General features: G+C 41.0%; 2 protein-coding genes and 1 long non-coding RNA gene across 3 annotated transcripts; 1 reads left to right on the top strand and 2 right to left on the bottom strand.

Annotated features, from left to right (window-relative positions):
• Positions 1-7028: 7028 nt before the first annotated feature.
• Positions 7029-9719, bottom strand: DLX5 (distal-less homeobox 5; the record flags this gene model as incomplete). The annotated part of the gene is given in 4 exon segments (XM_079301591.1): positions 7029-7717; positions 7911-8095; positions 9243-9677; positions 9680-9719. Coding segments are annotated over 4 exon segments (993 nt in total). The 3' UTR covers positions 7029-7384.
• Positions 9720-38960: 29241 nt separating this feature from the next.
• SDHAF3 (succinate dehydrogenase complex assembly factor 3) lies at positions 38961-66443 on the top strand. The gene is made up of 3 exons (XM_079301336.1): positions 38961-38979; positions 39031-39215; positions 66068-66443. The coding sequence occupies exons 2-3, from the start codon at positions 39054-39056 to the stop codon at positions 66269-66271; spliced, it is 366 nt and encodes a 121-aa protein (XP_079157462.1). The 5' UTR covers positions 38961-38979; positions 39031-39053; the 3' UTR covers positions 66272-66443.
• LOC306799820 lies at positions 62952-66161 on the bottom strand. The gene is made up of 2 exons (XR_013773691.1): positions 66046-66161; positions 62952-63967 (listed from the first exon to the last, which is right to left on the bottom strand). It is a non-coding gene; the product is annotated as an uncharacterized lncRNA (long non-coding RNA).
• Positions 66444-144179: the final 77736 nt, after the last annotated feature.

Below are 144179 nucleotides of genomic sequence, written 5' to 3' on the forward strand. Positions count from 1 at the left end.
GCTGAGCTGAGCTTTCTCGCCGAGGCAAAGCTCAGAGCCCTGTCTTTCTTCCCAAAGGTTGGAAACTCCAAATTATTAAGAAAGGAGGCGCCCTCCTTTGTTTTAAAGAGCAGACAATGCAAGCTGAGGAATGTTTTGCAAAGCCCTGAGAGGTGCCCAGGCACACAACACGCTGTCCAGCCAGCTTCAGCCGCACCGGCTTGTGGAAAGCACAGCAACTACTGACAATGAAAAGCCTTTTCCTCATCCAAGCTGGGTGCCCCATACTGCGAGAATTAATGGCTAGAGACCTGGGCATCCTTCAAATTATGAACCTTGAAACCACTGAGCCATTTATCAGAAGTCAATAGAGATCCTCAGAGTGCTCCATATAATGACAGCTACATACAGTCGTGCAAAAGGACAGTCACTATAATTAGACACAAAGCAAAGACTACTTACCAATATACCAGTTTTTTGGGGGGTGTTTTTTGGTTTGTTTTTGTTTTTTTTTGAGCAACTTCCACGCTCAGTCAGTCTTCAGAGTGCTTTAAAACCGATCAGTCTTGTCATTTTCTACCATTCGTATTGTTACATTAGGAAAAATGTTTTCTTTTCTTTTTTTCCCCTTCCCACTGTGAAACTTTGGGTTCAGAGCTCCCCAGGATCAATTCTGAACAAAGCCTCCAGCTGCAGTGCCATCCAATTTGAAGCAGACATTGGGGACAATTTAAGGTTTTTATCCACAAGAAGGTTTTTTTCCATTCTCTTAAATGCAGCCATAATTAGAGTAATTTTTCATGTAGCCCGCTGATTACAGCGTTTTTACCGTCAAAGATAATTACCTGTAATTTTCTTCCACTTTTAATACTAAAAAGCCATCTTTATTTAGATTCAGGAACAGGAAAGGCGAAACAAAAGAGGAAAATTATTCTGTTATTCATACACAAATTGCAGAGACGTAGGGCCTAAAATTGAAAATTAACCAAAATTATAATGCTGAAAAGAATGGAAGAGGCTTCAGAAGTACAGCTGGTAGTGGGGCTCACTGAATTATTCAAATGGCACTGGAGAGAAAGCTACCATACATTTAAACCAACAGCATTGTGTGCATCTTTCAGAAAATCCCGCTTTTCCCCCCCCGCACGCCGGCCCCTGCGCGGGCTCCCCCTCGCCTCGCAGAAGGGCGGCGGATGCCCTGGTGAGCCCGTCCCAGCCGAGCCCGGCCCAGCTGAGCCCGGCCCGGCAGGTCCCGGCCCCCGCGGCCCCCGCAGCCGCATTAACCCTTTCGCTGCCTGCCCGCAGTTCGGCCCCTCACCGGCGGCTCGGGGGAAACGGGGCGTTCGCTGCCTCTCGTGGGCTTGCGGGAGGCCCGTCCTCCCCTGCACGCCGCGCGTGGGTGCCGCTGCGGAAAGCCTCTGGATGTGTCATGCCCTCCACCCCCGCGAGTGATTCCTCAAACAGGCTCAGATAAAGCCCAGAAACAACCAAGCAAGAGAACTAATAAACGATAACAACAATAATAAAAACCCCATTAGCTTGGTAGCGTGGGAGAAGGTGGGAAAGGCAGGCTTTGCCGGGAGCGGGGTGGGAGCGAATGGCAGCAGCGGCTCCCACTCGCGCGGCAGCCGCCCCGGGAGACTCTCGTGAAACAGCGTCATCTATGGATGGAGCAGCGGCAGCTCCCCACGCCAGCGCCAAACCTGCCGCCGCCGGGCCGCACCGCCCCGGGGCCGCGCAGAGCCGCGGGAAGGCGCGCTGGTCCGGGCGCGGGCGGACCGGGCTGGCCCGGGGCTCGCAGGGTTTCTTCGCCGGCCGGCGGGTGCCGCGCCGCCCCTCCGGCAGCCCGTCGGGGCTCCCGCCGCATCCCCGCCCCGCCGCCCCCGGCAGCACCGGGGAAAAGGGGGCGCTTCTCTGTCGGGGTCCTGCCCGGGGAGGTAAAACCACCTGCGCGACAATGACCGCGAATGTGGGGGAGCAAGGACGGAGCGTGCCTCGACGGGCAAGGCGCGGAGCAGTCACAAACCGACCCCAAACCCAAGCGAGCCCCAAAACTTACCCCTCTGAAAATCTGCTAAGCAAGGATCGGGGTCTAGAAATCTGTACTGAACGGAAGCAGTGGAGAATATTTTTCTGAGTCTCAGGGCAGAAGCTCTTTCTCTATATTCTTGGTTGAGTGAGCACATCCAGGTGTGAAATTGTTTGCACACCCCAGCACCTCTTATATTGCCAGCAAAATTAGCTGTTATTACTGTCACTGTTTAGTGATGGTTAGCTTGATAAAAAAAAACCTGCTGTAATCAAGACCTGGCGCATCTTTGCAAATTACAGATAATTGTAAACGTCCAGATTATGATAATAGCATCCTAATCCAGCCTGCAATATAATTATTACAGAGTGTTACATCTGAAACTGTCCAGTAGGGCTAATTCAGCCATTATTTAGACCCTATTTTTGCACTGCAAATGGGTTGCTGAGTTGAAAATGTACGATTGTAATTTCACGGGGCACTCAATGAGTAATGGTATAGGGAGGGAAAAATACAAAAGTGAAATGTGAACAGTAGCGATCAAATCAAACTCTGAAGGACAAAAGACTGTTTGATTCATAGGGAATGAGAAGAGCGGGAATTAAGAAAATAGCAAATCAGTGGTCTGCAGCGTTACGTGTCCAAATCTCAACGACTGCGAGCCTGATGTGCAGTCAGGGACTGCAGGTTCGGCTCCCGCCTTACATCAGTCCTCCTCTCGGCTCGGCTCTTCCCGGCAGCCTCTCCCCGGCACCCGAAGCATCCCCGAGCTCCCCACCCATTCCCAAAAGAGGGCTCGCCATTGTCTTGTGCCTCCTCTCAGGTGGCTGAACGTCACTTTCGGGCGAGAAGCCTCGGGCGGTTGGGAATCGGGCGGAGGAGAGCGCGGGGTCCGCCAGCGCCGGACACTCCGCGGCGGGCTGCGGAGCCGCGGCCTCTTGCGCACCCGCTGGACCGGTCCTCAGGGGTCCTTAGGGAAATTATCACAGAACCGACTCGATTGTAATTAATTAATCAAAAGAGCCTGGCTAACAAGACTACCTGCAGCTAGCGAGGTTAACTCACTGGGCTAGTTGGCTTTCGACTCCTGATTAACTTTTATTAACCCTGGACACGAAATACACAAACTCGCTTCATTTTTTAATGACCTAAATCATCAAAGCGCGGTTGCCGCCCGACCGGTTAGTCTCCGGTTCGTCTCCGCAGGGTCCAGATGAGAAGATGCAGCGCCTGGGGCCGGCCCCATGGGCAGGACAGCTGCCGCCCCGGCCCTTGCTGGCCTCTTCCGACCGCAGCCGCTCCTGACAGCCCGCAGTCCCATTCTGCGCCCTTTTCTCCATGCGAATTAGTAAAAAAGCAGAAAACTCAGCGGATAGAGTGAGGCGAAAGCACTATAAAAAGCGCTATACGGTGCGTATCGAGGAGACCATAAAGATCTCCAGGAATGGGAGGGTCAGCTCCGCAACCGGGCAGATGATGCCGCTGCAGAGCACGAAGCCGGGTCAGGATCCGGCCCGGAGAGGCTGTCTGAGCCATCCTGCAAAACTCAGGCTGAGGTTTAGACAGCCTCCCCGGAGTGCCGAGAGGCAGGCGGCAGCGGAAGATGAGTGAGAAGCCAGCCCCAAGCTCGTCTTCACCAAATGCTCAATCCGTCACAGGTTTTGGCCGGGGCCGGCACTCTGGGCCCTCACCTGAAAGTGAGTAAGGAGGTGAGGGAGCCGTGAGTTTTACTCGCGGTCTTGAAGGTCGTGTCAGTGGAAGGTGTTCTCACAGACAGCCGGGGAGTGGGTGTGTGGTGGGATTTATCAGGTCTGTATTCCAGGCAGATAAACTATTGTTTATCCTCCCTGAATCGCATGTAAATAGACACGCCACTGAACAAAGAGAACTATTTAACTGGTGCGACACAGATTCTCCCTAAAAGAAGAGAGAGAAATAGAGGCTTAATGTAAACTTCGCGTTTCCTATTTTCACGTTTTTTATCTGACCTATAAAACAGGTTATTGAGTTACTGCAAGCAATCACTTAAATGACTGAAAGCAAGAAGAGGGGTTCCCACACATACCCCCCCGCCCCGATTTTCCTGTAGCAATAGATCTCCTTTCCGTATTCCACAGCCGAAACACCTAAAGTCTGTCAGTCGCAAAATTGCGTGGCAGAAATCTTTAATTGATGCCACATGTGGGATGCACTCTGGGGACACAGCGCTGCCGGCGGTGGAGCGGGCAGAGCGCGGAGGCCCGCGCAGGCAGCGCGGCCGCGGGGGAGACCGAGGGGAGTGAGAGGGCGACAGGAGCGCCTGACAAGCGGGCTGCCCTGCCGCGGTGACAGGTTGGAGGGGGTGGGTTTTTCTTTCCCCGGGAAGGAGCGGGTGGGAAGCCGAGGTGCTCGGCGAGGAGGCAGCACGTCCCGGCTGAAGGCTGTGCCCGCGGGCGGCGCAGGCAGATGCCCGGTCAGGGACGGGGGCTCGGGCGGAACGGGAAGATGCTCCTCCCGCGGCCGTAGGTGGGGGTGGCGGGCACTGTGTGCGTCTAGGTGCGGGGGATGTAGGTGTGCATCCCAACGGGGGGCCAGCGCAGCCGGGGTGGGTGTGCTGTGCTTGTGAGAGCCCCGGGGATGCAGGCAGGGTCCGGAGCGCTCGATCTCGAGAAGCAGGGGCTGCAGGCTGCTCTGTGCCTGTGTTTCTGTGTGTCTGCGCCCGTGTGTGTGTGTGTGCGCGTGTGTCAGGCCCTGTGGCTGAGCCCTGGAGCCGCTCGGCACCCACAGGAATGTGGCTCCTCTCGGCTCCCCGAACTGCCCCGGCTCCACATGGAAGTGGCCGCCAGGAAAACAGAAGGGAGGGGAAGAGGGGGAGGGGCGGGGAAAGCCCCGAGCCAGCAATCCGCCGAGCCCAAACCCAGCATCAGACAAAGGACAGTTCATGCCATCCTTTTCCCGGGAAAGCAAGGGGGGAGGCCTGGCCGAGCTAGGCTCCCTCCGGCCGCCGCCGGAGCCCAGAGGGTGCACCCAGGCGGGAAGAGGCGCCGGGGTGTGCGGGGACAGGAGCATCCCCCTCTGCCCGGGGCTCTCCCAGAGGGGCGGACGGCCCTAGACTCTGAGTGTTCATCGAGGCCCGGGCTACGCCACAGAGAGCCCTCGAGAAGCGAGGGCATTTCTTATCCTCTCGAGGGAAGGGATGCCACGCTTTTCCCGACCGGCCCAACACCAACACGCTCTGGGAGGAGGAGAAATTAAGCAGGGAGAGGGTCCGACATAGAAACCCAGCCGAGCTGACTCGGCTGGCCTTGGAGAGGCGAGCGATGCCTAGTCCAGCGGCCGCAGTGCGAATTCCCATCTCTGCCCGGCATGCTGCTTGCCGGCATTCTGCCTTCCCGGAGCTGTTCCTGCGCTATCCGCCCGGGCCGTCCCGGCCCCGGCAGGTTACCGTAACCCAACAACCCGGCAGCTCCTCTAAGAAAGGGGTGGGTGGACCCACCTGGGAAATTGACTCTTGTGTCCAAACCTTTCTGCAAAAAGAAGTGACCTCCGGGAGGGGAGAATTTCTTACTGCAGGTTGAATGCTTGTCTAAAGGGAAATGAGGAAAAGAGCGAAAGAAAATGAAAGGGTCGACTATTTTTTTTTTTTTTTTTTTTTTTTTGTACAGGATGGAAGTTAGCAGAAGAGATGAAGACAAGCTTTTCGTCAGCCCCTGGGACGAGGGAAGTCCCTGAAACCTTGAGAGTTAAATGAGCAGGGGACCTTGCCCAGAAGGGTGGAAGAGCTGGGGAGCGTGGGGCAGCGCGGCCGCTCTCCGGCAGCGGGCAGGGGTGGGCAGCCCCCCCAGCCCTGCCTCCGGCACCCCCGCACCCTCCCCGGCGTGCAGGGAGCACAACCGAACAAACTGGTCTATTGTACTGCAAGACATTTACCAACCCCCAAACCTGTTACAAAACAGCAAACCCGGGCTTCTTTCTTTGGGGAGAAAACTGTGCACACCACACTCACTCACGCACACGCACAAAACATGGCAGGCGGGAGAGGAAGGAGAGAAAAGGAGGGGGAGGGCAGCGGGGAGGAAGACTGGAGATAGATAGGTAAGTGCGCCCCAGGGCAGGAGCGTGCCTTTTCAGGCCTCGCCTCCCCCCCTTCCAGCACTCTCCCCGCCAGCCTCAGCTGCCAGAGGGACATCTTTCATCTCGGGGATTCTTCCAGCGGCGCCTTTGGCACATCCACTGCTGTCGCCGTACCCCTCCCGGCCGTGAATTGCCACTGCCCGCTAGGATGGGGGTCCCCGTGGGAAGCTGCGCGGCCGCGGGCACCCCGCGGGCCAGGAGTTCTACTGGAAGAGAGCCCACGCTCCGTGCGAGGGTCCGCGCCGGTGGGCAGCCCTCCGGACATCTCGGCCAAGCCGTGCCTCCAGCACTGGGCAGCGCTAGCGACTGCTCTGACTCCCCCTAAATCGTGTAGAAATAAAACAAAACCAATAAAAGTACCTCTGAAACGTTCCTCCTTCAGTCGAAGCCGCCGCAGGCTTTTAGCAAGAGCGAGGGGAGCGGGGCCCTCATTTTATTCTTTTCTCATATTTAGTGGCTCCCTTTGACGGAAACGTAATTTGTATAATTAGCCGAGCGCACACGGCGACTGATGGGCTGTGGAGTGTGCAGCTCTCGACGCTAATTGCTCTCAGGAATGGATTCAGGGCGGCTTAAGGCGAGAGATTCTCTTTCTGGCATCAGGATGGGCAGCTTTCCCTTCAGCTTAAAGCACTATGGAATAAGATGTGCGTGGTCTTGCCAGAGCCCCTTTCCCGGCGGGGAGAGTGTCCCGCCGCCCCTCGGCTAGCCCGTGGGTACCTGAAAGGGCCAGATCCTGCCAGCACGCCCGGACTGGGGTGGCACTGCACGGCACCGGAACAGAATGTGAACTCCCAGCTCCCATCCTCTTTCCTCACTTTCTTCCTGCAACCAAATTACTATTACTTTTTTTTTCCCCCTCTTATTAGTAGAAGAAGGGGTAATTTGGAAACGTTTCTCTTGGTCGAAATAATTTTATTTTATTCAGAATATACAGTTTAATTCCTCTATCTACAATTATTTACAGGGTTAAAATAACATTGAAAAAAGTCTCTGGAAAAGTTGAGGTCATAGATTTCAAGGCACCAATGATAGTGTCCACAGCTGAGCCAAAAAAATGTCCGTATTGTATAAAAAAGGGTTTCCTTTGAAATGCAATAAGTTACATGCACAAGCTTTACACATTTTAATCTTTTTGATTGTTTCTTTTCCCTTTAAAAAGTTCCCCATATGCATTCCTTTCGTTATTATTCCTTAACAGTAAAACACAGGAGTCCAAGGAACAACAACAACAACAAAAAAATAAAATAATAGGGTCAGGCTCTAATAAATCGTCCCAGAGGCCAGCGCTAACGGGTGCTGTAGGGAGCCGTGGGGTTGGAGGTGGGAGTTGATGGAGTTGGCAGCGGGGTACCAAGAAGTGGAGCTCTCCAGGTAGCTGGATGCAGGGGACGGGTTGGAGTTTGGAGGGTGAGCGTGTGCGTGGGCATGGTGGCTGAGGGAGCGGGACGAGCCCTGAGATTCCCAGACCGCAGGTGACTGTGGAGAGTTGCAGGCCATAGGGTCGCTGGAGCTGGGGCTGTGCTCCGGAGGCATCTCTCCGTTTTTCATGATCTTCTTGATCTTGGATCTTTTATTCTGAAACCAGATTTTCACCTGGGAGCGGGGCGGGAGGAGAGGAGAAGAGAGGAAAGAGGGAGTGGGGAGGGAAAGCGACACTATTAGTGCCCGCCTTGGCAAGCCGGTGCTCCGCGGCTGCGGCGCCCCGCCGCCCTCCCGCCCCTCCGCGGGGACCGATCCAGCCCTTCCCGCCGGGCCGGGCCGTGCCGAGCCGAGCTGCGCGCGGTACCTGTGTTTGCGTGAGTCCCAGGGAGGCTGCCAGCTCGGCCCGCTCGGGCAGGGCGAGGTACTGGGTCTTCTGAAACCTCCTCTGCAACGCTGCCAGCTGAAAGCTGGAATAAATAGTCCGGGGTTTGCGCACTTTCTTTGGTTTGCCGTTCACCATTCGCACCTCGGGTTCCGCCACCTCCTTCTCTGCACGGGCGCAAGAGCGGGAGAGAGACGCGCTCGTTAAACTCGGGACAGGCTGCGCTCCGCGCCGCCGGGGCGGCATCCCGCCCGCGGGCCGGGCCGGGCCGGGCAGCGGCGCCGGCCCGACGGGCCCCTGCGGCTCCCCCCGGGGCTCCCGCAGCCGGGCGGCTCCCCGCGGTGAGACGGGGGGGGGAGAACCCGCTCCCTCCGCACCGGACTCGGCCACCCCCGGCCCTCCTCCTCCTGCTCCTCCGCCTCCCACGCCCGCCCCGGGCATCCTGCCGGGCGCGCAGCGCTGCGCGGGCGGGAGCGCAGGGCGTGCGCGGCCAGCGCGGGCGCTGGGACGATGGCTGGGGCCCTGCTGGGAAGCGCTCTGTCCGGAGCCGAGCCGGACCCGAGGCATCGACCACTTCCTCTGCACGCCCGCGCCATCCCCCCGCCGCCGGCGTGTCCCCAAGCGCCGCCGCGACCGCACTCGTCCCAGCCAAGCCCCAGCCGCTTGGCTTTACCACGGGATTGGGATTTTTCCTCCCTGACCAATTTTTTTCCTTTTATTTATTTTTTTTTTTTTAATTTTTTTTTTTAATTTTCCTTATTTTTCTTTTTCCCTACAGCAGTTACAAAGAAGTAAAGCACTAAAACCGCGACGCTTTCTGGTGAAAAACTCTCCCGGCTTCGCAGCCCCGCCACGGCTGGTCTCCCCCTCCCAGTCTCCTCCCCCGCCCCTCCAGCACAGGGGGAAGGAAACTTTCTTCAACACCGCGAACCTGAGTTTGAGACGCGCAACAAGGCTCGGCTATTTTCTCCCTCTTCCTGCGGGGGGAAGGAGGAGGGAGGTAGCTGTGGGGCCCGGGGCATCTGATAGAGACGCTAAAGCACTAGTCCTACGATTTCTAGTTTAGATCATGAGGGCTGGTTAAAAGAAGTAGACCAGTAAACCAGTTGTCCACTTCTTTCCTCCTTCCTATTCTTTTTTTTTTTTTTTTTTTTTTTTTTCTCTCCCTTTCCTTTAAAAAAAATATTTATTTTTTTTGTTTTCCTTCAATTTCAGGGAAAACCGCATCCCCTTGGTCCGTGGGTCAGGACCAGTCCCCAGCTCCCCCGGTCGCCCCAAAGCCGCGGGAGCTCTCCGCACACCCCCGGCCCTCACCTGGCTGGCTGGCGGAGCTCTGGACGCGGTTGTAAGCCCCGCTGTACTGGTGGTAGGGGCTGGCGTAGCTGTAGTCTGCATAGGCTTTGGCAGGATAGTTCCCGGCAGATCCGTTCATGCCGTGGTACTGATACTGGTAGGGGTTGAGCGCTTTGCCGTAGGAAGCCGAGGTAGGCGAGCAGTAGCCGTGCGGGGCTCCCCCCGCCGGGCTGTAGTAGTCGGAATCCGTAGCGGAGGACTCGGGTAAAGTGGGAGATTCCTGGGACGGGTGGTGCATGGCTGCAGCCGTCTGGAAAGGAGCTTGGAAGTCGCCGGATCTGATGTTGGGGACCCTTCTGTCAAATACTCCTGTCATAGCTCGGAGCCTCGGCGGGCTGGGCTGGCGGCGGGGCTGCTCGGCTCTAAGCAGACATGTCTGGGGGAGGAGGCTGCGGCGCGGTGTCTGTCTCCGGCAGACTGCTGGCTGGGGCGCAGCATAGGCTTGGTTAAATCCTTAATTGCGCTCTTACGCACAGCAGGGTGGATCGGGTTCCATTGGCCAGAGCAATCGGGAGCAGCGACACCCTAACTCGTCCAACTAGTTTAGCACAACAAAGCTTCGGCTGAAAAAAAAAAAAAAAAAAAAAAAAAAAAAAAAAAAAAGAGGGGAAAAAAAAAGAAGAAAAAAAGTCCCATTCAACCTCTTTTTAAAGTGAATACCAACAGCAATCTCCGAGTCGGAGCGTCGCGATTGGGAGGTTTCCGGCTCCCCCCACCCCTGCAGCCGGCGAGGGGGCTCGGCCAGCCCCCTGCTCTCAGCCCGGTGCCCCCGCACCTCCACCCGCAGCGCCCGGGGCAGGGCTGCAGCCACTCCGCTCGCATTTGCCGTCCCTTGGCTACGTTGATGGCTTGGGAGCACCGCACCGGGCGCTCCTGGTTCCCAACTCGATTTCTGATCTGCTGACAATACCCATTAACGTCTGACCGTGCTGTTTCTCTCGGACCGTCCTCCTTCCCCGGGGAAACGTCCGGGACCTCCGCGCTAAATACAGCAAACCCTATTACCCCATAGTACCTTGAATTTTAGTTACATCATTTCCTGCATTTCCAAGACCCTAGCACGGCCCGCAGCCAGCAGGAGACTCCCGGCATACTGCCCTTCCGTGGGGGTGTGCGGGAGCTGCTAGTGGCACCATGCGGCCTAGGGGCACCCACCCCCTTCAGGATTTCGTGAAAAGAGACCTGCCCGTGGCACGATGCCCATGGCTAGAGATGCCCGACTCTCTCGCCAGCCCTGGTGCCCCTCCAGGTGCGCTTGTGCCCGCTCGGCCCCACGAGTGAGCGCTCCTCATCCTCCCAGGGCGATGCTCACCGTCTGGTCCACCTCCGGCCCAGGGTCAGAAGCCCCTCACCAAGGGAGCTCAAATCACCCTCACGCGTGGGCAGGACCACTGCGAGGCCGTCGTGGGGCTTCTCCACTTGAGGCTGTCTCAAGAGTCCGCTTTCCGGGTGCCAGCCCCATGGATGGGACCGGCGCTGTGCGGGGTACCCTGCCCGCAGCACTCCGGCCAGCAGCACCCTCTTTCACCTGCCCCCGTTTTCTCTCGCCCATCTACGCGCTCTGTCTTTGGGCCGGGGCGAGCCACGGGCTGGTGATGCCCGTCCCTGCTGATTTTACAGCAGTGTTGCAAGCAAAAAAAAAGGATCAAATTTTACTAGACACTAAGGAAAACAAATAAAAGGCTGTTTTCAGTGACCTGGAGTTGTAGATTTTTCTGAAGTTGTTTACTCTCCAGATTTAGCCTGTTTGCTCACCGAAGATCTCCCAGCCAGCTGAGTAACACTTGTAACACAACCGTGCATGTTGTACTTGAACTTATTGTTTGCTTTGGAAATGTCCACAGCTCATATAAAATCACATTAAACAAATCCCTAAGCATTTCATTACATGAATCACTTACTTAAATCCATTGGAAATATCTCTGCCTCCTCTATTTTTTCTTAATTTTTATTTTTTATTCGTAAAGGGAGGAACTGGAGAGGAATATATGTTTACGACTGGGGAAGGGGAGAGTAAGTTTATTAAAGCTCCCAGTTTGCATCCAGTTGGAAGGGACGGTAGAGGTTTTAAGCAGACGAAGAGGGGGAGAGGGGGAGGAAAGCCCATTCGTGTAATAAATTCCAGGGCACTGCACTTCAACACGTCCGGGCAGGAAGGTGCCGTTTTAGGGGAGAGAACAGGAGAGCAGCTGAGCGCCGGTCTCGCACCCGGCCCCGGCAGCTCTGGAGCCGCGGCGGGTCTCGGCCAAGGCGCCCCGACAGGCTTCTTGTACAGCTCACCGGGGAAATCTGGATCTCTGCAGCAGGGAAAGTTTCCTCTTGTTTAATTCAGCAGTAGAGCAGGAAAAAAAAAAAAAAAAAAAAAAAAAAAAAGCTTCGATATTAAGAAGAAGAAGAAAAAAAAAAAAGGCAGAAGCCCAACAGATCCAACCGCAAACCCCCCAAGTGGATTTTTTTTTTTTTTTCTGAAGACATCCGCCGCCGTTGTACTCCGCGAGAGGATTACCGGGCTGAGGGCACACAAATCCGCCTGTTTGCGGGTTTCCCGCCCCCCGTCCTTCCCAGCCCGAACCCGATTTTCTTGCCTTTCTGCTGTTTTCCCCCAGCGGTTTTTATTTAACACATCCGGTGGGAGCGGGCTGTTCGGAGGGAGCCGGAGTCTGTTTTCCATTTCACAATATGGTCATTGTTTACCGGCACATGCCCGCCGCGTCGCCTGAGCGGCTGCCCGGGGCCCCCGCGGCCCGGCCGGGCCCGAGCCCCGCTGTCCCTCGGGGCGGTGGGCGCTGTGTCCGTCCGCGTCCGTCCGTCCCGGCAGCCGCCCGTGCCCGTGCCAAGAGCGCCCCGCCGTGGCCGCGGGGCCGCAGCGCCGCCGCGCTACCTGCGCGCCCCCGCCCCCGCCGCCGCGCCGCCGCCGCCGCCCCCGCGGGGCCAGACTGAGCGGCGGCGGCGGGCGCGGAGCCGGGCGGCCCCGCCAGCGCTGTCCCCCCAGGGCACGGGCACCGGGGCGCGGGAGCCGCCGGGCCGGCGGCCGCGGCAGCACAACGCGGCGATTGTTCCCGCCCGCGCCTGGGAGCTGCCGCGGGGGCGGCGCTGGGGCCCCGCCGAGCCCCGGGCGGGACGGGCGCTGTGTCCGGCCGGAGCCCGCAGCCCTGCCCCGCTCGGCTCGGGAGAATCCCCGCCGAACCCTCCGCCCGCGCTCGCACGGGGCTCTCCGTCCCCTCTCGCTCCGCGGCGCTTTGTTTCCAGCCAGCGAGAGAAATATTTCGGATGAGCCTCTCAGACTTTTGGATAAAATCTTGCAATTGTTCACAGAAAATCTTTCACTTTCTGGATAAAATATTCTCTCTTGGGCACCGAGTTTTTGCTGGGAAACTTTATTTGCATGGAAATTGCTGGCAAAGAATGAAAGGAAATTTTTTCCCTTCCTTAGAAAAAAAAAAGCCCCAAACAGCCCTCCGCAGTGGAAACAGGGATTAACTCTTGTTTTACAGCGTCAGAAAATGGTGATTGCCATTCAACAACTTCAGCAACTGAGGACTTTCCTCATGTTAAGCTTAAGACTTATTTACCTAGGGGAGTGTTTTCAGAATGAAGAGGCAAAGGGGCTGAAACTCCTTGTATTCTCACCAAAGGTCAAAAAAAATTTCTGCTGCAAAGTAAAAACTCTTGTAATTTTTAGTATGGTCAAAAACTGTGGGGGATCCAGTGGAGAAGGCTAGTGAACTGCTCAGAAGGATGCTCACAAGACAGTGAGAAAGAGAGAAATGCAGGAAAAGACTTTGGAAAGCAGCAATTGCAAGCGGGGAAGGAGAAATAAACCTGACAGAAAATTCAGGGAAGGCATCTAAGACTTTTTGCTCACATTTCAGTAGCTTTCTGAAGAGCCTTTGGCTTTGGGTACAGCTGGTTCAGGGAGAGGAAAATGGGCATGTCTCCACCTAGGCATGACATGATCTGCTTTGGGGAACTTCAGTCACTCCTAAAGGCAAGGATGTTTGTGTTCCTGTGAAGGTCACCATTTGTGTTGATGGAAGGATGTACATGTGAACTTGAGATCAAAGCCTGTGTGGTCCCTCAAGCACTGGTGCAGGCATTGTTTTAGCCTTCCATCCAAAAGGGTCATCCATCCAAAAGGGTCATCCATCCAAAAGGGTCATTTCCCACCCCTGGAACATGTTTTTCTCTTCCAGTTTCTCGTGAATGCCCAAGAAACATTGGACCTCCAGTTAATGAAGTGAACCTGCCACTTTGGCATTTCCATGTCTGATGGATTCACTGCCAGGCTTGACCACAGACTAGGCTCTGCTGGCCTCGCTTGTCCAGCCTGTAAATTGAACAGTGCATAAAACCCATGACATACAGAGTTAGGAATTAGAATCTGGCTTTTAGGGCAACCTGTGACTATCCCTTTTCAGTTGGCAAGGAGTTGACAGGAGAAGCATACACCTGTACCTATTATCCCCCAAATTGCACCAGTGTGAGTGAGGAGGAAAGCTTGGGCTTCTTGCTAAGGTCAGCTGCAGCAGGCTGAGCTAAATGTGGGGGACAAGATGATGTTATGGAGATTCCTGGAATGCAAGGCTCCTGCCTTCATCCCCCCTTCCCTCCTCTCCCAGGGTGTGCCTTCCAGGGTTGCTGAGGGGTTGCTTAGGTGTTTCTTGTTTCATCACAACCTTCCCAAGGCAGGGCATTGCCTTGCAGTCCCAGTTAAGTCATGACCTGCTCCTCCAGAAAGGGAAATATCCAAGGAACTTTATCATTCCTTTACCTTTTGGAGCTCTGTCCTCATGAGCTCATGAAGCAGAACTCACATTATTCTTCCATTCACGGGCTCCACATGGATCTGACCCATCTCAACAAATATGGAGATGTGCTCTGGGCAGGGCAGGATGTTTCAGGAAAAGCCAGTCCTAGTTTTTTTCCCCGTCTCTAGCCCATATTGTTCCATTGCAATGGATCACTGGTCTCTTTCTAAGGTCATGGAGACCAGCAGAGAGCCATCATCAGAAAACCCAACTTCTTGAAATGCAGTTGTTCTACCTGCCTGCTCCTTAGGTGGATGTTATTATTCCAATTACTGTAGGTGCTTCAACTCATGTGAGGCCCATGGTTTCAAAGAAAGCCAAGACACAAAACAGATGGAGCCCTCTCCACAACTGCAGTTTGGATCAGCAGTGAGAGCTGCACAGTTTCCATAAGAGATGTTTGAGCATGGATCTGGAGCTGCTTGGGCAAAGCTGCTGCTGGAGCTGCTGCTCCAATACAGAGCATGAGCCGAGCCGAATGTAAAATCTCTCCTTGCCAGAAACACTATAGGGAAAATATTTTCTCTAGCTGCTCTTGCTGCCCAGCAGTGGTGCCACAGGGAGGGCACTGCAGACATCTGGCACGGCAGACGGTGATGGCAGTGACATACTGGGAAGGGCCTCCAACCAAGGGCAGAGGAGGAAAGGACCTCAGCTGTGGCAGCAGGAGGGGCAGGCATGAACGCCTTCAGGAAATCCAGCATCCTGGATGAGTGGGCAGCTGGGCTGGATGACTGTAATGATCTTTTCAGGCCTTAAAATTTATTGCTGTAGCTTTCAGCTCTGGGTAGCCAAAGGCAGTTGCTCCTCGAGGAAGAGGGTTGATTCATCTCCAGCACAGGCATTCACTCTGCTTATTCTCTCCCGCCTGTCACATCTCCTTCAGCTGTAACTCACTTGTCGGCCTCTCAGATAGGAGCAGGGTTGCTGCCTCTCCGCAGGACTTCAGATGTGAGATAAATCCCTTTGCATCCCAATGCCACAGGAATGCTTTCCTAGACCTCTGACATCCCTGTTAAAAGATGAAGGCTCAAAGAATTCGAGGCCCAGCTCCTCAGGCCCTTTGGTGTGCTTTCAGCAGGGCAGGGCAGGGAAGGCTGCCTCCAGGCCCTTGTGGATTTTAACTTACAAATCTCAGGAATTAAGCTTGTGATTTTCCTTTTGCTCTTTTCATAATGATCTAATACGTTGGTTTCCTAGAGAGGTCAGCCAAACTTTTATAATTTAGACCTTGAAGGATTTGCAGATGATGGCAGTCTTAGGAAAAAATCTCGAAAACTCCCACTTAGCTAATGCCTGTGCAATCAGCTCGAGTCAGACAGTGTTAAACCATACACAAACTCATGAAAAAATTAACAACAGCAATTAAATGATGGGAGCAGTGAATATGAGAAGTGACACTGAACAAGGGACAAGGACATCTTGCAGGTTGAAGATTAAAATGGCAAATGCACATGTCTTGTCATATGGTTCTGTCTTTATTAATTATTCCTTACATGGTTTGTCTGGCCTTTCCTACTAAGTTTATCAATATGTACCCAACAACAGTACATACTCCAGCTAGCAGTAGAATATATCTACAAAATTACTTAATAAAATGCATCTCTGTCATAAAACCCATGTTATGTACAGTTCTTCAGTTATAGCTTTGCCTTTTTAATAATACTTCTAAAGTAAATATATTCTTGGCTTTCCCCATGTAATTTCAGGGCTACATTATTTTATTTCATCTCATCTCTTGCCTTAGGTTTTATGTCCTTCACTGAAACGTACACTACCATAATTCAAACTTGGTCTGCTAGAAGTTCCCTATGCAGTACAGGGGAATCTTCTCCTCTTTCATCTTTCACAACCCAGTCTGCAGCTGCGAGCAGCCCTGCAGGGAAGTTGGATGTCACTGCCTGTGTTGTCAGTGCTGTCTCTTCAAGGGGCTCTGTAAGGTCACCACCATATTTATAAGCATAGAAGAAAATACTTTTCTTCTTCTGGTATTCATTTTTTCATCTTTGAATTACATCTTTGTCCTTAAAAGAGGGCCTTCAAGATGCTCTGCTTTAAGATTCATTTTACATTCCTGCGAATATCTTAATTTATTGGAAAAAATGGAGGTTATTTTCTTCTTCAGTTAAGATTTCTTCATCTCAATGTTCTCTAGTCAGTGACTGAAAAATAGCTCTTGGGGCTGTATAATTTGTGCTTCTGCAAGCCTGCTAGTTCTTTTATTATTAAGAAAATGCCTTGGTTTGGGAATGAGAAATAAGGTGGTTTTCTTCAGAGACAGATTTTGAATATGCAGACACATATTTTGTGGAAAAGTATCCCCTGGGTGGATACCTACAGAAGGAAAAGAGTTTTCATTAAAGATATTTGAGTGAAAATACATTTGGATTAGAAATAAGGTATGTTTTACAATTTTTCTTTTTTCTTTCAAAAAGCATAAATTAATTTTTGAAAACAAGTCCAAAAGTTTATGGTTGCTTCTGCATAGCTCATCATCCTTTTTCATGAAGATGCCTCCTTTTCCAGGTGAGATCTTCGGATCAAGTAGAAGAAAAAAGAATGATGGAGACATGAACCAAACAAGGTTGTGTGGCTTATGCTGTATGGGAGACCAGGACAAATGATTGCTGTGTGCACTTCAAATATTTTTGTCAGTTTCGTAAAAATTTCCACTTTTTTCCTCACATGCTGCCAAACAACATCGCATCATCCTGATTTCAGAATTAATCTGAATTAGAAATGGTGTGTGCGTGATGATGCCTGGCTCTGGGACTTTTCAACACTTGAAAGGACAGCAGTTAACTCTACAGCTCTTTACAAGGTGTGCATGGCCACATCTTTCTTTTCCCCTGGTCTCCAGAGGGAACCCATCTGACACAAGCCACCACCATGATCCATGTCCTGCTAAAACAATGGAAAGAGCCTCCACTGGTTTCAGTGGGAGCAGACAGAAGTTTTGTGTGCCCATGTTCCCTCTGCTGGTTCAATATCTGGAGCCACAGAGCTGCAGATTCTGCCTCACCCTATTTACTGCAGGACTCATACTTGGCTATCAACTTTTGTCTCTCCATCCCATTTTGCTGGAGGACTCCACTGTGATGGGTTGGAAATAAAATCTTTTTTTCCTCTGGCACTTGTTACTGAATTTAGGCAGCTGAGAAAACCTCATCATGCTTGCTGTGGCTCTCTGCCTCAGTGAATTTGCAGCCTAGAAAACGTATGGATAGTCTGAGAAACTCATTGCCCTTAAGCCTGTCCTCAGCTTTTCTGCTATGTTATACAAAAGATGACAATTTTCCTCTCTGTCTCTGCAAAAGAAGCTAGATAAAATGCAGAGATTATGAAGGGAAGCAGTCATATTACAACAATTCTGGGCAACAAAATAATAGTTGTGGGTGGAGTGAAAGAGATGGTACAGAGTCATCCAAATGCACACTGGTGCCAATGTGAGTCTTTCCAGCCACAGACAAAATAACTTTATGCAGCTCTTTGTTTGCTTTCACACTGCGATATAAAAGGTGAAGTCTTCCACAGACTGAAGTGATCAGGATGTCATTAGTGTTATTTTACATAGGATTTCAGGGAAGATGGCTTCAGGTGCTCATGCACAGGATTTGGACTAAGGATCTCTATCAAATCTGTTTTTTGGGGTTTTTTTTTTTCAGTGAAGTAATTGGTGGTGTTGCAGCTTGAATGGAGCAGAGCTCTTTACTGAGGGCTTCACATTTAATCTTTTCTCACTAGGACTTCAGGAACTAATAGAGTGTTAACAAAAGAGTGAGAATCACATTTTTCTGCGCATTTTGTTTTTATAATTGTAATATTATAGTGCTGTTTACTCAACCAATATAAACCCAGTACTCTTGGCAAATACTTACAATGTGTGTGCTCTGAATTTATTCTTTGCAAAGCAGACTTTACACGCCACAGATGAAAACGCTTCAGCCTTTATTTAAATAGGAAATAAAAGGGATTGCATTACTCTACTTCTTTGCAAGCTGAAAAAAACCCAAGGCATTGTCCTCTTTCAGAGTTCAGATTTCATTTTCTTCAAATGAAGTCACAGTGGTTAGATTTACAAAACCTCTATTCTTTTTTCTTTTTTTTCCTTTTTTTTACAAATCTGCAAATTTCCTATCTTTTAAGTGTTTGCACATAGTCAAAAAGGAAACAATAGAAACACACATCTTCAAGCTGGCATGTAAAATGGCAAGAACAAGATCTGAACACTTCTTAATGCTTTACTAAGATTGTTTTAAATTTTCTTTTCCTGAAAATTCTGTATTTATGTGGACAAATCAGAATGTAAAGTAGAGAAGACATTTCTAAAGATTTTCTTGGACTGTTTAAAGCTACACCTGAAGACATATAGATGTATAATAGAAACACATAGTCCAAACTACTATTGTGTTTTACACTTTGGCATTTTTGCAAACTTCTGTAATTATGTCTTTTTAGTACATTAAAACAAACAGCAAGCAAATAGAAAATATTTCTTCCACAGCTGTGTTTACAACCTTCAATGCTTTTTTTTTTTTTCTTCCACCAGGCAACCAGTCTGAGATAAGAGGTTTCCCTGCTGTGTAACACAGCATAATCAGAAGCACACACAGCACCTACCTGGAGTATTCCAACATACAAGAGTAGTGGAAAATTAAAGAAATAGAATGGAAAAGTCAATAGCTTTTTCCAGTGAGACACATTTGACTCAGAAACAGACAGGCTTAAAAAATATATGGATGTACCTAAGATGTTGGAGAAATTATTTGAGTGAAAATTCTGTTCATACAGGGGGAAAAAGAAGAGTATTCAAACTTTCTTGAAGAAATCCAGATTTTAATTGAAAAATTTTAAAACAGATCCCCATTTTACCACAACATGAATAATGATTTTCCACTTCCTTTACTACTTTGGGGAGCTTATTTTATATAAATGATAGCCTAATGAACTATTCCTAGTAAAATGAAAATATTTTGTCAAAATTGAAAATACCTAGTTTTTCATTGAAAATGGTTTTTAGTTGAAATCAGCAGCATCTTCAGAGATCTCCTGAAGACTTTTAGTCTGCTTGAATATTTGTTGAGAAATGAAATTGAAATTTTTTTTACCACCATTTCTCTGGAAGAAATAACTTGCACATTCACTGCAGAAAAATATCTCTCCCTTGAAATTATCAATACTGCTGTCTGATTTTCAGCCATTGCTAATATGATGTAACCACTTTTCAAAAAGTTCAGACGATTTTATGTGCTGGCATGATGTAACTACTTCTCAAGAAGTTCAGATAGTTTTAGGTTGGATTTTATTTCACCAGAAAGTTTTATGGATCTTTTAAAAACTTACTTTGAGTTATCACTCAATAATTATTCCAAATGCCATAGGAATCAGAAATTCTGACAAAATTTTTGGGCCATGTAATACATACATTTTTCCATACTGAAATGAAATATTTTATTTCAACTTCAAGTGTTTCTTTCAGGTTTTTTTTTGTTTATTTTTTGGTTGTTTTTTTTTGTTTGTTTGTTTTTTGTTTTTTGTTTTGTATAAAGGAAATGGAAGAAATTCTGTAATTACAGAGTGAAAATATGTTGTAAAATATTAATATGGACTTTTCAGGCTTCCATACTATTTTCCATACATACTTCCATACTATTTTGTCTTTTTTTTCTTTTTTTTTCTTTTCCTTCAGTATGGACAGCTGAAGATAAAAACTTCAGAAATCTAGTGACTAATCAAATTTACAATTTTTGTTAAAAAACAACTTTGGCTGAAAGAAAGTGATTGGAACCTACTTTGTTGTTTAAACCAAGCACTGGCCAAGGAAGAATAAGCCCTGAGAGCAGAGAGGCACTTAGAAAAGGAAGGTGATAAGGTTGATAAGGGGACTGGAGCACCTCTACCTTGAAGAGAGGCTGAGAAAGTTGGGGCTGCTCATCCTGGAGAAGAGAAGGTTGTGCAGAGACCTCAGAGCAGCTTGCCAGCATCTGAAGGGCCCTACAGGAAGCCAGAGAGGGACTCTGCCAGAACTGCAGTGACAGGACAAGGAGTAATGGCCCAAACTGAAAGAAGGGACATTTAGGTTAGATATGTAGAAGGAGTTCCTCACTGTGAGGATGGTGAGACACTGGAACAGGCTGTCCAGAGGAGCTGTATCTGCCCCATCCATGGAAATGTTCAAGGCCAGGTTGGAGGCAGCTTTGAGCAACCTGGTCTAGTGAAAGGTGTCCCTGCCCATGGCAGGGAGATTGGAACTAAATTATCTTTAAGGTACTTCCAACCCAAACTATTCTATTATTCTATGACCAAGAATCAGCGAATAAATGTGGTTTTGTTCTGTATGCACATAGTCCATGAGTTTAATGTTTGACTGTTTAAACTCTTAGTTAAATCCATGCCCTGGCACGAGTGCCACTCCAGCCACTGTGGACAGGTATTCAATCACAGTGACAAGTGTAGCATGGTCTCAGGAGAATCTGAAGTCAGAGTACTCCAGAAGTGATACAACTCTTCTTAATAATGAAGATAGCTAAACCTCAGACACCAACCATAGTCAACCCTAAGTAAATGTCACGGCAAATTCATTACAATCAGCAAATATGTCAAAAGTGTTTTGGAGCCAGGCTGTCCCCACTAGTGCCAGGGGAGCTTAACCATGGCCTTCTCCTGAAGCCAAGTCAGGTCAGCACCCATCTTCTGCAAATTCTCAGCTTATTGTCATGGGCTCTAGTTTAGTCACTGGATAAGGCATGGGTAAGAGCCACCAGATGAAATTTTGTGTCTGGCTGCTCACTCTTGTAGCACGTTATTTCACCTTTACTACATCCTCCACAGCACCTGGATTGAAATAGGACATTGAGAAGTGTTTAGAAATAGTTTTGGTTATGCGAGAGCTTAGCAAAGTCTGTGTCATGAACTTAATGAGGTAAATGCAAGCTATTTCTTAAACTTGACAGGTGTGTGTTTAACTCAGAGAGTTCACATCCCTGATGGGCTGGCCCTGTCCAGCATCTCAGTATCCATACTGCTGCTCACTCACTTCCCCCACCCAGAAAAAACAGGAAGAGCAAAAAGAGCAAGAGAACTCCCAAGGTGATACAAAGGCAGTTTCATTGGTGAAGAAAAAAGGAAAAAAACAGCTAGCAAAGCAAAGGCAACCACCCACCACATCCCATGGTCAGACCAATGCCCAGACAGTTGCTGAACTTGACCAACTTGGAAACCGCCTCTGCTTCCCTCCTTCTTCTTCTGCTCCAGGTTTTAATGCTGAGCATGATGTTACAGGTTAAGGAGGTGAACAGCTGCAAAACACTGATCCTTCCTCAAAGGGTGTGTGAATTTCTAGGCACTTGTAACCACTAAAAGCAGAAAAAATAGATATTGGGATAGATTTGTCTTACCTGCAATGCCTAGAGAGTCCTTTTTTAGGATGGTGTTTGAGTCATGGGATGTGAGTTTCCTTAAGGAGGATAACTAGATAAGAAGCATTGGGGTTTTTTAATTTCAAAAGAAAAATGACTGCTTACTTACACAAACAATGCACTTTCTATTCCGTTTCAGAAGAAACCTTGAGTTGCAATTAGTTAGAAACCACTTTCTGCAACACAAAGCAGTGTTCTGCTCACTGAGATATTTATAGGGGAAATTAACACAAGTTCTTCACAAATCTGCTGGATTAAAAAGTGATGTTGCTGGCAAACATGATTTCCCTTATAGCTTCTTAAGCATTTCTGTCATAGCAAACATTGTCCCCCAGTTGTGGCACCCTTTCCTCTCACAAACTTTTGAGTGGTGCTAAAACATACTCTGATATGGTTCCCTTTCATTTCTGACACCGTTATGTCATTTTATGGATTTTCACTGACAGCATTTCATTTTGGCATCATTACAGCACCTCAACTGACTTTCCACACTGAGCACACCAAGAGGGTTTTGTGATGATGCTATACTAGGAACAGTTAGAATAAATAGGTTATTAACATGATTACAAATAACCTCACTAAAGATTAATTATTATCCATGAACATGAACAGAAAACACCTCTCACCAGGTATCAGAAGCACCTCTCACCCAGGTAGCAGAAACACCTCTCACCCAGGTATCTGGGCTTGCAAGATGCAGACTAAGATGCAGATTGAAATGCAGGTTGAGCTCTGGGTCGGAGCCCCAGACAACAGGACTGCCAACCTTTGGGATAACAAAGGCCATGAAAATGAGTGGCAGCCTCCTGTCAAGATGAGTGGACACTGAGAGACACTTCAGCAGCCAGGAAGGTCTGAACTTTGGGATAACAAAGGACATGAAGATGGTGAAGACTCCTTTGTTGAGGGTCCTCCTCTGATATGACAGCTCTGGCAGTTACTGTGTTACTGCTGTGAATAAATGGAACTAGATATCAGAGACTGCTCTGACTGGGAAAACTAGAACCAAACTGGTAAGGAAACCCGGTCTGACTGTGTGAGTGGAGTGTGGAGTAAGTCAAGGGGGCTCCTGTTGGCACACTGGAGCTGCCTTCTCTGAAGGACCCAGCAGTCCCAGTCTCTGCTCTTGAGAATGAATGGTCAGAATGGGTAGTGTCCTTAACACCTGAACCCTGCTGCAAAACCTCCACCTGCACCTGAGTGTTCCCAGGCTTGGATTTGCTCTAAGCAAGAAAAGATATGCAAACTCATGCACAATTACATTGAAAGTTATAGAATATTTAAATACTAGCAGAACCAAATACGGCAAAACTTAGATTTATCAAAATGTACAATATTCAGAAAGTCTTCCCTTCTGGAAGTGTGTCTAACACAGGCTCTAATTACATCATCAATTACTATTTTTTTAAAAATAAATTGGAACATTTGTGTTGGCAAGGGTATCCAAGGCATGCTTGTGGAGTGAGATAGGTCAGTATTTTTACTGTCATTTTAAAATTAGTGATTTTCTTAACTAATGCATTTGGTACAAGTAGAATCAGTCATTTTTTCATGGTCTTTTGCAGGAGTGGGAATTTTCTAATTTCTGTGGTATGTAAACGGCTAAACAACCTTGATAATGTTTTTCCTAAGGTGAAATGAGACAATGAATAGCATAAAGAGAATGAAAACATAAAAAGAATGTTTTAGATGGAAAAGTGAGACAGAGGACATTTGCTGGAGTCCAGATTAAAATCAGCAATTTGGGCTCCCACATCCATCTCACCACTGTCTCCACCTCTGTGAGGATATCCTCAGGCAGATAGAAAAACAGAGATCTATTTTATTCTCCTTTATATTTTAAATTTTTCTTCTCCTTTACACCTTCACATTGCAATGACATAGTCGGTTGCATGGGAAAAAATGTGCACCTGAAAGAAGAAAAATTTATGGTGGTTTTAGTCAGCTAAATCCTCAGATAAACGTTCCAGCAAAGCTTGGTTGCATGGGATAGGGAACAGGACTAAGAGGAATCAGACAAGGAAGTAGTGAGCTGGGAATACAACTATTTAAGACAGTGCTGCATATTTTTATTTTATATTTATGGATCAGCTGATGTAGATCAAAAAAATTACCAGGGGGCAGTTCTAAATTATCTTATTCGAATGAGAAATCCCAGGTAAATGTGAAAGTCTGGAGGCACAGCACTGGGAGCTCAGCAGTCTGACACTGCTCCCAGTTGAGTAGTACCAAGTTCCCTTCATGTGCTTTGGAAAGGGAGCAGCCAAACAATGTATGACATGAATGTGGAGTGGTGTGTAGGAAATGGGTATGCCACCTCTAACCTGACCTATGAATTATTAAGCTGATGTTTTGTCACAACTTTTTTTTTTTTTTTTTTTTTAAGAGGCTACTTTGGAATATTAATAAAGACCAATTCTGCACAATGGATAGCTCTAATTACAGGTGAATTTATCTGCAAGACAGCAGGTGAGGCTGCTGTGATCCTTAAACATATTCTGTCACTGTGCAGCCCAGGGGACACTGCGGTAGTACCTGTGGACTTCTATCTGTTCATCCAAGTGCAAGAGTTTGGTGGTCTAGACGGTCCAAGGGATCCTCATTTACAGGATATATCATACAGCTCATATCCATCCATAAGTGTGGGTGACCCACAGAATCATAGAATGAACTAGGCTGGAAAAAACCTTTGAGATCATCAAGTCCAATCTATGACCAACACCAGCTCATCAACTAAACCATGGCACTGAGTGCCACATCCAGTGTTTTTATAAACACATCCAGGCATGGTGATTCCATCACCTCCCTGGGCAGATGATTCCAGTGCCCAATCACTCTTTTAAGTGAAGACTTCTTTCCTGATGTTTAATCTAAACTTCCCCCAGTGCAGTTTAAGACTGTGTCTTCTTGTTCTGTCACTTGTTGTATGGAGAAGAGACTGATCCCAATCTGGCTACAACCACCTTTTAGGAACTTGTAGAGAATAATAAGGTCACCCCTGAGCCCCCTTTTTTCCAGCTCCCTCAGCTATTCTTTACAGGGCTTGTGTTCCAAACCTCTCACCAGCCTTGTTGCCCTTCCCTGGACATGCTCCAGCATCTCAAGGTCCTTCCTAATCTGAGGGGCCCAGAACTGGACTCAGCACTCAAGGTGTGACCTCACCAGTGCCAAGAACAGGTGAAGAATGACCTCCCTGGTCCTGCTGGCCACAATATTCCTGATACAGGCCAGGGTTCCACTGACTTTTTTGGCCACCTGGGCACACTGCTGGCTCATTTCAGTCTGCTGTCAACCAGTACCCTCAGGTCCCTTTCTCCCTGGGCACTGTCCAGCCACTCTGTCCACCATGGAAGTATACAAGGTCAAGTTGGATGCGACTTTGAGCAACCTGATTTAGTGAAAGATGTTCCAGGCAGAGTGTTGGATGTGATGATCTTTAAAGGACCCTATCCACCCAAACTTGCCACCTACCTGGGCAAAAGTCTTCCAGTCCAGGAAGAGTTTTAGATGTTTCCATGAGCAAGCAAGAGGATGAGCCACTCTAAGGGAGGAACAGAGTTTCTCTTGTGCCATCTCAGGTTATTCCTGAGCTAGTGAAGCCTGAGAAGACACTTGTGAAATTAAGTTTGTCCTTTCAAATCCAAGCCTATGCCTTTCAGCTGCCTCACCCCAAGACAGCTGTGCTGCGCCAGCCTGCAGAAAACCAGATTCATGGCTTCATCCATAGCCCCTTGCCAACAAGCAAAAGATTTCCGTTGACTTCACTCAGTTCCACACTGGCCCCTGGGACTCAAAACACACTGCAAAACACCATTTCCCTGCTGGATCTGTCAAGGGTCTCCTGTGTTGTTAGAGCCAGCAGGGCCTCACTGGTTGCTGCCAGCAGGGAATTTATTCCTCCGTGCCATTTCCAGCATGGATGTTGCAAGACGATGGTTAAACAATTTCTCTTGAGTTTTTACTGATAAAAAATATGTCAGACTTTTTGAAAACTCTGTCTTTTGTACTACTGCCAAGTGTTTCCTTCTCTATGGCTACCAGGTTTTGACTTCAAATGGAACTTTCTAATTACATCACAAATATTATATCATGCAAATTTGGAACCTGTGAACATAGTCCAGAATAAAATAGCTGAAAAATAACAGACAACAGTCTCTTTTCATTACACTCTGAAGGTCTAAAAAGTTCTGAAGTATAAATTCTCAAACCTGTCTGAGCATTGAAGAACAGATGACCTCACAGCAGAATGAACTGGTTGCCTAAAGAAGCTGGCTAATCCATGAGACATTATTTCTATCTTCTCCTGTTGGCATCTTTTGTAATAGTTTATTAACAATGATTTGTGTCCTATTGAGTAAGCTGTGTTTGTATAACACCATTGGCACTACATTAGCTGAAGCCAAGGGTATTCTGGTTAGTTAGTCACAGCTATCAAATACTTGGAACTTAATTTTCACTCTTTTCTGGCTAAGCATTTTTAACAAATATTTTGCTGCAGGGTAGAGAAAGTCCTAAATACTCAACAGTATTGTTTGCAGGACCAGACAGGCATTTGCAGCCAGATGAATATGTTTGATGTGCTTTTGCAGTGGAAACACAATGACATCTACTGGCCAATGAAGACGGCTGTCAGAGTGTCTGCTGGAGCAAAACAGCCCAGAGTTGACTCTGTAAGGAAAGGGGATGACATTCTTTTGAAAGGCAGGATGACAAATCAGAACAACACCCATAGATATCTCAACAAGTACAATAGAGATTGAAAAACAGAAAATATAAGCAATTTTATTATTTATCACTTGTTTATTGTTAGTTGAAAAACAAACAACACAAATCCTCTGATGATGCAAAGTTTCTCTGTTGTCCTCAGCAATGGCTGTCAGAATTTAAAAAGCTGAAGAAACTTAGACTGGGTGTAGCCAGCTAAAATTCACAAACAAGATCCAGAATGCATAAATGCCTACTCTCCTCTAAAAAAAAAAAGATACATGTAAGCAGGACTTTCTGATACCCTAAAATGACACAGTTCTGCATGGCACTGGTATTAGTGCACTTTTTTCTTTTAACATGCTGCAATCTCTGTAAGTCTTGCCCAGACTATACCTAATCAACCCCAATGGCATGGTGCTCTAGCAGTATGGTATTTCTCTTGCAAATAGTGTTATTAAACATAAATAAAGGAGGCAATCAAAACTTGTCTGTTTCTGAAACTGTGAATGCTAACAATAGCAATGAGAATAAATTTCCTACCAGCTCACACATGTTCAAAATGTGTATAATTTTGAAATCCCTTGTCTTCCATCAACTCTGCTCCTATAATTTTTAGTTGTTGCCTCAACAAGATGATGTAGTTCAGCAGAACCAGCATCACTGAAAATCATGATACTTGCTTTCTAAAATGGATAGGCTGTGCAATTTACTCAGTGAGTGGCAGTGGATTGGAAATGTTATACAGTTAGTGTATCAGTGCAGCATCCAGAACTGTGTGGAAAAGAAGCTTTTGGCTTCTGCTCATGGAAGCAAGCCAATCCAGAACTAAGGAATGCAGCATAGACTAGATGTTGTCCATGGTTGTACAGGCTTCTAAGTGGCAACAAGGAAAGTGGGGCTGCCCAAAATTAATTAATATTGTTCATGGAAGTAAGAGCAGCAAATATGAGCAATGTATTATATGCAGTCACCTGAGACTTCAGTATCCTTTCACACTGGATTTAGCAGGAGTCGAGAATGTGCTTGAATTGGAGCAGCATCGTGTATAACATGAGCACTCCAAAGCTCTGTACAATTTTGCATGTCATTCCTCACTTAGATTTCATCCCTTACAGAGGAGATGAGGGACTGTGAGCAAAGGGATTTGACCTTAATGTCACAACCCTTCTGCTCAACAATGGGCCTTTCACAGTGCTGCTGCAAGGAAGAAAATAAAAGGGGAGAAGGGAGATGGCATAACACAAACAAGCAAAAAATGGTAAGGTGTTACTTGTTCAGTCTGTAATTATAAATATCTAAAAATGGTCCTCTTCATAGTAACAAAAGAGAAATATGTGATAAAGTGGTCTAACCATCAAAATATTGTGGGAAATTCTTACCAGACTATATAGTACAGATGATTCTTTGTGTGCATGGCATAGCAGTGGGACAACAGTGAGCTGGATTTCCCTTCTCAAATAATTTCAGAGCATCAGAATTGGCATTTGATTCCTGACTGGCAGCATTCAGGATGCAGGACAAAACAGGAATGTGTATATATGTGAAGCTGCTTGTTTGCATATGTCATTCTGGATTTCAGTTCTGAAAGGCTACATTCTATTGAGACTAAAACAAAACAAACAAACAAAATAGCAGGAACAAGGAAATGTCTTCCATATTTTTCTGGTATGTGTAACTTTTATAAATAGAGCTCTTCTGTGATGTGAATTGTCATGTTAAACATAGTGACACCTAACAGGGAGTGAAAAATAAATCAGATGCAGATTTCTGGGCTGCTGTCCTATGTTACCACACCATCCAAGACTTTTGCAAGTGGTCATATACTTTAGTGGTTTGCAGCAACTGGGATGCACCCTGAAAACAGTCAGTGTGACACGTGTCCCTGTTCAGTGCTAATGTAAACCCTCTGCCTTTTATGCTGGCAGGTGGGTGCACCATGTGTCCATGGGTGCATTTCACAATAATTCTGGGTAATAATCACTCTGTGGAGTCCCCCTAGTTATTATCTTCCCTAATTTGATTTTTATTTACATTTCCTACAAACATACTTGCATAGAAATATTAAAAAATATTTGTTAAGGATGAGCTTTGGTTTTTTTTTTATTCTTCCTTCCAAATCCCAAAAATCTTCTGACTGTCTTGACCAGCCAAGAAGATGTTCACTGGTAACCTTCATTCCCCCTCCAACAAGCATTGCACTGCCTGGGTTGCTTATTTAAAGAGATATTGTGATGTCAAACTGGGACCTAAAGATAGCAACTTTAAACACAATTCTTTTAACAAACCAAAGAACTCATGGAGAATTTTCTATGTTTATAATTTCCAGTGGATACAGGGGATTTTCTTGAATCCTTATTACAAATAAACATCTTCCACTCAGCTAATCATCCCACATAATTCAGCTTTATATTCTTGAATGCTAGTTAGGGAGTAAAAATTATGAGAAATTAATCACTTAAACTTGAAATTAATCAACTAATTTTGTTTAATTTGGAAGAGTGAGAAAATACGGAGGAGTAGATAAACACTTGAAAGATATTTATGAAATCTGAGAAAGTAAAGGCAGGAAGGTTAAGCACCCTGGTTAAAAACACAGAGTTGGAAGAACATTTGTCCTCAGGTGTGCCAGATCACTGCTATTTCCAGTTAAACAAAGTTAGGAGGAGCCTTTTACATGATTTTCTGCATTCCTGTCTTCAATACAGAGATCTGTTTGCATATGTGGATGCATAAATACATACCCACTCCATATACATATGTAGAGATGAACCAGAGAACTTTGCATGCACAGAACTGCAGTCTCCATCTGGATACACTTCAGGAGTGAACTGCATTATTCATTTTGAGTGCTCACTTTGAGAGATCCTGGAAGATCCTGTTTTTGGGAGTACAGAGCCTATGCCATCCCTAGGACACTTAAGCCGGACTCTAGACATGAAGAGCACTGTCTCCAGCCTTAGAGCCTTGTCTGTCAAGCCTAAAGACAAAACTCCTCTAGGACATGCAAAACTGGACACAGGAACACCCTGGGTAAGGGGTGAAGCAAAGTGAGGATGCTGATGTTGAAGCTAATCTCATCTTGCTTTGATCCCTTTTTGGTCCTGGGTAAATCTCTTCATTTTCTTCAGCAAGGGAACACCCAGTAAGGAAAGGATAATTAGTAGACAGTGAATAAGCCAACTGTGGAATGGCTAAACAACACAATCACGCTAATAATTCTTAGCAGTTTGTAGTCCTCACTTCCTTTAAAACACATTTTTTTCACCCTAAGACATCAGTCAACTGCCTTTCTCTGGTCCTGCAGTATGGCACAATGCTGAGATTTGGCTTACCACCATGTGGAGATGAGATGGATAGAATAAAAACCTTCCATTTTGCTAAATGACCAAGTCCAAAGAGTCGTCTTTGACCACATTCCATCCTTCTCCACCCTGAAAAGACCAACCAGAAAATGGAACAGGATGTATTATCCTTAAGTGTGTAAGCATCTCCTGGTAGTTGGTGTTCATATGACTTCATATGAATGTTTCAGCATATCTTTAGTTCTCTTTGATTCTTCTGAGGTTATATGGGTGGTTGCTGGCAGAATTACACAAATACAGTTTTCACAGCTCAGCAATCCTTGGATCCAGATTTGGAGCTCAATGTGGGTGGCATAGGAGTAAATGCCAATAAGAAGGCTAGGACAGTGTTGTTACTTTCAGAAAGTAAATGACTCAGTACAGAGCCTTTGCAAGCAGCAATTAAAAAACCAGAAGAATGTTTTGTAACTACTAAAGAGTAAGAGGGAAACCTCATTTTTTTGTAATGATGTTTTATTTTCACTCTTTAATGAATGTTTTAATCTTGCCTTAAGATACATTTCTGTTACTGAATGTCAGCTAGAGACAATCAGTATCTTTCAAGTCTTTTGCTGCTAGGGCATTTCCACCTTTGCTGTGGGAACACCTTTCAGTTCATTTTAGGGTTAAGGCTTCAGATCTTGATAGCTGCACGTTCCTGTTGTTGAGAGAGCCTCTATAGGATATAGAGAAAGCATATACTAAAATCCTCATAGACTTTAGATTGATTGGTATTGGCACTGTTTCTGATGATGATGTTAATGGTGTATTGTCCAAAAAATTTTAAATAAAAACTGACACATTGATACAGCGTGGAATAATACAAAGTTGTCCAAACCTCAGAGACAATATCAGCTATTGGCTGAAGTGCTGAATTGAGACACAGGAAAGCCTTAAGTTGTACCATCTCTGACACTGTCTTACTGAAGGCTAAGTTGGCATGATGACACAGTTTCTCAAGTCTCCCATATGCTGAAGGGCGATGTGGTACTCTCAGACAATCTCAATGCACCTGAAGGCACATTTTGATAGACAAGTGTGCAAAGCAATCAGTGAGTGTCAAGTACACACACACAGGACACAGTTTATATTGTGGGAAATACTGGGAAGAGTGACCAGAAAGGGAAAAAAAAAAAAAAAAAAGGCACCATATTAAAAGCCTTAAAAATCTGATTACAAAGTAAGCCAGGAAAAATGGGTTTGGTACCTTATTTCAGAATGTTACAGTTACAAAGCAGTTTTGTGTGCACTTGTGTGTGTGTGTGTGTATTCGTGTCTGTGGACATACACATGAGTTTGGAGGGGTATGTGGGTGTAAGTATATGTATATACATATATATAAAAACAGTATATGCACATATAGCACATACTACCTGTGTGACATATCTGGGGCATATCTATCCCTTTGCTTGTACAGCAGCACATGTATCAAACAGACAATACCTGAGAAGGAACTTAAAGTATCTACTGACAGCAAGAGAAATTATACATGTTCTAGTTTCAGAAAAATAATTTTTTATTTTATTTTTTCTAAACCACCAGTAGTATTAAATATTTTTCAACTGGCTGTTTACCCAATTTCAATGTCAGTTTAGTTGGTGGAGAATTAAGCTTAGGATCAGTCTGCAATATACGCATATTTAATGTGCAGCATCCTCTCAGATTTCTCTGACTTGTTTACAAAAAAATAAAAATCAAGAATCAAAAATTGCTAAGCAGTTCCACAGGGAGGGAGGAATTACTCTAAATTTACATTGTGAAATGTTCCAGTTATTGTCACGACTAAATTTTCAAGACAATCATCATATCCCAGTGGATTTCCAAGCATATAAAATGCAGCTCTCCTGGGAAGGTTGAAAAGCAGGGGTATTATCTGAAGACCTGTTAGACCAACTGTCTTCAGACCTGCATGGATAATGATGCCTCTGGCTCTGGTGAGGTGTAACAATTTTCAAAACATGTTGGAGATGCCTGTGGATTTCAGAGCACTTTGAAATCCAGGTCTTAAATGAGAAGTTTTGCTCCCAGGGCATAACTTTGAAAGCAGAGTGCAGGAAGACAGTAAATGAGTCCCAGCTAAGCCCTCTGGAAGCTGTGAAGAGTACAATTTTGATATATGAAGCTGAACAACAAAAGGGGTACAATTCTTGTCTTTTTGAAGATTTTCTGAAGTACTGATCCCCTCAAGTACATATTTTGATATCACTACCTGATATTTGAAACAGACACTGTGCCCTAGACGTGGATGACATTCTCTAATTTTTCAAGATGACACAGCAATCATTTGAATTTTAGAGCTCACAGAAAAATTATCTGTCCTACAGAATGTCGTTTTTCACCATAAGCTCCAGGAGTACATAGCTGCACTATCAAACAGTTTGCTTTCAAGATTCATTGTCAAGGATTTTTAAATGTACACTATCTTTATACCCTACTAATGGATATAAAAAAATTTATAACCTATAGATGGTGGGAAAACTGTGACCATCCAACTGCCTAGTGATGAAATTTTTTCCCCTACATAAAGTCAGTGCTTTCTGTAGCACTTGCAGCTGCTACTGCTCCATACCATATAAGAACAAGTTATCTTTCAACATCTCAGTTTAAAAGCAAAGCTCAAAGAAGTAAAAAACCAAATGCCACTTCCACAAAGCAGCAAGCAGTTTGTGATCACTAACTTACTTGTTTCTCAGTCTAAAAATTATTCCTGTGGCACCTTGCAAATAACTTTTGTTTTGGTTTAGGAGAAGTGAAAAGCCATAATTCATAAAGCAACAGCAATAAACTCATTATGAAAAACCATATCTCACAGAGGTGATAATCTCAATACTAAGAAATGCTACATGTCTTTTGATCACCACTGATCCTGCCTTCAGGTGGTTTGGGAAGGGGGCGGAGGGAGGAACTGATTAACAGTGATAGTGATGTTGGATAAAAAGGGTTCAAGGAACTTTGAGTATTTATTTAAAAGCTTTTTTTCATGTGGTATCCTATAGTTCTATCCTGAATCCCAACCATTAACACAAGATGTTGTATCAAGAAACCACATAGGAAAATCCTGACTGTCAAGAAACGTAATTACAAATATTACCAGATCCAGTGAATAACAAACCTTGGATGAGTAGCCATCCAGATACACCCCCAGTCTGCAATGTGGTGCTGAGTTTCAGGGCAGGGAACACAACAAAAGAGCACAAACAGTTTCAGAGCTGCATGGTTTCATGTTGGATTTGTTTTCCTGATTGATTACAACATCAGAAACTGGATAGAGACAAGAGATGCCTATCCAAGGCTGAACATCAAAGGTGATGCCAAGTGTTTTAACGTGAGGCCAGTTAAGTATTCCAGAAGTTGGCCTGCATGTTAAATTGTCCTGGACAGACTGGATGTATCCAGAGGGCTTTTAAAGCACTAGAGACCTGAGATGGAACATGTGCTTTGCTGATAGCAGATTGTTTATACCAAAATAATGAATTATGTTGGATTATACATGCTTAATTTTAAACAACAGACAATGATCTGGATTTGTGAAATAATAACAATGTTATAGCAAAGCCTTGAACCTGAAAACCTTTTACCTGAGCATGTTAAAAGAAGAAATCCAAACACTCTCAAAGTCTGTCAAAATTTATCTTTGGCTTCAAATTTTGTGGGTTTGCCCTGCTTTCTGCTCTGAAGTGTGCAGCACTCCCTGGACACTTGCAGCTACACCTCCCATGGTCAGTGCAGTCAATGGCTTCATTTCTCTCCCAGTGGGAAGGTATGGGCTCTCAGACCAGTAGGAGCCACAGGGCTCATGCTTTATTTGTGACATGTAGTCTGATATCTATATATCTTAAAAAAGCAAGAAGTGATTTCCAATTGATCTGTGATTACTTGGTGGAGGAAGGGAGAAAGAGAAAGCATAGTCTTCTACCCAGTATCCCTTGGCTCAGTACTAATGCCAAAACTGAAGCAGCCACACAGAGAGCAGAGGAAACTTAAAAAACTTAATTAGGGAAAAAAGCAAACAAAATAATACTGTGGTGTGTTTACTTAGAGCTGCAATGCTGCCAGAGAAACCTCATAGCTTGCATTTGTAAGACATGCTTTTCATATAAAACATATTTAATGAAAACAGGAGACAGGACAACAATCTTTCTTCTAACTTCATTTAAACATGTTTACATTGCACTTTAAATTCCCCTTGGGTTAATGTGAAGCTGGGCTAAAAGTTTGGAAGTGATGTAGCTTAGCTAGCTTTATTCCCTGAGTTTAGGCTTCAGGTCTTGACAAGCATATAATCTGGATCTCCCAGGACCCATGGACACCACTGCTCAGAAGGGGCTCACTTATGCTGTGCTTTTGCAGTCACATACATGTAGTCTTTCTGCAGATTTTCAAAATATTAATTTTAAAATGCTGATCATCTGCTTACTTGTTCTGTTTCCCCTCTCTGTTAAAAGCATCAACATAAACATTTCTGTGCTTTTTTTGTGTTATTCTGGAATGAATTTGAATGGATTTGTGGAAGCATGTTCTCATGGCCTTAAGTTTTGTAATGATGTACTAAGTAGAATAGGAAAACAAAGCCTTACCCATGAATGGTGCACACTTCATATTATATTTGAAATAACAAAATGTGTGCTTTCAAACTGTATTTATTTCAGCATCAACATTCTGCTCTTAATTCACTTACTTTGTGAATTAAGAGCAGAATGTTGCATCTCTTATGGAATTTGAATGCAGTGAAACAGAACAGCACATGGCAGATTAACCAAGTGAACCAATACTGTATTTGCCAAAAAGATTGTTCACAAAAGAAGACACACAGCAATTTCAAATAACTGACATTTTCAAATTCTCTTTGAATTTTCAAAAATAGAAGAAATGTTTTGCAAAATAGGCAATCTTTTGGGTGCTTTCTTTGAGTGTTGAAAACAATAATAGCTTAAGGATGAAAAAAATTTCCAGTTCACAGTCAGACTTGGCACCATCTATAAAAGAAAGTGCAGGATTTTCCCCCTAAAACCATCTTGCCTGCCATTACATTGAATTTTGATGCTCTTTAATCATTCTACCCAAAATTTTAATTTTGGATCAGTTCACTGAGTAGAACTCTTTTAAAAATTTCCACTGAATACTAGATGTTTCTGAAATGAGATTAAAGAAAACCTTCACAAGGTTAATCACAATCTTCTCTTTTTCTTTCACAACACCTCCCTGAGACATGCTGCTGCATGTGTGCTTTGAAATCCAGTGCTGGACTAGGCAGAGGAGATGAAGGTGGGGAGATGGTGAGCAGCAGGGTCCACGTGCAAGCCTGGCACTCCTCTGGGCTGATGTTGCTTACACTTGGCTTGCTGCAAAGCTCTGCTTGCACATATTCAAGCAGAAACTTGATAGACTTTGGTAGCTAAATTCTTTGAATATTTTAACACACTTGGCATCTTTCATGTCTGCAAGAGGCAAGCAGAGCTTCCTCAGGAAATGTCAAAAACTTGTTTTGGACGATACAGATATCATGTGCTTCAGATGAAAGTACAAGAAATCCTGCAATGAATGAACAGCTCAAGCATAAGCTGAACCAAAGCAGAACTTCCTTTTAATGTCCAAAATCTACCAGTGTGCCAAGCATGTAATTGACTATAGTCCAAAAACAGCTGACTGCCTCTGCCTTCCAAAATAGTCATGTGCTATATTTATTTCATCAGAAATATGCCCTATTTGTTTTCATCACACTATCAGATGCCTGTGTGAGTACCTGAAGGCATCCTGATGAGTTGCACCAAATTACATTTATTATGGCATCATTTTTCCTCATTGAAATGGAGCTTTTGGAAGAAAATCTGTCCTGCTGTCACTACCATGCTCAGCTGACCAGCCTGGAGCATACCAGGCACAGGCAGCATGAAGAATGCTGGCCAGACATGGACAGGCAGTTGCCTCTGCAGCCAACAGCAAACACCACTGGTATCTTCATCAGATGTACTTCCCCAAGTCCTGGGGAAAGAGCTGATCCATTTTTAGCATTCACGTATAGCAGGTTGCATGTCCAAATTTTGGGCGGGTTTTGAAGCAGACAGTCCTATGCTAGGACTGATTTTGCTTCTGTAGAATCAAGGACAAAACTCTACTCCAACAGAGGCAGGAGTATCCTCAATCTCTTAGTACTCATGGCTTTTTCTAAGTCATTTATGGAAGCACTAATTTTCTGTTTCTTACAGAGCAGGGTAATTCTGTATCTTTTTAGTTTATGAGGCACATTGGAAGATGCCACAGAAACCTATAGCAGACAACTTGTGCTGTCATAACAGATCTTTGGCTTGGTCTTTGAATATGCCTTGGTCTGCAATAGCATGCAAAAAGAAACTGTCTTGAATCTATTCAAATACTTTGAGAGTTTATTAAAAACATCCTAATTCTGAAGTGAGAGATGCAAATTTATTGTGATCTGCACAAAGTAAAAAAAAGGAAACATGGGACACAGCTATACTTATTTTTTTTATAACAGGAAATTAGACTGTACTTTAATATTTACCCACAGTTTATGGAAAAGGACACAGATTATTCTGTGGAGTATATTTAAAATATGACAATATGATTTAGCTTCATCAGAACTATGAACAGTTCTGGAAAGAAATATCACTTCATTGCATTCTATATTTAATCATTTATTTTGATTCACAAAAAGAACTTCTCTCAGGATGCTCTTGATAATTTAAAAAATTACAGCAATTATATCAGTTCAATAAATACCTCAGCTTCATCTTCTTTGTCAATCTATTACTGATAAAAGGAAAAAATAAACATGAAAGTGTTCCTCCAGTCTTTCTATAGAATTTCTTTGGAATTAGGCCTGTAGCAAACAATGTGACCACTCAGGGAGATTCAAAGGGTCAAAAGCTCAGAAGGATGGCTAAGAAACCACTGTGCATCCATGCTTTACCAGAGATTTCTTGTATATCCTTGTATATCTGTGTGAGATGCTACTCACACAGTTACTAGCCATGCAAATAGAGATTTAATATATTGGCTAAGCCACTCCACCTGCCCTTGTGCTGACCTATTGCACAGATGACACTGCCTCCCCTGATCCAAAGACATTATGATGGAGTATGGCACAAAGACATTCTGGTATCTTTGTGGGGTCCACATCAATTCTAGCACAAAAAACACTGAGCCAGTGCTCTAAAGCCCAGTCAGACACAGAACAATCCATTATGGGTTGTCTAAATCACATGTAACCCAGTACATCCTTCTGACACTTGAAAGGAAGTAGTGATTAATTGCCTCCACCTGACCAAAAAGGAGTGGGACAAACGACTCTCCTGAGATGCCTCTTTCTTTGATGAGAGCTAAGAAGTGCTCTCAGGCCATGGAGCACCAGGAGCAGCAGGACAGATGCCCCAGTGCCCTGCACAGAAGCAGTGCTGCCTGGAAGCCAAGGCAGGCACCAACAAGAGGCAAGCAAAGGAGTTGCACTCATGTGTGTTAACTAAAATTTTGTCTAGATTCAAGGTGTGGCACAGATATTTTGAGCACTGATGACTGAGAAGTCATTCTATGGAAATAATATCTCTAATCTTGTATCATGTCTTAATGAGATCTGATGGTGAGTCCTTTTCTGGCCATACATAAAGAATATGGCACCCAATTGCCTCTGTTGCCTCTCCACATTGCCTGATAGTGCAGAGACCTTAGAGAATTTAGGCATATAAAAATTGTTAATAGACAAAGACTGACCACTTAGACTGCTATCAGCAGCTTGATGAGCTTGCAGCACTATCTTGCTCCATGGGGAATTCACTGGTGAATCCTCACTCCTCTAGCAGCACCTAGGGAAGGCACAAGAACCAGGCTCAAGAGCTGCAGCTGAAGCAGCCTGGAGGTGCAGAGATGCTGCAGGAATCCTCCTGGGCAGGAACCACCTGCCCTACAGGATGGGCAAAAATGGCTTTTGGTCTCTGTGGGCAGAAAAACAAGATGTAAGAAATGCTGAAGGTCACAGATCTGCCTGAGTTGGTATTTGAGCCTGATGAGTTTCCCAGTGGCAAAGGCAGTGCCCAGCAGAGGGCTTAAGCAGGCCATGGAAGGAAGAGGACTCCTAAAAACCACAGGGGGTGGATGTAGCAAAGAGAAAGCTCTCAATGTACAACATGAGTACAGTGATCAAGATACAATAAAATATTTAAATAAATTCTCTAAATTAATGAACTCTGAGATGATTCAGAGGAATTGCAGCACTTCAAATAAGCGATACAGCAAATCAGTTTTCTAACCTCAATCCTTTTAAACTGTGAACATATTGAAGGACACATGGTAGACAAAATGCATTAAGTCCAGAAAACCTCGCTCAAAGAAATGTCTGCAGAAAATGCAGTTTGAAAATATAGCAAGACCAATCAACTTGAGAATCAGGCCACCTCTGCCAGGGCCAGACTGCTCTCTCTGGCAGCATCACTGGAATGAAAAGGACAGGAGACTGTCATTGAGAATAGTGAACCTATAAGCATTTGCTTTTATTTCAGTGATTTCATATTACTGGGAACTTCAGCTTTCCATCAATTAAGTGCTTAGGACAATAAATGAAAATAAAGAAATGGTAGTCAGTAAGGTAGCCTGTACTTTGCCCTTTACTCTGTTGGTCTCATATAATGACTCGGGCTTTGGATGAGAGAGTATATTTTAATGTAATTTCCTAGTATTTTAGTACATCTTAATGCTCCCCAGCCCTATGGAAATGTTCACTTTCCGTTTTGAATAATGAGTAATTTCACTGGCTGGAAGGAGCTTAACACTTACCTGTAACGAGGCAGGACTTTTGCACTGCTGCCACTGCCTGACTCTGCTTTTTCCATAATACCTATGACTGTTGACATTTGAGGGTTTTTCCGCATGGGCGAGTTGCATGTGATGTTAAGCTGCTGAAAAAGCTTTATGGAGAACTAGGGAGTTGGAGTTTGAGCTGTAAATGGGAAAAAGCAGGATAAGTACGAGAGCATGATGTCCCAAGCAGCCCCACAGAGGCAGGAATGTTTCTTGCTATGACTCCTCTTGTCCCACAGTGAAAATGCAAGTAAATCAAAGTTAAGCGTATGAAGCTTGGGCTTAGTGGCCTAATTAATTCTTTCGGTAGTGAATTTGGAGCCAAAAATGAACTGTTTTCTTTATCTACCTAAATATCTATATCTATATCGTGATCTCTGCCACCCATACTTGTCTTTGTGAAACAACACCCTCCAGGTATTTTTACAAGTGCTATTAGCACCCGCATCGCTCGGTATCGCTGTAAACGACACCAGCAAGGCGCAGGCTCCAAGGGCGCACGTACAGACCGCGCCGTTCGGCCCGGAGGCCGCGGAGCAGGCCCGGCCCCCAGCCCAGCCCGGCCCCCAGGGCCGCCCCCTCGGCACAGCCCGGCCCCCAGCCCGGCCCGGCCCCTCGGCACAGCCCGGCCCGGCCCCCAGCCCGGCCCGGCCCCCAGCCCGGCGCCCGGGCCGCCCCAGGGCCGCCGCCATGGCGGGCGGAGCGCGCCGCCTGTACCGCCGCATCCTGCAGCTGCACCGCGCGCTGCCGCCCGCCCTGCGCGACCTGGGCGACCGCTACGTCAAGGAGGAGTTCCGGAGGCACAGGGCGGCCGGGCCCGCCGAGGCGCAGCGCTTCCTGCGGGAATGGGAGGCAAGTGGCCGCCGCCCCGCGGGGCAGCAGCGCGGGGCGCAGGGCGGGCCCCGGCAAGGTCAGGGGCGCCGGGCGGTCGCGGCTGTGCAGAGCTTGCTCTCGGTGGTCTCAGAGGGCATTTCCAGCCCAGCTGGTTCCCTGTCCTCATGTGTGCTCCTTACAGAGCTGCAGAATGCCTTGTAACTCTGTGTGTCTAGGCAGGTTGTCTTTTATGGTTCTCATTGTGTGTGATCATACTTGTGCACACGCAGGTATATGTAACAGAGTGACATCAGTTATATAATTAACTCTGTATAAATATATAAATAGGAATATACGCGCAATTATCTGTATGATCTATAATAATGCATTATATAAGTCTATATAAATATTTATAGCTACATACATAACTAATTATATAATTATAATTAGCTAAGTACATAGGTGTAAATAGCCTGATTTCATTTCTGGGTAACATTTTTCCAGTGTTTCCTGAGGAAACAAGTCTTATGTGAGCACTGCTTCTCTGCTTGTACCCCTTCCCCTGGACTTTGTGCCTGGTTTCACCGAGGAGAGGAAAGCAAGATCACTCCCAAGTGATGAGGTTGCAAAAAGTTTCACAAGCAGCAGAGAAGGGAGGCCCATAAGGTGCTTTCCCCATTAGATGTCAGCATGTTAACAGGTCCCCAAGAAATCCACATGGCAGGCAAGTGTGTGGACACTTCACAGAGGAGAAGCTTCAGACAAAGCGTGAACACAGCTGTGAGAGACAGATGTACAGACAATTAATGTCCCATTAATTTTCATGCTCCTTGAATTACTGGCTTGGTAGTACTTTTAAATGTCTAGACTGTTTTTCTTTCTCTGGGAGGAAATTCTGCTCTGCTTTGCAGTGGAAAGTGGCAAAGGTGGCATCCACTGCCTCCCAGTTTTCCAGTAGAAGGATAGTGGGGGAGAACTGTCCTGACCCTTCTACCTGCGGTAGCTGAAATCTTGTGGGTTAAAGTTAATTGGGATGGGGCAGCAGGAATAAGCAGGGAGAAGATTGCCTAGTATCCTCTACAGAGGAAAGGAATAAGTGTATTTTAATTGCCTCTTGCCAACTGATAGATCCTCAAATCAGAGAAATTTTTATCTACCTCTCAAATGCTGATGCTATTGTAATTCTCAATTGCCGTTTACTTGATACTGCTGAAATGTTTCCGCATCACTGCTTTCAATTTTAACATGAGCTAAAGAGACAAGTTACAGGTTACTATTTTCAGTGCTAAAATCTTCCTTAAAATAGTTTTAGAAAAGGAAGGAAATGTTTACATTGAAATGTTTACATTGAAATATCTTTAGACGTTATTAAAGTGAAGTAAACAAATAGTGAAAATATTTCTCAGGTTTCAAATGTTTTAAAAGTAGATTATAAAAAATTAGACTGCAAGTAGCAGAAGTTGAATTTTGAAACCTGACATTTAGTGCTATTAGCTATGATATGTTCAAGGAAAGGAAACTAATTTAATAACTGTTTTGAGTGTGTGAGTATAAAGAACTTTGCAAATATGTCTGTCTTCTGGCAAGATGCTGGGAGATATTAGCACGTAGATAATGTGTCTCTTCTCGTCTTTAATTTTTGTGTGGTTCTGGGGTCTTTTTCTCATCCAAATAATAATCTATTTCAAGTATGGAATTTAAATCAGATGTTTACATTTTTGGCCTGAGACTTGCTTTGCGTCTTATGTTATGCCATCCTCATGAAGACTTGAACTAGGTAATTGAGGAAAGTGGACTGTGGACAAACTGGGATTGAATATCTCTGGGCTCTAATTACATGCTAATTAATTCATGTTGGAGTCAGTCCTCTATCCCAGTTTTGCCTAAGATAGAGTTAATTTTCTTTGTAATAGCTTATTCAGTGCTGTGGTTTGGATTTAGTGTGAGAATAATATTGGTAATGCACTGGTTTAGCTGTTCCTAAGTGTGTTTCCTCTAAATCAAGTATTTTTCAGATGCCCATGCTCTGCCAGTGAGGAGATGCAGAAGAAGCTGGGAGGGAGAATGACCAGGACATCTGACCCAGACTGGCCAAGTGGATATTCCATATCATACAATCTGTAGTATATTCAGTATATAAACTGGGGAAAGTTGCTCTGGGGAGTTGATCACTGCTCAGGCATGGGCAGGGCATCAGGCAGCAGGTGGTGGCAGTTGTGTTGTGCACCAGTGTTTCTCTTGTGTTTTATTCTTTGCACCCTTCCTGGGCAGCAGGACACTCTTATGACCAGGAACAGGCTGGAAGCTCCAGGACAGTTCTTGCAGGACAGGTGTAGGAGTCACACAGTTAGTTATGAGTGAAGCTGAGATAATGCTGCTGGTTCATGTACATGAGCATAACTGTACTTCTTGCTTCTATTTTTATTAAACAAAACAAAAACCAATCAAACCAAACAAAAAATCCACCTAAACAAATCACTACAACATTAATACAAACTGGTTGTTTAAATTTCCTGTTAAGTTTCTTTTGTTTTTGGAAAAATGCCTAATTAAAGCTCTGGTAACAGTATTTTGTTGCACTTCTGGCGTTTTTATTCCCAGTTTGCTTGTTCATTGGGAGAAGCATATACCTTGATAGAGTTGTCAATATTCAGCTTCCATCTGGAAATATTCTTTCCTCATGCCTTCTGTTGCATGCATCTGGTAGAGAGTGACATGATATGCTAAAAAATTAGTATTCTTAATTTTATATTAAAGTAATACATCTTGATGTATATTCATCAGAGGGTAAAGATTATGAATATCATGATTGCAGTGATGTTTCTTGACTTTGAATGAGGATTTCAATATGAAGTGTATTCTTAATAAGTCATCTGAAATGCTTTTTGAATAAAAATTTCCAAGGATGTCTTATTTTAACATGAACCTACTTGACTATTGCTAAAACTCTTCATGTTCTCTTTGTTTGTCAGACCTTCTGGATGTGCTTGACATACTATCTCATAGCTTGTGGTGTGATTTATTGTCCTCCAATTTGATTCATATTCGCTAAACATTTAGAAAACAGGCTTGGTGTTTCAATCACATTCTGGTTGCCTCAAATGATGCCTCTGCCCCCCTTGCTATTTAAATTATGTTGATTTGAGGGAACTGGGAATAATAATTGAGGTTGTAGCCAGGTGGGAGTCAGCCTCTTGTCCCCAGCAGCTAGTGACAGGGTGAGAGAACATAGGCTCAGGTTGTGCTATGGAGAGGTTCAGCCTGGACATCAGAAGGAATTTCTTCACAAAAATGGTTGTTGAGAGCAGACTGGCCAGGGAGGTGGTGCAGTCACTGTCCCTGGAAGAGTTCAGGAGCTGACTGGACATGCCGTGTTTTAGTTGACAAGTTGTGTTTGATCAAAGGTTGGACTCCATGGCCTTAGAGGCCTTTTCCAGTCTGAATGATTCTGTGATTGTGTCTCACAAATGGAACAAGTTTCCTTTATTTCTTGTGAAACATGGTGGACAATGTGTAGGGAGATTTTTTAGGTCAGCTTTTAAATTAAAGGGGGAAAGAAAGAGGTAAAAAGCTCTGAAATGCTATTGCTGTAGTATGTGGGTGGTTATTGTTGTTTTCCTGTAAAGGAGATGAGAAGGGATTTCATCTTGTTTAGAATGCATGGGAATTGAGGGATTGAATATTAGAGCCAGCCATGTAGAGAGCTAATGAAGTTTTGTAGGAAGCCTAAGCTGACCTGTTTGTATTTATAAAATAGGAAAACTATCCATTGAATATTTTTGTAAGATTTTTTAAGTAGGTACGACCAATAATAGACTGCAAGTCCATATGTGTTTTTATCAAAGTATCTTGTGGTTTTCCCATCCTTGGTATCAGATTGCTAGTTTGTATCTGTAAACCTGACAGAAAATATTAAAGAGGGATACAAAGAAAGTAAGCTTTATTGTTCAGGAATTATGCTTGTTCAGGTAGATTCAAATTAAGCATATAAATAATTAATATATGTTCCTATCTATTTTCTAAATATTTAATAATTTAATTAAAATGATTGGTACTCATTTACAGGAGACTGCTGATATAATTAGATTGATACTGATTATTACCTTGGAATGCTATTGAATTAATGTTGACAGGTATGATAAGTCAATTAGTTCAGCAGTCTTCTAAATCATGCTAGCTGATGAGAATGCTTACATAAGATAAGTAATATTGGGATAATATTGATTACTTCAGATTGCAGTAGGTACAATATTCAGCTAAATAATTTCAGTAACAATTTGCTTCACATTTAAGCATTAATTTTAAAAATGACCATTTTGCACTTGTCTTTTTTAAAAAGCCTGACCCTGAGATGAGAGGTCCTGGACTGTCTTTAGGACAAGCAGAATCATTCTGCAGAATTACACAACATTTTCTCAATCTAATAGATTGAATAAATTGCCTTTGAAGTTCTTTAGCCACTCTTGACCCTGAAAGCCTTTTCACAAGCTTTCAAATGAACTGTCATGTAGCCTCTCAGGAATGACTCAATTTTTGAATCTGTGTATTTGATGCAATACAAATAATTGTCATTCATCAATTTTTTTCAGTTGCCTGCATCACTTGCAATATTTACTTTGCTGGGATAATTGTGGGATGCTGTCATATCTCAGAGAATGTAGTTGTTCTGATATGTCTTTTTGTATTCACGAGTGGACACGCAGAACCTTTTGCTTCTTAATTTTCTGGGCAAGTATGATCATCCCTCCCCTTCTTGATTTATTTTTAAACTACTTGCACTCAAAAATATGTTGAAATGTTGAATGGAGAATTTGAAGAGCAAATAATCAGAGAGGGTAGAAGAGGAAATTGTGGCCAGTAGTGGAGTCAGAGTGAAATGGGAATGGGATGTGTGGGTTGCCCTTTGTGCTGCCTTTCAGCAAATCGTGTAGGTAGTATAAGTATAAAATGGCTGCTGGAATTCTGAATTCTGCTTTCAGTTACAGTGAAGTGTATTTATAAGAGATGTTTTCTTTGCCTGACAAAGAAATACATTATGTTTTGGAAGTAAAATGTGTCTTTAGGTTTTTTGCCATTTTATTACTTTTATTGAAGTAGTGAAATAGGATTTTAGAGTAGTAGTTCATTTTAATGTTACTGGATACATTGGTATTTGTTTTTAGTGATTTTTATGGCTATCTGAATGAAAACCTTCTTATTAAGAGTAAGTTCCTACTGAGTCCTATGTTTTTATTCCCCACTTCACTAGTTATTAATTTGTAAGAACTAAATTGGAGTCAATTTCCTCTATTTTCTTTTATATTTCTCAAAAGGTAGGAAGGAATTTTGCACTTTTCTGAGAGCCGGGGATTTGTGGCTGATAAACTGAAGAGCTTGTGGGGCTTGGGCATGAATGGCCAAGAAAACCAGGCTGCTGCTCTCTTCCTGGTGGCCTGCTTGCTTGTAGGATTTGACATCTACCTCTGATGAAATTTTGTTTGGGTGCACCCATGATTTGGTGAGGGTCCTGAATTAGTATTTATGTGCAATTGACCTTTTGTTGTTGTGAATCCTTGTTGTGAAGTTTCATGCAAAGAACATCTTTTTCATATTATGCCATCACTTCCATCCATTCAGTACTCTTTCAGATTTGGGTTTAGAAGCAGGAGCTGGTGTCTGCTTCTCTTCCACAGAGAATCCAGGCAGTCTGGGAGCATTCTGAAGTGGTGAGGCTTGGGGTGGCCTGGTGGATACTGAATGCCTTGTGCATGATGCACACTTGTTGCAAGAAGGGGAATTTGTTACTTCTCACCTGGAAAGCAATGTTGTTCTTGTTCAGGTTTACCTGGCCACTTCTGAGGCCAGTTGCTGGGTTGGTTTTTTGTTTTTGTTTTCTTTTTCTTCCCCTGTGTACTGGCTGGTTTTAGACTTTTGCTGTATTTTCTAAATTCAAAATTTTATATATTGTTGCATCAGTATTCTCAATGCTTCTGTCATGTTACCTTGCCAATTATCTCTATGCTATCATATCTGTGATAGCATGTAGCTAGTCAGATGGCTGTTTTGATAACTGCTTATCTGCTAGTTGAAGTTTTTGTTTACAACTGTTTTGACACAGCAGGAAATCATCCAAGTCATAGGGGTGACATCCAGCAGTAATGTCAATCACTTGCCTGAGCCAGTCACCTCAGATTGCAAGTATAAATACATGATGTGCAGGTTGGTTTATAAATCTCAGATGGTTTCATAGCTTGCACTGGATATTTAAAAAGTGGCATGAATTGAATCCCTGAGCTGAAATTTCTTGGCAGAGTATAGCAATTTTATTAGTTGTGACTTAGAATTAGAAGTTTAAATTGGTGTAGAAGTGGGATGCATCTCTAATGAGTGTCAACAGTTTATTCCTTACATTGCATAGCACTGGCAGGGCATATTTCTCAGGGTTAATGCTCTCAAGATTGAAGATACTGTAGAAGTTTTCTGCTCCACAAGCAGAGACCTGTACTTTCTTAGTGAGTACAGGTTAATGACAGCCAGTGTGGGAATAGATCTCTAAATAAGAAAACAGCCAGACAGTAGAAGCAGAGCCAGTAATGGAACATTTACAGAATTGTCAGTTTAAAAGGTAATTCAGGTTTCCATCTAGTGGTGGTATAAAATTCTGTCCAAGCTGTATGAGATAGCATGTGCATAGCCATGTTCCTAACATACCATTGTACTTGTGTATGTGTGTGAAACTTAGGGAATCAAAAGCCTTTATTATGTATAAATTAAATCTGTAATAGCAGATAATTCTCAGGACCTCCAGATTTTTTTAAGTTAGAGCTGCAATGACCAGCAGTCATTTCATGCATTCAGGTATCCAAATACTCTTTGAATGTAAGTTTATCTTACTTGCTGTGAATTAGGCTGATTCCTCTTTTTTAGTATTTCTTGACAGCAATTTCAAAAAGTTTAACTTGACACAGCTTACTGCAAGAAATGGGTGTCTTAAAGGGTTTTCTTCAAGTTGTATGTGTGCAAGTATGAGTCTTGTTAAATTTTTTGCTTTCTCAGAAAAAAGAGAAACAGGAACATATAGGTACTCTGATTCTTTTGCCCCAGTGTTACAGCCCTATTTTTAGTATTTGAAGTATTTTGCAGGTAGAATTTAGAAAACCTTACCAGCTTAGGTTTTCAGATGAAAGTTAACAGCGATTGAAAGACGATCATGCAGTGTGATGCTACAAGGACGTTTAGTGACAACAGGCACAGATATTTATATTGTTGTAGCTTCTGCATAACAATTTCCAGTTGTTTAGTGTACATGCAATTTAATGCATAGCAGACCATAATGTATATTTTTTCTTTTGCACAATTACTTTTCACAGCAGGCTGTTCTATTCTTTGGGAGGAGGACACGGTTTCTGCAGTTCCTTCTTTACATATCTTTCTCAGTTCTGCAGTTCTTTCTCACAGTTTTTACTCAACAGCTCTTGCTGTACAATCTTCAACAATTCAAGTGTATTATTCTTGTAGTTTAACTCATTCTGCTCTGGAACACAAGGTATCGAGGTCTGAATTTTGTTGCATTTTAAGACAATGTAGTGGGTCAAACAAACTGAGTGTGAATTGCAGTTATGGAGGCATAAGGATTTCTGCTTGTTGGTATTTTATTTACACCTTTCTTCTAGCATTTGTTTGGTACTTGTGTGAATATTGTCAGCATGTAGTGTTTTGTAAGCATGGTAGGTTTTACTGCCTTGTCAGTGCATTTCGACTATCAACACTGTAAACACTGCCAACTTTCTACAAGTGCTGTCAAGTACCATATTTTGTAATTACTGCAATAATATTATGAGTGCTGTAATTGCATGTACTGTATAGATGTGCCTTTCTGTCCTGTGTAGACAGAAAATTGATATTTTCTGCAAGTTAAAATGGCATCTGGAGCACATCAGAATAATTGTGTAGAAACTGTTTATTTTTTTTTTTCTTCTTCCAGCCTAATGTGAGGTTGCATAAATAGAGTTATGTGTATTGGGTGATTTTAAAGCTCCAGATTTTTTATATATAGGGCTATACTTAAGACATACTGATGTGTACCCATTAATGAATAAAAGGGCTTTTTTACACAGTTTGCTGATATTAAAGTAATTTAATTAATATTGTTTTTTGCAAGAAGTTGAACCTCAGATTCTGACCTCATAATAATGTATTTAGTGTCATCACCATTCATTTAGCTGTCTTTTGTAATGCTGAGAGCTTTGGCTGTTCTGAGGCTAAAGCTGACTGTACTTACAACTGTATGCCCTGTTAGTGATTCCCTGCTGTTTGTGCAGCTCTCTCCTGGATATCCATCAAGCAGAAATATATTTTGTTTCTGTGTCTCAAAGCTGCTAATTTCAGACTGTGTTTTTGAAGGATATAATTTAGAAAATATATTTAATCATAGTATCTGATAAAATGTTTGAACTTCTAGCTTTTAAAGGTTGTTTCCAGAAGTAATGTAGAGTAATGAGGTATTTCTAATCTATGAGTTAGAAGTCCTGCTAGAAGCAGAGTTACTGAGGGTTGGATTTTAGGCTTATTGATCTGTGGGGGGTTGAGTCCTCTTAATGTGCTGTTTTTTATTGTTTCAGGGATATTAGTGTGACACAGAGCAGTCTAAGATGAAAGCACGATGCACATCTTTCCTTACTGCAGTAACTAGGTAAATCTGTAAATTGACCTTGCACCCATATTTCAAGACTGGCTGGCAATAGACACAATGTGGATGCATCTTCCCTTTCTCTATGGGAATTACTGAATGGTGTAAACTTGATAAAATAGTTTTATGCAACTTTATAGCATTTTTTTCCATCTTGCTGAACTATTCTATTCTGTAATTTGGAGGAAATGAACATTAGGTGCTTCTTTGGAGATGTCATGGCTGAAGGTGTTGGGTGGTGTTGGAAATATTGATATTTGCATGGAATAAGCCAGAGTAACTGGTTTATTTTGTTGTGGGTCATCAAATACCATTTACTTATAATCACTTTCTTGCTTTTTATGGTTGCATAGTGAAAGCATGTGGTCTTTGCACTAGAATTTGGATTATAATAGGCAGTCTGAATTGAGGTAAGAATTTGTATTACATTAGCAATCCTTGAAACTTCATCAGCTCCTGACTGAAGTCTGTAATGCCCTTATGTGTATTCTCATGGCTGATTTTTGACCCTGTGAAGGAAAAGTATTGTTCATAAGTTTGCAGTTTTTAAAGTGTACACATGATGGCAGCAAATACTTAGCTAGAGAAGCTTTGTTCCTATCCTAGAAAAAAGAGCCTGCTGAATTTTCTAATATAAACTTGAATTCCTACAAATTCAACTATTGTGGAATTATTTATTGAAATATATATTGAAAATTGTCAACTTACTGCTACATGTTGAGAAGGCTTTTCAATTAGAAAATATTACTGGGATTTTCACCTGGTTTAGTCGTAATACTGTCATAATGTGCTTTCTGATTTGGATTTGCATTGGTAAACAATACTGTGGGGCACAGGGTGTGACTCTTGTGGATGGTGCTGGGCAGGGCCACGAGTTGGACTGATCCTTGTGGGTCCAACCTGGCATGTTCTGTGATGATAAAATTCAGAGCAGCCATGGTAGTCCCCAGGAGAGTATTCCCAGAGCAGATGGAGCCTCAGTTATATAGATACAAAACTCTTTTTAAAAAGTTGATGGGGTTTTTTTTTGTTTTTTTGGTTTTTTTTCCCATAATAGATCTATTGAGTTTTAAAGCAATTGTATTTTTGGAAGTGTATAGTAATAACCAAAATGCAGATTGGTTTTTTTTTTCACCAAATGAAAAGCTTTATTGTTAGTAATGTCACGTTTTAGATGCTGTTACAAAATATGTTGGTATTGCATAGTACTGTGCAGAGAAGGAAGTTTTCTTCAAACTATGAAAATATAATATAAAATATTATTTATTCCTGCTTTTATTCCTGGACACCAGTGAAACATTTAAACTGGATTTCTTTCTGTTTTTTCTGCCCCTTTCAAAATGAATATGGCATATGAGAGTCATCCACCATGATATTTTAAGCCAAAAAGTTACAATTTGCCACAGTTCCAATGGTAAAACCTTGTGGAAGATTTTTCTAGGTCAGCTTTTGGCTGTGGTTCTGCAAATAATGATTTTTGGTTGTTTTCTGGGCCTTTTAAATTCAGTTTGTTTTTCACAGTGAAGTAGTCTGGTGAGCTATTTAACATCCATTATAGTGAGTCATTTTAAGAATTTATTTAAGAGATCCATGATGTGAAGGGTTTTAATTAAATAGCAAACATGTCTTTTGTTCTTCAGTTCAGCTGCTGATTGAGAAGTGAAAAGAAATCTCATTGGTGACACTAGCAATGTTGTTGTGTTTCATGGGCAATTCAGTAACATCAGTGTAACTGAAAGGAGTTACACTGTTGAGAAAAACATCATCATCCTATCAATCAAGAAGGAAGTGAGCATTGCTTTGTGAGTAATGTGAGCTCTAATTTATATTTTAAAAAAATATATTTATTTTACTGATGAATCTGATTTTTGTGGAGTGTTTGTCTGCCAGCAGATGCCACTCCTCAGCAGCAGACTAGTTTCCCAGACTTAACCAAATAGAAGAAAATAGTTGTGGTAGACCCTTGTTTTTAGAAACACTGATGGCAGTTTGCCTAGGATTGTTTTTGTTTTCCTCAGGAAGAACAACCTATGCTATAAACAATTAAATATTTATATTTTACAATGGAGCTGTTTAAAGATTTGTTTCCTGCTGATGCATTAAACCCCAGGGCTGTGGTGGGGTAAGATGCCTTTATTCTTCAGAGTGTTTTAGTTGAATGGAAGATGACCCAGGATTCCTTTAGGACTCAGGGAGCTTCATTACAGAAGGTGTAAAGGTGTCTGTGTTGGAATTGCTGAAAAGATGAATGATAAAGACTTGGAAGGTGAAGTCTCAATAGCTTGCAAGGCCAAGTCCTTGTAAAACCTTTAAGCATATGGAAAAACAGATGATCCAGTTTTAAGTGTAAGAAGGAACTAAGAAGCTGTGCAGTGAAAGCAGACAAAGAAATCCTGGTAAGAATATTCTGTTTGTAATTTCTAAGTTTTGAAAAGACATTGTCCTGTGATTTTGTGACCTGAGACATGAATAATGATATACTGCTATCTCTAAGCTTCAACAGCCATCTTTTTAACAGCTGGTGTTTTGGGTATGGGCAAGGCCTGTCTTGGCCTCTGTAGACATCTGCAGTAGAAGACTATTTTGATAATTGGTGGTTATGATTGGACCACCAGACCCTGGATTGAGATGATGGATGTCACCTTTCCAGCCTTGACTCCTTATGTCTGTCTGCCAGTAATGGAAATACTCTTGATATAACTAACAAGTTTTTGATTTTTCACACAGAAACACCTGTCTGTGTTGTTTTGTTCTAAAGGGTTTAATTTTATATTCCTAGTGAGAGAAGATGTATTTTTTTAATATATATACACACATGTATTTCACCTCCTCAACTTCAAAAATAATGTGGACTGCTTTCTTGTGGCTGGTGGGGAGCCTGTGGAGATCTGGGGATGCCATTTGAGCCCTGGAGAATTGACTGTGAAAAAAGCCATCAGTGCCAGTTTTATAGCATTCCTGCATGCTTCCTGGGAAAGTTGTCCTTTAACTTCTAGTTGGTGTTCAGTAGTTTGGGTTTCATCAGCTCTTCCTTGGAAATTGTATATTCTGCATTTTGTTTTCTTCCAATCACTTTCAGGCAAAAGTGTTTCTGACTTCATTTGAAATTGCAACGAACTTGCTTCTCCTAAGGATGTTTTCTGGAACATTGATTAGTATCAGTGTTAACAAGCTTAAGTGTTTCACAAACTTAATTTTCTAGATGTTGACTATTTCAAATCTTTTGGGATTGTTTTCTTTTTTTCTGTATTCATATATCTATAGCTGTGCAGTATATATGCATGGTGTATTTCAGGGGTTTGGCACCATCTACTTCATTGAGTGTTTAATAGCTTTGACTTGAAACAAAGCATATTGAAATCACAGGGTGATTTCAGTGGGTTCTTCTGAAATTGTAAATGTGCTGGACAGTAGCTGTGGATGAAGTTGAAGTTCCTTTCAGCTCTTTTACTGAAGTATAAAGGTGAAGCCATTCATGTATCAGTAGAGTGTTTGGTTAAGAGAAAAGAGGTGGAGTTTTGCAGTTGGAGAATTTAAACATTTCCTGTTTGCATGCAAGCAAACCTTTGTATTAATTCCGCTTGACAGCATTCCACATGTTGTACTCTGCCATGCAGAGCTGTCAGAGCCTTCACAGTGATGGGGTTTTGGGGTTTTGCAGCTGGCAGTGGAACAGCCCATTTCCATGCTGTGAAACTCTCATGCTCCAAAGCAGGGTGGCCACATCCAAGCTGCCTGCTGGGAGCAGTCCCTGATCTGTGCCAGCTCACTGGCTGAACTTGGAGCTGTTCTGCATAAAGATGATTATCCATGATCAAAACCTGTGCCAGGAACTGTGGGACCAAGCTCCCATGGTGGGTGGTTGAGTTCTGGTACCTTCTCAAAGCATTCCCTGGCACTGCTGTAAGTTGTTACTGCAGACAGAGCTCTGACTCCTCTGCTGTCAAGTGCAAGTGCTGCTTTTGTTCTGAGTTCTCTGTCACACATTAGCAAATTCTCAACAACAGTTGGATTTATCTACCTTCCTCCTATCAAGAGTTTTCACATCTGAAATCTGTGTGGAGGTTAAGCTAAGAAACAATATCTGAGTTCTTTAGTGCTGTTCTGCTGTTGGATTGGTGAAACAAGAGGAGATTCTAGGCCATAATGAAATTGCATGTCAAATCTGGGCACTATGTCTGCACAGTAGCATTTGTGAATGTTCAGCTCTGGGCAGGTGGAAAGTATATTCCTGGAAGGAAAAGAAAGTGAGGAAAAACCACCTTTATTGTCTTTATATACAGGAGGTATTGCCAGACATGTGTCTTGCTATTCTGCATCCTAGATCTGTAAAATATTATTTGAATATTAACATCTAAAAAAAAGTCATTTCTGATTCAATTTAAAGAGAGCATTCACTGCTATTTCAGAGGCCTCTGGAGAACACAGTCCAGCTGCTGTTGATAGTTGTGCTTTGTGTTGATAAGTCAAGTAAGCACACGCTTTTTCATCATTCCCTTTTACTGGCCTGCTTCTGAAATGTCATGGGCCAGGTTTACACTCTCATGGAACACAGAGATGAGGCAGTTTGGGAAGATTGTTTTGTGTAGTGCCTCTGAGAGGGTGTTATATGGGTGAAGGAAAAGCTGCCTGACACCCTGGTAACTTGTTGGGATGATGGTGGGTGTAGAGGAACTCCTGAGTTCCCTGGAAAAACTAGAGCTGCTATCATCTTACACAATACCTCAAGGGCAAGCAGGCAGAAAATAAACCTTTGGGTAATGCCAATTTGTGTATTAGAGCATTTCTAATTATGCTTTATTGTCACTGATTCTAATTTGGTGAACTGTTAAGATGTACTACTTGTAAATTTTGATCAGATTTGAGTGCTGTTGCAATAGTGTGTATTGTGTTTCCAGTGGAAAGGAAGTTTTGTTCTTTTCACTTGCATATTGTACAAGTAAAGCTTCATTGACTTCAGTGTAGAGAGGAAATTTATAAATGCAGTCTGTTTCTTTGCTGAAAAATAGCTACAAATAAAGTTTTGTGTTGGTTATGAAAGAATAGGATGGAAACTAGCTTGTGTGTGTTAGTAAAAGCTTGTATGATAAGAGTTTGAATAAATCAGCTGATTATTGAATAATGTCAGTATTTTATTAATGATCTCTTAAGTATATGAACCTGTCTATCTTAGTGAACTTTGTAGTTGATTTAGTTATTTTGAAACAATTCCCTTGGGGGAAGAAGAGAACTGTTTGATATAGTAAATCTTTAGTACTGAAGCATTTGAAAAAAGTCTGAAATCTGATAATCCTCAAAACATAATATCAGATCTTAACAATAGTTGAGATTTGTGTTGTAAATATCTTTAATTTGGGGGTAATCATTAAAATATAACTTGGAGTAATCTTGGGTTTTTAATGAATGGAGCAGTAAAGCAGAGGTAGTCTGGGAGACCTTGACTGGAAGGGCCATTTTAGATCAGGCTGGTTGTGGCTCATCCAGTCCTTTACACAAACCCTTCTGAGTTTTGCTGGTGGAGGATGTGTAGAAAAGATTTGACTTAATGTGTAATTTTCAAGTGTTAGCTGAGTTCCCAAAGTGTCTTGTGTTCAAGCAAAACTAACTACAATTCTAAAAGTCATTTGTAGCCTGAGGGGTGTGGGCAGCTGGATGGTGCTGAAGTACCAGTGCTGACTCAGCTGTATGATCACTGACACACCTTGGTGTCCTTTGTGGCACATTTAATCTCTTGGTTTCAACCCAAGAGTAATAGAACCTGATCAGTGTTAAATCATACTGTGTTGGGTTTTGCCTAAGAATTAATTAAGTTTATATAGAAATGTAACTATGTAGATGTGATGATAGCAGTGTTTATGCTTCAACAATATGTTTAGTATGCTTTAGTTTAGTTTATCTGTTTTTATAAGAGACACAAGTCAGCCATGTAATTTGCATATGTTGTTGAAATGAGGATTAATATGCTAGACAATGTGGAGTGTAACTGTGATGGAACAACTTTCATGGTAATTAGCAAGAGCTTGGAAATCTGTATTATAATGATGTGAATGCTGTCTACATCATTATTTATTGTCTTGTTTTTGATGGATTGTGTACTTGCACAAATACACTCTTCTGATGCATGGTAACAAGTGTAAGAATAAATTAAGTATATGAGTTTGTCTATATTTTTCTTTTGAAAATCAATTACATGGTATCTAAAAGACTTAGTTCCAGTTTTTCATGGCATTAGATTGATATGTAACAGTTTCACTTGAATTTATTTAGTAGTCTAGCAGAAAGCATGGAGCAGTGTGCAGTGGATTTAATTACAGTGTGAATGAGTGCTTTGCATTTGCTTTGACTTTGTCTTTTTTTGCTTCATCTTCAGATGTTCAATTCTGTTGTGTGAGATTAAATTCTCATGATCCCTTGTACTTTTAACATATCTGGTTTATTGATTAAAACTTTTGGTACAGTGATGCACCTGTCACTGAGTACTTACCAAGTTACCTGCCAATGGTTTCCTTTTTCCTGAGTAATGGAACTTTTTTGTTTTCATTTGTGATTAGGTAAATTGTTAGGAGCACTGTTGAGGGAAGAGAGATTCTGAAAAATATTTCAAATAGTTGTAATTTTGACAGCAGCTGTAGTGGAACTTTTCCAGGGAAATTCTGTACCTACCTGATGAAATAAAGCATTACCAAGCTGGGTCTGTAAAGGAAGATGTTTTGCAAAGCTGCTTTTTTTTTTTTTTTAAATTCACTGCTGTAGTGGATCTAGCAGAGTTCAGTGAAGATGAGGAAATCTGGTTTATTTTTCTTGAAAATATAGTAGAATACAAATGATCCCATCACTTTTCCTCAATGTTGTATAGTCTTGTTTCAGTTTTTCATCTATTGACACATTAAAAATTCAGGTTAAAATGTTATGCTTTGACACAGGGATGTTACATTTTGTTCCAGTTTTCTAGGGCAGCAGTCCCTAGTCAAGGTTAGTCCTTCACTATAGCAGCAGGTGGACTTCAGGCTGACTTCACTGCAGTGCACATGCCTGTGGGTCAGAGGTCCATGGGCAGCTTTCAGTGTCTAGCCCATAGGGACATTTCACAGCAACCCACAAGTGAGCTTTGGAAGAAGTGTTGATTTCAGTTTACCCATATCTTCTGTGCTAGAAATGATGCTCATTCTGGGATGGCAGAGGAACCTTTGCAGTCTGATGCCTTCCTGTGCATGGCCAGTGCTCAGAGCTGTGACCTGCAGCAATGTGTGCTGTGCTCACCTGCAGCATCTCCTGATAGGAGTGAGGGGAAGGGCTTTCCCTATATCACTAAACAGATGTAGTGGGACTGGTGCCTTCACAAATTTCTTTTTTTTCAAAGGTAAATGAAACATTCTTCAGGACAGCAAATCATGCTAATATTCATCCCTGCCTTTAAAATAAACCCCTGCTGACAAAGACCCCATGAATTGCCATTCATTGTGATCCATGAGGTTCTGCTCTGCTTTTGGGCAGACATACACAAGACTTATTTTTCCATATTTGTATTGGCTAGCAAGCAAAATCCATTAAGACGTATAAACAACCCAAAAATAATTCAAGATTTTATTGCTGAAATAGCATTGCATTGTTTTAAATAAGTCCAGAGTAATTTTAAAGCCATGCAAATACAAGCTGAGATAATTCCTTAGTGTAGAAGTCTTGAAACACAAATGAAACCTCTTGAATAGCTTAGTATTCTCTGACTGGTAGGAATTGTATTTATTGCATCATCAGTGGATGACAGGCAGAGATTTTTCTTAACTTACTATATAGTTAATTTAAAACTTCCTGTTCATATACAGTAGAAAAAGAACTTGGTTCTTAATTCAGTATAAGCAAACAGTGCAGTGGTTTGACATTGATGCTGATAGCAGGATTATCACTGTATTACTGTGCAGAGAACAGCTGAGCAGATTTGGGTGCACCATACCAAAATGATTAAATGGTACCACTTAGAGCAGAGGTAGTTTATAATGGGGATTTTGGACATGCAAGTAGAACAAGTATGTGACACTTCCCATTTGTGCTGTCTTTGCCACAGGCAGGCTGCTTCTGCTCCCAATGTTAATGCTTTCTTTACCTCTAAGTGAAGGCCATGGCACTTGGCTGTGGAAGAACCTGTGAGGGTGCCAGAGCACAGTGCTGAGCTCACCTGACCAAACTTCATGTGGTACATCCCCATTTCTGAAAGGTTTCATGGCTCTGGTATTTTCTTCACATGCTTTTTAAAGTATTGAGGTAAATTAACTTACATTCCAGTCTGCCTGGGGCCAGACAGCCTGTTTTGGCAGAAAAAGGAGATGTTCTAGGTGGGTGAAAATTTTTAGGAATATGTGGGTAGTCTGGTTTTTTTTTGTTTTTTTTTTTTGTGAATCTTAGAGCTTTGTTAACTGAGTGTTCACTTTAAAGTGAAGTACATACATCTCTAAGCTATTTGACATACTTGATTTCCATCTCTTTATTTTTCCCCTATCCTGTGTTTTCTGTCCTTTGCTAATTGAAAGCAAGCCCATTTAATAGCTGGAAAACCTCTGACAACAGCAGGAAAAAGGATAATGAAAATAAAAATAGGACAAGATTTAGGTGAGTTGCTTTTAAAGTACTGTGTAGAGATTACAGGAGAATGTGTTGAGGCTTGAGTGTGATATATGTTTGATCACCCCAGGAGCAGTACAGAATATATGGATTTTTTCAGAAGTACTTTCAGATTAACTGTCTCTACAGTACTTTATTGAAATTCAAAACTTGTTTAGCAGATGACTGAATTTTCCTTTTCCATTTTCTGCTTAATCTCTCCAGTCTTCTGTGACAGCGTGGTCGTCACTTGCCATATTGTGACAGACACTATAAAAATCCTCTTAAATGTCAGAGCTGTTGGATAAATGGATAGTTACTTGCAGATGATTACAGAAGTTTTTTGGTTTCTCAGATTGGAGGGTTCTCATGTAGTCAATAAAGAATCATGCTCTCTTTTAGCAGCTCTTGACCATACTGATGACACATTTGTTTTCTTCAGTTAACTTCTGTGGCAAGTTCTAAAGTAGCTCAGAAATTATATAAAAATCTGCAAGTTAAAAACCTTGATAAGATACACAGATTTGTAGGCTTTAGAGCTTTTTTTACCTTAAGAAACTGCTGAAAAAATAAGCCCAGGTTTAGAATGGGAACTTTTAATTTCTCTGAGCTTCTTTGCAGTTACACCAAAGGACTCTGACTACGTATGTTAAGAAACTTTGTTGTTATTTTGAGAGCAATAAAACTAAAGATGAAGAAAATGCCTTGATTTATTCTGTTGCTTGGAGGATATGGGAGAGTTTTTAAACAATGTATGTTACTAATTTCATTTGACAGATGTAGGTATATGTGCATACAAAGCATTTGTGTGGTCTAAAACTTGAATGCCATTTAACATATTTTGCTGCAGCAACAAGAACTTAAAAAATTTGCACTGAGTGTAACACAGAGAGTAATAAGTTAACTTTTTTTTGTCTTTTATTAAGTACTGTGAAGTAGAAGTTAATTGCAGTGACAAGCTTTCTTTCCATAGAGTGAATTTACAAACATAACCCAGTGTGTTGTTTGTTGTCATAAGGGAAATGTCAGTTACATCATTTGCACTTCTTTTCATAGAAATGTTCTATTGCTGCTATTTAAAAGTAAGGACTGAATTGCAACCAAATCATTGTGTCAAAATGCACTGATTTATTTTTATAGACTAGGACCTTCAGAAGTTCCAGACTACATGTCATACTTAGATAAGTAACACCATTATAAGAATTCACCTGTGTTTCCCACTGGCAGTATTTTTTTTCCATTTTTTAAACTGTGAGTCTGTCTGTGTGTAGGCTTTCTGTTATTGATGGCCATTCTCCTAAGTAGTGCTCTGTGAAGAGCACACCTCAGAATGTTTGTGTCTTGTTGAAGAAGCAGGTAGATAAGCTTTCATAACTCCATGTTTGTCTGTTTTAAATGCCTCCACAAGTGTGAGGTGGGGCTTGTCTCTGTCCCCTGTTTCTGGAGGGACCATGGTATTACTGGCCAAAGAAAACAGCCTCTGATTCAGTGTTTTCTGATGTTTTCAAATTTGCTTTGCTAAATCAGTATCTTATGTATTGTATTGGAGCAGATAACATGGTGTTCATTTAAAAGTGGGGAAGTTTCTGTCCCTTTGTCCCAAGAAGTGAATCTGACTTCTACACTAATGACCTTCTTGTGTGTTTATTAAATATTGCCCATGACTCTTTGCTTAATTCATTCAAGAATGTATTTCTTCTAAAAGTCCATTAAAGTAAAAAATTCAGTGCTCCCTCAGCAGAAGGATTATTTGTGATGTCATGGAAATCAATACAAGATGCCTATTAGTGGATTAATTTTTCATTTATACTTGAGGTTTTCTTTGTTACTGTATTAGTTTTAGGTTTTGTTTCTCATGAGCATGTAGAAATGCGTGCAATGGAAAAATAAGAATACCAAATCCCTTTTGGATATATATGTACACTTTAAGTGCATCATTAGGTAAAAATTGAGTAGAAGAACATGCATGACAATCTCTGAAATGTTATCATCTGTGATATATAATCTTTTGCATGTTCTTAGTTTCTAGCAGTCTGACAACTAATGTGGTTGTCTTGGAAACAGGCTTTATTTTCCTTTTGTGAATATCTAGATATGAAATCATCATCTTTCTTGAAAATCTAGAAGTAATACTTCCAAAATAAATAAATTTGTCCACTATTTAAAGAATTGATACAGAAGTCTGTAAGTGATGTTTGCATTTTGAATGTTAATTGTAGTTGTGTGCTTATGTTGCTGAAACAGTCTTTAGTGGGTTTTTTTAAGTAAAATGCCTGTATTTAGTGTTGGTATTTGTCTGGGAATTATCTGCAATGAAGCACTTTGCCAAGATTTCCTAGCTTAGTGTTTAAATAGAAATATTACAGTGTAACTGATGTATTAGAAGTGAAGTTCCTAAAACCAAACTGATGCTATGACTTCCAGTGTTTTCCCTTGTTTTACTTTAAATTAACAGCATTCAATAAATCCTTGGGTATTCTGTGAGATTATAGCATAACATTTGCCAGATAAAAAAATTGCTTTTTTATTAGACAGAGAGTTACCATGCACGGCATAAAATGTCAAAGTAAAATAGAAACTGATCAAGAAATTACCATCTTTCAAATTGCTGGGCTTTTTTTTAGGATTTGTATGAAAATATGAAATAACGTTCTTGAAATTTAATTTTTCTGATCTGTAGTTTATTTGTCCTTATTTGTCAGCAGTCTGATAATTTGGTATTAGCAGCAGTATATTTTCATTCTGATTTTTATAGATGAAGGTCTAGACTGGATAATTGTCCATGTTTTGATCTTAAGTTGTTAAGTTGAATAAGTTTTCTAATGGAGGTTTTAATATATTTCTCTTCCAAGTAATTTTGCCTCAAATACCAGTTTAAAAGGCCTTCAAATACAGATATGTACATCAGAGAAGACTATTTTTAAGTCTCTCATTAAATAACTGGTTTTTTCAGTGAAACTCACACCTTGAATGATGCAGCCTGTCCAAGGATAAAGAACTGTGGCAAGGTCTTATTTAGCCATTGGAACCCAGTTGTGTGACCATTTCTTTCATTCTACTTCTCATCTCTTTCTCCTGCTTCATTTCTTGTGCTCAACCCATATTTCAGATTGATCTCTCTTTCCAGAATTTAATTGGCCATTTAATTTTTGCCTAAATGTTCAAGTATGTTCCCAATTTTTTAACTTCCTTATTCTGTAGAATAAGATCAGGCTTTCAATATAAGGCCTGAGGTGAAGCTTATTAACATAAGTGAGAGAATCTTAAAGACTTAAAAGGCTATGGTTGTTACCAGATGATGCAGAAAGCTTTTAGTGACCTGTATTTTGGCCCCAATGTACAATAGTGGTGCAAGTGTTCTGCACCCAGAAAGAAATAAATAATCACAGCTTGTTTTTCCACAAATGACAGTAGTTATTCTGATGTGATCTAATGGTGCTGTGTTCTATTTTGGATTAAATAGGATTTATATATGTTTACCTTGATGGCCAGGTCATAAACTTCCCACTTTCACCTCAAATAGTGATCTCATAAATCTTATATATAAAAAGGACATTAAAATAGCATATTACTTAAGCTGCAAACCAAGCTGAGTTAGTCTTTGAGCTTTTTTCACATTCCTCTAAATAAATGTCATTTCTTCCAGTTTAACAATATTAGTTAACTGTGTTCAGAAAAAGCAGTCCATTTTATACCTTCCTGATCAAATAACAATTCTTCATGCTGATTACTAAGTATTACATAATTATATTCCATGGCTCCATTTTAGCTGAACAGGTTTTCGTTCTTTGCTCCCAAACTGCAAACAAGCAAGAAAGCAACTGAAAAAAAACACACACCAAACCCCTTACAGTAACAATTCTATATAGTTACAGCATCATTGTGTTAATGTGATCAGTTCCTTGAAATTGGTGGATAGTCACATACTAGCATCCTTCTTGAATATCCTGGGTAAACCTGATATTGATAAAGTTATCATGGCTTTTCCTTTCAGATGAACTTTTAGTAAACTTTGATGTTTTCTCATTCCTATTCTTTATGATACAGAGATGTTGTCCTGGAGATAACTTTTTTAACCCTGTGCATTGTTATTGGAAATGGTGACATGGTCTTTCATCCCCAGAAATGAAATGATGCATAATTCATAGTTAGTTCTAAAGATAAAGAGGAAGTACAGGTTTTTTTTTTTTTTCTCTCATGTGTTTCCCTTCAGAATGTTGCCAAGACTGGTATCAGCAGCATTAAGAAACGATAAAACCAACTCCAGGGGAGATATTGTAGAGTCATTCAAGGAGAAATGGTATTTTTGTTGCCTTTTGTAATTAAAAAAGCACAAAACAAAATAACTAATGAACATTTTCCTTTCACCATAAGCAAGGAAGTTGATTAGATAGTCATCTACAGCCAGAGACCGAGAGACATGTATCTTTCTCAGTGATGAGACCCACATCTCTGGAGGACAGTGTATCCAGTCATCACATCATGTTTAAGACAGGAGTTTCTCTCTCCAGTGCCCAGCACAGACTCATCTTTAGCTTCACTGAAGCACATGATATTTAGTGTAGGCAGTCCCATTGCAAGTGCATGACTTGGCTTGAAATGATCTCTGCAATCTTTCCATCTAGTAATGGACTGAAATACTAAATAGCTTATCCAAGCTGTACTTCACACAGCTTGCTCTAGAGTTCTCATGAATTACTATAGCTTGTTGCTATTTCTTTCTTGTACATGTCTGTGTGTTGTTACACATGCTGTAACATGATGAATGCTGATGTGATTCAGATGCCACAAGAGAAAGTTGCCAAGACTTGCAGTAGGAGCTGGACACCAGAGGTTCTGTGCTCTGCTAGGTACCTCAGAGTAGAAGTCTTGATTCTTTATTCTGTTGCCCTTTTCCCAGCAATTACTGTTTTATTCACATAAGAAACTCTTCCAATGCTGCTAATATGCCATTACTTGGTATCATTCAAACACCATTTGCAAAAGCAGGGGCAAGGCTTACTCAGAACTGTTAGTAGTATATTGATTTTTTTTTTTTTACATGTTAATGACGTGACCTTCACAAAACCAAAAGTAGTTTGAAAATTAAATTTTGAAATTGACAATGCATTGCTCCTGTTAGAGGATGTGGGACTTTACATAGGTGTTTTTTTTTACATTAGTTAAATAATTTAGCAGTAATTGTATTTTATGCAATGAAAAAATGTTTAGGGCTATTTTTAATGGTCTTATGTGATGAAATATAGATTGTTATAGGTTAATGTATGAGTGCATAAAAATGTCCTCTGTAGTGGTGTATTAAGCTGAGCTTAAATGTAGATTTTTTCTGTGTTTATTACTGCATTTCTAACTATACTTATGGCATCAGGTGAATTGTGAAGATACTCTGGACTTTCATGGATTGTAACCCCATTTAAAAATCGCTTCTGTAATACTTTGCTTTGTTTCTGATTCTCAGTTTAACATCAAAACAGTTTTGCTGTAAAAAATATAGTAAATAATTTGCAGGATTCTATATGAATGAATATGAAATAATTAATTCAACATATCTCTACCCAATAATAAGGACATGGTCCTCCTTGCTGTGCTGTTCATTCACAGATATTTCTTCACCCTTAGCAGCACTTTGATTTTGCTCTGAGTAGCAGCAGAAACACTTGAAATGCTGAAATTTGAAGTTAACTTCCAAGGAGTGATGACAGTGGCCTGTCAGGCCATGGTAACTTTTTTTTATATCACCCTGAAAAAAAAAATTTAAAATAAATTGATAGCATTTTCCTAGTGCCTGACCATGCCCTGTTTAACACATCTCAGAGTAGCATTTTCTGTTCTGGCCACAGTAATGTTTTTTATCAGTGCTGTAATTTGGCTGCAAGTGGAGAGAGTCTTTTTGGAATGGATGAATACTTCCATTTTATACTTCAATTGCTTAAAGGAGATAAAAATTTTATACCTTTTTAAAAGAGAAAATCTGACTACAAAATGAATTGTGCAGGTAGTTATTGTGAACAGACATACCTTACTGAGATTCTTGGAGCAGTTGTCTAAACTGTAGCATTGTACATGTTTAAGAGGATGCCAGAGAGCATAAAAATTATGATTGTTGCTCTTTCCAGTGAAAATGAACAAATGGGCTCTTAACCCGTTTAATTTTATGATTAAATCATAAATGTCTATCAGCACTTTGTGTTAGCATATGAGATGAATGTGTGTCAGTGTGGACTAGACCTATGTACCTGGCAGTCAGGGTGTGGGGCTTTTGATTGTATGATTTTTGCTTTTATTTTTCTGTTTAATCCTGTCTCAACTTTGAAAACCAGAAGTCTGATGCTCTTTCTGTAATGTCTGGTATTTCAAACCTCAAATGTCACCCATCCCCTTGTCCTTTTAATGAATTTGTGCATTCTCTGAATGCCTATGAGTCAGAGAGCAGAGAAGAACTCTCTGTTTGTTTCACTTAGTGAATTTAAACAAAAAAACCCTAAGGTTATTGATTATAGCAAACACTCACCTTCTTTTTTTTTTTTGTATGAATCATTTAGAGGTTCAAGCATTTACTCAAGTAGGATTTTAAGAGAGCCTGATGCTTGGGTTCAGCATCACCTGTGAGGAGTGCATCCCTCCTTTCAGGTGAGGGATCTGCCTCTGCACTGGTGATACAGAAGGTTTCGGGGTGTCTCTGGTTGCACACACTGATGGCAGTGCAGTGACATGGCCAGTCTGCAGCTTGGACTGTTACCTTGGGCCTCCCTTAAGGTCAGGAGGATGTCTGTGATGTGGATGGACAGAGGCTGGGATTTAATACAGAATAAAGCAGCCATCTTTTGATGGTAAATGGTCAGGAGAGGTGGTGGTAACTTGAACTTGATTCTGATCCCCTGTGTTTTGGGTGGCAGTCATATACAAGGGGAAAAGGCTTTTGCCATTCAGCTGTTGGTTTGGGTTTTACATGCTTTTTTATGTAAAAGCCCAGAAAGTTTACAGCTGGTGCAGGCAGAGGATCATTGCAGTAAGAGCTACTTCCAAAGAAACAACCAGCCAACCTAAAAAACCGCCAGGGAGGAAAACTCCTGTGTCCCTCTGCCATCCTTGTGAATGTTGAGCTTGGCTCTGTGAGGGTGCAGCATTACTTGTGTTCCATTTTGTCTCCTGTCTCTGTTTTTATGAGCACAGTGTCATCCATAATTGAAATAAGATGCCCTTGCAAAATCTGCTAAGGATTTGATTGACATCATGATTGATGATAAATGAGTTTTGTTATATTTGGAAGATGCAGTTAAATATAACATAAAATGAAAGGCAGAAGTGAAGTAATTTTCCTTGTTTGAGGAAGCTAAGGACGAATTTGTTTCAGTTCTGCTGGTAAGGAAGATGACACTGGAAAATAGTTATATTCTGTATTTATTAAGTTCTAATGAAAACTAGACCATACATGAACATACTGCTCCTTATTACCTGAGAGGGACTGTGATCATTGTGTTTTGTAGTGAAAGTTATGTTATTGGAAGAACAAATGATAGCTTCTCCCCTCTTTTTTTTCACTATGCTTTTTATAAAGCTTTGGAGTTCAACATGTAAGTTCATGTCCTGTTAGGAAAATGGCACATTTTCTATATAGAAGCTGAATCTTAAATTACTGTGTACCATCAAATAATGTAGTACCTCTCCATAAATCACTGATTACATAATAATAGTATTAATTTCTGAGGGCACAGTAATGTATTGAACAGTTAAATATCCCAGGCTTTGTTTGTTCCTCATCTGGTAGCACAGGCAGAAAAAATGAGATATATCTTATAGTTCATCTTGTTTACAGCACTTCTATAAAGACTGAAACATATTTTCTTTGATGCATCACTGACTTTTGGTAAAATGAGTTGAGAAAGCTCCATTTTCTGTCAGGAGCCAACCAGAGCCCAGCAAGTTTCCACTGTCCAGTTTTGAATTTCTGTTCACATTGTGGATCAATGTGAAACTGCAACCACTGAGGCATGTACAAAACATTTATTCAGCTAGAAGATGAGTGGGGGAGAAGAGCCAGCAGTGCTGTCCAGATGGGAACTCACTGGAGTGCTGTGGAGCAGAAAGCTGGTGTAAGGAGCAGGGGATGTACAGTCCATGGCCACGTGTCTGTGTGCAGGGCACCTGTGAGAGGGGGAGTTGCAGCATTGTTGAGGAGCACCATTTCTGAGTTCTATAATGCTGATGCACTGTAACATGAGATTAACAAAAAAATTGCAGACTATTTGCCAGTAATTAATTTGATATTTTTTGAAAACAGACAACAGTTTGTAAAAATTGTAACTGATTTTTTAATGGACTTGAATTGTGTCTAGGTACCAGAGCTCATGCCTTGCAGCAATAGCTGCAGGCTGCTCCCAGGGGTTTGATGCTAGCAGTGAAAAGGACTTTTCTCCTACTGTGGAGCCTGCACTGGTAGGACACTGCAGAGGGGTTCTTGGGGGTTTGTATGTTCAGTCAGATCTCTTGATAAGATGTGAAGAGTTTTGCATTGCTTGCATTCAGTATAGTTTCTGAATTATATGCTGTGAATGTTGTTGCTTGGTATAATGAAAGCAGTGTGAGGTTCGTTTGTTTGTATGGGTTTTTGGTTGTTGTTTTGGTTTTATTTTTTTAATGTGGGTTTGTTAGTTTTTGTTGGGTTGCAAAGTTGAAGAATTAACCCATTACATTTTTTTTGTCTTATCATTACCACCTGATTGTTCAGTCATTGGGAAAAAACCTTTTTAGTTTCTTTTAAACCCTATACCAGCTCTACCATGAGGTACTACCACAGAGGTGTAGGTTTACCATGGGAATTAACCATGGTATCACTATTTCTGAATCCCTGTTTAATTTGAAAGCAGGAGAGGTGATGTTGGGAAGAAACTTGTAGAATCAGTCTGAGTCAGAGTATGTACGAATAAAAATTTACTTTTGTTTGCCCTGGCTTGTTTTAGCTATCTGTTTTGTTTAAATAATGAATTAAGCTTTGCAACAGGGCTAGTAAGATCCTACTGACTTGTGAGGTTTGACATGGTTCATTAACAATGTAATGTTATTTATTTTAGTAAATGTATTTTATTTTAGTGAATATTTTGAAATATATCGCAGGCTCTTGAATATCTTTCTTCTCTCCCACTTCTCTGGAATTATTAGACATACAGCTGAAATAGTGGCTCTAGTTACTTTGCTAATTGGATTAATAATTCAGTATCCATTGCTGAGGTTTCTTTTATCTGAAAATTTGGAATAATGTTTTTCTGGATGTATCAGTTTACCAAGTGTATCTTATTGATATCCTGCTACATAGGAAAGATTATTTTAATGCATATATTAGATCTATAATTAAATTTTGTTTTGTTTTCAATTGTAATACATGATAGGGCATTAATCTGTACATATATGCATTTTAAATTAGCTACATAAAATTGACTGTAGATACTAGAAATGCTTTAATGACTTTCCTTTCTTATAAAAAGTAAAAATTGTTTTAGTCATTTGTTGTCAATTAATACACTATAGGAGATTGTGTAAGAGTATGTTATTACAATAAAATGCTATTTAAAATGTTGACCTGTATCTTGTTTTTATCAGTTTTGTGACCATTTTATTTCTTTCTCCTTAGAACTATGCAGCACTAATCCAGCAACAAATTAATGAGGACAAACAAAACTTGAGAGAAAAGGCTGTATATGGAATTCAGCTCACAGAAGAAAAACTTAATGACTTCCGTGATGAGCAGATTGGGCAGCTGAAGGAACTGATGGACGAGGCTACCAAACCTAATAAAAAAATCACCATTTCTAAAGACTCAGAATACAAAACATAAAAGATTAGAAAATTATTTTAATACATATGGAAGCATTTTGAAACTGCTTTTTCCAGCTGTATTTGAATGTGATTTCTGTGAGATAATGGGCACTGCTGATGCTATAACTTCTCTGAAATGGATGTATTCGGTTTTCTGTGCAAGAATAAATGGAAAACTGGAATAATCACAACACTTTTATGTTAATTGCATTAATTTTTCTCTTTTTTTTTTTTTTTCCTGCTAATGGATGTTGAAGACTGAAAGAATTTGGGAAAAATAAATTGCCATTTTAAAATATGGAGTTGTTAGTTTTGGGGTTTCTTGTTTTGTAATCTTGGCACCTGTAGGGCAAAACATCTTTCTATTTGTCTATGATCCTCTTCCTTAATGGAAAAGGTGCTATTAGCATTTGTTTTCTGGTGAGGATTCAGTAGACAAAGGAATGGTATTAGAGTGGGTTTGTTTTGATAGAGAGAAGTGAGCAGTATTAGAAAACCATTCTGCTGGTGAAATTTGAAGTTGGTTTTCTTATTAGGCTTTATTGTGAAGTGGACTTTAAAATAAAATGTGTAGCTCATTATTAAATTATCCTTGAATCACTCGAAAATTCTGCATTTTTAAAATTGAGATTATTGTTAGGATCCAAATTTTTTAAAAACCTTTCATGAGTGAGTTGTGCTGAAGTTTGAATTCAAAGGTTCTTTAAAAACTTGGGATCCTATATTATGCAATATTTTGTACAGACCAGAATTTGTAAATGACTCGATCACAGAAATTATCCTGTTGATAATGCTGTATGACAAACATTGGCAATTTATTTCTAATAGCTTAAATCTTCAGTAAGGCAATATGTGCTTGTTGTAATGTATACTGTTTGAACTAAAAGAAGGGGGGGTTATCTGTTAAGAAAAGCACACCCCTTTCTGTGTAAAAGACAGCTTTAATTTCATCTTCCAAACCTAGTTTTATATTATTAGTTTTATTCTATTTCTGAACCTTTCTCTGTCTGTTACCCACAGCACATTCAAGACAACAAAATTTCTTTGCTCTTGGGAAATAACAGCTTTGACAAGGAAGCACATTTCCATCTGTCTCAATTTGTGACAACATGCTGTTTGCCAAAGCTGCGCTCCTGGATCCTAATGGACTGGGGAGCAATTTGGGGAGCAGCCTCTTTGTTTCTCCTTTACCTCTCTTCCCAATTCTTTGATGGGATTGTAGGCTGCAGGTTGCTCATTTCTATGAGAAGTTCACTTGCTGGATTGCTGTGTGAGGGACGTGTGCTTGCTTTGCTGCATCTTCCTGTGGCACCCACTGCCTTTGCCTTTGTTGTGTGTGCAGTAGGAACAGGCTGCAGCCTCGAGCAGCCAGTGCAAACAGGATGGGGGGGCAGAGGTGACATCCAGGCTGCAGGGCTGCTCACAGGTCCTGATTCTTGGTGCTTCAAGGCATGGTTGCAGAGAATGGCAGCTCCCTCCTGCCCTGCTGCAATACCTGGGGTGCCCCAGCATCAAAGTGGAAAGCAAATGGCATGTGCATACAGGAAGTTTGAAAATTGTCTCTGATACTGCCATTCACACATTCCTAAAGTCTTGTTCTTTTTACAGTTTAAAATCTGTAAAAATCTAATCCAACTCTGGAGTTTAGGGCGTTAAGATTTATTCTGTTGCACTTCCATCAGATGTAGAGTAATAATTGATTCCCTCACTAAATCTATTTGGTTTTCATACCAAAAGTAATTTTTGGATGTTGGTAAAAAAAAAAAAGGCCTGTTTGTTTCCAGGCCTTGATTGGTAGTAGACCTGTGCCTGCTTTTCAATCAAAATCCAAGTTGCTGCAAATTTATTTCAAACACTGCAATTTAAAGTAGCGTTACTTTTATTAACACATTTAATGAATCTTGTTAGTTCAGTGAAACTAATTAAGATACTTGTTTTGTATCTGTCTACTCATGTATGCACCTGGGTTTTTAAAGGCTAAATTAATTAATAATGAAAAATTGCTATGAAAAACTTAAGCTTGTAGTGAGACCTAAAGGGAGTTGGAGGTGAGGGTAAACATCTTCACATCCACAACCCCTTTTCTAGTAAATCCAACCATTTTTTTTTCATACCCCACAGTAGTTCATATTTGATACAGTGTTTGTATTCTTGTTTAAAACAACTCTCACAAAAGCCAAAAATCCATTGCAGGAATTGATGGCTTTTAGACAGGCAATGCTAATAATAAGGCATGTTCTAGGCTGAGCAGGGCTTATGTGGGTAGTGGGGCCCTACGGAAGTTTTGTGATGCCAACGCTGCCTCACATTAATAAAATTATTTGATTTACAACTGTGGCAATGGCAGTTAAGTTGAGGAAAACAATGGGCTCATCTTGGCCACACAGAGTGATACAGATGCTGTTTCTTTAATTTTGGGGAATTTTTTTAAGGTACGGGACACCTGTGAGTAACTTTACACTTGGTTTGAAGGATGATGAACAGAAGAAAACATCCATCAAAAATGCTTCAAAATTTCAGGCAGTGTGCTATTTAAAATGGCAAGAGTTGCCTAGAAAGAAAGATTCTACTTAATGAAAAACAGCTCTGATCACTTTAGAAAAGAGTACAAAGTTTTGAGTTGTGTTCTCTGTGTTAGAGGAATTGCTGTTATAGAAGTCACCACTGAAAAGCTTCTACTGCCCTTAAGACTTCATTCAGTTTAACCATTAAAAAAGATCCATTATATTTTGTTGATCTCTTCTATTGGTAAAAAAGAGATACAATTCACTGGTTGATTTGGCTGAGCCTTATCTGTGGTGACACTTTCTGTGATAACCTGGCAGCTGGTAGGAGTTGGAGGGACTTGAAGTTTTAAGTAGCTGCAAAAGGCACAAACTGAAGTCTTAGCAACAAATAAACAATTTTCAGAAATCTCTCACATTAAAAACTACCAGTTTTGATATGCAAAGTTATAGATCTTAAACAGAACAAATAGAATGTTGTTCTTTCTGTGTTTTATTATGCCTATGATGTGGGTTTATGCTTTTTTTAACTGCCTGCCTGCCAAGAACTATTAGGACATATTTATTCCTTAAAAGTAAATCAGTAATGTAACATCTTGAAGGTAGGATTTATGAAGTTTTATTCCTTAGCTATTTGGACTTTAATATATTTGAATTATTAGTGGACATTCTATTTCTTCTTGAATGTGTATTTGTGAGGCACTGGCAATGCATGGATGAGTCAGTGGCCAAATTTTCATTGGCTTCTAGGTAAAAATATTAGACAATTAATGAAGGAAACAAGCCTGTCATAATCTATTTTATTTTCTACTTTCTATTGCTAAACTAATAGCAGAGGGAAGGCTGAATTTTCCAGCAGATTGATATACCCAAGTGGGACCATGGAAGACCTATGTACCTTTGATATAGTGTGAAAGCTGAATCACTGCAAAACAGCTCACATTCTAGGCAGGACAAGTCTCTATGTGCTAGCTTGCTTTACTGTTGATTTTCAGACCTCTTGGAAAGAGTTTCAAGGTAAATCCTTCCTACTGGATGGTATAGATGAAGGATAGTACAGGTGCAGCAGCACAGATGTTGCTGGGCCTGTTTGATCAACAGGACTGCCTGACCCACCTCCTGCTGCTGTGTGTCTGGTGCTGGACACACTCAGGTGTGCCCATCTCACAGTGAGCAATGGTTGCACCAGTTTGAACACAAAGCAATGGGAGATTGCAAGGCAGAACTACAATTTAATAGGAAAATTAAAATAAAAGCAACCAAAACACTGGCTTAAACTGACAGTCAGTATATGACCTGACACCCTGTTAGTCTGGGTGGTGGCACTGATTAAATGTTATCTGCATTTAATCCTACATTTGCTACAGTCCTGCTGGAGTGATAGTTGTGGTTTTGTCAAAACAATGGTCCTGTAGAACAATCGGGTCTTTTTCTCCTGAGGTCCAGTAGTGGGTATCGAGCTTTTGTTCTCTGGGAATCCAGTGGTAATGCTGCTTTGGTGTTCAAGACTCAGATTGTATCCAGGTAGAATGTCTGGTTCCTCCTCCTGGGTGTGGCATCTCACAATGGGATGATCCAATTTTATGAGCCATACTGGAAGACATTGATTCATTAGCAGAGGTAGCATGAGTCATGGAAAGGATAAAGAACACTGCCCTATTTTAAAGGCTTTTGAAGATGGTGATAGAATACATACTTTTGGTGACATCATATATTATAACTGACCTAAGACAATGGTGTACGGAGGGGTCTTCCCCGTTGAGCCACATCAGGAAGTTGGGTGCAAAGACTGTCACAAATTAAATAGTCCTAGAAGTGATAACATTTGCAGTTGTAAATGATCTGTTCTTTTCATAGAGGTTATGCATCTGCTGCAAAACCACTGGCTTTGGTAGGAACATTTTCAACAGTTTCAGTGGCCAGAACTCTGCTCTGGGAACAGCCTTGATAATGCTGAGTCCTTCCATCTTTTCCAGTGCTCTGCCTACCAGGTAGGAATACCTGTAGATCACAGAACCAAATTTTATTTAGATGTAACCTTTACATATGTATACAAAGTAGTCTTTGTTCATTGAAGTTGAAAGCTGTCAGTCCATAAGATCTCAATGGTTTTGATACTTGTAGCAGTGTGTTACAAAGAAATATCAGGTGTTTCAACAATTTGCAGGATATATGATCCTGCACAGCTGATATATGAGTCTAGGGAGTTCAATATTTAATCTGCTCTGGAACCATTTCAAAGCTGGTACTTGAAGTATAAACAAAGAAGAATTCATTGTTTAATAAAGTGACCTTTAATTGTTGAGTATTTGTCAACTTCTAAATGCTGAAGATCATCAGTGCTTATCACCACTGTAAAGCTCTTGATAAGTAGTTTATTGAAACACCACCACTTGCAATACAACTTACTGATGAGCCTTCTGGTTTATGCCAGTTGCATTCTTTGAGGTTTGAAGTGAAATTTGAATTAAGCAAATAAATGTATTTACTGCATTTTCCCCCAAAGGTTCCTATTTCTGGTTTCGACTGGAGAAAACACAAGTACAGAATTTGAAACACTGATACATGTTTATCCTGTGAGATTAGCAGCAAAACCAGTGAAATATGCAGAGGAATCTAAGATGGAAATTCTCTGTTCAGGTTGTATCAAAGACAGGATTTCACTTAGCTTTACTATGGTGGAATAATGTACAAAATCTGTAGCACAGAAAGTCTGCCAGAGCAGAATACTGAAGTACATATTAAAAATATCATGCTGTTATCAGTGAAGTCACCTTTGATTATAATCCAGTAAATTAAAAGAACTTTTCAAAGCTGAAAAAAAAAATCTCTAGTCAAAATAATCAAATACTCAGTTAAAACTGATTTGAGAACTCAGTTCTATTCAGTTTATAATGTGAACACATATCAGTGAGTAGTGGGAAAATGGACCTGTCCTAAATATCAGCTTAAGATGGTATTGTACAGTGTTCTCAGAACATACCCTGAGGTACAGTGAACAGGAAAACTCAATTTTGGGTTTTCTTTACAAATGATGCAATGGAACTATTTTGCTTTGGTTATTTCTTCTGAGTTAAATCACACCATTCCTGTCCAGTTCAGCTATTCCAAATTAACAGTGACAATTGAAAGATCACCTTGGAAAAGAAATTACGTGCATTTTAATATGCAATAAGTTTTGTTTAGATCTGTATTTCAGCCTGCTTTTGTCTATCTAGTTACAGAATTACAGAATAATCAGCTGGAAGTGACTCACAAGGACCACCAAAATCCAACTCCTGGCCCCATAATGGACAGCCCCAAAAATCACACCATGTGCCCAAGAGTGTTGTCCAAATGGTTCTTGAACTCTGTCAGGTTTGATGCTGTGACCACTTCCCTGAGAGCCTGATCCAGTGGCCAACCACTCTCTGGGTAAGGAACCTTTTCCTAATATCCAGCCTAAATCTCCCCTGGCACAGTTTGATGCCAACCACTTAGATCCTCTCTCTGGTCACCAGAGAGTCTGGCCAGCAGTCATGCTGTTGGTTGCTGATTTTCTATGGGGGAGCTTAGCTCAGACTCTGAGAGAGGGGTAATCAAAACCTTCTCCACAAGCACTTGGATGCCTAATGATGTGTGACAGACACGTGTCTGTGGTGTGGGCAGGAGCGTGACACACACACAGCTGCACATCTGCAGCCCCTGCCTGCTGCTCTGCTGGCAGCTCCTGCCCAGGAGACTGTCAGCCAGGGAAGAAAGGATTTAGGAAAAACTGGCTTTACTAAAACATAACTCTACCAAGAATCTCTTGTACTTCTCTCTGGAGTGCCACTGCCGAGCGCCGATCCATCACACAGAGCTCCAAAGCCACAGCCAAGGTCTTGGTGCCAGACACTGGAGTCCAGTCTTCCTTAGGCTCAAAATCCCCCAGTTTGTCCCAGGAAAAGCTTGTCCACTGCAGGAGGGAGTGGTCATGGATGTCTGTCAGCTCCCCTGTGCTCAGGAGTGCAGCATTGCCAGCATGCCTCGTGCTCTCTGCATAGCTGTGGCAGGTCCATGCCAGTCACCTGGGACAATTACTTTGATTTTGGTGCAAATACAGCAATGCAGTCCCTTATTTTCTAGGGATTTAGTACAGTGTTGCCTTCCTGATCCCACAGTGGTGAAATGGTTAGAGGAAGACTGGCACTGCTTAGTGTTAACATTTCCCCTTCTCCATTGCTTCCTTTGTCATAGGAGTTTGTGTTACAGCAGTGTGCTTTACTGCATACCATTACCACAGAGGTAATTCCAGTACTATTCCTACCTGCCCTTCCCAAGCCCCTGCCTCACACCCCAGATCCCAAGAAAGCTTTTGGGTCTAATTTGGCCCATGTTACTCACCCCAGTAGCCTACTTTCAAAACTGCAGTGAGCAAGTAAGTTAGAAAATAGTCTTGTGCCCCTCTCCCAAGTCTCAGGTGAGACTATAGGATTGGAATTGTAAAACTGAGGAAGGAAAACATTTTTCATTGTTGCTATGGAGACTAGAGTTTATGCAGCAATAACTTGTTCTGTTTTCTCTCTCCTTGATCTTAGGCCAAAAAATAAAAAAGAAGAGAAAAGAAATGAAAATATCACGGACAAAACCTCTGGGACATGAGATTACAATTTGAATGACCTCTTGGCTGTATTGCAAAGAAAAACAAAGATGACAGGAATAAAGAGACAAAAGTCTTTGTGTGTCAAAACAGCCTCTTTCCACTGCAAAGGAAGTAGGAGGAAGTTAGAAAAGGAACTAGGACCAGAGTGAACATAAGAGCAAACACTGCTTTCATATTCTTTGGAGGATGCAGTGTTCCCTATCCAGAGCCACTGCTCTAGCCCTGCAGTTTGTGCAGCCTGGTCATGGTCAGATGCTGAGAGAACAACACTTGTAACAACAAGACCTACCCTCATTTTATCTGTAATACATCTTTCAACAGCAGGGATATGGAATCTGGAACTTCACCTCCTCCTAAATGGCTGTGGATGTGGTCTTCCCTTGCTAGTCCATCAGCTGAAGGAAAATCTGCTGTAGTGACTGTACAGCAGTGTAGGAAGGAGCAAACATGTACCTGTTCCTTGTGAGCACATGCTCACTAAAGGTATGATGAGAGTGCATGGATCTGTACCAGGCTCTATTGCAGATCAAAGCATGAAGTGTGTCTGATCACATTGCTCCAGGAAATAAATTATTTCCAGTATTTGAAAGCAGCTCTGAAGTTTCAGAAAATGACACATGCTAAGCATAACAGATTGTCCTTAAAAAAGCACCAGCATATCCATAAAAAAAGGTGTGACTCTGCCAGACTAAAGGTATTTTGATGTAGCAGGATTTAAGCCCTGGGGTGGGGACAAAAGGCATTCCCAACACTGATCAGACAGGTTCCAGAGCATTGTGGAGAAATACCCCTTTTGGTTTATGAGCATTGAAATCCTGTGCTGAAGGAGCAAAGAATGTGGCCATATGGCCAAACCCTGACCACTCAGATCCATCAGCAGCCTCTTCTGGTTGTCATGACTCAGGACATAACTGAATCCACATGCTTTTTCACAGTGATGCATGTGTCAGTCCTGAAACAGCAGCCCAACAAGTGGAAATGCTGCAGGACAAGTAAATCAGGTGGAATTAGGTTCTCCATTTTCTCTTTTTTTTTCCACTGTTCAGCTCTGCAAAGCTGCAGCTAGCTCCTAGAGCAAGTGTTTCTCGTGCCTTTCTGCGTTGCCTTTAATTAAGAGCAGCCAGGCAAAGGATGTACAGATGTTTGTGCTGACAAACAGCTATGGAAAGACTGGATAATGGCTTTCAGTGTTAAAAAAGAACCCAGAAATGAGATGGCAGGGGACATGTTGCAGGAATTTACTAGTTTGATCCCTAATGTTGAACTGCTGTATGAATTGTACAGGATATCAAACCAAAAGCTCACCAAAATCTATATAGTGAGAAAAAAAAACAAGCAAGGAATATCCACCTGAATGCCAAGGGGGTGATGCCTTGAGAGGCTGCCTAGAACAGAGGGTAGACAGTGTTAAGGAATAAAGTAGGTGTTTATTAAAAGGCCTTCAAAGGATACACCTTGGGCAGTACAAGAGCCTGGATGTGGTTCCACCCAGGTCACGAGTTTTCACACTTTTATAAGCTTTGGTCCATTTACATATTGGGGTTAATTGTCCAATTACAGCTTCAGGGTATGAGGTCCCATCCTCCCAGATTTCTCTCCCCAATTCACTGGTTTTTATACTTCTTGAGCCCAACACTGCAACAGTATCTTTGGTTCTCAGGCTGGAAAAGGATTGTTTTGTCTAACCAAACTGTGAGGAGAACTTGCTAACACTTTAAATGAATTTCAGAGTTACATAGTAATGCAGTACAGAATCTAGATAATATGAAAGCTAAAACTTAAGGCATCAGGGGTACTTGGAGCTGGACACAACCCTGTAAAATCTATTTCAATGTTGTTGAGATCCTACAGTGTGTATAGTCATTTTGAAATAAATTTCTAGCAAGTATGATTCTGTTTTTCTCAAAAGCTGGATAAATGTAAAAGTTTGTGTAAAAATCAGCCTTAAAGAGAGAGCAGATTAGCTCCTGACAAAACATCTGAAGAACTGGAAAGGGGATCTGGGGGATTGTTTTAACCCAAATGTGTCTTCAAAGGCTGTGTGCAAGTTAAGAAATTGTTGCTATCTTGAAGACAGTTCTTGCCAGGTTGGACTTGATATTGGAGGTCTTTTCCAGCCTTAATGATTCTCTGATTCTTTCTTTTGCTCAGTTTAATTAATTTCTTTATTACCATACTACTTAATGAGTTAAAAATTGGGGCTATTTCTTTTCAAGTTGGGGAATAAATACAAAAACTGATGCAAGGGTTCTTAATACCAGTTTTAAAAGTTTTTATAAATAACTAAGACTTGAAAAATTTGAAAATGCTTGGGCTATACTCCACAAAACAACAAAAAAGGCTTAGAAAATTAATAATGTTATTAATTACTCCTGAACAAAATACGTGTAATGAGATATCTGTGAAGCTCTTTGTATCACATAAACCTTATGTATGATTTGTAATCACTTCTTTACCACATAACCCCTTCTATTATAACTAACTTATCACTGTGTAATTAGTGATGGAATAGTCATTTATAAGAACAAAATGTTGTTCCCTGCACAAAGGTAGCTGAGCTATAAACATGAAATATCAATGCTACCTGTGGGATTAAACTGTTGTTTTCCAATAGCTGCAATCCTTAACAGCTGGTTGCTGTAGCATGGATGTTTCAGAAATGTGAGATATGATATACAGCCATGATTAAGTTTAATCACACTCTGTCTTTCATTAACACTGGGTGTCACATCCTCTGGGGTGCAAAGGAGTATTTGTTCTGGTGGGAGCCAGGGCGTGTCCTCCTATGGAAAGGGGGTCCCCAGGGTCCCCTCTTCTGCCTCCTCCCCAGGCAGTGTGCCCAGCTTCAGGGGACTCAGGGCTGCCACCTCCATCCTCTGCATGGTGAGGATGGCACTTCTGACACAGCTCAGCAAGCCTCTGAGAGAAATCCTGGCATTCTGTTGCCCATTGCTCTCAGCAGGCTGAATTTTGGACTACAAAACTACTCCCTGTGTAACACACAGGCAAAGCATCTCTGGACTGTGGTGGTGTGCCCACAGCTAACTTTTAGCTTCCCTTGTGGGGAAACAAAAATAGAAGAAACTGAAAATTGCATCAAACCAAATCTGGTCCCAGGTGTGTTTGTTCTTACTGTGTTATTTCCAGTCCTGAAGAAGCATTTCTTGATCAGAACTGTTTGTTTTTCAGCTGAGAAAATGGAAAACCTGGCTTGGAAAGAAGACTTCTTAGCTCTTCCCCTTTGCAGGTAAGAAGTTCTGCTTGAGGTTTGCAAACCTGGCTAAGATTATTTAAATTGATGCTATTTTACAATGCATCAGAAGCTTTGGGAAGCTCAGGACCCACTGCACTGGCCCCTGCAACAATGGTCTTCTCTGTGTAAATGTGCAGGGGATTCTGTTGTCACTCCAAGGGATCTGTGTGGATTTTCTGAATAAATTTTAACATACCACAGAGGGGATTAGGAGGGAACCTTTGTACTGTCTGTCATGGACTGCAAGTGAGCCTTTCCAGGAATTACTGAGATGCTTTGGTGTGGACAGGCTACTCAGATGTGGTTTTTAGCCTCAGGTCACTGCATAGCACCTGGAACACCAACATTTTAAAGAGCATGGCCTTAAAATTCCACATCTTTAAATAAAAAATGAACTTTTAAATAAACATTGGCAATAAGCCCCAAAATAAACTGCTTGTTTTATTTTTTTTTTTTTTTTTGGAAATGATTCTCACTTCCTGTGCCAAGTACTAAGTATGGAGCAACATCTGCTGCATGAAAAGCACATGTGCTCAGCAGGGGGAGAGGTGACAGCCACAGAGGTCACCTTTGGAGGGCATGGTGAGAGCATAAGCAGATGTAAGAGGTTGTGGAGGGTGTGAAGAGGCTCTTGTTACAGCAGCTTTCTGAGCCTCTGCTGCAAGTACCACTGCCCTGCCCTGGGCCATCCCCAGTCAGCCTCATCCAGCATGGAGAAGGCTTCCCAAGCCCCAGGAATGTGGCTGGTTGCTGGAATCAGTCTCTGCCATAAATATGAAGGGTTTTTTCTACTCTTTCTGACATTCTGCCCAGATTGCATGCTATGCAAATTCAGAGCTCTCATGGAGATATGACATGCAGGTGAACACCTTGTCAGAGCAAGACTTTCAGTTTATTTTCTTCCCAACAGATGGGACAGGCAGATCCTCCCAGACTTTGGACCACAGGCCTTCCTAGGCCTTTGGTGTGCAACATGCTTCCATGGTGCCTGGGAGCAGGGTATGGAACAATTTATTGTACTTGGCATATTTCTATGAAATATTTATTGAGGTACTATATTCCAGTGAATTTTATTATTGACTCATGCAATTCAGATGATAAAGATGCCCATATAATCCACAGAAGATAAATCCATCATCATTGCAGAAATAAGATCTGCAACTGGCAGTGTCATTGACAACTGGAATCCAGAACAGGACAAGCACCATTCCTCCTCTCCAGTAAGCCCCAGATACAGGGAAGAACGTGGCAAAGTTCACCTGTGTCTATGGAGCCAGGCTCCTCCTGTTTGTGTTAGAGAAGGAGATTTGTCAGCATCTTGGCCTGAGAACCAGCCTGAGTTTCCAGTCAGAGCAGCACAGGTGGTGGTTGAGGAGCAGCATTGCTCATTGCTCACCCTCACACTGCTGGCATGGAAGAAAAACAAAGCTGCAGACAAATTCACAGTCACAGGTCCTCTGCTGCAAGATAGAAATTGCAATGATCCATAATGTTTGTCTAGTATTTCATTTGGTTTAATTTGTTTTATATTTTCTGCTTTTTTTTCCAGAGTATTTTATTTCAGGTTAAAAGTGGAATAAGGGATTAGATAAAGAAGTACTGGATGAAGAGGGCTTGAATCAGTGGTGATGAAGGAACAAGGGGCTGGAAAAGTAAAACACATACTTTGTCGCAGGACTTCCACATGCACTTTGAGGACAGCAGGCTGCTAGATCCCTAGAGACCATGATCCTCCAGGCCACTGGGTTATCAGGGAACAAAGCTGTCTTTTTGCAGGAAAGCCACTTTCTGTGTTGCTGTTGTCCTGCTTTGGGGTGTAAGTTCAGCCTTGGTGAAACCAAACACTCAGTGGCTGAACTGGTTTTCTGCATCTCCATTGCAGGCTGGGAAACATCACCATTTCTGCCTCTCCATGCTCATCTGAGTTTTCTCAGCTGTGAGCAGGATGAACCCCTAAGTGATATTTCCGGTAAGAAGGCTATTTACAAACAGACATGCAATAATTTCAGAAGCATCCTAATTTAATGTAGCCTTATACGAATTTGTTTTCAAATCCTTTGGATAGCTAATTCCTCATTGCACATGATGATTCATCATTAAAATAATAATCACTTTACTGGCTGCATAGCGTTTAATCTTTCAGCAAATAAAGAAGTGATTGAAACTTGCTCTTATCACACCAGAACAAGTTTGTTCAGAAGAAGAAAATAATTATGTTATTTTTGTACAAATTGGTATAATGAGCTGTCTCTGTGCTATTATCTCTGAGCATTAACTGGCTCTATTATGCAGATAATACTCAGAATAATTATTACTTATCTGCGTGTACATACACTGAATAATAAAATAATTAGACCTTTTAAAACAGAGGATAGAAAAGATTCCACTTACTGTAATTCTGACTTTCTGATTATAAGGTTGGAATAAAAAATGTGATATTTCATCAGTGTGTCAAGCCACTAAATGCTGGATTTGTAGAAATCAGTGCAGGCTTTTGCATAAGGTATGTATTTTGTCAGTCTAGACTGAGCAGAGATTTACATAAGGATGTGAAGGATCTGGGCTGTTGAAATTCAGAGATGGATGAAGCCTGCTGAGCACAGCAAGCTTTTTGTAAGAGCAGTGCTCCTGCTGTGTGCAGCTGTGCTTTGGTGCAGGGGCTTGCAGTGCCTGTCCCATGGGATCCTGCACATCTGGAGTGCAGGAGAAGCTGGGTTCCTGCAGCTGGGGAAGCTCGTCTCTTCTCTGGGTGGAGGCTGCTCCTTTCCCTCCCAGTGGCCAAATTCCTCATGAGGTGGGATGGGCACAGTCTGCCTGGCAGCTCAGGCTATGTCTTGTGCAGAGCTGAACCAGCCATTGCATCTCAGAAAAGCTGGCTGGGCTCTTGGGCAGTATGAGCACACTGGAGTCTCTTGAATTAATGCACTTCTATGGAAGGTTACCTAGGCAGTGTCAGGTGCCCAGACTGCCAGAGCCTCCCACCTGTCTGATGGAGCAGCTTCTGCTTCACATGTGTGCTGGGAACATAAAAGTGATTATATTGAAAAGGTACAAAAAGATAAAAGGCTCCAGCCCTGGTATTTTTTTGGGGGCGTAATCTGAAAGATGCATGTTCTTCTGAAATGGAATCATAGAATAGTCTAGGTTGGAAAAGACCCTAAAGATCATGTCTGTAAGTACCACACCTGTACATCCTTTAAATACCCAGAGAAATGGTGATTCCATCACTTCCCTGGCCATGCTGTTCTCAGTGCTTAACAATTTCCATGAAGAAATTTCTCGTAATTTGTCATCTAAACCTCCCTTGGCAGAACCTGGTGCCATTTCCTCTCGTCCTGTTGCTTGTTACTCGGGAGATTGACCTCCACCTCACTACAATCTACTTTTGAGCAGTTGTAGGGAGTGAGAAGGTGACCCCTGGGACATCCCTTCTCTCCCCAGGATAGGGATGGGGAGCTTGGATGCACCCCTGATGGTTGCCAGCAGGGAGCAGGATCTTTAGGGCAGTGTAAGACAGACTTCTCCTGCCCCAAAAGGCTCTTCAGAACCAGGAGACAATCAAGCATACACTTAGGGATTAGCTTTTAATGTGATTGCAAAAGCAGACAGATCCCAGGAATCATCAGAACCTTCTAACTGTACTGGTCCAAACAAAATGGAATCAATGAGAGATGGCTACTGCTGAGAAAATTATTAAAATGTTATGGTGGGGAGATGGGTGGTACTTTGAGCTTCACATTTTTGGATGCTGCTCATTATTTTCAAAAATTGCATTTCTGTACAGCATGCACCCAATTCTCTTGCCTTCACTCACAGGTTATGAGCAGGCTGGCCTTGCCAGACTGCTTGTGTGCTCATTCTTGGCATGGGATTGAATTTACTTCAATTGCCATCTCAAGAGCATGACCTTCTGACTTGCACATATGCTACACAGTGGTCCTGAGGAATGGCAGTGGGTGTTATCCATTTCTTGATGGATAACTATTTAAGGGGAATTTGCTTGGCTGCTTGTTTTTTTAGGACACCTCAGGAATAACTGAACTGTGTCAGATAATGAAGAGAAACCAATTCATCTCCTACTCTCTTGCAAATCCCAGACACTGGGTTAATCACAAAAATGATTAGGAATTCGAAGCAGACTGGTGGAACATTTTAATTCTGTTTGTTGAGAGCTGTAAACATAATTGATTTACATTTCTCTGCAATAAGTTAATTTGAGAGAGTGCTCCCATTGTGAATAATATCAGATTCAAGGCTGTATGGCTTACAAATCTCAGTGGCTCCACTGGAGAAAATACAGATCACTCCTTGCTGCAAAGGATGAAAAGGATAAAGACTAATGACTGGTAAATGTTGGCTTCCTGTAAATAGAAAATTACCAAATCTGATAAATGCAATACATTAGCACTGTTACACAAGAAGCAACATGCTCTCCATTATCCCTGATAAGTTAATGGATCAGTGCTGAAATTTAAAAAAAGAAATTAAAGAGAATCTTTGGATGCAAAGTCTCCACTATCCGGAATAGTTTTGGATTTTAAAAAAAATTGATTCCTGGAAATATTGCGATTAACTGAATGCATGATGTATGAAACATTTTTCCATCACAAAATGTAGGTTGGCTGAAGACAAAGATCCCTGCAGAGGGATATCCCTTGAGATAGAATCTTTTCCTTTAATTGTGGTGAGTCAGAGAGAGGGAGGGAGTGGGCTGAACATGGAAATGCAGCAGACCCACATTCAAACTCCTGCTGATGCTGCAAATGTTAATTTTTACTGGCTTGTCTAAAAACTATATAATGTCTTAAAAAAAAAAAAAATATATATATATATATATTTTAAATTTTTTACTTTTCTTGTTCTAGAAAAATTTTTGTCATTTCAACATGGAAACAGATCTTATGTGATTTTTTTGTCTGAATGGCAGAGAGTTCTTACATCCTGGAGAGTTCTTTGCTCCTTCCAAGCAGGCAGGAGAAGCACAGATACTGTGAAAAATTCCTTGCATACTATTGTTACTTCCTGTTTCTACAGCAAAGTGGAAAAATTCAAAAACTAGAAAGGCTCAGTATTGAGTTTAATCAAGAAGTCACTAAAAATTCCATAACTAGTAAATAAAAAACCCCATGCCCCACCACAAATGGGGACAAAAGTCCCCTTATGAGTAGGATGAAGGCAATTGTGTGAAAAGAGCAAGAGGGAAGGCCTTAGTCACAGTGAAATGAAGTTTAGTTAAATAATGCCTTAAAGCATTCCAGTAAATATTAGTAACTGCCAATGTGGAAAAAGTCTCCTTCTTTCTTTCTGACACAGCCTCATCACAATGACAGGCAAAATAATTCTCCTTAATGTGATTAATGCAGGTCAAGTTTTGCTGTGTGTTTTTGCAAGCATGGCTTGCATTAATCACACGGATGCTGTAAATGCCTCTGCCCTTGCCAACACTCATTTTCACAGCTCCTTGATGGCACAGCTTCCCCAGAAGCTGGGCTGGAGCACTGAGCCTTGCTCACCTGAACAGGTGAACTCCTGTGGTGCAGGATGCTTGGGGTCCCAAGCTTGTCTTGTTAGGGAAGAAACTTTGTCATCACCTCTTGGTAAAACATAGGAGGAAGGCTCTTTTTAGCATCAAAATTTAATAATATTTGTAGTGTTTGATCAGCTTCTTGCAGGTAGTGCTGCAAAAACAAGTCACCTACATATGCATTTTATATACTCCTAGTAATCCCAGTTCTTTCAGACTACCTATTTACATCCAAATCCCTTTGCTAGCATCTGAATTAAAAACTGAATTTTTTATGAGGTTATTGTGGAGGCATTATTAACTATCACTGCAAACCTGAGTCTTTCTGTCTCTGAAAAGAAAGAAAATAGTAATTTTCAAATGGATCTAAAAATTCTGCTGTGTCACTAGAAAAGACAGGCTGGATATTTTCTGCCCCATCCAGTGAATTTTAGGATGCCACTGTAGATGCTGCTGTGCTGTTAGGGTGTAAAGGACAGAAGGTGATGGAATAAATGCTGGAAGAGTGGGCAGGTGTCTTACCTCCTTCTCCTCTGCCAAAGCTCCAGTAAGAAGGATGCTAAGATCTCCAAATGTCAGTTTTCCAGACATGGGAATCATTATTTATTTCTTGGCTCAGGGATCCTGGCCAAGACACCCAGAAACACCCAACTGTGGGCTGTCATGAGAAGTGAATGAATGTTAGAAGTTTGCTGGGAAATGCAGTGAACATTAATGAAGTGCAAGGACTTGTCCAATATTGTTGTCCTGAGAAAGACAGAGACCCCATCCTTTCCCATTATTTCCTCTGATTTGTTTTGAAACCTGAGTTTCTCAGAGAGATGAGAATGGCTGCCTCAAACTATTATAGATTTACAGGATCCAGTCTGGCTCAAATTAGCTAGAGGAGGTTCTCCATAGGTGCAGGCATGAGTGGGTTATATTTCATCCTGTTTTTCTTGCTGTGAGTTTAATGCACATGATCTTTATGAAATATTCCCCAGCCTTTAAAAGCATGGTGTTTTCCCTATTTCAATCTCATTTTTCAAATCTGCTTTACTCATGAAAGATGACAATGGCATATTTGTTCTGAATAGGTCCCTGGTAACCTATGAGTTACCTGGAGCACAGATCTGACCTCATTTCCATTGTGAATACTTGTTATGCTCTTGAAAAACACAGTCCTGATTTTGTAATGATTGGCTCACTTAGAAACAAATTTACAGCCCTTTGCTTTGTTTTACAGCCCCAAGCTCCCCTTGTTTTTCCATATATGAGCAAGTTTGTGTTGCACCTGATGGCTTGGAGCACACTGCACAGGGAGCTGCTGGCTCAGATTTTACAAAGCCATGCCAGCCATGTTTTGTAACCTTGCCTGCACTGAAGTGCTGCAGAAATGTCCTGGTTCATGGATGGGCTCTCTAAGCCTCACATTTCATTCCCTGGGAATAGGCAGATTCATCTTGCTACAGAGATGGGTCCAGCATAACTCATTCATCAGTGTTTTCTAATGGGACACTATTTCATTGACAGAAAAGAAAAACATTTTTTAAATGGTCCTTCACTGGATGAGCTGCTGCCCCAGGCTATTCATCATAGTGATTCATTGCAATTTCATTTCTTTTGGGAAGTGTTCTCACTGCTGCTCTAGGCCACTGTGTACCCCTATCTGTCAGCTGCTTGGACTGGATTGCTCCATGGGGAACCTGGTGTCGGTAGGACTCCGAGATGTATAAAAAATGTGGAATTATTGATTACTTGCCTCTCCAAATTTCATATGAATTGCTCAGACAGATGAGTGTACATGTTGTGTTTTGTTAATCAGTTTCTTACAAATATTCCATTTTTTCATGGCTAAAACCACTCTGTTGACTCATGCTTGGTTCAAGAGCGGCTCTGAAGGATGCCTGCTGTCATAACACTATGAATTTTAACCTATGCCTCAGAAATTCTGGAAATCTGTTAGTTAAATAGGTGTCACATTTGTGGTTACTATAGTTCTTCAATATCAATCAGCATATGTCCTCTCTAAACCAGCTGTAAATCCCACAAGGAATTTGGAAAAAAAAATCCTGAAATGCCTGTCCTGTCATCCTCTCATTTATTCTTTCATCAATAAATTACCCTGTGTAAACTCAACCTTGAAGATTATCTTGCACAGAGAACTGCTGAGGGACGATGCAGAGGCAGTGAGGTGAGAGCTACTGTGGTGTACCTGTGTCTGGAGAAAAGGGTATGGTTATTCTAAAATCAGTAGTGTGAAATAAAGCTGAAAGATAAATGTACACAGTGGAAGTCTGAAATTGAGGGACCTCATCTGCCACTGATAAATGACCTTACTAGAGAGTTTTACAAAACAGGTATTTCAGGAAATATATATAACTGGTGTAAAAATGAAAAACTTATACCACTTAGAGAATTACTTGTAGCAGTTGCAGGCATGTAATGATCCTGGGAAAATTGTTGTGCAAATCCAGGCATTCAACACAGAGGCTTGAGAACTGTCTTGCTGTGATCTAGAGAGATGCATCACTTACCTACAGTCTTAAATATCAACTACTTTAGCAATATCTAGACAACTTAATTCAATTTTTGCTAACATTTTTATTCCTTTTTTATTTTGGTTGTTTGGCTTTGGTTCTGGCTTGTTGTGGACTTTTAATTTTTGCTTTTGGTTTTGGTTTTGCTGTTTTTGGGTTTGAGTTTGGGTTTGGTTTGGTTTGGGTTTTTTAGTTTTCTAGTAACATAAGAATCCAAAAATAGAAAAGCCCTTGCAATGTGGCCATTCATGTCCACCTCCCAAAGGTGCATTTAGAGAGTTCTCACTACATTTGTCTACTTGCTCAAAGTCAGTAATCAAAGTCAAGTGAGTTTATAAGGGGATTATCTCTGGGCAGTTCTGTTTTGAGGAACCTGAGATTATCCTCCAAAAATGCTATAGATCTATAATATTTTTTTAAAAAATGATTGCATTTCTCACTAATCACAAGATGTAGTAAGTAACCTGCAAGCAGGATGCAAGCCATGCTCTGTATTTAATAAAGTCTGAAGGAATAAATAATAAACCTTTTATGAGAGGTTACTCTTGAGTAAAGAAGTGATATTAAAATAATTCCTTTATCCATTTTCTAAACAAATGCAGCTACCAAGAATGGAACACATCCTTTTAATCTAATGCATTTTGAAACTTCACAAGAGTGTTTTGTTTTCTACTGTCAGACAGTAGAAACAACTTAAAGACAACAATGAAAAAAGACTTTAATAAAGACATCTTTGAAATATTGTGGTATTAGTTACAAAATATTTTGTTGATGTTTTTACACCCAGCTTCTTCCACTCAAGTTTTCCATGGGAAATGGTGCCATTATGAGAATGCCATTATGAGAAACAGCTTTATCTTAGTATTGAATTGATAACTGACTTTTAAGTGACTCCAGCTAAGATTTGCAGACAGGGCACTGCTGCGTACCAGGATTAATTGCACATACTTAAACTGATATAATAAGCTTCCATCCAATAAGATATCCATCAATAATGGATATTAATCACTTGCTAATGCTGTTTTCTAACTGCAAGATCTCATTCAGAGAAAAACTCACCTATTAAGTGTGATTAAAATACCTGCTTCATGTAAAACATCCATTTACATCTGAATAGGGATGGTTTGTAACCCATCCTTGGCTGCATTCCTTGAGTGTGACTGTGGAAGTAATGTGTAGATTTGCTTGCTGGAAGCAGTTGTCCCAACTCTGATACCCTAACTTACATTTGTTCTAATAGCAGGTGATTCATTGATAAGCATTGCTCCTGTTTCTGAAACAATCTTCTCATATGGAACAATTAATAGAATTAATATCATGCACAAAAGGGGATTAAGATGATGAGGAAAAGTACTTCAAATCAGAGTACTTCCATTTGTGGTTAAACAGAGCAAAACCATCATGTCCTGAACCTCAGCCATCTGAATGAACCTGCTTTTACCTCCTGCCTCTACCCCATGATGACCTGAGATCAAGTTCAGATTTCTCTAGTATCAGTGCCAAAAATTTGGATCTTTTCCACACACCCTTTCCTGAGATGTCAGGAAATTCAGTGAATGTAAAATTAGAAAAATCTACTTAAGTGAGTGGGAAAAAAAGGTGTATTTGTAGAATTTTTAAGAATACTAAATAAAAAGCAATCCCTTCAATCCAATGTGTTTATTATTGGTTGAATATCAGCATAATGGAGTAACCTGAGAGGCCTGTGAGCTCATTTGTACATGTCTTGGGAAGTGTGACAATAAAATGTATTTTATTCCAAAGAAGTCAAGGATGCACTTGGAGAACCTTTCTCTGTGCTATGGACTGGCATCTTGCCTCCCCTTCAGCAGCCTTGCCAAGCATCTGCTTCACCAGTGTGCACAGAGCAATTGCTTCTGAACCAGCAATTTTCCAGATCATTAGACACTGACCAAGCTCCAGCTGGAGTTTTTCAGAAGATTTATTTTAAAAGATTTTTCAAAGCAGCAAATTCAACTGCATTTAAAATAAATAAAAGAAACACTTATATTGTAAGGCTTGATGTACTATCTGTGGGATTTGCATAGCAGTGACTCCTGGTTAAGATCCTTGCCTGGGTTAAGCAAAGGACACACAGTGCTGCAGTGAATGCCCTCACTGAGAGGCCAGAGAATGGCCTGAGGCAGCATCATCCTGAGTCAGGACAGGGAAAAGGCTCTACAGGCATCATGTATGGAATTTGAGTCCATGTGTTGCTTTAGTCACCACTGAGATATTTACACAAAGGCAAACACTGAGAGGATTTGGTAGCTCCTCATTTCTCCTGCATCCACACAGGAGCCCCTTGAGGGAAGATGCACATCAACATCCCTGCAGGCAGAGGAAGGGACTGAACAGGGGTACTCTGCCAAATGCAAAAAAGCTGCACTTTCAGCACATTAGGAGCAGAGTTCACATTACAAAATGCAGAGCTGAAACTGCTCATGGGCTTGGCCTTTAATAAAATGTTTGATGACAGCCAAAACTTCAAGAATGAGGAGAAGAATTTGTTATGCTCCTGTTCTGTGCTCCCAGCAAACTAGTGCTAGAAAATCTTCACAATGTATAGATTTGCAATTCATTAATATATTTTTGTTCACAAAAGCTTAAGAAAATGGTGTGGCATAAATTCTTTGCTTAAGTAGATCTGCAAAATTTTTGTCCAGTTTTGTATTCTCAGGTAACAGCCCCAGTGAAGTGACACTGAATACTTATTTGTATGAGTTAATATAGAAATAAATGCTGGCTACAAGTAAGGAAACAGAGATAGAAAAGAGGGTTCAATATAATATCCAGTGTGATCACAGTATTAACTTCAAATGGCAATGTCTATTCCAGGATATTATTTTTTTTCCAGGTGTGTGGATTTCTCCATATATAAATAGACATGGTGTGGGATCCTTAGAGTGTGGACTGCAAACAAAATTGTTCAAAAAGAGTTTTTGTAATAGTTTTCAATGGGTTGTTATTTTCATTCCTAGAGGAAGAAAGGATTTTTTCCCTTACTTTTAGATTGTAATTCTAAGGAACTGGGGAAAAAGCTTTTTTCCAGCATCATTTATAACTTTAACAATTGCACCTCATTCACAACATTCTGCATTATGATTATCTGGAGAATGAAGAAGGGAAGATGGGGCATACAAGGTGGTTGAGGAAATGTCAGAGTGTTGCCTGACTGTCATCCAAGTAGGGCATCTAGTATAAATCAGTTATCTCTGCTCTGAGCATGGTCTTTGAAATGGGACAGGCACCTTCTGATGGTCCCTCCCCAAAGAGAAGAGGTTGAGATCTTTGACTAACTGTCTAGAAATCAGTATTCTCTGGGAGATGGACTCACAAAATGTTGGGAGATAAACTGACAGCAGGAAGTGACCAAAAATAAACAGAAAGAAATCCCATAGTGTTGATTTTTGATTGCATGTCAACAGCAAAATACTGCATTTTTACATGCAACATGGAAAAGTCTTGCATGAATCGTTACAGGCTAAATGTAAAATAAGATGTTTATAACTGCAAATTGCTTGGCTTTGGTATTTCCCTTCAGTATCCATTAATGTGCTATATGTGCTAATGTGTATTTGTAAGTAGCTGTGGTTGCACCTAATAATCATCCTTGTACTGTCTGTGGGTAAATTAATTTGTTTTCCTACAACTACAAGCCATACACTAAAATATAAAGATATAACTCAACAAATAAACTCCCAATTAATGTAGTTTGATTACCTTTAAATCACTGCTGAAGCATATTCGTGGAATCACAAAATTTGGGTTGGAAGGGACCTTAAAATCACCTAGTTCCAACCCCCTTGGCACAGGCAGGGACACCTTCCACTAAAGCAGGTTACTCACATCCCCATGAGGCTGGTCTCAGAAACCTCTAGGGATGGGGAGCTCACAACTTCTCTGGGCAACATGTTCCAGTACATCATCACCCTCACAGTAAGGAATTTCTCCCCAATATTTAGTTTAAACCATCTCTCTTTTAGTTTGAAGCCATTCCCTCTTGTCCTGTCATTACATGCCCTTGTAAAAAGTCCCTCTCCAACTTTCTTATAAGCCCTCTTTAAGCAGTGGAAGGTTCCCCAAAGCCTTCTCTTCTCCAGGCTGAACAGCTCTAGCTCTCTGAGTCTCCTTCACAGGAGAGGTGCTGGTATGCAGAGGAGAATTGTGCAGGTTATGAACTGGGGGTGTTTGTAGCCTTATGGAAATAACTTTCCTGTTATCAAAGATTATTCTGTAGGGTTTAACAATGCAGGAGAAAGGAAATGAAAAAGAGCTAAAGGAGTCCTTAACAGATTCACACACTGTTTTAAAAGGTAACACAGAGCTGTTTCAAGTGTTCATTACATGGCCAGGTTTGACATTCTGATGTGGTGTTCTGATGACTGGGCTGAAAGGAACTAGTCAGGTCTGCTTTGGGCTATGGTGGAATAAGGGATTAGCTCAGTTTTCCCCACCTCTTTTAATTTGTACCTGAATTTTGCACTTCAAATATTTTCTGTTCTGCTATAGAACAGTTTATCAGCATTCTGCTGAAACATCTGATGTTTATTGCAAAAGTTCTGGGCTTCTCTTTCACAAAAAAGCATAAAGCTAACTGAACTATGCCAAAATACCTTCAAAGATGGTGATTCCCCTGTTAATGAAGCTCCCATAGAAGAGAAGCTGCAGAGAACAGTAAAGTTGCTGATGGCAGTAGAGATATTCCTAGCTTTTCTGCCATTGCTTGTGGCTTGAAATTACTGAAGTTACTACAATATAGATTTATGGAATTGTATGAGGCTTGCCTGGTGGGAACAACTCACTGAGCTGCAGGGTGAGTTTGGGTCTCCCCTTATAAACCAGCTGTAAAAGGATTTTGGAAGGAATGCTGTTATTGTAGTAGAATGCTTCCTTTGGTTTTTTTTTTCTTTTTCTTTTAAGAAATAAAACCACAGAAATATTCAGATAATTTATTTTTGCTGCCTTATTTTCTGACCAGAATTTTTACTTCAGTGCAAACTTTGGTCACCAAGATATAATATCTCCATGCAAGCATGGTGTACCAGGGATATAAAAGTCCCAGCCTAGAGAAACAAGGGCAGAAGGAGCCTTGAAGTGACTTTGGTTTCTGTACTCATCTCCTGTGCCTGAGAAAGTGGGGACAGAGAAAGGATACTGGATTTTGGCCATGACATATTGCTTTCAGTCTTCACTCTGGGGAGTTCAACCTCTCCCTGGAGGGATACCAGTTGTGGACACACCATAGCAATTAATATAGAACAAAAATATGTGGACTGGTTATGTAATCACTTGGATATGACAGTACACTCATTTTAAAGTATCTTCCAAATTATCCTCAGTTATCTGTGTTCTTTTTTTTAATTATAATTTTTTTAATAAGGATATTGCTTGTTGAGATTTTTATTACGTGAGTTTTTGCTGCTAGGAGATTTTATTTTGGTGATACATCCTTGTCATCAAGCATGGTATGGTAGCAGCTCTTTCCAGAGATCCCACACAGCAAGCCACAGCCAGTGGTAAAAGTAAACAGTATTTCATCATATTTAGTGTTACTTTGACATAGTGTCTTGGGGAGGGTGTAGTTAATGAGGTACACAGTCTTTACTAATATAAATTTGTGTTCTGGATTTCATCTGATTCTGGGGAAGCAGTCACCATCAGTGAGTATCAGAGTTTCATCAGACTTGAAACTACTTCATATATTCAAGCTTCCCAGGACAGATACTTCATCCACTGGACTTCTCACCTGAGGACATGCAGCTTTCCAGTACTTTGTATTTTAAGTAATTTAACAAGATAAATGTAACTTTGACTTATATAAAAAAAATATTCCTAGGCACATTTGAATCTGTAAAAAACACCAGAACAAAGGGGAATATATTTTCTGCAGAAGAATATATACATATCTCTCTGTGCTATATATTCTAGAACTTTCACAACTGCTTAACTTCCAAGGGAAAAAGGGAGACCTCAAATTACCAAATTTAAGATCACAGATGACATTTTTATATTCTCCTATGAAACATGAGGTAGAATCACAGTTCCTGTGTGTGCTTTGATAAGACTCAGTTTTTATTACAGTTACCTATTGTAGCAATTTTCTGTCTTCAAATTTGACTGCTGTTCAAGCAGAGAGAGTTTGCATTATTTTCAACATGAAAGTTATAAAACCCCCTGTACTTCTTATCATGAAATTGATTATCATTGACAATCCTTACAACCCTTTGCAAAACAGAGCTTTACCAAGAACGTATTGCTTTTACATATTTTACAAATTGTTAAAAGGAAAATGTCCTTTCCCACTTAGAGAAAAGTCTGACATTTTTCTCCCCCTACAAGATGATCAAATAATTCACCACATCTATGATCACAGTAAGTGCACATTGTAAAGGGACAAATCTATCTGGAAAAAACCAAGAGTTAATGTGAGCCAGCAGCCCAACTCACACCTTTGCACCAAAGGTAGTTCTCTGGGGGACTTGAGGACTCTGCCTTTAGAGTTTGAGAATACCTGGTATATTATCAGAGAAGTATTTTTGGTACATTTATTCTGTGACATGCTGGGAAAGTCAATTAGCCCTACTGGCTGATCAGTGCAGTGCCTGCTCATGTGTTTAATTCATGCTGGGTTTAGAGAAGGTGTCAGTACAGCAGTTATAAGATTAATCTGCCTTAAAGTTAAATGCAGCAGAAGTATCACCCTCAGAGCACAGAAAAGCCAAAGGTCTGGAAGAGCTGCCATCTGAGGCCAGGATTGCATCCTCAGAGAATTTCTTGGACCCAGTGGTGCCTGCATGGTGGGGCACAAGCCCCTTCCCCATGGCCACACACCCCCAGTGATGCCCAGGAATGGGGCTGTCCCTGTCCTGGGCAGGGTGGTGGGATGAGCCCTGGACTTCCAGAAAGGCCCCATAGCTCTGGTGCCCAGAGAGCCCTGACACCCAAACTCTGTTCAGTCTTGTATGTCTCATTTTCTGCATTTTTTTCTTGGCTTTAAAAAGAAATTGTTGTAGAGCAGTATTGATTCATGAGTAGATATTAATAAATTAATGTGGGTAAATATTTGGTTCTCTTCACCTCTGTGGAAAACAATTAGATGATGAACAGATTGTGACTAAGTACAATTAATAGTGCCAGAGTGTGCCTTCACAGGGGAATAAATACAACAATTAGTGTCTTATTTTATCAGTTGTGTAGGTTTGTTTCTAATTATAATGGCATTCACAGAGCAGGCTAATACAATACATCAGCTGAATGGAAAACATCAGCTCCTCTCAAATCTCAGGACTGAGTAACTCGGGAAGAATAAAACCTACTATGAAGCTGAAACCTTTTCTGGACTGGTGCAAGCTCAGAGGCCATCTTTGCTTTTTAGAAAACTGAGGAAATTTGATCGAGGAAACTTTGGGCTCCAAGCCTGAGCTGCAACCCAGACATGATAACCATGAGCTGGAGTGACTGGACTGTGCTGGGAGCCAGGGGATGCACAGCAGAGCACAGCACCCTATGGATGCAGCTCCAGGGCTTTCCCATGCTGCTGTGCCTTTTCCTGCTGTGCCACAGGATGGAGATCAGCTTCCTCTGGGCTGTCTGCCAGAACAGGTGCTGGGAGTCAGGGACAGCAGGTTAGGATGCAGGAAGGCAAAGCTGCTGCCTTATCTGCTGCAGTCTCTTAGTGTCCTCAGGAGCCCTCTGTGAGGTGCAGAGCAGCAGGCAGCCAGGTACAGAATGCCATACAGCTGCAACTGGCTCCCATTTGGCTGTGTATGACACCAAATTTTAAATTGCAATGTCACACTTCATATGGCATAACTCCTGTTGACTAGAGCTGCTCATCTCTGGTGAACCTGAGCAGATATTTCTGGGGGGAGAGAAGGGATATCCTTGCCATGTACAGTCTCTAGTCAAATCTCATAGGAAAAATTCTCAATTCTCAGAAGGGCAAACCAGCTGTCAGCAATGGTCATATAGTTTTCATTGCAATTTCTGCTCTCCTCCTGCCTGTAAATACCTTGTGACCTTTTAGATGAAATGGTCAGCTAAGATTCTGATGGCTAATACCAGACTGCTGCAGTGAGGTCTCTGGATAATGTCAAAGGCAGGTTTCCACCTGCTACTTCTATTGGTATGGAGAGGAGCTTTGGTGGGTAATTGGTCATGTTGGTCACTAATCCCATATTAGCTCTTGATGTCAGTAAATTTCCTTTTATTATTGGAAGTAAGGGATGTCTTGGTTCTTTTTTTATGGAGACAGAAAACATGATAATTTCTGAGTTCTCCATGGCTCTCTGGCACTGACAGCAGCACACATTGTTGCATTACTCAGTCTCAAATCGATCCCTACTTTAATTGCTCTTACACTTTCCTGTGCATTGTTATAGCACTCAAGAATTACTTCTAAGGTGCTATTGTTTTTCTAAAATGCAAATTCTGCCATTCATCTTTTACTTTTAGCTGAGTTGTTTTGAGCAAGGTTAGCTAGAACTTTAATAACTTAGCTACTGTTCACGTGTAGATAAAACCAAAATTTAAGGGGGCAGTGGGTGATTTCATCTGAAGAGCAAAGCAACACACAGACCAGCAGCAGCAAAGGCAGTCCTGCCACATGTCCTGCCAGCTCCAGCTGCCTTGGCATGGTGTGAGGGAGGGATGTCCATTGGCAAAGAGTACAAGTCATGTCTCCTGTCTGTGCCCACTCAAAATATTAACATCTGGAATAGAGAAGGGGATCTAAAGCCCCTCCTACCCTTGCTCTTGTCCTGAAACCAGCCTCTTGTGGGATATGGGACAAAAACAAGGCAGAATTATATGGGCCTGACACCTTCCTTTTGCCTCCCTCTCTCTTCTCAGAGTTGAAGGATCACTGACTCAGAAAAAATATCAGGTGTGATGTGAGGCAATAACAGAAAATTCAGTTTAAACTAAGAAAGAAAGTTCCAGAACTTCTGCCAGAAGTAGAAAAAACCATATATGTATGCATTTATTTATATTTTCTATATACTGTGATGTTTCAATGTGCAGCACCCAGTAATGACTTGAGCTAGTTTTGGACATTACAAAAGCCCACCTTGAATTGTATAAAAGTCTATTGTACCAAAAGTGATATTCAGGCTGAAAGCTGTTGCTCAACCAGAAAGGACCTCCTGTAATTTAAATTAGTCTCAAAATGTTTGAAAAACCATATACCCTAAAAAACTTGGGCATAGTTTATTTTCTTAAAGGCAGACAAAGCTTCAGCTGATTTAGTTTAAGAAATGCAGATTTTTTTTTCTAAGGCTAATTTTCATGGAGGCAATCTTCTGTAGCCCTCTTCCAAATAAGCTTTTACAAATCTTCAGATTGGCTATTTGCATCTGTATTTTCTAAAGTCATTATTCATGTCTTCCTTATGAAGACTTTCAGAAGTTTTAAAGCAGTGCATTGGTGGAACATAAATTGATAAAAGGCTTTAAACTTGAGGTTTAGAAATCTTAATAAATGGTAAAGTTCTTTTATTTGCTACAATAAAAGCATTTTCTACTGCTTTCTTGAGATTGTATGCATACTACCAATACTCTCATCTTAAACTTTTTTGTCTGTATCACCTTGTAAAAGAACTGCTTCAGCTCTCATTTACCAGAATCTTCTCCTAATCTCCTTGAATTATCTTTCCTCGCATTGATTCCAGTGTGATGATTAGATTTATAATGGCTATAACTAGTGCTCAGACTAAGACCAGACGTAATGTTGGCAGAAGACCAAACCAATCCAGAATTATGTCACATGCTGGTGTCCTTACATATCTTCTGTTCATGGCCCCCAGAACAAAACAGAAGCAATCCTCTTCATCTCAAGCAGAGCAATTCATCAGTAGGCTGCAAGTAGATTCTTTATTAAACCTCATCCATAAAAGGGAACAGTTTTCATTCTGTCTGCCTTCCTCAAAGATCAATGTGGTGGTTGCAGGTGCTGTGTTTCGACATTTCCATCAGCTCAGATAGCAGTAGAGCTAATTCACACTAGTAGAGATACAAAAACAAAAATAAAATAAAGATAGATGAATTCTAGATTGTTTCCTGAGCCTTTGTTTGCTGCTATAACCCTACACCAAACACACTGAATGCTTTGCCCATTTATGACAGCAATTCCCACCAGCACCTGCTGAACAGGTCTTATCTGCCAGAGGTGATTTTGTGCTGTTGACCCAATGTAGTTAGGCATGAAATTTTTAATTGCAGAAGTATTCTGCCTTCCCTGGGACTACAGAAGTAAGCACTATAAACCCATTAGCTTCTGCTGAACTGCACTCTTCTATTGTCAAACAGCCTTGGGCAGCCAAGATCTGTTCTACTCCCCTAGGAACCACTATTATGCCAACATAAATTCATTTGACTTCAGTGACGTTCCTGCCCTTACACAGCAGAGGGAGATCAGACTGGACCAATTGTCTTTAGCAATGTTCTTCTCTGTTGCTGGATAGATAGCATGTCCAAACTTTAATTTAATAAAATGAGAGTATCTAGCATAAACCAGATGGACTAAGGTTTGTTGACAAAATGGACGGGTTATTTTCAAGGACACTGATTCATTGTCTTCCAAAGAAAAATAGCATTTAACAGATCTATTGTTGTTGAATAAGCAGCAGAAAAATGGAGGAAGGTTGATTTACCTAATGTTGTTTTCATATTTTAGAGGTATTTTGTCAGGAATGAGGATACATTAGACAAAAAGAAAGCCTTTTATTATTATTTTTTTAGAATGACAGAATCATGTATGTTGGATAAGATGCCATCCTCCCCAAACCCCTGCTCCTAGCAAGATCAAGGGTCAGGGTGATCAGTCTGTCCTTGGATGCTTTGAAGGATTAAGATTCCACAACTTCTGGACACCTGTTCATGTTCTTGACCACCACTGTGGTGAAACCTTTTTTACTGAAATAAATTGACCTTTCCCTTTCTTCAGTTTGAGTTTGTTTCCTCTTTTACTGTGCAGGTCTGAGAGCAGTATGAATTCATCTTCTGTATGATTTCCCCTTAAACAACTGAAGAGAGCAGCAACATCTCTATTTAGAATTCCCTTTTAGAGCAGCTCAAATCTCTCAGTGTTTATGTGTGTGCCCCAGGACCATGATGGTTTGGGTGGCCACAACTCTCAGGCACATGATGTGATTTTTGGTGTGTCCTGTGCAGGGCCTGGGGCTAGACTCAATGAATGGGGCTCTTCCCACTCAGCTGTTCTGTGATTCTGTGACTTTCTTCAATATGTTGATGTATTTTACTACAGAGCACCAAACATCTTAGCTATTTCATAAAATCTTCTCTCTTTTGATTTTATTGCCCCTCCCACATTTTCAAAAATTATGAACTCAAAAAAAGTGCTGCAATTCTGACACTTTTCCAGGCACTAGCTACAGAGAGCCACTCCTGTGCTGCAAACTGAGATGATGCTTCTGGAATTTTAGGAGCTCTAAGTGTATTTGGTTCGTGTGGCAAGGTTCTTGTAGTGAGGGGGCTGCAGGGGTGGCTTCTGTGAGAACTTCCAGGAGCTTCCCCCATGTCCAACAGAGCCAATCCCTGGAGGCTCCAAGATGGACCTGCTGCTGACCAAAGCTAAGATCAGTGATGGTAGTAATGCCTGGTGATAAAAGGTTTAAGAAAAAAAAAAAAGTCATTGCACAGATGTAACTGTGGTCAGAGAAGAGTGGAGTGATAGCATGTGAGAGGAACAGCCCTGTTGACGCCAAGGTCAGAGGAGAAGGAGGACAGGAGGTGCTCCAGGTGCTGAGATTCCCCTGTGGTAAAGACCAGGATGAGGCAGCTGCACCCCTGCACCCCATGGAGATCCATGTTGGAGCAGATATCCAGGTATCCCTGCTGGAGCAGGCTCTTTGCAGGGACCTGCAGACCTGTGGAGGCAGGAGCCCACAAACCCTTGGACAGAGAAGCCATGGCAGGACTCTCTTCTCCCTCCTGTTGGGATGCAGGGAAGTTGTCCCCAGCTAATGGAGATTTTTTTTGTCTTGCTACTCAGTGGTACATCTTTTCCAGTATGCTTGGCCAGGCTCTCAGGGGCAGGGACTTGGCTTATTCATGGGATTCTTCTTTAAGGGTCCTCTTAGGAGTCTCCTCAGCATTACACAGATCTCTGAGGCTGTACAAGCCCACACAGCTACTTGGGTTTTGGCAATACAAGCCAAGGAGAGACTGGGATGTCATGGAGCACCCCAGTTTTAGCCCACATCACATCACTTTGGCTTTAGTTTATAAACCTGGCTGTGAGCAAAAGCACTTCACAATTAGGATGAGGAAGGTGAAATGAGGTCTTTCTACAGCAGAGAGCTTCACAAAGCAGCTGCTGCATGGATGGTATTCTGTTCCTTGCCAATTATTAATATTCATCTTGCTTTTCAAATCTAATATTGATTAAACCTTCATAGGTAAACAAATGAGATGGCTTCCTTACAGTAAAAGCTTGAGAAAGGCAGGGCATTAGCATCTGTATGATTTCCTCTGTTTGAATATGATGTCTGAGCACTGGCAACATTATTTGAATCTAATAATCAAGCCATTTTAGAGTCGTGATATTCCAACTGTTCCATCTATCTAGAAGACAGGCATTTTGAAGACTCTGTTTGGTGGGTTGGCAAAGCTGCATCTGTACAGAATAAGAAGATGTAGGTATGACATATTACATTGTCTCTTTTTCTCTGTTAATTTCAGTCCATGCATGTGAAAGTCGCATACCTGAGTGAAGCCCGAGGCACTAGATGAATAGAAATTATTTCAACCATAACATTGCCCCCATCAGGGTACCAACCAGCACATTTGCATAGATATTTTTCATCTCTCATAATTTTGTCTTTTTTTCTCCAGCAAAATACCAAATCCTGCAGGCATTGCTTGGCATCACAGGCATTCTGCCATGAGAAACTAAAGAAAGACAAGCCAGTGCAAAATGAGAGCTGGAATATTCACATCAGGAAAGAGCTAAAGAATATGTTCAGCTTTCCTCAATATTAGTTCAGCAACAGCAGGTGTGTTTTAGTCCCATGGTCCTGATTTCTCTTTCTTTATCTCTTTCTTACTCAGATAGCTTTATTGTTTTTGTGAATTGGAATATTGAACTACATCTGCTCTAATCAACAGTAGACACAGATACTAATAAAAGAGAGGGTGAAATGCCTGCCATAGGGGAGTGCTGCATTTTGTGTGTGTCAGCTTGATCAAAAGCAAACTCCTCCTCTAATAAATTCAATAGTTACTAAAATACATATTAATTGCTTATTAAAGGACTTTAAAGGGCTTTTGTGAAGCAAAAACTGACAGAGGAATATCAGCTTTTAGAAGCACTTAGAAACCCACGCACTGCATAAATGCTTTATATATATATATATATATAAATATATATATCAGCATCTTTGAATATCAGCATCTTTCCCAATCCACCATGAGCAGTACACAGCAGAGCTGATGGCAGCAGCGTTTGCAGAGTCTCATGCTCAGGTAACTAAAAGTTTTATCATGATGTGTCCAAATGGGTCTGACTTTAGGTTACAGTGGCATCTGCAGCTGGTATTGTCTGTGTGATTTGCTGTACAACTGGAATGGTAGAGTTCTGTTGGGGTAGATCTTATGGAATGGATCTAAGTAATTCTTCTAGGGATGTTTCAGAAAGCAGAGTAGAAAGCCTGGCCCAAAGTGTTCTGAGGCAGGCACTGTATCAGCCCCTCCTACATGAGCATTAGCAGGGAGATACAGCTAAATAATCATGGATGTTTCAGTCTAGAAAGAAAATAAAAATAAATAGGAAGAGACCACAAGCAATCGTTTCTGATAGAAGAAGATGATTGTTTAAGTTTGTTTTGACTGAGCAGTCTAATGACCAAAAATGGAAATTCAGATATGTTAAACTGCAAATTCAGCTGGTATTTCTCATGTTGTGTCATCACTAAACAAAATAAAGAACTAAAAGTAGGAAAAGGTAGGCAAAGACAAACTGTTTTGAATTATGTTAAGAAGAAAAAGAAGAAGTTGTTTACTTTGTGCTTAAGGAAACAATTACTGGAAAAGAAAAAGTTTATTTGGCAAATGTCTCAGCTGGGATTCTAGCTAGTGGCATTATTACTTTGTTGTTTTAAAACTTTATGATTAACAAAAAAACATTCATCTTCCATAAAGGAAGACACCATCTCTATGCTGGTAATATATTTTGCCATGGAATGTATATCATTCCCCTATAGTTAATAATAAAAATTGGTACAGATTAAAATGTCTAAAATGCATTTCATTTTACTGTAAAAGGTGATGGTTTCACCTGGCTGTGGAAGCCTACTACTGGGAGTACTCTGTGGTGGGACACAGTCTTTGGCACTGCTTGGAACAAATTTATGTTGTACCATAAGATAAAATGCTGGTTTGGCCAGGACTTATATATAAGGTATGCTGGTTCACAAAGGAGCAAACAGCAATGTTAAAGTGAGAGCAGTATTTGGAAAAATGCCTTCTTGACCTTCTTCACAAGCCAGTAACAATTTCAATTTCAGAACTATTTAAATGTGTTTCTGAATTCATATCAAATTGTACATTAAAATATGAGCAGAAATTTTATAGAAGTCAGAACATTTATTCATCATTGTCAAATAAAGCTGTTTGATTTTCTTTTCCTGAGATATCTAAATTAATTTTGAAAATGCCACCTTAAAATTGAGGGGAAATTTCAGTTTGAGGTTGAATAAACTGTTTCTTCAATCTAGACATGCATCATAGAGATAGGGAGGAAGCTGCCTCTTACAAGACATAAAAATAAATTATTCACACAGCCTAAATATGATGTATCTATTATTTAATATCACCCTGTTGTTTCAGTTTTGCATTACACACAGAGCAAAAATGCAGAAAAAACCAAAATTCTTTGAAGGACTATGTAGATTATTCACATTTGATCTCATAATAAATATAATTGTCTGATAAATTGGTGTGCCATAGATGTGTAAAGGAGGGTATGGGTAATTAGATCACTGTATGATAAAACAGGAGAGTTCTTCCCTGCAGTCCTGAAGAAGCAGCACTCTAGACCTGGTGAAGCTGTGAGCTGTTCTCACTGATGTTCCTGCTGTCAGTCCAAGACAGCTCTGCTGACAGGTGGCATTGATTTTTCTAAAATGCCAGCAGGCTGACTCCTGACTGCTTTGGCTTTGTTCTCCCACAAAATTCAACCCACAGAACAGGTCAGGAGAAGGCATTCCAAACTGAGAAATGCAATGTGTGCTGAGGGAGTTTTGCTCTAGGGAAAATTCCTCAGGACTTGTAGAAGAGGCAGTGCTTGTGGGAAGGAACTCAGAAAGATAATAAACTGTTTGTATTCTGATTTCAACAGAGAGTCAAAAGAAAGAGAAATTTTAAGTAAAGGTCTGCTGAGATTTGCTCTCTGAGTTACAAATTGAAGAGAACAACCTGTATCCTTCTCAGAACCTGGCTCCCAGTGGAAATACACACTAATAGAAGAGTAATGGGTTGTCGTGTTCCCTGCCAATCTCTGTCTTCAATCCATAGATTTTTTTATTATCTCACCCTCTTCTCTTTCCACCATTGCATTCAATCCACTGCAAGTACTTTCATGCAGGAAGCCAGGCACACATGGAGCAGAAATGCCTTGACTACATATTTTATGAGGGTCCTTAATCACACACGTGGAAAATGTTTATTTTATAAGGACAGAATTGTCCCCCGGGGATGTTTTGCTGCACAAATGAGCCTAATGAGCATTAGAAGAGCAGTTTTGTTCTGGAAAGTGGTAGGTTTATTCTTCCTTAATTTTTTAATTACAACCCCTGACCTGAATGACAAGCACAAAACTGTAAACAGATCAGGATTACAAGCAACATGCCCTTTTAATCAGTGCCACTGAGGGGGTATAGCAATGTGTACCCCCCATGCTGCTCAGGGGTGATGCAGGGTGAGCTCTTGCTGTGCTGAGTGTCAGCACTGGCCTTGCTGCTGCTCCCCTGGGAGCTCCTGTCTCCTCTGCCCTTTGCCAAGGCTCAGGTGTGACACAAATCCAGTGTAACACTGTCACCACAGTGGGGCACTGTAAATGACTGGATTTGCCTCCCCAAGGAAGGCAGCATCACTCAGACATGTAGCACACAGCTCAAGGTTTGCTCATCAGGCGAGATTTGTGGTCAGTTGTCAGCATAGATTTGCAGAGATAGGAAAAGATAAAACAGCAAAATATCTTCTCATGGTTTCCTCAACAAGGAAAACTCATCTCATTTTACTGGTGGCCCATTGCCAAAAGTAGTGACTGGTCCCTCCTCATCTGCTTTTTTTTTTCCTCTTATTCCCTCTGTCTGATCACAGGAATTATACCACTGTAGAAGATGATAAAAATATTTTATCCTGCTCTTTAAGGTTACTTGATTAGCATGACTACAGCATACTTTAGTTTTTTCTGGATGATACAAAAAAATGATCAGCACCCAAAAAAATTGGATTTTCCTCCTCAGAGCTGTTAGGAATTTCTAAGCAGACAGATGGGTTGCACTCATGGGTACAATTAGGGTGACTCCCCCTGGAACATCCCCAAATCTCCTGGCAAGCATCAGTGTTGGCAGGTTGATTCCTTTGCTCAGGGACCACTGTCCTTTTCAATTGAGATCTCAGAGCAAATGGCAGGCTGCTTTTCACCACTTATCTTTTTGAAAAAATACCACCTCAACAGCTTTATATTGCTGCTCCTGCTCATGCTGAGAGCATGTCAGCATTGGCCATGTCCTCATATATGGTATATCTGTTATCTGGGTATGTGTACCTATATCTGTTTTTTGTATATCTATTTTCATCAGTCAGAAAAGAAAAGGTTGGAAAAAGATTTTTTAAAAAGTTGTTCTTGGCTTTCATGTTAAATTTCTTTTAGTATAAATACAGCAAGTAAACTTGAAACATTAAAAAATTGGAGCCCAAAAAACCTCTGGTTACATAAACATGTAAATATCTATTTGTATCTCTATTATGTACATAGAAACAAACACAGGGCTAGAATCATCTGTTTGGAGCTGTTGTGTGTTTTTTATGCTAGGGATGAGAAAATGCTGAGACAAAATGAAGAAGTGAGTATGTTCAATAGAGGCCAGAGGCCTGGCTTTCAAAGCAATTGAAGCTCTTCTGTCAGTAAAAGCACAGCAGCAGCCACAGCCCATGACAAAACACAAGTATACATGTCCTGCAAAAACAGTCATTATCCAGAGAACATCGGATTTCTGCAGAATAAATCTGCAAAAATGAGTTCTGAAATTGGGGATCCAAATATAATTCTGATTTTTGCTGGTGTCTTGAGCTCCTTTTCACTGTGTGTTTCTGAAAACAGCACATTTCATCCTAGTAGGAGAGTGTGTTACCTAGTGCTGACTTTGCTCTGGGCTCTCTGCAGAATGGATGCCTTTTTGCTTGGCACTTGCTGAGTATATAGAACACAGAGAATGGTTTGAATTGTGCCAGCTGTTAGCAACACCACAGTAGTGTATCTGTTGTCTATCCTAGCAGAAAAAAGCCCTAACTCCCAGTGGGACAAGGTGTTCCTATTTTCTCTTCTGCTTCTGTCCCATTTCCTTTCATAATCAAAACATCACTACATTGGATGTCACAAATAGGAAAAGATTCTGACTTTTTCAGAAAACAAATCTTAGTTTTCGAACAAAATTAACTTTACAGAAAACTGTGGAAGGGTGGTTGCTGGCTCACTGAATCTATGTACACATCCCCTTCCCAAAAGAGAAGGGCAGGATATGTCCAAATTTTTTTTTGTAGTAATTATCTTCTAAACTAATAACAAGTAAGGAAAGCTCATGTTTTCCCTCAGGGAAAAAAACAAAAACAAAAACAAAAACAAAAACAAAAACAAAAACAAAAACAAAAACAAAAAAAAAAAAAAAAAAAAAAAAAAAACCAAAAACAAAAAAAAAAAAACCAAAACAAACTAGTTTTCACAACACAAAAGAGTTCCTTTCTTTGGTCAGAGGCCATAGTTTGGATCTCTGCATCCCCATGGCTCTTCTTGGGCTGCAGGGTCACAGCTGCCTCACCATGGACTGCACCAGGGGATGCAAGGTAATCTCAGCTCTGGCACCTGGAGAACCTCCTGCCTCTCCTTCCCCACTAACCTTGGTGTTTGCATGTTCTTCTCACATGTTCTCACCTCTTTGCTGGCTGGAATTGGGCTGCATCCCATCCTTTGCTTTGATTTCTTCTTAAACCTGTTATCACAAGGGCATAACCACTATTTCTAATTGCCCAGCCTTGGCCAGCAGCATGTCCTTCTTCAGAGCCACCAGGAATTGGCTGTGCCAGATATTGTGGAAGCTTCTAGCAGCTTCTCACAGAAGCCACCTCTGTGGCCAAAACCACCAATACATATAAAAATGTGTTTAAGATACTTCACTAACTCTGTTCCTTGAATTATCAGGAGCAGCAGAACCAAGAGTGTCAGAAGTTTCAAGAAATCCTGCCTAATGTTCCTCACTTTTTTCTTTTTTCCCCCAAGTTGGTTTTTTTTTGGTTTTTTTTTTGTTTTTTTGGTTTTTTTTTTGTTCCTAGACAATGTAAACAATTTTTCCAATCAGTATCCCATCAACACTTCCTGTTGTGTTAAATGTGTCTCACCCTGATAGTCACACTTTGGTACTACATAGGGATGTAATGCCACCACTCCACTAAATAAAAAGTCATCAAAAAGGGTTGACAAGTCTTTGATAAAATGTCAAAATTAACTGCTTCACAGCAGGGAAGTTCTTAGAAATACTGAAAGTTCCTGCTATCACTTAAATCTGTATAGATAACAAGATAACAGGCACTTATGACATGGAACTCTTAATACCCTTTTATGTGAATTTTCACCTATAAGAAGGAAAAAGACCCAAAAATTACAGCTGAGGGAAAAAATGTTCTTCAAAAATTATTTGCTTTTTCTTCTAAATGTGTATAGCCTATATAATTTCAACTATAATATCCATTATAGTAAGAGTTACCAGCTTCCTGCATATTGGGGCACAGCAGGACCCACATGCCAGAGAACTGCACAGTAAAAGATGATTGAGCAGTTGGGGATGCAGGAATCCATGGGGATGCAGAGGTCCACCCACAGCCCATGGGGATCCATGGGGATGCAGAGATCCACCCACAGCCCATGGGGATCTATGGGGATGCAGAGATCCATCCACAGCCCATGGAGGAGCCCCAGCAGAGCATGTGGATGCCTGGGAGGAGGCTGTGACCCTGTGGGAGACCCATGGAGAGAGGGGCCCAGGATGGAGCAGCCTGTCCTTGGAGGACTGCACCCCATGGAGTGACCCACACCACAGCAGTGTGGGGAGCACTGTTCCCATGGGATGGACTCACTGCAGCAGTCTGGGGAACATTGATCTCATGGGATGGACTCACTGCAGCAGGTCACAGGGAGCTGTTGCTCCTGAGAACTGTCTCCCATGGAATGAACCCCACGGGGATTGACTCCTCTCCCTGAGCAGCAGGACAAGCCACAGGTGATGAACTGACCATAATCCCCATTCCCTGTCCCCTTGCACTGCTGGGGTAGGGTGGAGGGGAGGGGGTGCGGGGGTGGGAGGGGGTGGTTTAAGGGCTTATTTTATTTCTCATAATCCTGCTCTGATTTTGTTAGAAATAAATTAATTTATATCTCAAAGTTGAGCCTGCTTAAATACCTTGATGGTATTTAATGCAGGATCTCTCCCCTGGTCCTTAACTCATGAACCATTTGTTTACATTTTCTCTCCTCTGTCCAGCTGCACAGAGGAGTGAGTGAGCAGCTTTTGTGGGTGCCTGGCATCCAACTAGGGTCAAACCACAACATTATGTCATCTGTAAATTCTTCTTACAGTGTTGAAATCACACTCACATTACAATTCCCACTTCTTCTCCATTTAATTTTAACGTTTATCTCCATCATCTTGTGACTTAACCATGTGGCAAATGAACACTCAGTCTGTAAGTCTGTTAATTGTAGTGTGTTTTTAGAAGACCCATTATGAAAATGCCTTTGAAATTATAAAAGACTGAAACAGACTTGGCTTCTCCCAGCCAGTGAGATCAGTAGATCTCTAGCTGGCTATTTAAAGTGGTTTTGTTTTTTCAGAGATTAGCATGGCTGGCTTCTTTGGTGGCTAAAAGCTGAGAGTCTCTTCCAGAAGAAAGTAGCTGTGGTTTAGAGGAGGGGTTTGCAAGTAGCTCATGTCTGCCACACGCTGTGTGTTTTGTGGACAGAAAAGGAGCACTACAAATAACACTTCTTCACAATTCCTCAGGTGTGGGGGGGGTGTACCTAACAATGTGCCAGTTCTTGCACTCCCAAGGTTGCCTGAGGCTCATTCAATTTCAGTGTTCACACAGTATTCAGTATTCAGTTATGTTTCACTGAAAAGTATTTGTGTCAGAAGTGATAAAAATAATGACAAACCCTGAAACTTCAGCTACTAGGTGTGTGTTACTTCAGTGTTCTCACTGAAACACTTAAAGGGCATTCAGGATAATACTTGCAGTTGCACTTCTCGAAGGATGGACTGACACTTCAGGACTGATGCAGCCATGAAACTCTCTGCTATCCTGCAGGCATCCCTTCAGAAATGAGCTCCAGAGCAAGATTTGAAAGCCAGGAGCTCTGAACAGTGACTCTTGACTTTGGTCTGAACTACAGGCTGGTCACCAGGGCACCAGAAAGGGGACAAATGTCCAACGAGAGAGCTGGAGGAAAAACAATGAAGAACATAGTGAAAGCTGTTCTAACACCTTCTCTCTCTTTCTTAATATGGGCTGAGAGCTACATTAGAAAAATATGAAAAATCACAGAATTTCAGAATCACAGAATATGCTGAGTTGGAAGGAATCCCAAAGACCTTTGAGTCCAACTCCTTACTGAGACAATAAACGTTACTGGGGCTCCACCAGACCCCTTAGGTGAATGAACTGGGAGCAGCCCAAAAAACAGTGTGACCAGGATGCACCTTCCCAATTACACTGAAATCCAGGAAATTTTAACATTGTGGCAACAGACTGAAACCCCCTAGTGATGATACACCATAAATATTGGCATGGAATCAGATCCATTCCTGGGTTTGTGGACATCTGTTGAAACAGATATACAGATACTGTTGTTACAGCAATTTTGTTTGCTGTTACTATTTCCCTGTAAAAATGGGAAGGCTTATCCAATTTCATCTTTGAGTGAATCTGAGCATCTCATGATCTTCAGTCCTGGCACACTGAAGACTTCATCAGAAGGAGCAGAACTCCAAACATTCAAGGACATGGATTGGGATCAATAAAATTCTTTTCTCCTTAATAACTTGCTTAACTTGCTTTTCATGTTGTGCTTCTCTGATAAGCTTCTCCATTCCTTCAATGACACTGTTCTGTCTGTACCTCCTTTTCAGAACTCCCCCTTATTTTATTTCTAGCCATTGTATTTAAGCCTTTTGGAGCAGGTCCTGCAGGATGCCAGGCTCTGCTCATGAATGGCAAGGCAGGGGACTGAATGCTTTAACACAACTCTGAGCAAACACTACATGTTTTCAGGTTGTTTGGGCATTTTGGCTCTAAGATGTGTATTTAATAAAAAGCTGCACAGGGCAGAGTTTATATCTTTTCCATTATTAATGTCCACTAGAGGAATGCTGCCTGAAGAAGAGTTATTTTACAAACCATTTCCCCCTGTATACACAGCATTTGGAAGTCTTGCAAATGACAGAGGAAAATGCAAATCAAGGTTTGACTTTAAGCTCTTTTTATATTTGTTCATACTGAAGTAACATGTGGTGGGATAAGCTGCTTTATTCTTAAACAACAATTTTAAGGCACCAAAATTATTTGTTTATTTGTTTGTCTGTTTAACTATTATATTAATTTTGTTTTGGGGTTGTTGGTTTGGTGGTTTTTTTACTTTTCCTATATGTTTTTGCTGTTTTGAGAGACACAGATCTCCTTGACTTGAGAACCTAGGAAGTCAAAGAGATTAATGGCTGGAAAGGATAACCCAAAGCAGTGAAAAGTGTGGCAGTGGCCTGCCCAGGGTCATGCAGGGTAGGCTGAGACAGGAATAGATTTGAAGGGCTGTGATGACAAGGCATGTGTTGGTTATTGTCAGTTTGATGTGGCCATCTAGGGCTGTCTCCCAAACATCAGGGAGAACTTCAGGATAAAATATTGCAAATCCTGCTGTCAAAGAGGTTTAACAAGGTGTGTCTCTCACTACCTCTTCTTCTGTGTTTGTTCATGCACAAGACACAGGTTTTCTTCAAAACTTGGTGTTTGCTCTCCAAGGAGGCAGGAAGAGCTGTGAAACAAAACTCTGTGTGTGCTTCCCAGAAAAGCCTCTGGCAAACTAGAAAGGAGGCTCACCCTACAGTGAGCCAAAGCTCTTTCAATGCATGGTGATACATCCATTTTCTCTTGCACAAGACATGGAGTCTGTCTCTACAGACAACACAAAGTCTCTGGGATATGGGCTAGCAAGAGCATTTGCAATTCAAGCTAAAATCTCTAAATTGGGTAACTTAAAGATAGAGCACATAGTTGCTTAATTAAGAGTTATGAACTATTATTTAGTTTCTAAATAATTTTGAAACTTCCACAAACCAGAAAGGTCACATTTCCTGCAGCTCCCATTAATTTCTTTTCAAAGTGTTCACATTCTGCAGGTCTGAAATCCAGGTCACTTTCAACTAGACCAGGAGTCTAAGTTTAGGTGTTCATCTCCATCTCATACTGTACAAAAGACAAATCTCTCCCTCAAATCCCTGGTTGGCAGTCAGATGATGCCTCTTCCTCTAAAATAATCTTATTTTACACAGTGTTAGGAAAGGTCTTTCTCTTCTGACCAGAGTTCTATAAAAAGGGCAAGCTCAAATGTAAAGCACTCCTTTCTCAATGTCAAAGTCAATGAGACAAGAGAAGATATCCATCACTGTTCTGGGTGAAAGAAGATTGTCTTTGCTGGTTTGAGCTCAGGCATCTTGAAAATTCTGGAAGAAATTCCAATTTATATATTGTATTTTCTGCACATATGAATAAGCATGAAAGCTATTCAAAATCATTCAGAAAGTATTGTTAGCAAGTCCACAGGAGCTGTTATTCACCATGATCTTGAACAGGGTGTGGACATACAAGGTTTCAGCCTCTTCTCAGTTTCTGGGCTTCAAAACCCTTTATAAGCATTAATCTCTTCATCAATATTTCCAACAACATTATCTGCCCAATATATTAACATGGCCTTCTCTTACTCTAAAACACTTGTGTAAAGAAATATCAGGTCTCAGTCTTGTCTATTCAAGCTTTGGTAGCAACAAACTCCTAATAATCAAAATACATTATATTTACATTCCTATACATTTCTAATAAAGTGACCAACTTCTGCTCTCTTTGTGCACATGAAACTACAGAAGCAACGGATTAATTCTGGTCTGGTGTTACCATCTGCTGCATTGAAAATTTAAATTTCCATTGGCAGTCCAGCTCTTCTTATTCAGTAAACAATGAGTGTTTTTAAGACCTGATATTTGAGTAACACAGTTCTCAAATCAGGCACTCATGGGAAGAGTTCATAGAAGGTTCAAAGTTTCCAGGAGGTTTTATACCTGACCTAGACATGATCTCAGATTATTTTAAGACAGGATGCTGAAACTTTCCACACATCTGGAAATTTAGTCATTTGTTTATCACCTGAATCAGACATATTTATCTATTAATTCATTTAAATTCCTCAGATATCAAGTCACTGGATGGGAGCAAATTGTTTTAATATTTATAGCTATGTGACACATTTTGTTGATGCGATGGCTGGGCAAAGACAAAGGATGTAAAAAGTGCAAAACCATCAAGAACTGAATATAAACCCCACAATTTTTAAAAATAACTGAAGTTTCAACTAAAATAATTTTGATTACCTGTTGCAAAAGAAAATACATTTCTTGTCAGTCAATCTACTTGAGTAGCAGAGCCTAGAGGAGAGAAGCATTGCCCTCAGTAGAAGATAATTAAGTTAAGGACCACTAAAGCAAATTAGATATGCAGGGATCATCCAAAAAATGCTCATCAATGTCACTCTGAAACATTTCTCTGCTGTCTTTGAAAGGTCATGGTCCTCTGGGAAGGGTTCTGATGATAAGGAGAGGGCAAATGTTACATCCACTTTCAAGTAGAGCCTAAAAAGGATCTGTAGGCCAGTCATCTTGACCACAGGCCCTTGAGAGGTGAGTCCTGGCATAGGGCAGACAAGAAGAGAATTTGGACATCAAACATTGATTTACCAAAGACATATCACCCCTGAACTATCTAATTGCCTTATTGGCTCTGGATGAGGGTTGAGTATGGGGTGTTTTTTATCTTGACCTCTAGAGCATTTTGGACACAGTTTCCCATAATATGACCAAGGCCAAGCTGGTGAAATAAGGCCTGGATAAGTGGATGAATAATTGGGTGGAAAACTGGTAGGACTGCCAGTCTCAAAGGATGGTGTTCAGCCATGAGTCCAGCAGACAGATCAGTGATTGGTGGCATCCTTCAGGGAGAGATACCAGGGCTGCCATGGTTTAGAACATTTACTGGAGATTTGGATGAGAGGACAGAGAGTGCTTTCAGCAGCTCAGTGAACAAGCTGTACCCAGGGAAGTTTTGTGCCTGGCAGCAGGGAAGCCAACTACATACTGGGGTGTCTTGGCAAAAGCATGGTGAGTGGGTGCAGGAAAGTGGATCCTCCTCTCTCTTCTGCCCAGTGAGATCACACTTGGAGCACTGGGTGCAGTTTAGAGCTACCCAGTTAAAGAAGGACGTTGCCACACTGGAGGGAGAAAAGTGGAGGACCCCAGGTTAGGGGAGGGGCTGCAGTAGAGTAAGGGGAGGTGGGGAAGCTCCCAGTCCTTGTAAGAGCTGTCAGTGATGGCAGCTCACTGCTCTCTTGAGCTGCTCCTCTTGGAGAGGAGGCAGAAGAGGGATCAGTCTCTTCCCAGAGGTGCATGTGACAGAACAAGGAGCAGTAGATTCAAGTTGCAGCAAGTGTATAAACAAAAAATCACTATGAGGGTGGTCAGTCTCTGGAAGAGGCGCCCAGAGACACATCTGAGCAGGCAGATAATTGGAGGTACCTTGCCTGTACACTAAACAATCTGATCTAACTTTGAGTGTGGCAGAAGGGCAGAAGGTTTTGGGCAGAAGGTAAGACAAGGTGATCTCCAGAGATTCCTATCAAAAGACAGCATTCAGGTGTCTTTCAGTTGTCTAGACAGGCAGCATTGTGTGGCAATGCCATCAGAAGAAGGCTCTTGGCCAGGCTTGAGAAGTAGGACACAGTGATCCTGTGGATTATTATGTTTAGATTTATTGCAAATGAAGTCTCTAAATATTGTCAGTGTGGTATCTAGATCAAAACTCTATCATATATTACAATAGATTATAGTGTAATCAGGTGATGATCCTTCCTGTTGGGTCAACAAGTTTCAGTGAGATCCCCTTGCTTTTAATTTTTTTTTGGAGAAGTCTAGGGGTGGCTCAGTCCATTAGCCTCAGATTTGGTCTAAGGTCTATGCCAAAAGGATTATAATGTGATCAGGTTTGGCTTGAAGTGAACAGGTTTAAAATTTTCAGCCTTGCAGTATTCATCACTGCAAAGCAGCTATGTAGCTACTTTAGGATTTTATCTCCATATTTGACTGGATCTTTGCACTTTTGCTCAACAATTCAAAAGTGAGTGTTCCCTGTCTTTAAGCTGGATGTACCCTGCAACTTCCTGAGAACAGTCTGCCCAGCTGGCCCAGTCTCCTGCAGTAATTTATAGCCTTGTGCATACTGGTGTGCTCTGAGGTCAATCATGAGAATTTCACCTCCTCATCTTTAGAATGTGTTAATTATGTGAGCATTCAGGCAGCTCCTGCAATACCCACTAGTGTTCTTACCTTAGAACAAAAACATCATCCATCAGAGACTGTGGAAATTGAGAGGGTTTGTGTGTGTGTGTGTTTGAGTGTGGGTGTGATGCATGTGGAGACCTGACTCAGCAGAGCTCAGGGTCTGTCCTGTAACAGATGGTGTCACATGCTTCAGAGACAGGAGGGAAGCAGGGACAAAGGCAAGGCTTGAGCAGTGATTTCTTCTTCCATCCTTTTCTTCTAGGGGAAACAACGCTGACGAAGGATGGGAAACCAAATTGGAGCTGCATATCCAAACATCAGAGCTCAGGAGAGGGATGGAGAGGCCTGGCAAAGGCAGAGTGGGTGAGTGGGTATGAGAGCAGGAGGCAGGGAGGGCAGCCTGGCAGCTGGCCTGGATCTCAGCAGCTGCTGTATGAGAACTGGGCACAGCTGGCTCCAGAGCAGCCCTGTGCATAGTCAGAGTGGCTCACACCTAGTGCATAATGCATGCACCCCACCCCAAATGAGTTGTCACAGTTACACAGCAGTAGGAATTTTAGCTATTTTGGGCTACCTAATACTACAGATTGAAAGCCAAAAAAAGTTTGGATTTCTTTTCAAAAGCATTCTCAGCCAAAGGACTGAGAACACATACTGCTGAAAATTAATTATGGACATTTCCATGGCTTGTTGGGTGAATCTCTGTGAGTTACTTGTCCTTTACTTCCTCTCATACTCTGTGTGTTTATGTTTTGTGTTCCTTCTACCAGGTTTTTATCCAACTGCTATGATGTTTCCAGTTTAGTCTTACTGAGAAAGAATAGTTGTCTTCTTCACCATTACCATCACTGCAAAGATGTATGAGCCCTTTGGCCCTGGGAATCTGAAGACCTTGTGTCTAGTCCTAATGACCAGGCTGATTATGTCTTGTATAAAACACATGCAGGCTCTGGCAGAGATTTCTGCCTGCAGTGCTGACCTGTACTGAGTAGAGAAAATAAAGATTAAGGCAGGAGAATGTCAGGTGGAAGCATTTCTCTGTGTATGTATTTCTCTATTGCTGGGGCCTGGGGATTAATCACCCTGTGTAAAAAATGATGTGGAGATGTGCAGTGGTGGTTACCTGTGGCTGTGCAGAACAACAGCTCCTGTAAGAGCAGTGGCATGAGGCAGGAACAGCCCCTGGCATACTTCTGTGGAAGGCAGATAAAATCAATCAAGGACTGTTTGGGAACCATGGGAGGAGAGTGGGGGGAGTGTGCTCCTTGCTAGGGATGCTAGAAAATGTGGTAAAAGAGCAGGGACAATAAGAATTGCTAGAAGACACAAAGGGATAAAAGTTTCTGGCAGATGTTTCTTCCTCTGCTTGCCATGGAGTTAGTTTATTATTAATACTTTGGGCCTTTCTGTTTAATTAAACATTAACTAGAGCTGAAGCACGCAGCCTGCTAAGCGTGCACGCAAAGCAGAGCCCTGCAGAGTCAGAGGGCAGAGATGCTCTGAGGAATAATGCAGCCTCATCCCTTTGAAAACAGCACCCAGACTGATGGGAATGGATGTCAACATGGAAGATGTTCTTACCCCTAAGACAACTGCAACTGAGGAATCTGTAGACAATTTTCTAAGGAAATTGCCAGCATTCCAGTACATGGTGTTATTAAAAGATGCTCTCAAAACCCTTTTAAGTGTGCTGAAACAAAACCACTCTTTTGCAGAGGAATTGTGCAATGGTTATTTTTGCAAGGTGATACTTCATATTGTGGCTGTCTGAAAGTCTAGATGCTATTTCTGAAGTATGTCTGAAAAGCTGTCTAATAGAATTTGAAGCACTTGGTCCAGTGACTGACCTTTGGTGAAATGCAATGCAGGAATATAGAAACAGAATTTTCCTGATGAAAAGACATACTTGCATGTAAAAAGCAGTACAAACATTAATGAAGCATAAACACCTTTGATTATTCAGAAAATAAGAAGTATCAATATCTAGGCAGATCATACACACATTTTTCAAAGTATTAAAAGCACAGGGAAAATAAAGAAATGCCTCAAGGCTATATGTCTGCATAGAAGGATCTGTGCAGAGGATCCAATTACTAAAGAAAAGAGAAAAAAAGTGTATTATTCTGCTTTATTTAACTTTCAGACAGAAACTCAAGGGTTCACTGAGATACATCCATAATTCACAGCTCATGAGGATAGTTCAGGAAAGTTTTTGTGTGCTCCTTGAGCAGGAAATGTGATAATGCCAGTATGGGTTTACAAATAAGTTGATCAGAACCTCTTCCTGACTTCCAGTCTGTCTCACATGGACACAGTTTTTACAAACTTGCTAAAGAATATTGGCTCTTTTGAGAGACACTGTTCTGCAATTTGTATTCTACTCAAAGCAATTCTTAAATGAATGGATTAAAGCAGCAGTACAGGATGGCTGCTCAGAAAAAGCCCTTGAGCATCTTTCTCTTTACTTTTTCTATTGTCAGATATGATAATGTTCAGTTTTTCCAATAGCTGTACAAGTTATTTTTACTATGTTTGCACAAAACAACTTTAATGTTAGCTGAAATTAGCATTTTGCTGTGGCTGCCTGAATGATCAGTGGAGAAGAAAGAGTAATTCATCCCATCCAATATGGGATGTGAACTGGTTTGTGAAAACGCCCATCTCCCCAGGCCAGAAGAGAGGACAGCTTTCCCCTTGGTGACAAATGGGTGCTGAGGCTCCTGGCTGGCAGCAGCAGCAGTGCCAGTGAAGGTCACATCACCCCACAAGCTGTGCAGAACCAGCCCCTGCCCTCGGGTGCAGCCTCACCTCCCCACTGGGACAAGAGACACAGGGTCGTTTGCAGATCCCCTGTCACTGTGCATGGGAGGGATTTGGTGCCCACTGAGGTGGTAGAAGTTGAACCAGGGATTTTTGGGCAGCCTGCTGGGCAGAGCTCCCATGCTGAGCTTCCCAGTATGATAGCCTTGGCTGCTAAACAAAAGGAAGAGTTTATCTTCTTTTAAGTCCCAGTTTTTAAGTAATCTGCTCCCTGACAGCATTAGGTATCAGGCTAGACTTAATTGTATCTTTCAAGGAATATTCTCACTGCTCACCATGCCAAGACCATCAAACAAAATGCTTCTCAATTTCTAGTTGATATAAAAGATAGCTCATGGCATTAGGAGTTATACAGTATTATTTTGATGTAATTCTCAGTGTTACTGGCTGTCAGATTATACAGGATTCAATTAAATTTTTTTAGGCTCATTTCTGACCAGTCACCCACCAGCCACTTTTCAAAGACCATGGGTTCTCTGGAATTCTATTACTTGTGTCAAATGTCTCCTAGGAAGGCACAAAAACCCCAATATACTTTCTAGCTGTTTATCTCCATGCCCACAAACATATTCCTTCAGCTTGGAGAACTGGGTCCAAACTTTGAGCTTGTCACTAGCACAGGCACATCTGCAAAGAAACACCACCCCACCCCCCCCCCCCCAGATATCTGAAGTATCTACTTTTACTAATGCATAGAGCAGGCAATTCTTAATTCTTTTTTAACTGCATAAATGTTTCTTCTTGTAACCAAAAGGACACAGATGCAAAACTCACATGAGGAAGCAAGTTGGTTTCATTCCTACTCTATGCCCCAACTAACTAAAGCTTGTAAAAGAGTTCTGCCCTTAATTCAGTCACCTAAGTCCAGCTGGAAACCTCTTAAATAAATAGACTTTGTAGGGCTTTTCTTTGCATTTCTTTGAACTAGAACATTGCTTGATAATACCAGGGATATGTATTCATGGGCTAAACCAAGTTCAACACTGCACAGGGACTAAACCAAATAAGTAATAGCTCACCAGTTTGTGAAAAGTCTGTACTTAGAGGTCTTTGTTGAGGTAGCACATGCCCATACCTGTAGGCACATGAAGTAGCACATGTCTGGCACTGGTAGGAAAGCATATTCAAAAGAACATTATTCAGACTTCAGCCAATATCCAGACAAAGGTGTGAAGCTGCTGTGCTTTGCAGGATCTTCTAGGTCTCCTCTGCACCATAGAGTGAGAGCAGGACCAACCCTGCTGCAATGTTAACAGCTGAGATCCATCTGTTCTCCTTTGCAATGGGTGATGCCATGAAGGCAGGCAAGCCCTGCCATCTTTTCACACCTAGCAGGGTACACTGCTGCAGGTAGGCATTATCTCCATGTCCCTGCTGGGGAAAGCCAGCCACCCTTCAGAGATGCCTCAGTGGGGATGTACTGCTCAGCATTAGCATCCTGATGGCAAAAGCAAATGAGTCAGACCATTTTAAATGGCATCAGCCCAAACAATTTTTATACTTTTTTTTATTGCCATTCCTGTAAATTCTGGTATGAAATTACAATAATAGTTACATGATTTATTTCTTCTTTTTATTTGTCCAGGTAGGTTACTAAAGAGCATTCTGAACAGGTCTTTTACCTTCCTGCATTGACTCTAATGCTTACAGCTATTCATTAGTTAGTTTTAGTGATGTAATGAGCATCATAGCTGCAACACTAAAACACTCCTATAGTTTACTTCCCCATATACTTGTACCCACTACAAAGTAGATATCTGTGTCCCTTGAAGCCCATTTTATCATTTAAAACAGTTTTGTTAACTCTTCTGTCAAAGGAAGTTTGCTCACAAAATGTCCAATCACATCTTTGTGAATGGGTTTGACAAAACATGCAAAAAAGAAAAATAAAACACGAGCCAAGTTCTCTGCAGATGTAAGTCCATATTGCACTTTCCATTCATTATTGACATCTTTATTCTCTCCTGTGTTTTCCAAACTGCTCAGCCAACACAGGGCTGTGTTTAGAGATTTTATGACCAATGTGACTGGGCAAGTACATCCAGTTTTTTTCCCTGTGGGTCTTTTATGCTCATTAGTGTGTTTTCAGTCATCTTTGTGTTTTCTTCTCTGTTGCTGATTGTGTTTGGGAGGAGCTCCTTCTGAATACATGCAGAGCTGCTTTCCTCTTTCCCATGGAGGCTGTCCTGGATTAGGAACTTTTCATATTCATGAGGAACACACCACAGCAGGATTTCCTGTGCAGATATTGGTGCTTTCCATAGCAATTAGAACTGTCCATTGCTTTTGTGGCAGCTGTAGCTGCATTTTGCCTCATGACCATGTTTTAGCCTTGGTTTCAAGGAAATTGAATTGATTGTTTCTTCAGCTATTATTCACTAAAGGCCTTAACCTGCCATTTCAAAATGCTGAAGTGGCTTGAATAATATGCATCATGAACAGGTTATTACAACTTAAGCTTGCCCCTGTAAACAATATCCATGAACAAGAATAAAATTAAAAACATAATGATTACTTAGCAATAGAGAACTGAAAACCAGTTACTGACTTGGTTCACTTTGGGGTTTTTTTCTTATATGTTAGTATGGGTGTGAACTGCTGCCCCCACAAATATCTTCACTCCAATGTGAGAATTCACTCTTCAGGTTTCCTGTGCCCACTTCTTGGTCAAATGTCTTCATAATAATATTTTTTCCAACTCTGAAGATATTTTGACTATTTAAAATGTTTTTAAGACTGACATCTTATTTTAAAAGAGTATCTTCAACAGGGAGTTGGCAGATTTTTAGCATCCTTAATTTTTTGACATTCAGTATTTTATTTTGAGTATCAGTAGTGCTAGTATTATATATTTTTTCAGATATAGGTACATTTAAAATAATTAATTTTGATACCTTAAAGGAACTTCTAAAGCCCACTTCTGATTGTTGCATTTAATTTCTATACTGTCCAAATCTACATGATCCCAAATTCTAAATGCCTAAAATCTTCAGGGGAAAAAACCCAAGAAACAGAAGAAAAGAAAAGAAAGAAAGAGCACTGTAAAAAGTGCAGAAACAACTTATGGTTTAATGATGCAATGCTAGACAAATACTGTAGAGAAAAAAAAAAACCAAAAATGAGCATGCTTAATACTTTTCTGGCCATAATTCATTTTAGCTGGACCAATATGAAAAATCAATCTTGGCAGAAATACCCAAGGTCAAAGGTTCCCCAATTTAAAGGCAGACATTGCGTGACTGAAAAATGTATTCAGGTTTTGTCTATGCAATGCTATCTCTGCTGCCCTTTAGCAAAGTGAAAACCAGGTAAATGAACAGAATTTTTAGAGGCTAATGCTGTCTCAGGGTGGCTTTTCTAATTTCTTAATGAAGCAGTTAATGATTTCTCTCTAGCAAAATCTCTTAAGACTTCATAAGAGAAATACACATCCAATAATCATAAATCTCATAGTGTGCATGATACACGGACTGGGAAATTTGTTTTGTTTCTTTATCACTTGTACTCCAAGAGCAATTTTTCCTCTTAAAAAGAATAAAAAAGAAAAAAAAGCAAAAAAAAAAAAAGCAAAAAAAAAAAGCAAAAAAAAAAAAACAAACGGAGGTAAAAGAGAATGGAAAAAAGAACGTAAAAGGAAGAAAGAAATAATTTTTTTTCTAAAGCTTCCACTTTTTTTTCTCTTTGCAAAACAGAAGCTTTACAGGTATTCCCATTCTCCACTGGCATTCATTGGGACAGATTTTAATATGTGTTATGACAAAAAAAGCAAAGAGGTATTGGGCTAATATCAGAGGAAAAAACAAAGAAGTAATCATGGACACAGAGACAAATCCATAAATCAAGCGTCTTAAATATAGTTTCACATTAAAAGACCTGAGTTTTTTAACATATTAATTGTATTTGATTTCCTTACTTTTACCATAAACTTTATCTCTGAGGTTCACAGTCAACCATTAGTATCCTGTTTGTTCACCACATGTAAACAACATGAATTTTCATGGGTCTCCTTTTTCTGGTCTAACAGTGAAACATCTTCTTTGCCTAAGATAACAGCTACTAAAATATAGGTCATTCCCCATTGTGAGACATTGTTCAGACAGGTTTCACACCATGATCAAACTCTTCCCTAGTAACAAAACCAAATTCTAGGATTAAAGTGATTATGAGAGTCAGAATCCTCTGCAATCAGAGTGGTGTGTAGATCACAGAATAAAACATTTACTTGGCCTTTTTCTCTGGAGAACACCTGCAAGTGTTCCTCAAGACCCATTGTCTGAGCAAACATTGGAGCTTTTTTGGCTTTTTGGTTTGTGGTTTTTTTGGTTGGTTGGTTGGTTTTGGTTTTTGAGGGTTTTTTTTTGTGTGGGTTTTTTTTGTTTGTTTGTTTGGGTTTTTTGTTTGGTTGTTTGATTTGGAGTTTTTCTGGGGTTTTTTTTTTGGGGGGGTTTTTTTTTGTTTTGTTTTTTTGTTTTCAGATTCCCTTCTAGATGACTGTTCAGGCTCCTTACAGCAAGCAGGACTGATCCCAGTGAAGGGCCATGGAGATGACCAAAGGACTGGTGCATCTCTCCTGTGAGGAGAAGCTCACACAGCTGGGATTGCTCAGACTGCAGAAGAGATGGCTCAGAGAGTGAATATATCAGTGAATATAAATATTCAATAAGAGGGTCCAAGGAAGATGGAGCTGTGGTGCCTAGTGATAGGCCAAGCAAAGGGGATGCACTGAAATACTGGAAATTACATTTACACTTAAATATTGTTCCCTGTAATAAGATTGGATGAAGATCTCCATCCTTGGAGATACTCAAAACTTCACTAGATACAGGTCTGAGAAATCTTCTGCAGCCAACACTGCTTTGACTTAAACTTCTTAGATTGACATGGAAAAAGTTTGTAATGATCTGGAACAGCAAGAAAATTCAATGAATCTCAAACTTCATTTCCTCTAGGAACACAGCATGGAGGGAAAGACTCGGGAGGAGCAGTTGAAGTCAATTAATTTGCTCAGCCTGGAAAAGACTGAGGGGAAACCTTATCACAGTCTACAATTCCTTAAGAGGGGAAGCAGAGGGGCAGACACTGATCTCTTCTCTGTGGTGACCAGTGACACAATTTCAGGAAATGGCATCAGGCTGAATTAGGGTTTGTTTAGGTTGGGTATCTGGAAAAGGTTCTTCACCAGAGGGACAGGGTTCATCTGGATCAGGCTCTGCAGGGAGTGGTCACAGCACCAAGCCTGGCAGAGCTCATGAAGCATCTGCTCAATGCTCTCAGGCACATGGTGTCACCCTTGGACCTGTGCAGGCCCAGGAGTTGTGCTTCATGATCCTTGTGGGTCCCTTCCCACTCAGCATATTTTATTATTCTCTGATACTGTGATTCTATGAAATATGAACATAAAGAGCACCTATGATAATAGAGTGAAGGTTTAGTTAACCCAGAGTGGAACATTGGTCAAAAAGGATATGCAGAGATCAGTACAACATAATTTTTTTTCAGTACTTCTACTGTATACTGAAATATTTCTGCTTTTCCAGAATACCAATTTCTAACAGCTCAGCAACTTCCTGTTTGTATGTAAGAGAAACCCCCAGATTTCTCTTCAACTAACTTTTCTGGTTGCCACTTCAATGCCAGCCAACATTTAGCCCTCCTGTGGCTGGGGGTCCCACAAGTGAACTAAGCATGGTGGGTGAAACCATCCACCTCTGGGAATCTGAGCAGGATTGAAGTGTCAAGAGAGTGAGCAACCCAGTGATTGCTGAGCTGAGATTCTTCCTTAGCCACATGAAATCAATATGAATGTCAATGCACTCTTTCTTGTTATTATGTTGTTTGTCTTCTGTTGCCTCTCTCTTGTTTGTTTCAATTCTCTATTCTTCATTTTCAGTTCTCTATTCTTCTTTATATCAGTCCTCTTTTGAGTTTTTTGGGTTTTGTGTTCCAGTTTTTCTTTAGATGCCTTCTTCTATTTTTGCAATAAAAATAACCTCTTTAAATAGTAGCTATGGAATTATGATTTTCAGTTCACATGACCAAAATTTAATTCAAAATCAGACAGAGGATGATTCATCAAAGCATTTGGCTTCTTTTCTCCCTTCTTTTGCTTTCGTTATTGGATGGATTTATTCTGAAGAGGACTTAAAGTCTTGAAGCCTCTCATTGAATGGGAACTTCACTGTAGAAACAAGTACAAGTCTGAGTTGTATTAGCAAGAATTTCTTTACAAATAAGAGGAAATAAGGATGAAAATATGAGGAAATTATGAAAAATAATGATCATATAGTTGCTTCTCATTGTTACCACAGAATTTTTTTGCATCTAAACCCTATTAAGCTTTGTCTAGCAGACACATCTGGCAATGTCAGCCAGACATTCATGCAGGCTTTCATGCAGTGTGTACCAATGATTTGGTTCTGCTTCTCAAGTAGTTAGCCTGATGTAATACTGCACAACAGTTTTTCACTTTGTGTCTATTTGAAAGCATATCCTAAGACCCAGATTGGCTGAATTAGAATAAAAATTATCCTCATGCAGATGACAAAAACAATGGCCAATCATTATACGTTATCATTACAGAATTTAATGTGCACAGTACTATCACAAAATAACCAGCTATCAAAATTCCTTAGTTATATAGACAGAAAATGCCAGAACTAACCCCACAGATAGTTACCTGCTGCTCTGATATGCCAGTCAGAGGAATTAGAACTGATGAGTTTGCTGCAGGTTTCCATTAATAGAATGAAAAAGTGATTCCAGTCCTACCAACTGCAGTGAGAGGAAGATTCCTGTGAGACCTGAGGGGCTTATAGCAATCTAATTGCTCAGATTATACATTGCTCAGATATTTCATTTTTGGTTCTTTGTGGCAATTATATACACATACTAAAGCTCATGTTTTGAGATGCCTTTACAGAGGTGGAAAGTATGATTTTAAAAAGTGTGAATTACCTAACTATCCCAACAAGATTTGGTTAGACAGGTGAAATAATTCAGGAAGGCTTGGTTAGAGCTTGATGGCAGTGCCTTTGCAGTTTGGAGGGCCCAGTCTAGGAGGGAGTAGGTGCAAAGCACCTCCAAACCCAAGAGCACTGGAATCTCCAACAGCAAGGAGATAAAATCATATTAAGTGAGACCATTTTGGACAGCAGCATCTACCGTGCTGGATTTTTGTCCCTAAATGTGAGGCTAGGCTTGCCAAGTCCCATGTACAATAATACAGACCAGAATAAACCCCTTAGAGTTGTGTAGGACCCCAACAGGAGTGCCTGACCTTGACCCCTATGGAGACACAACTCTGTCTCCCAGAAAGGGCTGCTGCCCTGTTATTTTATCACTGGCTATCCACCTAGGCTTCATTTTCCTCTAAAGTTCCCTTCCTAAATCCACACTCCTCTCACCAGAGACCCTTCTGTTCTCAGCTTTCCCTCTGCAGAGACAAAAATGCTGAATTAGCTGTGTTTGAGAGAATTCTGATGCTAAAACCAAAGTAGCCACTTTCATGAGCTAAAATGGTGAATGTGAATCTCATTTGTCACCTTATATTTCTGTTATTTCATTTCTGTTTATGTATGTATGGCTGAGCAGCTCCATTTCCTTTCAAGATTCGTGTTTTTCCCTCACCTTTGAAGAAGAAAGCCACTGATGAAATTACCAGCTTGAACTTGCTAGACAGAGGCTGCAACAGATTGTGAAAGTAGCAGACCCCTGTGAGTAAAATCTGCAGAAATACAGCAAAACTTTGCAGTTGCAGCCTAGAAGGAAAACACATCCCCTCTGCTTTGGAAGGATGGGGACATCAAAACCTTAGCAGTTCCAGTGGGTGTAATGACACATCCCAGGGGATTATCCGTGTGACTTGACACCTAGAGGAAATGCTGGATAATTGCCACCCACAATTTTGAAACGATGGATGACTAACAAACTCAACTGCCACTCAAGGAGACAGTTTAGTGGGAAGGATGATTCATATGAGAACATTATCACTTTTTCTTTTTTCTTTTTTTTTTTTTTTCCTACCAAGGAAGGTAGTGAAAAAAGAGGCAAAATAATCAGTAGTAGCTGAGAGAACCATGAGTTACAAAAGGTCATCTGAGTCTCTTGGTGGCTTCTGGTTGTTTGTGCTCTTACTGAAAAGCACAGAGGCTTTTTGAGTCCTCAGGTGAGAGCAATAAGAGCCCAGTGCAAACACAGTGAATGATGTGACTCCTTGGTGGCTTGGTTTTGTAAGGACCCACATGATTTTAAGATAGCCTTGTGCTTCCCACCAAGTAACTTTGTCCCACATGATGGAGCACGCCCAAGTCATGGCTCCTTGTGTCCAGCCAGTGTTGTTTTGAAGAAGTTGCTTTTGTGGTAAATATGCAACAACCTATGCTAACCACTCTAGCTAAAACTGGAGTAAATGGCTTATCCTGGTATTGAATAGCCTTCAAACTACCTGCAAGAGGCTTCAGCAATAAAACACTTGTATGGCTGGTCAATACAGGCAGCCCTCTGCCTAATCTTTTCCAGTAGGACTCAATTCACATCCTCAACCCAAAGGAGCCCCATCACACTCTTGATTTAAAAACTTTGAAGTTTCATGCCTGTCTCATGAAATGTTTTATCCAATTTTGGCTTTCCCAACATTTCTGAATATTGGGGTCAAAAGCTGGAAACCTATAACCATGTTGAGATGCTGAAGTAAATTACAATCTCCACTTTGAGAGGAGTTTCAAAAATAAGGCTATTTTTTAGAGGTAGGAAAATTTCCCCTAACTTTAACAATCTATAAGTGCAGTGTATAATCTAAGCTAATGATCTGGGTGGGAGGAGTTGGCTCTCAACATGCCCATTCCTGCCTTGACTATAAAGAGAGCTTGCGTGACAAAATGCATCAACCACCTATCCTGTAGCAGAGGAAAATGCCACATCTACCTTGTAGGCATGAGGAGGTTTAGGGGATACATTTTAAAATGTTGACTGCTGCATTCACCTGCTGCCAGGCAATAATGGGAAATAATGTATCTTAAGCCATTTTCAATCATGTATCACATTGAAACAACAATATTCCCTCTGGTTTGTGATCACAGCAATAGGATTAGCTGTATCTTTGACCCCTTCTGTAACACCATTTTCAAGTAAGGACCTTCCCTCTGAGCAACACAGTCTCGAAAATGGCTCCTGTGGTAGAGCATGCAGACAAGTCTTATGCTCATAAAATACTTTTTTTTAGAAACCATAGTCAATAAAATATCCTCTAAGATATTTAATATGAGTATATTCCAAAGGCTCGAAGAGTAAAAAAACAAATTAAAATGGAAAGGGCCTAGTGACTTTTTGTTTTGTAGAACTTCTGCTATGTCCTTATGATTTATGCAGGTGCTACTTCCTCCAATTATTGTCAGTCACAGTGATGCCTGTGGATTTTTTTTTTGTATATGTATTTCATATACTCATATAGACTGTCAGTCTAGTAGTTAGATAGCTTCTAGTACTTTTCATGCTCTCTCTCTCACATTTTAGAGCAATAGGCTAACCCTTCATAACATGTTCTTGAAATTCTGCTTAGTCCCATTTTTAAGAATAGAGTTTTGACAATGACATCTTGTTTTCCACCAGAACTTAAGAGACATAACAAGAAATAGGACAAGGAAGTCCCTGGACTGACTGAAAGGGGCTGACCCAAGGGTGGGACAACTGAGGCAACTGATCTCCTATTGGGTGAACCTGCTGGATATACTAATTAATTAACTTAAAAATTGTAGAAATCCTGTATCATATATGCAAGAGCTATATAGTGCACCTAAAAGCTTTCATAGAAGTTTTACTTTTTATATTGTCACTCTTAATACCTTCTGGAAAGTTTTGTGTTTTTATTCCAGGCAGCAGTGGGACACAGGGCTCTGCCCATCTTCTTGCAGATTCTCTGCCCATCATCTGCTGGGATCTAGGATAGAGGTTTTCTCAGTATCTATGTCAGTGTTAGATTTATGGTTGAACTTACTAATCTTAAGGGTCTTTTCCAACCTAAATGATTCTATGATCCTCTCCTTATGCTGTGATCTATACATCTCAGAAAAATTATATCTGTGTTAAGAATAATATTTCAGAGACCTGTGAGATCAATTAAAGCCAAACTTCAGAGTATTTGTAAAACTTACATAAGAGTGACTCAATTTTTAAATGCTTTCAGTACACAACAGATGAAGAGGAAAAAACCTCATCATATCATACAGCAATTATAGATATCTCCCACAGTTTTTATTACATTTTTCCCTAGTCCCTGATCCCATATTCCCATATTTACTACTCTTCCTTCAAGTGAAATACGTAATTATCTCAGAATTCAATGAGAAAATGTGATTAGAATGGGAGTCTGAGAGTTTAATTTCTTCTGAATTTCAATTATCACTGGTGGACAGCCAGATGCACACAATCTGTTACCAAATATAAACAGACTGTTCATTTCCCTTTCCTAAAATTATTTGTATCACATTCAGAAACAAGAAATCAACTTTTCAGACAGAAAAGTGAGTGTCCTAAATAGATGTTTTAATTTTAATTTTGACTAAAACCACTCAAGAACTACAAGAAATCAAATAGTCAGCACTATAAGGTATAAAGTATCTGATTCTATATTTTTAGTAATGCAGAGAAGAGTTCTCATTAAAGTCAATTTGCATAAATTGCTTGCTGGGCAAATTGATCTTCACTACTGAGTATGGAAATAAATACTCTCTGCAATTAAGGTATTCTGTTGTCATCTTAATAAAGCCATTAAATTAATGGTTAATTCCACACTCAGATTATATCCACGTAAAGAATGGGTAAAGAAATGTTTTCAATATTTAAACATGAATATTTAAATGTTGTATTTATTCAAACCTTGAAATTAATATTTGGCATCCCTAGTTTGAAACTAGATATAGTCAAAGTATTATTAATATTTTTATACCCAGTGCATTTAAGCTCATTTCTGTGAGTTTTAAACCATAACATTTCATCTGTGAATGCTTTTTATTTGATTCTATTTTTTTCTCATTCTGCACCTGCAAGAACTATTCAAATACAGTAATAAATTTGTACTTAGCCCCTTTCTATTTTCCAGTGAAAAATATGCAAATCCTACCTATCTGTTTGGCAGGCAATAGGTTTGGTAAATTCTTGAGGATACAATATGCCATATGCACAAGGAGTCAAGGCATCATGCCTGTCGGGATTAGGAGAGATGAGGGAGGAATGAGAGAGTTTCAAAAGTCTGTCTCAGCATGGATTTTGTGGATGTTTCAGTCTATTTTAAATTTTTCAGTCTTGAAGTACAGTGAAGAAAAAAGGCAGCACAGCTTAGGTAGGAAAGGTAGGAAAGGATCTTTTAACTGTACTGCATCTAAGCTTGAAAGATCCTTTGCATTCAGAGAGTGTAGTGCTCTTGAAGGAAACTGTAACTCAAGGATGATTTGAATGTTTATCTTGTCTAAGTTTAATTCCATTAAAGCAAGTCATATACATTTTTTAGTGTGTCACAGAAAATATTTCAGTGTCTGTGAAGTTTCTGGTGACATTTTTTTTTCAGTGCTAGAAATAAAATTATCAGCTGAACAGTACATTTACCAGGTCATTTCCACGATTCTGTTGTCATTCTTAATAAAAAAATAGAAAGAACTCTATTGTTTCCAGCATCTACAGACTGATAAGAGTAATGGATTGAGATCAGTGATTTGACTCAAAAGCAGAGCATTTTCATTAGGAAGGGCCATTAGCCAGCCTGCATTTGCCTGTTAAAACCAAGCCATCCTCTGCTGTCACACCACACCTCCTGCTTTACCCCAGGTGCACTCAGTGCCAATTGCTGACACCATTAACCTGCTGCCAGTGCCATCCCCTGACAGTGGCAGCAAGGGAAAAAGCAGTGCTGTGCTTATAAATTGTGGTTTGTGGAAGTTCAGGCATTTGGGCACTCTTCAGCAAGCAGCTGGATAAGTTTTGATGTTTCAGAATGGCAGAACCCCTTGGGTACACAGCAAGCCTTTCTAGAGAGGAGAGATATCTCCTCAAGAGAGGAGAGATCCTAGATTGTTTTCTCAAGGGAGCACAGATCTCTTCCCTTCCCATTGCTCCTGGTAATGCTGGAACACACAGAAATGTGCATATAAACCAAGGATATACAGTTGTCTGGTGCAGGCTGCAGGAAGTAGTTTGGCTTCTCTTGAAGTCAAATTAAAGTGAACAGGAAGATGCAGGCTCTACCCCTGGTAGCAGTAACTCTACTTTAGCTCCTTTGAGATGTAAACAATTACCTAATACTAACCTGCTGGGTTGAATTTCTCCCAGAGCTGCAGTCCAGAAATATATATTTGCTGCAGTAGAAACAGAACAAAACAATTACAAGAAATAAATTTTTAAAAATTGAAGCAGAGAAAGCACGGAGAACAAAAAAGAAAACTTAGGGTTTTTTCCAATACCAATTGCAATTGCAATGCCCATCTAAAGTATGGAGAACCCGTGGGGAGCTGACCTTCACTCCATCTGGGAAAAGGCCAAGAGCCCCGTCGTGGTGGGTGGCTTGGAACAAAAGCAGCACTTGATACTGCCCAGGACAGTGCAAGGACTCTCTCTGACGAAGCCCCCTTCTAATTTGAGACCCAGATAACCCTCAAGGGTAGTCAAGGGTAAAGTCTTTTCCCATTCCAGGGTACTGACTTGGGCAGCTTGAATGGAAAACAACTCCCCTTGCACATGGGAGATCAAATCACAGAAGTGCTTTCTTTTCAGCATGAAAATCAGATGGAGCTCTGATGGGAGATGGGAGAAGGAAATCATACATCATGCACTGCTTGCATTTGTGGTCTGAAGATACTAAAGCTGTTTTTTTGTTGTGCTGTTCAGAACAGCTTCTTAGAGAGTATTTAAGTGCACTGGGAAGCAGCTGGCTGATGCATTGTAGTAGCAGGGCATGGGTGGAAGGAGGCACACAGCCCCAGCTGTACTGGGATGGGGGATTTGTGCCATGATGTTTCTGAATGCACTGGAGCAGAAACATGGTTGTTCAGCAAAAGACACCATCAGACAGAAGCAAGTTTCAGATACAAATTGTTAGGGTTTAAGAATCTATCCATTAACTTCAGAATCTGACCATACAGTGCCCCCTGTGATTTTAGATGTTTCCTAAATTGCTTTCAGGCACTTTTCCTGCTAGTTATTGTATTTCCCAGACTGATTTATATTATACTGATCACTGATTACTTGGGGGTTTTTTTCTCCCTCTGGGAAAATAATTCTTTGAACAGTTTCAACGTGTAAAAATGAAGGTGAAGTGAAATGGTGCATCTTTTACTCTCTGTATAATTTAAAAACAATAACTGTGGACCATGTTAAAATAAATTAACAGGTGACTTGCAGAAATAATTTCAAGTGAAGAACAATGCAGGTCAGTGTGACTTTTAAATTTCATTTCATTCAGGGCCTGTATCTTTGCTACAATGTAGACAAAGTTTGGGAACTTCTGATTCCTACAAGTTTCAGACAAAATTCTCAGTTCTGATTTGACTTGACAAGCTTTATTATGACACGCAAAAGATAGGAAAGTATGGGGATCACAAACTTTCGTTTAGTTTTTTAATTGCTGAGTCTATATTTGGCAGTGTCTCCACCCTAATGGAACCTAATGCTGCTGTAATTGCTTGGTGGTGTCAGGGAGAATCGATTCCTGATTATGTTCAGGAATAGCACTTTTGAGTCTCCTCTGAATTGAAGCACAGAGACACTCTTGCCAGTGAAGAAGTATATGCCACAAAACACCTCTTAATCAGCCTTGATGATAAACAGTGGCACTAATGCCTTGATAATAACTTTTGTCTTTTTTGCAAAAATATTTTCTTTATATTTTAACACATTTGATTAAACTGCTCTCTGGAGCCTGAGAAGCAATCTTATGTTTCTATAAGAGTAATTAGCCTGCACATAAAGTTAAAAATTATGTGTTTTTGGGAAATTCTTATCTTTATTACAGCATACATAAATTGTGTCTTACTATGGTTGTCTTTCAAGCAGAGTAATTGCTTATGAAACCAGCTGCTGTAAATTATAGCTGTCCTTTCTAGAGGAATTGCCCCCCAGGAGATGCACTGATTTGCTCCTCAGCTGGGGAGGGCAGAGAACGTTAAGGCTCAGACTTACCAAGGGAAGATTCTCATAAAGAAAACTCTACAGTGTTGTTTACTCAGAGTCGTGCATTTGGTGGCTTGCCTGGGGACATCATGCCCAATCAAAACATCCTCATAAGCAGTCAGAAAAGGGCTCAGGCATCTGAAAGCAGCCTGAAATCTGAACTATGTAGCATTAGTGGTGCCCTTGGTGTAGCACTGACATTTTGTAAACCAGTCTCACTGATTGCTGAGACATGCAGGCTCATTTGGGGTCTCTAAGATAGAACACATGGGAAGTCTCACTGTGTTTCTTCTTCCCAGACACCAGGTCCTTTCTAAGGAAATGCAGTGTGTGGTGTTGCTCTAGTCCTCTGAACTGACTCGAGATGAGCTGCATCCTTGACTTGGGAGCTGCATTCCTGGCTTGGGAGCTGCACTGCTGTACCTCTAGCAAAGCTGGGCACTGCACAGGTCAGCCCAACAAGGCTGAGGTGCAAGAGGAGGGGGCAAAGCTGGAAGGGAAGACATCACTCTGGTATGCAAACACTTGGCATTGGAATAAAAAGGATACAAGGCCACACTGAAGCTGGGCATTGCAGTTCAGAGCAGAGGGTACTTCAGTCCTGTGATTGAAGAAGTGGAAATGTTTCAACAGGCTGCAACAAAGCCTGGGCAGCTTTAAATGCCTTAACAAAATGTAGAGCTGACATATTTGTCAAAAAGTGGTAGATGGAGAGTTGTTAGTGCCCCTTGGGCTGCTGTTAGCAAAACACCCTCTCAGAAAAATCAGGTGACCAGGGGCAGCTGGTGGCAACCTGAAAACCTTCTGTTCCTGCAGTACTTGGGCTTGACACTTTTTTTCAGTTACAGTAAAGATCAATCCCTGAAATTAGAGGTGAAGAAGGGAAAAAGTAGGAAGAAATCTACTTTTCTGTTTCTAGTTTTTCTCTTTACAAGCCAGAAACCAGACATCTGTAAACAAGGTCAGTTCCTCGTGTGAGTGTACTAGTTCTTGGAAGCAGCTGAGATCCTGGAAGTAGATTTCAAAGGAAAGGCATTTCACATCTGCAGTTCCAGCATACTTTCTCTTAATGGCATGTCTTCAGAAAATGGAGATAAAAGACAGAAAAGTGCACAAAATCCTGTGTGCAATGCTTCATGTATCACACTCCTGAACTGATCTACAGATGTATTTGTTCTTTTTGAGAAGACTAATAGCTGAGATCAGGTGTCTCCTGTGCTCAGTGAAACAGAATTGATCATATCCTCCAAGCTGAAGTTATCACTTATCTTGAAGTCTAAGACACATTCCAGTGTGATGATTTGGGGATCTTTTAGCACTCCCTGTTGGAATCTTGCTGTTTGATTTCCCGTTGAAATATCTTTATTGTCTTATCTCTTCAAAATGCAGCTTTTTGTTCTCTTATGAGATGCTATCTGCAAATCATCCAAATTCCATGCTTTTTTGGTAATTAGCTATTAGCTAGTGTTTGATCAGAGGCTGAGAAATAAAAAGGTAAGCCCTGCTACAAAGTGAAAAAAGAAAGCTGAAGTGCAGTTACAGGTGAACACTAGAGACAGTTCTCAGCTTCCTGTGGTGGGTTGAGCTTCAGTGCTAGAAGACATTTGGAACCTCTACTGACTGAGAATCTGCTCCCTAAGCTGTGGCTGAAAGGATGGGTGGAAATACATGGGAGCTATTTTTTCCCCCTGGGTTGAAAAGCACTAATTCCTGTGTTGTCTGAAAAGGTCTAGAAGATGGGCATGACTTTGTGGAATTCATTGGCTATCTGACATGAAAATGCTCTGTCCCCTGCCTCTGGCTACCCTGTCACTGATTGGTATTCTTCCTCCTGTGCCTCAGGATATTTAATCCTGTTGCTGTCTGGGTATCAGAATTGCAACACAATGTCCATCATCTGACCCATTAGGTTTGACTTTGTTTGAAACAAAGGAAGATCTTCATAAAAATAAGGTAAATGGAGTTAGTCCTCTAGAGTGAATTGCAGTCAAATACTTTGATCTAAGAGTGTAAGTTGAGAAATTTGTGCCTTTAGATTAATAGGATTCTGGATGTTAGTTTCTTGTGCCAATAGAGTTTATTGAATTTCAGGGGCTAAATTTAGTCTTGGCCCAAACAGATGTAATTGCAGTTACTTCAAAGAGTCAAGGGAGAAGTTTTCATTTAAAATTAGGTTTTTAGCTGGCAGAAGAGAATTAGGATAAATCACCACCGGTTCTTATACCATGTAGTATTCAGAGCATTTTCATTTATCACTGTTAGAGAGAGTAAGGTATTCTAGATGAGAGAAAAAAGGCAGACTGAAGATAAATTATATTATTTAATTCACTAATGCATTATATGTACATCTACAGAGACATGATTATTCTGCTCATTAATTACAAGTTTTAACATAAAACACAGTAATAAACTTTACATTTATTCTGATCCTACTATCCACATTCAGATGGAGAAAGCTCCCCAGGAATTGGTGAATTGAAAGAACTCCAGTCCACCCACCTGGAATGAAATCTGGGAGGTGCAATTACTCTGCAGATGGTGATTGAGAGTGAGAGCCATGGCCTTTCATATTTCCTTTTATGATCTGTAATGAGAACACCAAGACTAAGAAAAGTAAGGTCTTTCTGACTGGGTTTCTGCTTCTTAGGGCAGTGTGAAAAGTCTTTCCACTATCTCACCAGATTTCTACTAAATGGGTTCTTTTTTGAAGTGAAGGAGAAGTCATTGTTACATCCTTGGACCAGAGTGTTTTCATTGTGGAAACAGTCCTTCCCTCTTTGTGTGGTGCCTCTACCTGTAAGAGCTGTCTCCTGGAAGAGCCAATTAAAGCTGCTCGAGGTTTTTATTCACTAAACACAGATCCTTCTCACAGGAGTCCCATAGTGGAACTGTACCTGCAGCAGCTACTCCTGAGAAAAGGAAAGTGTTCTCACCCTCTACTTGGCTCCCACTCTATTCTACTCTAATGTTGCTCCACACTTCAGCTGTTGTCTTCATTCTGAACCAATTGTTAGCTTGAAACACATGCCAGACCTACTTCTCTTTGGTTTTGTTTGTTTGTGTGGTTGGTTGGTTGGTTGGTTTTTGTTTGCTTGTTTGGGGTGGGGTTTTTTGTGGTTTTTTTGGTTTTTTTTGTTTTTTGCCAAATTTTATCTCTGTATGTGTATCTAAGTATGAGAGTAGCAATAAACTACTTTCTCATTATATTTGTTTAAGCTTTATTTCTCACCACAGAGAAAAAAGTGAAAATTTGCAACATGCCTGCAGGTGATCTGAGTCTGACTGGTTCATAGCCAGCAGGCAAGGGTTACCACAATCTTTTTTACAGACCTTGTACATCTTCAGAGAGTGCATTGTAAAGCACCTCAGTTGTCAAAAAACATCTTCCATTCCTGGTTTTTTTAAATCTCAGATAGATACAGAATGCTTGAGAAAAAAATAGGATGTTGCATATACCACAAAGCTTCTCCTCTCTCTACAGAAATTTTAATAATTGAATAGCTGCATCATTGCCTTCAATGAGTTACAAAGAGCTGTCAGTGTGCAGGCAACACTGTGGATGCACTGTTGTCATTTACAAGACAAGCATTATAAAGATTCAGCAAATACTTTTTTACTCTCTACATCTGCATTGCTACAAGCATCAGAACTTTCCCTGGCATGAGTAAACTCAGGAAAGTGATCTGATTCCTCTCCATGGGCCTTGTTAATTCTGATAATTTAACAAGTTTAAGCACTAATTTGCAATTACTGCTGAGTAAAGATTATGAGTCTGGACCTACATTTTAATCATTAAAGAAGTTCCAAAGCACACACATATTTTACATCAACTTGAGCATGATTAATGTTTCTGTAGGACTTGTTTATGCAGCTGGAAATTGTCAAGGATACCAAATCACTTCAGTAGTGAATATTTGTTAAATGGAGACCAACAGGACTTTCTCCACTGACAGGTGCTGCTCTTAAAATTTGCAGTATTTGGAGATAACTTCTGTCTAAAAAAGAATTTTAATTAACATACCCTTTGCAATGAATGTTTCTAAATGTTAGTCATTATGGAAGTTCCTTGATGTTTCTCTTGGGAATACATCAAAAAGAGCAAATCTGGTATAACAGAAAACATTGTGCCAGTTACTTTCTTATATCTCCAATGCTAATTATAAATGGCAGCTGAACAATTCATGGGCAAGTCATCAAATATGCATTTATAAAATTTTATACTTAAGCTGTTGCCTAATTTTAAGTATATATGAGAGCCCCTTTAATCACAAATCAGCAACTCTCTCCTTGACTGTACAAAATGTCTACAGGTACATTGTTGGGTTTTCTCTGCATAGATTATTTAGTGTGATTCATGGTATAAGAAGTTGTACTGCAAGTCACAAAGTAGAGCTGGATGGAAATAATTCATAATTTCATAATGATTCCATGATTTGGAATATTTCCCTTCCTAAAAAAGAAAAGTACTGCAGCAAAATGAAGGGCTAAACAAACAGTAATGAATACTGAACCAAGTCCTTCCTTTGAAAGGATAAAACAAGATTAATTCCAACTTCAATTTATATCCTGCACTACAAAATCATAGAATCTGAAGGCATAAAATAGCCTGTTATTCAAAACAAAACATGTAACTTTTTTAGAATTTTCAACTTCTTTACGTTCCTGGACAGAATTTTTGAAAAATTCAGCCTGTTTATTAAAAAACCCAAATTATTAGCTTTCTGTAAAAGTTATTATTCCTGAAGTAAATCTAGATTTTAGTCAGTCGAAGTTCTGTCCCAAAGGAAATTGTTTAGGAAGAAAAAAATCTTTATTAAAAAATCCTATTCATTAAAAATTTACCATATAACTTAGCAAGCTGGTACATTGTTTTTCTGTACTTTGCTGTGATAAGTAAGCCACCTTGTTTCTATTACTATTTTATCTAAGTTAGATATCTCAGAGTTTTTTATTTCAAGCCAAGCTTTCTGGCAGAAAGGTAGTCAGGAGGAGACAGCAGAACAAGCCATAATATTTGTATAGTTGCCTTGTGGATGCCATTATTACTATTGATAGTTCCCATATTATTATTTTTATTATTAATAATGTCAATCATAACAATACCCATAACAACAGCAATGAAGTGTATCTGGACATTTGGCCAATTCAATCTACTCCATATAAAGTGATTTTTAAATAATAATGAGATGAACAAAAGAAGCATTTAGAAGACCACCTGTTTCTTTCAAATCTTATCCAGACCTCTTGAGTCATCAAAATGGATCCGGAAATATTATCAGTGCAATTTGCAATCAAACCTGAATGAAACATCACCATTAATTAGGAACTTCCTTGTGATAGCATAGCATTTCTAGGTCTGAGAATGCTGTGTGAGTTAGAAGAAGTATTTTGTATATTAAAATACCTATTTTAGAAAAAATATTTTGTAGTTATTGTTTTGAATATCTATGACGTCCATATTTTAGTAAATGACTTGGGAAAAATGGTTTTTTATCAATACCTATTTTCTTGGATGGCATCTGATTTTTACGACTCGGTCAATATGGTTAATTTTAATAAAACAACATTAAAAATGCAAGGTTTTTGTAAAAAATAAGGAAAAAAATGCTTAGAAAAATTGGTTGGGCTCATTGTTTCATATTTGATTTTTAAATGAATCTTGGCTCCTTCATTTCTTCAAATTATTTCAAAGAGAAAGACGGAAAGTCTAAATGCAGAAGAAATAGCTGCCTTACAGTTCTCAGATTTTTCTTCTTCTTAAAAAAACCCCCAAAATAGCAAGCCGAAGTATTTTTAAGAATAAACCATGTTCATCCAGATAAGCAAGTAATTACACCCAAGCATCTCAAAAAGCAATGTCAAAATATTCATTACAGTAGACAAACAGTGAAACACAGACTCCTACAAGGAAAAATATTCACAAAAGTCTTGCTGTTTTTGTTTGCCAGAATGAGAAATACACACTGTACTTTAGCTTAATTGGTCTCAGAACATGCATTTTCAGTTGTAATGTATATTTGATTTAAGAATTAATAAGTGTATGCGAGATTAGGAAAAAAAAATTAAAGTCTTTCATCAATAACAATGGAAGTTAATAAATCAAGCCTACCTTTGGTGCATGTAAGGACCCTGCTATGATTAGTGAAATAGTCTGTTATAAACATACATCTCCACTGCATTTGGCTTTTCATTCCTCAAAGACATCTCATCTTTTTCAGGCACCCTGCACAGGTTTTGGAGAAGCTGCTTACAAGAGCTTAATAATTCAACAAACAAAAAACCCAATGCTTTTAGCATTCAACACAGAAATAGCCCATGAACAAGCAAAACCCTGATAGCCATTTGATGAAATAATGTTCTCTCTTGGTCTGGATTCCCAATCACATAATGGACTGCAGTGGAGGCAGTCTGGACCCCTTGCTGAGGCACTGCCCTTCCTTTCCTGGAGCTGAGACATTCACCTCTGAATTCTGCCTTAAATCACAAAGATTGAGATGAGCTGCTCTGGGAGCTGTGATGCTGGATGGGGTTTGGGAATCATCAAGACCCTGCAATGTGCAATGTCAGGATGGTAGCACAGGATTCCCCTGCTCGAGTGCTGCAAGGTTTGCAATCCCCTGTTGGGATTAAGCTCAATATAAGTGCAGATGACCATGGCTCAAGGCTGTGGGAAAACCCTTACAGTAGTGGTGAGTAAAAAACCACCCCCAGAATCCTCCAGTTCTAGTACATTGATCATTGCCAGAAAATTCTCTGCTTCCCTTGTTATCATTGGTTCCCTTTTGCTGCAATAATTTTAATATTCCTAATTGCCTTTCCCTATTGGATACCCTCCCTAAACTCCACCCTAATTCCTCCACTCCTCCAAGTTTATAAATACCCCTGACATGCCCTAACACCTGCTTTTGTCCATTTGTCCTTGTGGATGGAACCAGCCTTCCTGTACCATCTTCCCCATTTCATTCAGTACAAACTGTTTGGCTTGCTGTTTGTTATTTTCTAGTATTAAAGTTTTTTTAAGTATTAAAGTCAGATTTTCTTTCTGCATAAAATCGCTGAGTTAAGTGCAGCCTCCAGCCCAAACAGTTGGGCAAAGAGAGGGATTGGAGACTACAATCCCCCTTTAACCCCTCTCTAAAACAGCCTTTTGCTGGGAAGACCAGTGATCTAACAAACCTCTGTCAGTAATCAGATCATTCATCTGCACACAGGGAATCTCACCATGCATTTATTGCAGTGGCTGATTGTAAGTGTGTAATGGCAAGAATGTCCATTGCCTGTGGAGATCAGCCAGCACACCACCTCTGCTGCTCTCCAGGCGTGTGCATCCCAGCTGCCATCCAGCCAGGCTGGCACCATTCCCAGAAGAGACTGCTGAGGAAATTCCTGGCAGAGTGTGAGTCAAGACAGAGGGATTTTCTGACATGCAGGAATTGGGGTTGAGAGAAAGACTGACAATCTTTTGAGCAGTTTCGTGACATAATTATTTGCTGTAATTTAACAGTTACGTAACAGCATTCAGCTGAAACTAATGTGCATAAATCTTGAAACAACAAATTACACAGAAAAAAGGCTTTTCTTAGAACATCTTTGATAGAGTTCTGACTCTTTATCATGTTAGAATTATGTAGGAAGTTTAACTTTCAGTGAGTGAAAAAAAATCAAACATCTTCAGCACTGAAGAGTTAAAAAGAGAATCTGAAAAGATGTATAATACCAGCAAGAGCAAGGGAGTTTATCTCCAGGTGACATTCTGCTCGCCCTCATTTATCTTCATTGCCTATGCCACCAGCAAATTTTGCCCATTGTACAACATCATAATATCCATATTATTATGGTCTGACACAGTAACACAAGAGAGAAGAGAATTCACAAGTCTTATACCCGGTTCTTCAGCTTCTGCTTTTCTCTTATTGGAAAAGTACTTTAAAACAGACACAAAAAATGCCACTTCTTCCTCTGTGATTCAGTTCCTTCCTCCCTAGCATTTCCAGCACATTTGAACTGTAACAATTTTTTCTTCTTCAGACTTTCTCTGCTATTTGAAAGGCCTCTGTGACATCTCCTCTCTGTGGCCAAGATGGAGCTCACAGTGATTTATGGGGAAGAAAGACAGACACAGAGCTAAGCTCTGAAAGTACAAGCAGACAAGAGGTTTTGCTTAAAGCCACATCTCACAAGCACTTCAACCCTTCTGTGGAAGCAGAAACCCAAGCACGTGCTCTATCAGCCTTTAGAAATTAGTTGCCCAGGTGTAACAACTTGCTGTGAGGAATATCTAGTCCTCTGAATGCTGAAAAATTATGGTTAGTGGGAGAGCCATGCCACCTGCCCACCATCTTCCCACTCCCTCACGATTTATCACTCGTTTTCCTTCTAAGTCCAAATCTTCTATTTCTTTTACCACAGTTTCTACTTGTCTGTGAGTTTGAGTCTGTACTTTTGAAAAGAATAAATCCATGAATGGCTTTATTCCAGCTGTCACAGCTTTTATTGTGAAATATAAATAAAAAGTTCCAGAAGAGTACTTTCTTCCTGCTTCATAATGGAGACAAAGCTGGAGTGAAACAGATCTCACCCACTGGAAGTCAGAGCCCACACACTCATAATGATTCATTAAATCATCCATCAGACTTTCTTGAGAGAGTCTACAGCCTTTCAGCCACTCAAGTGCATGTCCACCTCTCACCTGCTTGGTTGGAAGCTAAATGTCTCCTTCATAGATTCATGGAATACCTTGGCTGAAAAGGCTGCTGGAGGTCACCTGGGCCACTCCAATTTGCAGCCTAAAGAGAGCTTTTGCAGGGTTGACAGCAGAGAATCATAAATTCTCCTGAAGCAAAGCAGGCAGTCAACGCCACTGGATATCATATTGACTATGGCAGCAAGTTGCACTCCTGACATTTAAGACACACAAAGACAATACTAAAGAAAATACATCAAGAAAGGATGACAACAGGAAGCCAAATTGCTGTATACTCATCAAAGTGTAAAATGTAATAAACCCATGATCCTTGGAGTTATCCCACCTCCTGGCCTGTCTGCTGCCAAATGCATCATCATTATCATCACTGTATGTGACTGTCATCTGCTCCAACCATCTCAGGGCCTTCTCCATTAAAAAAAAAAAAAAAAAAAATAGTGTTTATTTCCTGTACAGAGGTTACTGTCTTCATCAAGAGCTGAGTACCTCATCCAGACCCAGGGTGACACATTTATTTGGATCATTACAGAGAGCTCAGAAAGGGTTAAAGCTGGTAGATTCAATATCATCCATTTCAAATTGGTGAAGATCCCACTGGAGGATCCAGCTCCTGAGATTGGATCCCATGGGCAGTGAGACACTGCTTTGTTAGATCCAGTGAAAATGAAAAGATGATAGCAAAATAACCCCCACCCCAGATCAAGGGGACAAAAAGTCCTTAAAGCCAGATACTTACTGTAGAGCAAAACAAATATTTATTGTGTTTGAGTGACCTCAGTTTGCTCCAACAATAAAGTGAACCACACACACTTCACATTTTTAAAGAGTCCAAATATTAATTGTACCTACATGTTTCAGCAGACATAGTCATCACCCTGACATGTCTTTATTCTATTTCACCAGGTCACAATTAAACTCTCTGTCTTCCTGAGCTGGGTAGCATTTAGGGGTCTTGCAAGAAGGACAGATGTCATGGAGTAACCCCCACCAGCAGGATCATGAGAGAATTGGAAGGGTAAAAGTGGAAAACTTGTGCGTTGAGGTAAACAGTTTAATATGGCAAGCAAAACCCACTCAAACAAATAAAAACAAGGAATTCACTGTTTTCAATGGGCAGAGAAGCGTTCAGACTTCTTCAGGAGAGCAGGGTCCCATCACACATAGCAGTTACTTGGGAAATGTCACCACTCCAAAAGTACCCTTCTTCCTTTTACCCCCCACCCATGTTCGTATACACTGCATGATGTCACAGGGTCTGGAATATCCTTTGGTCAGCTGGGGTCACCTATCCTGTCTGTGCCTCCTCCCAGCCTCCCATGCAGCCCCATTCCCCTTGCCACCATGGCACTGTGAAACCAGAGAAAGCCTTGGCTCCATGCAAGCCCTGCTCAGCAAGAGCAAAATCATCCCTGGATTATCATCACTGTGTCCAGCACAAATCCAAAGCACAGCCTCATTCCCAACCACTGTGAAGAAAGTTAACTCTACCCCAGCCAAAAACCAGCACAACAAGGAAAAACAAGATTAATGGATTTCCTTGTCCACATCCATGCTGTTCCTCCATGCCAGCTAATCTGAATGCAACTTTACACAGGAGAGAATGTCACTGACAGAATTACAAAGAGATTTCCTGCTTTGTTCTAACTGCCATTTGAGTGCTGAGCAGAAATACAGACTTCTTACCCTGGCCTTTGAAGCTCATAAAGATATTACTTATGCAGCTGAAATTCAGACTGCCACTGTTTCAGCAGTGAAGCTATTTAGAAGAACAAAACAGTGTTTCCACTCAGTTGGGCAGATGTTATATATCCCTACTGTACAGTAGAGAATCCCACACAGTGCTGTGGATTCCTGCAGCAGCAGAGTCTGTGGGACAGATTCCTGCTGCTAAACCATTCCACCAGCAATTGATGGAGGCTGTGTAACAGCTCACCCTCTGATCACTCTGTTGGTGCTGATGTTTACTTTTACTTCAGGATTATCTGTTTGGATCCACAGACTCTTCTCATGCTCACTTAACAGACATTCTGTCCCCCCCTGTTTCTTTTATTTAGAGTGTGTAAGTGGCTTTTAAGCAGTATTTTAAGAGTACAAACTCACAGATGGGAGCAGATTTGGCTTTTGCAAGTAAGTGGCTAAATCAGATAGGAGGAATAACATAATGGTGAATAGGAGAAATAATTCATCAAAATCTTGCTTTCCAAAGCTGCTTACTGGAACAATTTAGCTTGCCTGGATCTTACTGGAGCAATTCAGCTCGTCTGGATTTTCTTCTCTTCTCCCAAACCACTTGTTGTTTTTAAAATCAGTTCCTTTTACCTTTCTATCTAGGCAAAGGTGTGCAGGATCACAGAATATCCTGAGTTGGAAGGGACCCACAGGGATCATCAAGGTCTGACTCCTGATTGGACTCTATGGCAGGTGGGGGAGAGCTCCCAGGAGAGCCCCAACAACTCCTGATACCTTGGTGCCTCTTGCTGCCTCTGGCTCCCTGCCCAGTCTGGGGAAAGGAGGGACAGGTCTGGGGGCAGAGAGCAAGTGGCAGTGCCCGTGCAGACCTTGGGCCCTCTCTTTCACTCCTGCTCTCTGTTAGCAACTGCAGAAGTTGTGTGAGGACAGAGAAGAGTGCACAACCTAATTTTTCCAAACAACTCTCCTTGTGCTTTTATTTTTTTTACTGAAAGGTAAGAAATATTAATAGAATACTTATTTTATAAAACTCCAATCTCATAACCACTACATTAAAAAAATGCAACAATTCTGACCTGTTCTCCAAGATGGATTGAGATAATTTGAGATATTTTGACACGCATTAGAAGAAACAAGGGATGTCTGAGTGAATTTTTCTGTTTTCCTATCCTTCTTCTATGTGCTTTGTGATAACTCTGGAAATGTAATGAGCATAAACAAGAAAAACAATAGAAGATTTTTTGCAAAAATCACACTGTCCCATGGGAATGAAGATCAAGAGAAGATCTTAGAGAAACACACAGATTAACTTAAATTCAGAATCTAGCCTGACAGAAATTAAAATCTAAACTCAGAGGTTAAGTGGAAATTCTTCAATCTTCTTTCAAGTATCTCGTCAAAATAGAACAGGATGGAAAATCTGAAAATAAAATTGCCTGCTTTTAATACTGTGAAATATTTACAACAATGTATCACTGGTGAATGCTGACACAGGAAAAGCTCTTGAAAAATGTCTGTCAGGGGAAATAATTTAGAAAGCTGGAGTCACAGGCAGTGTCACACAGTCTGAACATTGTTGGGCTGGAAAGTACAGGCCACAGGTGAGAAAGTGAGGTGACAGTTTTGTGGATGGATGCTCTTAAAGATATTTGTGCCTTTGTGGAAGATGCCCTAAACCCCAGCAGGCAAGGAAATTACCAAACACTGGTAATGACTAAATTTACTAGAGAAACCAAGTTCTGCTGCAAGGGAAGAGGGGAGAGGGAGGAAGGAACTGAGGACAGCAAAGGATGGTGTTTGCCAGGTGAAAGCCTTCCCTGCAGGGAAAGCACTGGCAGCCAGGGAAGAAAGGCAGCCCTGTGGGACATGATTGGGGTGCTGGGTCACACATGGTGGTGGCTGGTGTGTGTGAATTTGCCTGAGGATGGTGACTGACTTTCTACTTTATAAAAATCCAGTGAGCTAAGTTCAAATTATTTTATGTGTAAACAAGCAAATTACTAAAAAATAATTAAGAAAAACTCTTCTGTTTATTCAAAGCTACCTTATGTGTGTTTTCAGATCCGAATTTACATATGATTTGTGTTGCTTAAAGTATTAATATGCCCTACAGCTATGAACAGGTTAAATATTTTTTGGTATATTTAATTTGAACTGCTGAACACCTTTTCTCCTATACTGGAGACAAACAGTTTCATGGGAACAGAAGAATTTGTGGTCTGACACTGAGCATCCAGATATCTGTTAAGTACTACAGCAGAATGTGAACACAGAACATCACTCTGGAGATGTGCAATGACTGACATCACTGTTTTGGCACACAGGCTGGCCTAACCTGTGTGAGCAATGCTCAAGGAGCAGTCTGTGTTCTCACTCCATCACTGGGACTTCTGGAAACACAGCTGCCCTTTGCCTGGAGCTCAGCTGAGCTGCTCTGTCATTCCTTCAGACACACATCTCTCTCCACCCTGTGAAGGCTGCAGGGTTTGCAGAAGGTGCTGGAATTCAGGCACTGGCTCAGGGGTTTATCTCACATCCTCCCAGCCGTAGGAGAGCTGTCAACTTTGGGCATACTCAGCCAGACCTGAGTATTAGAACAAGTGGAAAAGTCCCACTAAGTGTAGGTCAGGGGCAGCATGTGGATTTAGTAAGTATATGAAGTTAATCACTGAAGAGAGTCCAAGTCCTTGCTGCATGGATGGTAGGCTGTCACCTCATCTCAGAGCTGTCAGGGGAATGACACATAAACCATCATGCTGGTTGATGAACAGGAAGCCCATTATTTAAGGGAAATCCATCATTCCATCCACCCATGTGCAAAACAACACTGCTGGCTGAAAATGTGCTGGGTTTAGGGGTTTATGCAACTCTCCTAGGAAGGAGAGGGCTTAGGTTAAAGGTTGATTGTGCCTACTAATAAATAACCCACTTTCTCATTGAAGTAATTACACAAACCAGGTAATAAACTATGGAAGATTCCTCCTTAGATGCTGAGTCAAAAATCAGCTCTTCAGCATCTGCAGGCTCAGTTAGCAATGGAGTCATCATTACTGTGCCTCCAGGACAGAGCCAAGGCCACTGTCCTGATGAGCTGATGGGACAATGCTCCTGGCTCGTGACATTGCTGCCCCAGGAAACTCAGTCCACGTGCTGGAGCTGGCTCAGAGAAGAGAACAGTCAGTCCTGAGCCACCCTGACACACTCCACAGACCCTCTAGTGTAGTTACAACCCTTGTAATGTCTCTGCCAGTGCTAGGTGCTCCCAAGCCATGTCTGAGGTCAGAGTTCTGCTATCTTCTGCATCCCACACATCTGCCATCAGATGCTGTGCTTGTTTAAGATAAGGGACCTCACCCTCTGCCTCTGATCTTTCTGTGTGATGCAGCACCTGGATCAGCAGAGCTTTTCATCAGGGATACCAATAAAAGTCATAATCTAATCATAAATAAGCAAAGGCTATTTTTTGATCCCAATTCCAGTCCACAACTACTCCAACATCCTGGGCTGAAGGAAGCAGAATTCCAAACTCAGTGAGTGTAAAAACACTAAGTGTGCCTTAGCTTTTGTCTCTGTTTCTATAACCTTAGCCAGCACTTTTCATCTGAAATCTGCTAACTACTGGATAGGGTTTCTGACATGAAAAAGCCTTAGGACATTCTGAGTTAAGCCTAATGCAAACTGCAGCATGATTTTCAGAAAAAATAATCTCATTTTGACTAAAGAAATTTCCAGGAGATTACTACTCTCCTAGGAGGTCATTGCAAAGGTGAGCTACTCTCACTGATAAAAACAGCATTTAGCCTCACTTTTGCTCCTAGCTGTCAGCTCCTACATGTTTGTTGACTGTTTTGAAACACTGAGAAAAACCATTCCTTAGCTATGCTACAGAAACTGCAAATGAGACCCTTTTCAGTCTTGAAATGTTTGGTTTCTTTCTTATTTCTATGCTATTTATTAGCATGTTTCTTCAACAGGGAATGCTGAAACTAATGCAGCCACAATGCTTATTTTCCTTAAACTGTTTTCAGAAGCATGCATGGACACTATAATTTTCCTGGGAGAGCTACAGGGAGATCACTATTCATTCCTTAACATTTTGATTTATCTTAAACTGCATCATGCCTTTTCAGTTCTGATTCTTCATTTGAATTTTCTTACGCTCAAAAGAGCTGTCTGTACACAGAGAATGTTTCCTTTCTGCTTTCTCATTCCATTATAAATAATATTTGGCATTCACTTGAACTGACTGGTTTTTAACTTAATTTTTTCTTCATGATTTTCTTAAAAATACTCTCACCTGAAGGAAAATATTTGCCTTATGCCTGTCAGTGTTTGTAACATGTCAAATGAACTGATAATAATTTGGGGCTCCCTTTTCAGGAGCTCTGTCACATAAAGAACAGATCAACAGATGGATTTTCTATTTTTACTGCTAGAAAAAAATAACTTTTAACCAGTCTCAGAGCATCTTAAGCTTTCATTCATAGAGTCATGATTTTTCTTTCCCCCAGAATAGAAAACCCAAGTAAATAAAAGCCAAAGCTCTTGGGAAAGCCTGCTCAGTAAAGAACCCCATCTCCCCTGCAGAAACTGTTCTCTTCCATCCCCAGCCTGGAGGGTCTCTGGGGGCTGCTCTCACTTCAGAATTGTATTTTGTTAGTTCCACCAGAAGAAAACATCCTGAAATGATAAAAAAAATGGTGCTATGCTGTACTGAAGGAAACAGGGGGGACAAGAAGTAGAGGAATTTTGTTGGCAGCATTGCAGAATTTATATAGAAATAAAGCAAAATTAATTCTAACTTACAGTTCAATCGTTCCAATTTTTCTTAAGAAAACCTCACACTGCACAGTATAAAAAGTGTATTAAATTCTAGAAAAAACACATAACATTAAGACAGAGAGAGAATTTTCAATTTTATGTTCTATTTAGTTCAGTCAATTGTACAACATGACAAATAGGTTCTGTTTTTTTAATATTTCTTAATATTCTATCTTTACCTTTATGCACAAACTATCTGCATAATTTAAATAACTGCAGATATTGCAGCATTTGACCTAATTTCCTTTATAGACTCAAGCACATAATATATATGCACATATAATCTCTGCACTTGTAGAAATTCCAATCTTTTTCTAAATTATGTGTTACAAATAACTTTTAAGTGGCATAACTGGAAAGAAAAATTTAAAATTCTCATTTGAATAAAAGTTGTGTGTTTGTTTCTTCTTTCTAATGTCTTGCTATAATAAGATTTGATCTGGCAAAGTACATAATATGTTTTATCAGGAAAGGCCTCACATTTAAAATTGAGCTTATGATAGATTGTTTTTCTGGACTCAAAATAAGCCCCAAATATTATTTTAATGTTTTTTCTTTCTTCTATACTAAAAGTGATTATTACAGGAATATATTTTTTCTTCTTAATAAATTATGAGTCTGTTAACTTTTCTGCCTTATTCATTCCAAGCTCAACCTGCAGTTCTCACTTTATGACAGAAAAAATCTGGTCATGTATTCTAGGCAAAAATAAAGGCACATGAACTGTTCTCTGTTTCTTTGAAATACATTTTACTAGAGGTAGAAATACTGTGTGTAACAATATACAATTGAGGAGGAGACAGAGTGGTTAGACAGATAAGTAACAGCTAGGGAATAATTTTTGTGTATTTGTATCAACTTTTATTCCTTTATTTCCGTGGCTACAGGTATTTCTCTTCTTTCTCTGGGGGTGATGCTCCAGGACTGTGAGGAAATTGTTCTTTCTTGATAGTTTGCATGGTTATTTGGTTAATTTGCCTTCCTGGAGCACTGGTGCCAGTGGTGGTGGCCCCAGGCAGGGCTCAGCATGAGCTCTGCTCAGCTTCCTTGTCCACCCATTAGGAGACTTCAGTGACTGGGGCTCTGTTGGGCACTTCTGATGTTTTCCTGCAGGTCTGTCCATTGCAGGAGGTGGGGACAGGAAGGTCTGTGAACAGTGAATTTGCTGGGCTGTGATGCACTGCCTGTGCACAGCAGATGTGATCAGTGCATCGAGATCTCCATCTAATTGGATCTGCTTTTCCAGAACATCAGTTTTTCTATTGATCTTGGTAGTCTTCATTGTCATAACTTTTTAACATCATCTTTTAAAGCTTTTTAGCAATGAAATTTCCTGTACAAATAATCTTAGCGGGGAGCATTCATTCTGCCACTGCTGGGGAAGGCAGCAGAGTCCTCCTCTGATTACATTTTCTTGATGGAGATGC

Source organism: Erithacus rubecula, assembly GCF_903797595.1.
Source record: "Erithacus rubecula genome assembly, chromosome: 3".
Classification (NCBI taxonomy): domain Eukaryota; kingdom Metazoa; phylum Chordata; class Aves; order Passeriformes; family Muscicapidae; genus Erithacus; species Erithacus rubecula.

Coding starts and splice junctions, on each gene's coding strand:
- SDHAF3 (XM_079301336.1), top strand. CDS start 39,054: ATGGCGGGCGGAGCGCGCCGCCTGTACCGCCGCATCCTGCAGCTGCAC. Junction 39,216..66,067: donor GCTTCCTGCGGGAATGGGAG/GCAAGTGGCCGC, acceptor CTTTCTCCTTAG/AACTATGCAGCACTAATCCA.